The sequence below is a fragment of the Haliotis rufescens genome, unplaced genomic scaffold (assembly GCF_023055435.1).
Source record: "Haliotis rufescens isolate VD_foot unplaced genomic scaffold, xgHalRufe1.0.p SCAF_7, whole genome shotgun sequence".
In the NCBI taxonomy this organism is placed as follows: domain Eukaryota; kingdom Metazoa; phylum Mollusca; class Gastropoda; order Lepetellida; family Haliotidae; genus Haliotis; species Haliotis rufescens.
Window position 1 is genome coordinate 24,479,516 of NW_025964361.1, and position 144,179 is coordinate 24,623,694.

A 144,179-nucleotide genomic window follows, 5' to 3' on the forward strand; every position below is an offset into this window, starting at 1 on the left:
ACAGTAGTCTCTCTGTCTGACAGTAGTCTCTTTATCTGACAGTAGTCTCTTTGTCTGACAGTAGTCTCTCTGTCTGACAGTTGTCTCTCTGTCTGACTGTAGTCTCTCTGTCTGATAGTAGTCTCTTTATCTGACAGTAGTCTCTCTGTCTGACAGTAGTCTCTTTATCTGACAGTAGTCTCTTTGTCTGACAGTAGTCTCCCTGTCTGACTGTAGTCTCTTTATCTGACAGTAGTCTCTTTGTCTGACAGTAGTCTCTCTGTCTGACAGTAGTCTTTTGTCTGACAGTAGTCTCTTTGTCTGACAGTAGTCTCTCTGTCTCACAGTAGTCTCGCTGTCTCACTGTAGTCTCACTGTAATCTCGCTGTCTAACACTGTTCTCTATGTCTCACAGTTGTCCCTCTTTCTCACTGCAGTATCTCAGTCTAACAGTAGTCCCTCTGTCTCACACTTCACACTAATCTCACCGTCTTATACAAGGATGTGTCACGAGACGGTTGAGCTCTCATTAGTCTCTCTGTGTTACATTAGTCCAGTTGCTACATGACTGAAATAATGCCGATGCGACGTTAGATTTTAACTCTCTCTGTCCGACAATAATCCTGCTGTCTCATACTTGGTTCTCATTAACAACCTCCATGACTTGGTGGATAGAGCGCCCAACCGAGCATACGACATCAAAAGGGTACAATGAGGACTGGCTGATTCGGACTCAGTATAATGTTTCTAAGGGGAGTTTCCATGTTAAACTACAACATGGTGTGTTAGTTGCTTAACGTTACCAAACTACCATCAATCCGTACTAGTGCAATCAGTCACACACATGCATGTACATGAGTGAAATAATCTTAAACCCGACGTTAAACCCCAATTCACTTCACCGACCCACCTCCTTCTCAAAAAAGCCTCTCTGTGTTACACTTCTAGTTTATGGTGGACCATCTGTCTCAAAGTAACCTCTCTGACTCTTTCATGACAAGACACCAAACGAAAAAAATGATGCAAGATCTTGTTCCTGTCTCACTGTCTTGATCTGGAATGTGCTGTACGTAACTAACATCACATATTCGACATACGTATCACTGTCTAATACGTGACATTTAATCTATTTGCCAATTCATGTATGTATTAGCGTCAGTCTTTATGAAAACCATGATCTTCTGTCTGACCCCGTGAATGCTCACGCTGAGTTTATTACATCCTGAATACCATCATGTGCAACCAAACATTGTTCAACCTGAGTATAATCCAGGAACATGATACTGGCATCCACCTCAACTTAGGGGATTCCGACAAATATCATCACTTAAAAGTTTGTGTTGTTTCCAGGTTACTTAGTAATGTAAATAGTCTAACAGAGTATCCAATGTCAATGCATGATACATACGTTTAACACTCGTACAATGGACCCTGCTATTGGCAGAGATTCGTTATGATTATGGAAAGGATTTTGTATATAGAATGTAAAGATTCCTAACACCTCAACTTTAACCACAATATTATTCCAAAAAGAACTAATTTCAGAAGACGGTGTCCTGAGAATGATATGATTTTATGGATTCCAAAAGGTTAAAGAGTTTGCACCCAATCAGAAGGCTCTGGTCATCACTGTTGACGCACTTGAAACGTTCCTCTATAATACCGTGGAATGTGATTCCTCTGGTGATTCAGAGACTTCAAGAATATCCGATAACCAGTTATTGCCAAAAAATGATTGTTAAATTGAGTTGGCAAACCGATTTACAATCGGCATATTTACAACACGGTTAGAAAATGATTTTTCTTAGTTTCATTTAGAGACTTTGTCCCCGTTTGAGTCTTGTCTGGAAAGCTAGCCCTGTGGACAGGGATGTATTTATAAAACACATGCACCACGGTAAGAAATAATCTATTTTCTACGCCGAAGTATTGATTATTACACAACAGTCTTTATATCTTGTTTCCGTGAATGCCTTGTAGGTTAGAGATAGAGTCTTGATAACTGAGATATAAATTGTTTTTCTGAAACTGTGTATCATCAGAAATAACTACAGAGAGGGTCATCTTCATAGTCCTTACTAAGCACAATGGTCGCAGGCATTAAGTTGACAACGATTGGTTAACAAGATTGACATTTCATCAGTAAAATTTTATCATCTTTGTGGCGAGACTTAAAAAAGTGCATTTGCTCTTTTTGTAAGCTTTTAGGCCAACGCAGCTAATCTCAAAACCCTGGTACATATTTAGATTTGTACTAACTTGCTGCACCATAATTATATAGCCTTGGACCTCTCCTTTGACTGAAACCAAGTTCATTCTATCTATATCAGTGACCTTATGCCCAGTATAAGCCAAAGTATTTTGTCAATTTACTTTGTTTTATTATCGGAACCAAATGCTTAATACCACAATTGCTGCAGACTGCATTATGTAAACTTGGATATGGTCAAAGCACCCATGTTTTATCTTAGCCAATCTCACCCAAGAAATATGACACATGTATGCAATCATAATTATCTGAATACTGTAACTAATTGGACTTGTTTATTCAATTCCTCCCAAGCCGAGTCATACCAAAAGACGTTAAAAGATGGTACTTGTTTTTACCGTCTGGCGCTCGGCATTAAGGGGCTAAAACAAGGACTGGTCGGCTCGGAGTCAGTATACTTTGTCTGAGTGGGGTATTCATGTTCAACTGCGTCATGGTATCTCAGTGGGCTAGCACTATAAATCGGCATCAGTCCGAACTAGTACAAGCAGCCACACAAACACACACACGTACATGCACGTCGCAATATAAGTGCGATAATCTTGGACGCGACGTTAAACCCCATTTCACCTCACCTTATTCAATTCCAAGGCAACTGTCGGTGGTTATTATTTACATTTCCCAATTACACGACTGTAGCTTGGCATGTGGTTCATATATTTTGTAAAACCCGAACCCCTAGCTGCTTAGTTTTCGGTCAGCTTTATAAGTTCTGAAAACGAGAATTACGGTCGTGAGGCTTTGGATCTACCTCTAAGCAATTGTACAAATAACGCAGATGTGTAGGGTGTGAAAGTTCCCATCTGAGTTTGCAAAATTAATTGCAAATAAAAGATTGGTTTAAAAAAAAACACTCACTGCAAAAGTGTTGTCCTAATTTTGGTTATGTAAAAAAAGTACTGTGCGACGTAAATTTGTATTTTACTGTTTAATGTAAAGTATATGCGTACATAATACTGCCTCATATCTGAACCACATAAGGATATATCAAATTAGAATTGTAAGCTTATTTTACTTTTTATCATATAATGTGGGTTTTTCGGCAAGATAAAGCCAACGGATAAAAACCATATCCGTTGGGGTCATATAGAGATGCAAATATCAAAGGTCAAGTAGGGACTACTTTCAGTGTTAACATACAAACACGGCGTCGCCCTTGTCATTCGGCGATCGAGTCAGAATTAACCATCGGGAATGTGGAGAAACTACTGGGATAATTGCTATCATTATCAAAAGAACAGTCTAATATACTGAAAACCAGTGTCTAACTGTGACGTAGCTCAGTTTCCATATCTGTGGTTGTAGACCTCTGCGGCTTGGAAACTTTGGTTATATGTAAAGAAAACTTGAAAACCTTTCCACAAATTAAAACAGTTGTATTAGGTCTAAATATGTCCGAATTATTACCTTGTTTCGTTTTGTCGCTGTGTGTACATATAACTGCATTTCGTAATTTAGGGTGAAACGATACACCGATATTCTGATGCATCGCGATACTTGACCCACGATACGATATACGATAAACGTGGGCCCATTTATCGATACACCACAATACGGAATGCAAATCTCAAGTACAGCATTTCCTCGCTATTGCGCATTTTAATTAACCGCTAACTTTGTTATAGCGCGCGGTAACGCATTTTTAATAAGCTCAGGTTTTACACCGACAGATGTTTTTCCCCATCTCAAAAAACATTATCAGCTGATCACCGCAAGCACATAACACCGAAAATACCAGTCAGCAAATCTGAACTGAAGAACGCAATTCAATACCATTATTATACTATCTTGTTATCAAAACGTGTTCATTGTATATCTGGACTTGTGTTTGTAATATATTTCATTAATTTTATATTAATATTTCATGATATAATGTTTTCATTAAGTCATGTGAAATCGTGTGTGAAGGGTTACAGCAACCACGGTCAGATTACCGCTTTTGACGCATTGAAACGAACTTTAGTTGCTAGAGAATGGATACATATATTAAACATGCCATACTTTGACTCGTTAAAAGTCATATTTGTGGCAATTTGGCTAATTTATGTCAACATAACGTTTTCGCAATCGAAATACATGTAGCACGGGAAATCCCTAGGGTGACTGGTCAAATTGTTCCGTACGTAAAAATATCCTGCAACAGCAATCACTAGTACCAAAATGCTACACTTGTGGTTCTTATAATTTTAAATATATATATATAGTAAAAGCTGCAACTAAGGTAACACGATATTGGAATACGTTATTCCTGATAAAACAATAATTTCAGATACAATTTCTTCGACCATTGCATCAAAATTCTTTGAAGTTGTATCACTGGTGGATGACATTAATCATTTTCTGGTGTTTGAACTTAGAATTGTTTTGAAGGAAAGTTAGAGAAAGTTCCACTTTGAAGTTGAACAACTTCAGTAGTCTTGTTATTATAAAATAATTTTGACTGTTCCAAAATCATGAAAGGTTCAATCTTGACATGCATTAAGTCTTGTTTTTTTGTCATTGCGTATCGAGATACGTATCGTATCGTGACCAGAATATCGAGATGCGTAGCGTAGCGTGACCTTCCTGTATCGTTGCAGCCCCATTCGTAATCACATGACAGGACAGGCAGACGCTGACAACAAACGTGACGTCTCATAGACTAGGGTTAGAGTAGCTTCCCTTTGATAGGGGTAGTTACTCTAGTGGACAGACCGATGGATTGCCGCGAAATACAAGTAAAAACAATTTAAGTTTGTGTTGGCATTTGTTGTTTTGCTTATACATCTATGTTAGTTACGCCACTGGATAAGAAACATGTTTCAATTGGACATGTACTGACTGTTGCCACTGTCCGACTTACACACCACTTACTTTCTAATATATATTATTAATACGCACATTCAAGGAAACTTTGCAATGTTTATGTAATGTTCGTGAGAGATGGGAAGAGATTTTGCGAGCACAAAACTGAAAAAATACATTATATGATAAAAAGGTCATCAAGCTTCTGTGTTTGTGGATGGTAAATATGCTGTATTGGGATAAACACCATGTATTTAGTTCGCCAAGGCTCGCTAAATTCAAATGTTTATTCCTAATGTAGGATATTTACCATCAGCGGAATAAAGGAATAAACGCTATGTATTTAGCTCGCCAAGGCTCGATAAAGCAAACGTTTATTCCTGATACAGGATATTTACCGTCCCCAAACACACTCGCGTGATAACCTCTATTTATGAGGCTGCATATTCGATACGAAGAATAGTCTATTATAAATGACGGAAATGGAGTTTTCATTATGACGTCAAAGGCGGGAAATGTAAGGCGATAGATGTATTCACGCCAACAAAGAAATAAAACCTCGGCTTTCCAAAATGGGCCATTGTAACTTCTGGTGAGAACTTACTGTGGATACTCGAGAATAAATTTAAGTATTGTCTTGTTCACGACTAAGCAAACTATTCCAACACAAATATCGACACGGTATCGTGAGATTTGATGAATTCATACTGCACAATAAGAGTTATAGCGAAATGTGTGGCTCCATCCAACATGTAAATTAGCCCTTATAGAGCTCCGCATTCACCTGATTGCCTACTTGCCAGGTTGCCCAATTATTAATGCAGCACTAGTTGTATCATGAAATATTAAGAATTACAGAAAAAAATTGAAACCTTTTGTTTGACGCGTGGCTTGCTTGATGTCTTTGACGTCGGAGAAAGACGACATTGCCTAACTTTCGTCCTTAGTATGACCAATCTCGATTTGTAAAACAGCACAACGCTTTTTCATTACGTCTCAGAATTATACAATAAAAGATGCGAAAAAGTGCAGGAATTATCAGGGTTATCGCGTAATTTTCTACCAACGGGTATATATATATATATTACAATAATAAAATAAAGTAAACAGTTTAATATCCTGTGATTTCAATATTAAGTAAAGCGTGAAACAATTGATTATATTACACAAAACCTGAGGAGTGATTCGTAAACTGACCAGACGCGCACCTATGTAACCGTTGGATTTCCATATTCTGTGAGGTAAGGTGAAATGGGGTTTAATGTCGCGTTCAAGGTTATTGCACTTACATAGCGACGTGCATGCACGTGTGTGTGTGTCTGGGTGCTTGTACTAGACTGGACGTCGGCTGATGCCGATTTTATAGTGCTAGCCCACTTTGGGTATGATGCGGCTCGGGTTCGTCTCCGGGCGGACGCTCTACCACTAGTCTACGAAGGCGGTCCAATGTTCTGTAAATAAAACAACCAAAAAAAACAATTTTTGTAGTCCTTCTATAATACCTTTTTGTTAAAGTGATATTTTCAGTCTTGGTTATAAGATGAAATGAAATAGCTCTTCGTTGACGTTGTTATATAAAGTTATGATATTAAATATTACACTTTAAAGGAGTATGTTCAGCAGTAAATAGTACAGTACGTTTCATCTTCATCTTACGTTTCTAAAGGTAAAATATATGGTATGCGACAGTAAATGAATGCATTTGGTATGGTGATGGTAATTTCTTATGTAAATATTGTTCAAACAAACGGGAGATTATCAAAGTTTCATAGATATTATAGCTATTTACTGGTATTTGTTTTTTGTATTTCCTTTGCAACGAAGAGAACTGCTCAGAAATGCAGATGAATACCGTCGTGGTTGAGCGCGTGATTTTGCGTGCAGCAAAGTTTCACAGCTTCTGTTGAATTTACCAAACCAGTGTAATGTTTCTATTTTTAATTCCCATGACAGATATGCGATGTAATAGGCGTAAAAAACCGGCATACGCGAAATGGGATTTTGTAAACGCTTTCCAATACAGCGGAAACTTCACTTCGGCATTGAGTTTGTGTATTTTCTAAATTATGCTGAACGATTCTAAGTTAGCTACGTTTTAGAATGATCATTGGTGATTCAGTGAATAACAGATCCCCTAGACAATCATATGCTATTTTCGTCAAGTAAATATCTGATATTAAGATTTCAAAACTTGCACGAAATAATGCCTCGAAAGGTGGTTCAGTAAAATGTCAAAAGAAGCGATGCTTATGATATACCCTGTTTTCAGAGGTCGCTTTCAGTAACTTTTTCCTAAGCTTATTACCGATGATAACACAGAGCAGACAATTTCCCGCAGCATTCAAACCTTTTAAGAGTATCTGGGGCGGTTGGGTAGCCTAGTGGTTTAAGCGTTCGCTCGTCACGCCGAAGACCCGGGTTCGATTCCCGACATGGGTACAATGTGTGAAGCCCATTTCTGGTGTCCCCCGCCGTGATATTGCTGGAATATTGCTAATAGCGGCGTAAAACCATACTCACTCACTCATTTAAGAGTATCTGCGTGCGTGATGTATTGTGAGTTCTATTCAGCTTCAAAGTGAGTGTTAAAGAGGAGGGACACATGTATAGATGTGGCAGCAAGGTGGTTTGTGCACTTTACCGTTCCACACATTCTGACTGATTTTTCTAAATGATGTAAACTAATTTAGGGTCTTTTTAATACTGCAGAGATTATTCATATTAACCTAACACATCATAATAATAGTTTATTGGTGTAATTATGTTCTTACTCTGAGATGATAGATGGTGGGTGGTTGTTTTACACTGTGTCCCTCAAGCATGATATAGTAAATACAAGCAGCATGTTGCAGTCGGGTCAGGATCGGTTGTGGGGATAATCATCAAAATGATACTTGGAAGTCGGTGATATATGGCAATAGAAGGGGGAGTGTATTTTACAATTTTAAGGTACATGTGTATATAAGAATGTACATGTTCTGCTTCATGGTTACGTTGTTAGTGAGTGGATTCCAGCATATTCGCTGACAATAATGTGTTTTGTTGTGACCAATTTCAATGACAGGACATCATTCAGTCTTAAAGCTTATCATACTAGATTGGTTTACATTCGATATTGTTTGAAACGCGACTGCATTAAGAAGAATCCACATTCGGTAAAAAGAAAACGTTATCTTGATACAAGGGGAATACGAAGCATAATGACACAATCTGCATCCTTAATTTCTGGATATCTGCATATTTGAGTAACTATATTGATGTTTATGTTAGTATATAAACAAAAACGACAAAGACATAACCACACTTCATTATTTTTATTCAACTGAATTAATAAACGAAAGATTAAACATGTATGGATGAACCGAGAAAAACGAAAGTCGGTTAGAACCGACGGCATCGACATGGTGAGCATCAGTTATACACAAGCGTTAAAAGAATGTAAATACTTACCAAGACACCGCTGAGAGTTGTGGTTCATGTACATATGTTACAGTTTCATAAAGGAGTGACTGTTCTGTTGTATACGTTCGAATAGGCGTACATTTGCCTGCACTAAAAGTTCATAGTAGACTAGCTATGCTCACAATGGGACGCTGACATGCACGATGTGCTTTTGGGAGAGAGCCGCAAAAGAAATTACTGGAGTATGTTATACTATAGGCATCCTACTCAACCCAGATGCATCAGTCCATACTTATCATTACCTAAGAATGTTGTCTTGTTTGAAGTTTACTTCATAATTTACCTATTCCAACCATGGTGTTCAATATCCGTAAGTGACTAAAACCTGAATGTGAACTTTATGTGAACATAGAAATTCCAACAACACTACATGCATTCCAAAGTATTTCAATATGCTACATGTGTATGACAATTATTATATGATACCACTAATTTCAAGTTGATGACTTTGCTTCTAATAAGAAGGTTCCGGTCTTTTCCTGGATGTGTCGAAAGTAAGTAAGGCAAACATATATATTGCAACATACCTATATCGATCCTCTTTCCAGGAATGTAGGTACTATAGAACACCGACACACAAGTTGTTGTTCTTCTCAAACTGTGTCCTGTCTTCAGATATTATTTAAAGGGAGGGCATGTGCACAGTAAACTATGCTGTTTGAATTGTTATTTGAATATTTTCTGCACGAATACTGAGAACTGCACTAAATTCAATAAGTTAGAACAACATAAATTGTAATCATCAGTTGACACATGCATGCCAAAGGTCACTTTCCTCATTTTTGCAATTTCAGAGAATATTTTACTGAGCCAAAAAATGTATACCAAATTTTATTACAATTTCAACGTAAATGGCTGATTGATGGCAATACATACATGTATGTTACCTCCTTGCGAGAGGTGATCATAATATGCGAGAAAATGCCATACTTCCCTTTGAGCAAAGAGAGCATCCTAATACCCGTTGCTACTATGTGCAATTGGCATTAATAAATTAACATTTACATGGAGGTATACAAGTCATCAACTGCTGTACTTTGTGTTGTTATCGAGTCAAAGATATTTATTGCATTTAAGGTCCATATACAGAGGGGTTACATGTACGTAGTTTTATAGATTCTGATACATCTTAATTGTTTTAACGATTCGTTACAAAGAGAAATTGCATTTTTAACATATAAAGCCAGTTTTAAAATGACGGCATTGTGTTTTGAAGGGGGGGGGGGGGGGGGGGGGGGGGGGGGAATATTAGCAGGTACAGGTTAATTTGACATATAGCGTTCTGGTATAAACTTGTTTCTTAGATCAGAATAATAAGGACATTCTAAAGTATTCCTATTTTTCTATTTTTCAGGGGACATTTTTATTCCTTCATTCATCATAAGATCTATCAATCCTTGTCTACACTGAATAAATGGGGGTCAAAGGGTTTTCGATTTTATTGTAGATAAGTATTATTCTGGTTGAATAAGACTCTTAAAAGTTTTATACAAGTCATACCTTGAATTGTTTTCTAGATTGGAATGCAAATCTTGGTGAAACATTTTTAAAGTTTGTTCACGAAATTGTGTTAAAACGAGTTTAACCATACAAAGCTGTAGCCATGAGAAAACAAAAGGTTTCTAGTATGTGATGCCCATGTTACTTTGCCCATGTCGTCTCAATGTACAAGCGTATTAGAAGCAAGTTTGAGGATTCGACGTTTATGCATTCCAAGAATATTAATATCGAACCAATATTTCGAACATCTAATTTTGGGAGTTGATGTATAACTGGTATCTGCCTCACTCGCCAATATTTGTTGTATTGTAAATAGCTGATAATTTCCGTTCTTTGGTGTAACATTCTAGAATGTGAAGTTGTTTTTGTAGTCCAACAACAAAATCTTATACTAATACGACATCGTCGGCAAAAATTAGCATAAACATTTCTCTTACTTCTTAGGACATTTGAATACCATGTTTACCATTAGCCATAATTTCATAATTGTTACACAATTCACTTATAAAAAAATGAACAATATCGGGCTCGAGGTACATCCTTGTCGTGAGCCAACAGGACAGTCAAAGAAATCGGTTGCATCGTCACAACATCGTATACATGATAAATATATTATTACATAGCTCTTAATATAGTGACCAATTTCCCTGTAGACCAGTAGTCCTTAAACAGTGCCATTGGTTTGGATTATTGCATATAATGTGAATATATGATCTGACATATAAAATACTTTTTTCTAAAATTCTTCCCAACAATAACACTGTCAAATATGTTATTGAAACATTTATGAAGAAAAGGCATCATCTCAAATTTGAAACATTTTATCATGTCAACCACTATATGGTCAGGATCAGCATCTTTTCCACTTTTTTCTAGAATTTCATCCTATGATATGTGTGTTTCTAGAATACGTTTGTCCACATCAGTATGACAAGCAGAGGTAACATTCAGCATATAATCGAACACATCACTGTCGGTTTTGAAAACAGTATCTTTGAGAAAAAATACACCACTCAGCTTTTGAGACAGTATCTTTTGTATTTGACTGCTTTTTAAATGAACGTATCTGATTCCAAAACTTAAAAGGAGAATGCAAAGCATAGCTGAGTTTCTTCAGCCTCAATTTACACAAGTCAGATTTATATTTCCTACAGCAGGATTTGTATTGATTTCTTTTTTCGGTGAAGATTGTTGGTAATGTTTATGCTACCTGTTGTAGAAATATTCTCTGTGTCTTGCTCACTTGGGAAAAAGTTATCGAATTTCTTCAACCTCTCTGGTGAATACCAGTTTGTCCAAATCAGTCTACGCTAGACAATGCTTATTGTTTGCTGTCGTATGTATATATTACGTTCGACATTAGAAAGCTATCATTTTGTTTTTAATAGACCCCTATCTCTTACATACGACTACGTTTGGTTCCAGCAGCGCATGTAGATATCTTTTGAAAGAGTATGTCTCAAATCTAGGGTAAATCCCTTTAACCCCTTAAAACATCTAATCTAGGTCAATTATGTTGCATACGAATTTTTAGTCAATGTGTCAAATATTAATGTAATTAATATTTTCAGACTTTTTATAAAATGACTCAGATACTAGTAATCACACTGAGATATATATCCTAATTCGATTTTCAAATGAGTAGAATGTGTGAAATCGATTGTGCTCTGACATCGCAAAATCATAAAAAAGCAACATTTCTATCATATCTGCTCACAAACCTATTTTAAATAAGTATCGTGAACTCATGCAATTATATTTTGGGACAATGTCATTTGTCAGTTATACAGTTACTCATGTTAGGTTATGCCGTGAAAAACGGTGTCAGGCAGAACTCAATCCCACAAAGAAAAATCAATTTGAAACAGTTGGAATTCCAGATAGTATTTGTAAAAGAGATATGTACAAGAGATACAAAGCTTACTCTTACAGCAAGATTCAAATTTCGCAGAAAAGGGTATTTTAATCATATATTATTTCTGCTTGACAACATTTTATTTTTTTATTCATATATCCGAAACTAATATGATTTCTAAATATATACTGTATGTGCATAAGTACTAGCAGGTCGAGTGTACTGTCCATTATATTTAAATTTTAGAAAAAAGACAACGCTCAATACACAAGGCGTTTTATATAACCATTTGAACATCGACAGATAATGTGACCTGTAATCTTACATATGATAACTTGTGACATTTACGCTTTGTTTCGAAATACTGACTGATAACAGCATTTGATTAAGCATGCATGAACGGAGCATGAAATGGCAGTCATCAAAAAGCCACAAAACCAAACGAAGACAAGAATATACAACAACATGGGAAGATGCATTGTACGGTGCAAAGGATCAATAAGATAAAACCCAAGACTCCTCTATTCTTTGTCGAGTCGTTGTTTTGTGAATCCAAATTATATTATTCTGAGACTTATTTCCAAGTAAAAAGTTAATAAGTCTGATGTTTCATCATTCATGTCTTATTTGAAATAACAGAATATTAGCTGTTACATCTTTCGACTTTCACTGTCTAGAGACCAATATTGTTGCAGAAAAGACTGCAATAGAAGGATTTACATAACGATATCAGTTGTCTTTACGTGCCTACTGCACTCTCGAGTGCCATCCCACGTGGTGACTTAGTGATTGTATTACGAGTTATATATTGTAATGATTTTCGATCAAAATACTATTGGGGCTAATTAATGCAGGAAAATGATATATAACTGATATGAGATTACACTTACTACTTACATTGTTTTTTTCATGGCGACATTCTGTACTTTAATTTTGATCGAATTTTGAATTATATTAAAGAAGTAGGCTATGGCATGAATGTTGGCAACTATGTATTGATCATATTTTATATGGCAGTGTAATGTGTTGTTAAACATTGCTGAAACTGCATTACATTGTTTCCGATAAGATTCATATCATTCTTGTTTGACAATAAATAGTTGTCAAGAATCTGGAACTTTCGAATGTAAGCAGTGGTGTGGCAGTTACTATAATTAGATGGCTTTTTGGATTCAGGTGTAATGTAGAATCGTCTGGAACAGTTAGACTAGTTCAGCACTGTGAACATTCTGAAACATATTTCGACTGCATACATGTAAGTGGACAAAGGCGTGCGTCTCCGATCTCACATAACATCAAACATTGCATGACGATCAGCGTTTGTGTGAAGATCATATTTTCATCCTGGCCAACTTTGGAAGCTTGATTTGTTGGTGCCAGGTGAATATAATTGTCACTGACAATTTTGCTATCACTGCTATTGTATTTTATACTTCCATTGTAATTGTACTGCCACTGAATTTTATACTCATGATCAGTCTGCCAATCTATTGTGTACTGCCGTTGTACTCACTTTGCAGTGTATTTGTAAAGTTAATATTATAATACAATTGTTAATTGTATTATATCATTTCTTTGTTGTCTGTAGGTTTCACACTGAATTATTTTACGTATAGATTTCTGGGTCACTTATTGTTTGAATTTGGCAGTCGACATGTATCATGATATTGTGTTTATGCTTGTCATGAAGGTACAACTACTCTAGCTTGTTACCACAACGCGATGAACAATCATGAATAATTGTAATTGTTAATAATATACCAGTAAACATTTGTTTCATAGACTAAGCATGGATGGTGACTACATACATTAAATGGTATCAACACAACATGCTATACAGGTATCTAACACACTCCAGCCTTTGGTGTCATATTTTACAAACTAATAGGTACGATCAAGGAATGGCCTTCTAAAGAAGATTCAAAAGATCATCTTGCTCATAAAATGTTTGAACAATGTTACAACATTCAAGTCCTTATAAACGCATGCTTATGATATAATCGGAAACGTACAATGGTTATCTTTTTATCATTGTGTAAATGGTTTTGTCACTGTTATATATTAATTATTTGAAGTACCATCGGGTATAGTGAGTCTGGACACGTCGGTGGCTTACATACCTTTCATGCATTGTCTGTCATATTTTATTTGTAAAATGTGCCCAAAGTGAATCACACAATCGGAGAAAAGTTCACAAAGAAGCAAGAACATAAAGGATTCAAATACTTCAGATAGTATCCAGTTTCCTTGTATCTTAGATATTAGTATTATAGGTATAAGTACCATCCATTATATTATTTCTAACAATATCAGGAATACACATACAATGAAATATATTTGCCTGGAAACAATTAAATAATTGTAGACATGCTCAATAGAACAGGACAGAAGAATAACCAACAGCAAAGAAGACTGACATCGTTCATTTTTGTATTGTTTCAATTTGTATCAATAATTACGGCCGTATGTACGCTAATGTAAGGTTGGTGTAACGCCACTGACATAAAGTGAGTAAGCTAATTGGCACCAAGTCAATATTTTAGATATATGTACAGGTCACCGTCGTATTTACACCACTTCGCACTAACAGGCGCCAAACAGAATGGAACGATCATGTAACAATAACATATGTTCCGAGGGCAGTTTTTTCGAAGGGTGGCTTAGAAGTCCCCAGCCGAACTATGAAGGACTGCGTTTATCGAGTTTGTTGTTGATTATTGCTCATTTCAACATAATCCCTTCTGAGGTTCCCTCACTCCTGCATACGATACTGGCGTGCCTGGATCCCTCTGTGTTAGAAGCCTTCCTCCTGGTCACGGTCGTGGAAAAGATCTTCCACGACGGAAAGACGTCATGATCATTTTAATATACTTGCCAGACCGTTCTTTCTTGTTTTGAGAAGGGGTTGAAATTTGATGGTGCCATGTCGGTGAATACTAAACCGCTGTCAGTGCATTGCAGCAACGCCGACAACATATTTTGCACATTGTCCTGCTCCGAACAACACACTTTTAATGAGCTTTCCAGGTTAGCATAATATTGGTCATTTATGGTCTGACATTTCGGAAGGTTTCAGTTGCTTTGACAGTGGTTTTTCGCTCAATACAATACCTGGGTCTTCTTCAAAACGACACACAGTATCACGAGAGATGATGAACCTGAAGCTTTTCTGATCAGGACTCAGAGGAACCCATCGTGCTGAAACCTTTGACAGTTCATTCCTCAGAATGTTCTCAACTCTCTCAAGAGCGATGCCCACTGTAGTGACTATCTGACGCCGATCATCAATGATCACATGATCTATGTTATCAACGTTTCCCTTTGTGATTGGCACTTGAAGGTGTTCCTGATCATGGATCACATCCGAGGCTCTCACTTCCGCTCTTGAACTCCGCTCCCAAAATCTTAACGGTGGCAAAGGAAGGAGCATCCTCCGTCAAATTTGGCAGCATGTCAACATGCGTTTTTGTAATCAATATCAAATAGGGAACGCATCCAACCCCCACGTCCACCCTCACCTATCCAGTACGGGAGTCGTCTTTAAGGCTCTAACTGCCCCGCTTAAACTCTACTGGCCACCTCTTTACTGTGGCACAGGAAGGGGCATCCATCCCCAGTGATGTACTCAGTTCTTCGTGGTATGTTTGTTTGGTGTATAACTCCGCCCTCAGCTGTACGACTGTTGTATGTGAATCATCGAACCTGGACCAGAAAATCCAATGATTGATATTATGAGCATGGATCTACGCAACTGGGACACGATGACATGCATCAACCAAGTTAGTGTGCCTGACCACCCGATCCCGTTAGTCACCTCTTACGACAAGCTCTAACTCGGATCTTCACGGGTCAATAATTTCATAATTTACTTGACCACTGTACGTTCCTCACATTTGTCCATTTATTTTAATATTTTGACTAACGTGTCACAACTTGTCAGGTTCTTGTGGTTAAAACATCTATGATATCATCTAATGTCCAAATATTTCCACATAACGCAATCTCTTTTGTGTGTGTTTGTGTGTGTGTTAGACACAACATGAAAACATGCTGGAAATAATTGACAAATGTTATTCATTTTGTATTTGTAATACGGGTGGCACGTTAATTAACTTTTTGTATCGGCGGTTGTTTATTGCCAATTCTTTTTCATTTATGATCAATCAAATAGTACATTACAGTGGCAACAGTATTCTATATTAATGTTGCAAATATATGACACTGCACCTGTGACAGCTGTAAAGGTCGCAGCACACAGACACATCCAGTTAGCCGATCAGCAACTGATTGATATCGCGTGTTTTAAAATTAAAACACCAGGAAACTCATGCATTAATTATTTGTTTTCTTTTGAACTTGACATCAGGAAATAGAACGGTATGCATTCAAAATTAGAAATTGACTGTGTGGTGGCTGGTTTCCTTCGTAGCTTTCTTGGGTGACCCGTGTTCGTATGAAGGCTTTGATCCACATCCTGACAAGATTATCCTGATATATTTGTGCTTTATTACACTATCAATGTCGCAATAGTGTGGGCATGTACTGTTGTGGGAAAGTGTTTAAATGATGGAAAAACAACCGGACTGTGTAAGGTTTTCTCCGTTTTCGTAGCGCACATTAGGTCGGGAAGAAGCAAATAAATCGACAGCTTGACCCAGAGCATATCTCTTTGGGGACGAAAACATGGCCTATATTGACCACTTCCATTAGAAACCTGTTGTAAGATCTGAAGTACCAATAATGATGTATTTTACCAACCGGTGTCCGATGTAGGGTTACGGTTAGAATGAGTGAGAGTATGATTTCACGCCGCTTTTAGTAATACTCAAGCAATATGAAGCGAGGGACATCAGAAATGCACTTTACACATTGTACCCATGTGGGGAATCGAACAAGGGACTGCGGCATGACGAGTGAACGCGTTCACTCGTAGAATACCCAACCGCCTCAGGTCACGGTTAGGAGTGATCCCCCATAAATCCGAGTGAGGATAAAATGCTGTCATATGAAATTGTAGGGTTCCTACTCTATCATAAACATGAGTTTATGAACCACTATCAAATAGTTCTGAAACCAGATGTTCGCACAAAGGTCAGCGTATCCTGCCCCACCGGTGGCACCCGTCATAAACACATGCAAAATACCTGAAAATACAATAAGGATGTCATTATGGTACAAGTCAAACCATCAAGTCTTTGAAAAGCATTTGGAAGTGATACACATAAAGAAGATAATTTATGGATGTCAGCTTCATTATTAACACGTTTCGGAATATATACTTACTCCTTCATCAGATGAATGGATGCTTACTTACTTACTTACTTACTTTGGAGATTTAACGTGCGCTTTCCGACTGATGCGTATTTCGCACACGGGCCCGGCCAGGCCATTTAATGTGTTTCCGAAAGGGGCGAAGGTGGTCTGTGCAACCCAAGAGGGGGGTTTTAGGGGTTGCTTATATAGAATTTGGGAATTTTGAGATTTGGAATAGATGCCGATGGGATTGGGGAGGAGAACTAAGGGAGCTGGGTATGGTGGATGTTTGTTTGTTTATGTGATTTTGATTTGGTGAGTTATTGTGTTTTTAGATGCGTTTTATTAGTTCCGTTTTGATTAAGAATACGCCTAAGGCCTTGAAGTTTTGGATGCTATGAGGCAGAAAGCATATATATGTACATGTAACAACAATAAAAATAATAAGATAACAAAAGGTGGAAACTTAACAATGGACGCAAACAGATAATTGGCGCTGATGGTGATTAGCAATAACAGTGGAAGCCAAGACTTTACTGTAATTAGCGCTGATAGTTATGGACAACTGGAAGCCAGGACAAAATTATCACTGATTGGTAATTGGCAATGGACAACGGGCAAACGGGAGGCCGGGGGTAATTAGCACTGATAGGTAAAAGAATAGGAATAGCAATGGGCAAAAGGAAGCCAGCTAGGGAATAGGCACCGACAAATATCAAACCATGTTTGAAAAGATGACTTAGTTGATAGCGTCATCATACACGTTAATGCTCATATACTCATAAAGTCAATCACTTGTTTGTCTGGTCTAATCTCAAATATGTACGGGCCGACGCATACAGGTGGTACATTGTTGAATGTTGTATTAAACAACAAACAAACAATCAAACGAACGTGTCTAGCTCAATACTAGTATAGTTCACAAACATGTTGAGCCACATTGATTAATACCTGACAATATGACACTGAACCTCATAAACGCCTAGCTGAGTTCACAATGAACCTCTCTATTTGCTGTCAATATGTCTTAGCCTCATTTAAAACCAACCACTGTGCTATATTTTGTCACTGATCAATTTACTCGGGGGTTTTACAAAGCCTTAAGCTTCTTATCAGTCGTATCACTACATTCGCGTGAGGATTATCTGGAAACTATGAACAGATTTCCACAGCTTCAGAAACATTCCATCAATGAAACAGCGGGACACACAAGGAGTTCCGCCACCCATCACCATCACCCATCGTATTTATGTGAGGACTCGACCGTGTATCAGTAATGAATGTTTTACTCTTTATCCTACCTTGGTCCTGGATCGAGGAGGATTATCCTAAAATACACCCACATCACGACATCATGCATAGTACGAGTTACACCTGCATCACGACAGCTTTCTTGCCCGAGCGACGACAGCATCCCGAGTCCGAGTTACAACTACATCACGACAGTCTCCTTAGTTCCAAATACACCTACAATCACGACAGTCTCCATAGTTCAAATACACCTACATCACGAGAGCCTCCTTAGTTCGAAATACACCTACATCGCGAGAGCCTCCTTAATTCGAAATACACCTACATCGCGACAGTCTCCTTAGTTCGAAATACACCTACATGACGACCGTCTCCTTAGTTCGAAATACACCTACATCACGAGAGCCTCCTTAGTTTGAAATGCACCTACTTCACGAGAGCCTCGGCTTGGTCGTGTTGGTTCGAAATACACCTTTATCACGAGAGTCTCTTTAGTTCGAATACACCTATATGACGGCAATCTGCTTAGTTCGAAATGTTCACCTACTTCACGAGAGCCTCGTCTTGGTCGTCTTGGTTCGAAATATACCGATATCACGACAGTCTGCTTAGTTCGAAATACACCTACATCGCGACAGTCTCCTTAGTTCGTAATACACCTATATCACGAGAGCCTCCTTAGTTCGAAATACACCTACATCACGAGAGCCTCCTTAGTTCGAAATACACCTACACCATGACAGTCTCCTTAGTTCGAAGTACACCTACATCGCGACAGTCTGCTTAGTTCGAAATACACCTACATCATGAGAGCCTCCTCAGTTCGAAATACACCTACATCACTAGAGGCTCCTTAGTTCGAAATACAACTTCATCACGAGAGACCCCCTTTTTAGAAATACACCGACAATCACGACAGTCTCCTTAGTTCGAAATACACCTCCAATCGCGACAACATCCTTTGTTCGAAATACACCTATATCACGACAGTCTGCTTAGTTCGAAATACACCTACAATCACGACCGTCTCCTTAGTTCGAAGTACACCTACAATTACAACATACTTTGTCTGAAATATTGCATGTGCCCTCAGTGTTCCAACTCCTCCGATACTCGAGACATTGGAGTCGCTAGGATCCTGAAAATCGTTTAAGTCCCCAGCCATTGAGCATTTAGAGTCTCTTTGACTCCCGAGAATACTTACTAATAGAGTATCTCGATCACATAATTATAACGTGGACTCCCCACAGCCTCTAGAAAACCCAGAGAACTCACAACGTAGAATCCATACATTCGTTAATCTAATAGCGCACGAGTGAGTGAGTGAGTGAGTGTGGTTTTACGCCGCTTTTAGCAATATTCCAGCAATATCACGGCGGGGGACACCAGAAATGGGCTTCACACATTGTACCCATGTCGGGAATCGAACCCGGGTCTTCGGCGTGACGAGCGAACGCTTTAACCACTAGGCTACCCGACCGCCCCTAATAGCGCACGAACCTCTTGTTGCCCCAATCGTCTACAGTCTCCATATTACATAGAATATCTGAGTCCTTCGTTACCCCTGAGTACTTAACCTCCCGATACCCTTTAGTTTCAGCTTTATAAATGTACATGTAACGGATTTCATGACAAATAATATATATTTTGATATAAAATTCAAAAGTAAATTCAAATAAATATGGTAGTGATAAATTTAATTTGTGCTGTTTTCAGAATAATCGAACCCAACTAACCTCACAGCATCAATACCTAGGAACAAAATGTAAAACAAGCATCTATCTCAATGTAAAAGGAATGATGACCTTTGTGTTTTGTTTGGTTTGTTTGTTGTTTAACGTGCATCGCGGCATACCTTTATTGAACCCCAAAATGGTATCATCAAAATTAAAACAACGCCGTTTACTGGTGTAGAAACGACTCGTCACGTATAGAAAACACGATTAAATCGCCATAACCGGTGCCCTTATTACAGCCCCCTCTCCAAGCGAGTCTCCACTGGCGACTAAATGTGCCTATTCTTTCAAAAATAAGTTCTATTGATGTAATATGTTTGAATATTAGTACTTCAGCAGCATCGTCTTCTTTTGTCAGGCAAAATATTCGTGGCATAACCAAAATCTGCATAATTGATGTTTAAAGTAGATCTCCGACAAATAGCTAGTCACAGTCATGAACACAGCCACAGGACAATGAAATCACAAGGAAATTCAAGGGGCAAGTATTGTCTGTACCTAATGATAAGCGAGAGGAAGCAAATTAAATTTCCTTTCCTTGACTAATATGATAGTGATGAAAGTGATATGATAAAATGCTATTTCGGTAATTCCACTTATTTGGGACTATGGGATCAGACAAAGTATTAAATGTGCTTTATTTTCGTGGTACGCAACTCCAGATACCACGATGTCTATAGGGAAGAAAGTTTATACATAATCATGAATTATACGTGATTATTCCACTCACTCACCCCACAGCGACTGCTTACTTGATGATTGTATTACATGCTTTATGTGGTAATGATTTATATCAAAATATCCTTTGGAGCGATGACTGTTTTATTACTTAAAAACAGAAACGGTTGATGCTACTTGATACAAGATATTTATAAACGCAATTACATCTCATATTTCATGGCCATGTATGACCAGTACGATGGTTTATATTTTATCACAATGACACGGTGTATTCTTGTCATCAGGGCAAATGCTAGAAGACAACGACGCCTGTTGGTTTATCTTAACAACATTTATTACAGATAATCAGCAAACTGCCTATTGTGCAGTGTGATTTGCCACTGTGATGGCCGACACATCACTGTATTGTGTATGGACACTATAAGTATGCCAGACACATTTTATTTTGACTCATAGTCAATGTCGATAAGCATACGTTTTAAACAAAAAACCACGTATATGTATCTGAGTCCGAGTGATCTGGATGGGTTATAGTTACAACACCCTTTCACCAGAAGTTCAGTTGTCCCAACATGTCAGCCTGACAGGAAAGGAAACACTAGAGTGATGCAGGTCTCGGAAGTTAGTTAAACCAATAACAAATATCGTGCTGAATACCCCAGAAACATAATCAGGCCGAAGCTCGAATTCAAACCCGTGACCACAGGATTCTGTCGGGCCAAAGGAAAACAAATCTACACATTGAATTACGGTGTCTGAACGACTGGGTCACCCATGCCTAAAAGACAAGTAAATGGGAATCATAATTATTTTGTAAAGAAAAGCTTCAAAACACTTTCCACAATCAAACGAATATCCATTCTACGATTCCGACTACATCATCAGCATGTGTTTATCAATCACTATTAAATAGTGAGGATATCAGGTCTTCGTGAAAAGTAAGCGTATCCTACCCCACCGGTGGCACCCGTTACAAACACACACACAGGAACAGTAAACCTTCAGGATGCAGCTATATTTAAGCATGAATGTCAGGCCGAATACCATGTCAATGTCATAGTGACACCATAGTCACACCACTATGAACATATATGTATTTACATAATTAATGTATCTGTCATATAAGAAGGCAGCACATAGAGTGAGCCGGTTTTAGCATGCTAGCAATATTAGGGCGGGGGACATCAGAAATGGGTTCACACTTTGCACAGTGTGGAGATTCAAACCCGGAGAACACTTCAACCATTACGTTACCCCACCACTCTCACTTAATAGGTTATCACCGCAATGAGCATCATATTATGTCCGATGGTAAATATAGTCATAGTCAGCTGTGAAGCTCTTATTTCCCTGGAGGAGCAACATCTATCATGCCTCTAAATAACATCCTCATAAGAAATTAAAACTAAGCAGTTAAACAGTGCCTACCCTGAATATTCGAGAGAAACAGTGTACCGTGTCTGAGGCACCCGACTCCACTCCGTCGTCAACCGCAACGTGTTACGGTGCATCAACAATAGGCTGGAAGGTTATTGTAAAAAATGTAAAACAACTTCCCGATGTTCATATAGATTTGTAAGATTTAATTGCAATTATTTAAAAAAGTACGACGTTTTTAGTTTGCTAGGACAATCATGATAGCATGGATTTTCAAAGGTTAAAGAATTTGCACCCAGTGGGAACCTTCTGTTCAAAGATGACGCGAGTTGAAACCTTACATCATAATACCCCGGAATGTGTTTCCTCTGGTGATACAGAAACTTCAAGAATGTCCAATTATCGCAATCGCCAAAGGAAACGTTTGTTAAATTGAGTTGGCAAAATGAATTTGAATGGGAATAATTACAAGGCGGGCTGAAAATGATTTTCGTAGTTTCATTTAAGGACTTCGTCCCCGTCTGAATCTTGTCTGGCAAGCTTGCCCCGTGGGCTAAACGTATTTGTAAAGTACATGTACCACGGTTAGAAAATCTATTTCCACGACTTATCGAAGTAGGAAACGCCAAAATATTGATTGTTACCAAAGAATCGATATATCCTCTTTTCAGAATGCCATGTCGGTAAGCTATAGAGTCATTTTTATTGGAATATCATGTGTTTTTCGCAATCTATGTATAATCAAAAATAGTTGGAGAGCAAGAAAGCTACGCAGTCCTTATTTAAGTGAGTTCTAATATCTGTATATGTCCAGGGTATTTGGAAAAAGGAACATCAATGACATAGACTGGTTAGCATCAATAATCGTTTCCTGTCACAAGTACCCGTTCATTGCAGCAAAGCTCCAAAATCGACATTCTTTCTCATTTAATGTGTGCTATGCAAAACCACATGCATTTGCTGGTGTTTTCTAATCATGTGGCCTTTGACTCTTCGATGGATATATTAATTTTGTCCATGGACATTTCATTGGTTATTTCTATTCGTATGTATGTGTGGCTGTCGAACATGACATGTTTTGTGGTACAACCTTTTTTGATGACGCCACTACTGGAGCAGGATACCTTCACATTTCCGAGAACAACTGGTGACAGTGATTCATAAACATAATCGAAATAATATGTTTAAAATATATCTGATAATTAGGACTTGGCCTCGTACATGATACGTGTGTACATATTGCATGTATTTCATATACATGCGCCTACTTGAAACAAATCTAATCGATCCAAATAATTATTAAAATATCTGTTCCCATCGGTTTTTGCAGGTCGCGTGAACTTGGAGTGAATGTTCATGAACTTCACAGTCTGCAATTGTCCAGCTGTATTATTTCGGAGAAACTGATTTATTTAAGTAGTCACTCATGAAAGGTACATAGGCTCCTTGGGACCTGTTGTACCCCGAAAGTTCACACGGGTCACAGGGTATCACACGGTATATATATATTACTTTCACTTCTAAACAGGAAACAAATGCAAATATATTTTATTATAACATTTGAAGCCTTTATACTTTGTGAATTGTTGTCTGAACAACTTTGTATAGTTTGTAAAGTACCTTCGATTCTAAAACATTTCTTTTTTTAATACACATGTATACAAGTAAATAGATATGAAAACAACAAATATAGATTGATACATACAATAGATGGTCGAGTGTTTGTATCAAAAGCCTGTTAGCTAAGTACTTATTAACGTATTATCTGTTGCTCATTGCCCATCTACAAACGTGTGATGACAGACAAAGGGCAATCATATTTTGTGGATTCTTAAACACGTTTGAGTTAAAGTAGTTTCTATTATCATCCTCAGAATTTGATTATTATAATTAAATCTGCAGCTTCAGACGTGAAATAAACGAAGCTCAGAATAAACGACGCATGTGCCTCCTGCTTAAACACCTGCTAATTTCTCTCAACTGCTTGCTGATCAAGGTTTTGCTTGGTATGTGTCTGAAAGATGTCTACAACATTACACCGACTATGACAGGTTGTAACTTGTGTCAATCAACAAGGGGTAAAATGGATCATATATGATCATATGAACCAGGTGACCAAGAATGTAAAACAACTGTGTTATGAAACGTCCAACTGTGTTACTCTAGGTCTGCTGTGCATGTTATGAGTGTGTGAAAGAGTATGGTTTTACGCTGCTTTTAGCAATATTCAAGCAATATCACGGCGGGGTTCATGTTATGAAACGCTGAACTGTATTTCACTTGACCTGTTGTTCATGTTATGATACGCCTAACTGTGTTACTCTAGGTCTGTTGCTCATGTCATGAAACGTCCAGTTGTATTTTACTCAATCTCCTGTTCATGTTATGAAACGTCCAACTGTATTACTTTGGATTAATAAACGTTTTCATAAGATTGCATTTTGCAAAATCTTTAAGCATTTTTGAACAGGGTTCAAATAAGTTCATAAACAATATACATATTCTTTACAATTAAAACCCCAGATTCCTACTTTTTCTAACAATTAAAGAGTTAAACAATATTCATATAAAACCACTGTACAATTGAATGAGTGTACATTTTTAACAATGCTTGCAAATATTATTGTATGTATATGTTAAGAAAGTCTTACGATGTACAGGCATATCGGCGGACAGGGATTTTACGACAAGCACTGGAGTAATCGGAAGATTGTGTTCTACCCGTTATGAAAAAGGGTTGTTTAGTACGTTTGGGGTATCACGAATACCTGGTGTATTGTCAAGGTATGACCCGAAGCGTATACACCAACATCTGTCAACCCAAGAAAAGAAAGGAAACTTGCCACCACACAGTCAATTCTGATATTGAATGCGTACAGCGTGCCTAGATCCTGATGTCAAGTTCAAAGAAAAACATATATTTAATGTATGGGCTTCCTGGTGTTTCAATTTAAAAACACGCGATATCAATCAGTTTCTGATCGGCTACCTGGATACATGTGTGAGCTGCAACCTATATAGCTGTCACATGTGCAGTGTCGTGCTATGTCGAATATTAACAGCAGAACATTTTCGTAATTGACCAAGATCGTGTCTAAATCATTATAAGTCTACACTCTAGGAGTTCATTTGTGTTCATTATGCATACCAATTAAACAGACATCGATTACGACAAATCGAAAAATTACAATTATCCTATTTTCAGACTGTTTATGTTATATGTATGATTGTCGTGATAGCTCAACTACCGTGACAAGTTAAAGACCTGTGGAAGTCCTGAAACCATTTGGTAGTAAGTAAGGAATAGGAATTATTTCATCCACTGCCCGTTGGATGATTGAGTCGACTCTAGAATCCTAAACGTCACTTGAGTCCACCGAGTCCCTACAGTCACCATGGTCTTTAGGGTCTCCATAATCGTCAAAGTCACCATAGTCTTTAGGGGCCTCAGAGTCCTCAGAGTCACCATGGTCTTTAGGCTCTCCAGAGTCCTCAATGTCACCATAGTCTTTAGGGTCTCCAAAGTCCTCAAAGTCACCATAGTCTTTAGGGGCCCCAGAGTCCTCAGAGTCACCATGGTCTTTAGGGTCTCTAGAGTCCTTAAAGTCACCATAGTCTTTAGGGTCCCCTGAGTCCCCAATGTCACCATAGTCTTTAGGGTCCTCTGAGTCCCCAATGTCACCATAGTCTTTAGGGTCCCCTGAGTCCCCAATGTCACCATAGCCTTTAGGGTCCCCTGAGTCCCCAATGTCACCATGGTCTTTAGGGTCCCCAGAGTCCTCAAAGTCACCATGGTCTTTAGGGGCTCCAAAGTCCTCAATGTCACCATAGTCTTTAGGGGCCCCAGAGTCCCCAAAGTCACCATAGTCTTTAGGGTCTCCAGAGTCCTCAGAGTAACCCTGGTCTTTAGGGTCTCTAGAGTCCTCAATGTCACCATAGTCTTTAGGGTCTCAAGAGTCCTCAAAGTCACCATAGTCTTTAGGGTCCCCTGAGTCCCCAATGTCACCATAGTCTTTAGGGTCCCCAGAGTCCCCAATGTCACCATAGTCTTTAGGGTCCCCAGAGTCCTCAAAGTCACCATAGTCTTTAGGGTCCCCAGAGTCCTCAAAGTCACCATAGTCTTTAGTGTCCCCAGAGTCCCCAATGTCACCATAGTCTTTAGGGGCCCCAGAGTCGTCACAGTCACCATAGTCTTTAGGGTCTCCAGAGTCCTCAAAGTCACCATAGTCTTTAGGGTCCCCTGAGTCCCCAATGTCACCATGGTCTTTAGGGTCCCCAGAGTCCTCAATTTCACCATAGTCTTTAGGGTCCCTATAGTCTTCAAAGTCACCATAGTCTTTAGGGTCCCAAGAGTCCTCAATTTCACCATAGTCTTTAGGGTCCCTAGAGTCTTCAAAGTCACTATAGTCTTTAGGGTCCCCAGAGTCCTCAAAGTCACCATAGTCTTTAGGGTCCCTAGAGTCTTCAAAGTCACCATAGTCTTTAGGGTCCCCAGAGTCCTCAATTTCACCATAGTCTTTAGGGGCCCTAGAGTCTTCAAAGTCACCATAGTCTTTAGGGTCCCTAGAGTCTTCAAAGTCACCATAGTCTTTAGGGTCTCCAGAGTCCTCAATTTCACCATAGTCTTTAGGGTCCCTAGAGTCTTCAAAGTCACCATAGTCTTTAGGGTCCCCAGAGTCCTCAAAGTCACCATAGTCTTTAGGGTCCCCAGAGTCCTCAAAGTCACCATAGTCTTTAGGGTCCCCAGAGTCCCCAATGTCACCATAGTATTTAGGGGCCCAAGAGTCGTCACAGTCACCATAGACTTTAGGGGCCCAAGAGTCCTCAAAGTCACCATAGTCTTTAGGGTCCCCAGAGTCCTCAAAGTCACCATAGTCTTTAGGGTCCCCAGAGCCCTCAATGTCACCATAGTCTTTAGGGGCCCCAGAGTCGTCACAGTCACCTTAGACTTTAGGGGCCCCAGAGTCCTCAAAGTCACCAGGGTCCTTAAAATGCGGGTCCGTAGATTCTCTAGAGTCCTTGGAGTTACCAGACTCCTTTGAGTCTCTAATGTCTTTAGAGCTCATAGAATCATAGTCCCAAGAGTTCCTAGCACAAACCACCTTAACTCCCAGCGTCGTCCCTAGAATCCCTGAATTCCAAAACCTCCAAGAATTACGATATTATTAATATTTTCAAATTGAAAAGACAAGAGGATGCGGCACTGTCACACTGCATGAACACTAATTATTACGTAACAAAATATATATTTGAAGAAAATATGGATGTTTGGAATAAAATTGACAGCGAATCAGCGCGCTAGAAAATATGATAATTCACTTCTTCTATTCCATTGAACATGCAGGGCCTAAAATATTTAATCAATATGTACGAGATCAATGTGAAATCACATTCTTTTGTGAAAACTCTTTCTTTTGGGTATCGTCGTTTCTATGTGACGTCAGAGTTCGAATGTTTCGCTATGTTTGACGTCACTTTCAACAAATGTCATTATTCCAGCAATATTACGACAGGGGATATCAGAACTGGGCTTCGCTCAGGTCACGAACGTGAGAAGCCGAACCCGGGGCTTCGGCTTGACAAGCGAACACTCCACCGCCCCTATTGCCATGACGTCACAGACATGGAACGTTCAGGTCTTGCACTCTGTCAAATAAATAAAACGTCACTGCCAGAGCAAATTCAGTCTCTGACATCCGCAAAAACTGATTTCGTTTAGCGTAAAAGGCAAAATAGCGGTGCCCAAACACTTCAGTCTCATTGTTTGTTGGTGTTAAAAAAATGATCATGTATGTTGAAGGAAAACTAAAATTGTATGATCACTTAAGGTGATGTCGTATGTTGATTTGGCCAGTCGGAGATGAGGAAAGCAACCAGGTAAGCAATCAGGCAAGCAATCAGACACGTAGACACAGCGGGCGTAAAACAACCAATTAAACTTTTGGGCCCGCTATCAACCACCCGGTCCCAATCTTTCTCACCCAATGGGGATTCGGAGTTAGAATTGGCCCCAAGCACGTTATGAATGTTTGTTGTAATTGATAGATAGGTGGTCAGGCTTGGTGACTGTATGTCATCGCTCTGGATGATTGGTCAAAGAAATGAATCCTCTTTATTCGGCTGTTACGACAAACATGATGCACTGGGGACTACATTAACATGCAATCCTCTCTGGGGACATATATTATTAAGTTTAGTATACATTTTTGATGTCTTTCTTGGTTTATCTGAAATTGAACGTGACATTACGCAGTACATACGTAGGTGAATCAAATTATGCTTTTCTTCTCTTTGTAAATAACAAAATATATCATTCATTCGCTCATGGCTCTCACAATGTATTACAACTGAAATCCTCTGGGATTCGAAACCGAATGCTAAAAAGGCAATTAGCTACTTGTCTATAATTGTTTGATAGGCATTTCTTAGAAGTTGACGGATGACAAAGTAGACACAATTTATGGATAACAAGTTCTATATTTTACTGTAATGGCGACGCTTCGGTATGAGGATCTTTACCGAAACGTCACCTTTACAGTCAAATAAAGAACTTGTTATCCATAAATGATGCCTACCTTGGTATATACTCGTATATACCTGCACGAAACTTTGAATGATGCGCGGTTATCATAATTAAACAATCTAACCATTTTGATACTTTACTGTCAAACACCCACTCTACTCAGTAATAAACAGTTGTCAATGAACTGTCAATCAAATACTGAACCACACATGTACACAATCCCCACATGCTCCACATGTCGATTGAACGACATATTTGTCAATCAGAATAGCCACTCTGATGATGAAATTGACAATATATCATCACAACTTGAAACCTTCCTGGTACAACAAAACAGAACGATATTGTACGCGAAAATATATACACGTAGAAATACGAGTGAGAATGAGACTGGAGTGAGATTCAGGTACCGTCACGTTGCGTGTCGTCGATCATTGCTTATGCATCTAGTCACTAGTTCGCCAGGTCGACATTCGATTAATTATAAGCTTGTGTTAAGCCGCTATGATATACATGAAATATTGCTGACATTGGCATTAAAGAACAATGTCATACACTCTCATTCTCACGCGTATTAGTACGTGTGTGTAGCGGATGCGCGTGTAGCTCTGCCAACACTCTTCTTTTCCAGCTTTTTGTTCTTTTTTATAAGCGACTTCATCGTCAAACTTTGAAATACACCAGACCGGTTCTAGACCTACGGTGAAAGAGGGCAATTGACAACCAATTTCCAGACAACAAACCGCTTAGTTGTTGTTGTCAGAAGGTCAGATAAAAAACGAGTTATTCGCTTTGAACGCTATTCATGTTTGTAGCAAATGCTGTTTTAACTTACAGATACATCGTAAGTATATTAACCTCTAAAGTACATTCCGCCTTTTTGACGGTAGTATTAATCCAATTCTGATATATTGAGGAAGAACATTTATTTCACGGCGTGATGCATGTCGAAGACGACTTGTGAAACGAACGAGCACGGTTTTGAGCTGACATACCCAGGATCATTCTCAGGGAAAATAAGGGACGTGAACCACGTCAGCGGATCCTACTTACGGTGGCCTCAAACTTTTGAGGTTTGCCGATTCACTATTACAACGTTAACAAAAGTGTGTGTGTGTGTGTGTGTGTGTGTGTGTGTGTGTGTGTGTGTGTGTGTGTGTGTGTGTGTGTGTGTGTGTGTGTGTGTGTGTGTGTGTGTGTGTGTGTGAACATCTCGAAAACAGCTAGAAAACTAATTCATGGAGAAATACACTCCTAAAAAAGAAAAGCGAAAGTGATTTTAGATGTATAATTTATATATCATATAAATAATCAACATATGGTTAATCGATTGTTCAGCACAAATCGTTATCATTGACTCAGGTTCAGTATGGCACACATAGAACAGTACATTTTAAAAATGAAGGTAATCTATTCTTAGCCACCATAAGAGTCCTGCACTGACTGGCATCGTCATCCCATGGAAGCAATCAGATCCCGAATTGTGCCCTGGGGATAGTTCACCCATTCAGTCTGCATTGCTTGCGCCACCTGTCGGAGGTTCTGTGGTTGTTGCTGACGTACTCGCAGTCGTTGATCCAGAGCATCCCATAAATGTTCGATTCGGGGACCTGAATAGCCACGGCAAGACCTGAATGTTGTGATTCCTGACAAAGGTTGTTGTCTGTTGCCATATAAGGTGAGGCGTTGTCTTGATGGAAAATTGCGTTTACTTAGCTTGATGCACAATGGAGCATGTAGCCGATGAATATCATCCGTGTATCGTTGTGACGTTAAATTCCCCAGAGCTTGTACCAAGTCTGTTCTATCAGTGTAGGAGATGGCTGCCAACATCATCACACTACCATCACAAAATCTGTCCTCTTCCTTTATGCCGTTTCGTACGTAACGTTCCCCGTGATACCTTCAGCATAAAATGAAACTTGTCACTAAACCAAAGTTGTCTCCATCGCAGTTGTGGCACAATTGACACAACTGACGCCGCAACCGACGATGCAGGTCCGTCAAAATGACACCTCGAACTGGTCGTCCAGCGCGTAAATGGTTCCTCACTGTCTGAGCTGATATAGTCTTGTATAAACTTAGTTGTAGAGGTGGCCGTGGTGGTTCTTTCACGTGAGTGACGTGGCCGTGTGAATATGTCCTGTGCTGCAGCAGTGATCCGTGGTCGACCGCATCTGGAAAGATCCCGTGTTGTCCCGCGTGTCTGACAACGATTCTACAGCCTTGTAATGACACTTGGTGCAACGTGGAAAAAACCTGGCTACAGCTTGCCAATGGGCACCCGTCAGTCGTGTTTTCGCTGTTCACTTGCTGTAAGATTGTAAAGGTATGCAAATGAAACCCGAAAGGGTTTATAGCCCAACAAGTGATGTTGCACGTGCATGTCATGTTGATGTTTTTCGGCGCCATGCTTCCACATGCTTGTGTTTTTGCCACATTTCCACATAATGTCTGCAGTGCTTCACTCTTTCCACACAAATCAATCCCAATCAATGCAGAAATGACCAATTCATTTTTGGTATTACGTTTTGCGTTTCTTTATTTGCAGAGTATAGCATCGGTTTCGATACTCGTCTACATGTAACTAAAGTGTTTTCGAACTCGAAGTTGACTTGCAAATGGTTGAAAAACACATATAGTTACTTACAACCAACCAGATACTGCGTAGACATCAAATGCTTATATTTTCCCTTTTCACGAACACCTGGTGTCATCACTGATTTCCGTCGAAACAGTCATATAATTACTATGTTGCCTGTTGCGCCCAATAGAATCTCGTTGGACAGAAATCGGGACTGATTATTCTCGGGCGTTCATTTTTCAATTAACTACAAAACGGCGTCGAAATTTGAGCGACGTTATCTAAATAAGAGCGTGTCTTGTGAAAACAGAAGCTGGAAAACCTTCAGAGGCAACGCACGGTGCCGTCCTAAAACGAAACTTTGCACAGCGACATGAAGCGCTTTAAACCATTGAGCTTCATTAACATGTATCAGTACCACGGAACTTATAGTTGCTAGATTGCATGTAACTCAAATGCAATATGATAAATTGCGTTACAGATAAATCAGGGGTTTATGAATGTATATATTATATCATTAACACATTACCTTAAATTAAAAAGGTTTCGGCTGCCGTGGGATTTCCGGGAGAAACTCGTCCCTCAGTCGCCTATTCTTGTGTTAAGCATCAGGTGGTGAGTCTCGACAGCAGGAAACGTTGCTCATAAAATCAGTCACTGGTTTGTCTGGTGCAGACTCGATTATTAAAAGACCGTCAGTATAGAACTACATGTTTTTGGCTTAAGGTAACTCTTTTTTATTGTGTACGGGTAACCGATTTGACTGAATCTCAATTGCATTTGAGTACATAGTAGGTATCAGTGAGTGATTATGGCTTAACGCTTCTTTTTTGCAAATTAGCAATATGGCTGCAATATTAAATTTTAACACACTCACGCACTCGTTTTTGCAATATTCCATCAATATCACGTCGTGAACACCATAAGAAGGATTCACTTATTGTACCCATTCGGGAATCGAACCCGGGTCTTCGTCAGGACGAGGGAAAGCTTTAACCAATAGGCTACTCCACCGCCCATTACAAACTGCGGGGCAAAAAATGTGTAGCCTTGCAAACTGGATTTGACCAAAAAATTACAAACGCTATCAAAACGTTACTTGGCTGAAAACAGTCACCGAAACACTGCAAACCTGTGGTCCAAAACACAACTCTGTCACCCGTATCACATACATCACCATCCACCAGCCATCTTTGTATGTTTCGTTTCAGCAAACCATCAAATAAGGGGTTACACTTTCTTCTGCCCGGCAGCCTTTCTCTTACATTGGCGTTACGAATGATGAGGAGCACAGTCTGAGGCCGGCTGGTCTGCATCCCTTGGTATTCCTAGCCTCATAAACACGTTGATTGGAATAATCTGAAAGAGAAGCTTGACCAAACGACTTTACTACAACCGAAGGCCGGCTGATAGTGTCAGGTGAATGACACAAAGACCCCGACATGATTGTGCACCAACAGTGACAGTGTAACTGTCTATAGGTTCATTGATGATAGGTCTGATAACTTGGAAACGTATCCGCGGATACAGAAGGTGCCTCTGAATACGACGCGATTACTCGCCAGTGTCAGTGGACTGATCTAACATCGACAACGGAATTACGACTACCGTCTAATTGAACTGGTCTTTGACGCTTCTGTATTGATAGGAATGACATCTGCTCGTTACCTCAAAGTACTGGCGAACATCGCGAATACTTTGAATAAACCGCGGTTTGAGGCCAGCTGGTGTCCAGGTCGAGACAAACGGGTGTCAAGTTCAAGACATCCAGGTGTCCAGTGCAAGTCAACCGTGTTTACAGTTCGAGACAAACGGGTGTCCAGTTCGAGACGAGCAGGTGTCCAGCTCGAGACAAACGAGTTTCGGTAGGCTCTTTCGTCGAGGAAGAGACACAGGTGGCCCAGCAGTCAAAGGCACGGTTCGTGTTTCATCCCTTAGCCGTACAAGTGATGCTGATAATCGGTTCACGAATCGAATCACGTCTTCGCCTTGATTATGATCCATGCTATCTCTATATCATACCCGCGAATGTGGGCATCACCAACCTGATAACGTCAACGACCTAAATGCTGTTGGGTTTCCTCCAACATTTACACGCAGTATACTGAAAGCTGTTGGTTTTCCTCCAACATTTACACGCAGTATACTGAATGTTGTTGGTTTTCTCCACCATTTACACGCAGTATACTGAATGCTGTTGGTTTTTCTCCAACATTGACACGCAGTATACTGAATGCTGTTGGTTTTCCTCCAACATTTACACGCAGTATACTGAATGCTGTTGGTTTTCCTCCAACATTGACACGCAGTATACTGAATGCTGTTGGTTTTCCTCCAACATTTACACGCAGTATACTGAATGTTGTTGGTTTTCATCCAACATTTACACGCAGTATACTGAATGTTGTTGGGTTTCCTCCAACATTTACACACAGTAACCTGAAAGCTGTTGGTTTTCTCCCAACATTTACACGCAGTATATTGAACGCTGTTCAAAGTGGCATTCATCTCACTCGCCCACACACTCCCTCAAATCGGTGCCCCCACACACGTGCACACCGGCGACGTTATTCAGAAACATTTCCTTTTCGTGTTGACAGACCAATGATCATAGTCCATGGCTAATCAGGGATTCGAACCATCTGATCCAGGAACGCATAAGCACGGCGCATTAGATTTCGACCACTTGGCGCTCTGTCTTTTTTTCTGGAATTGCACTCCGATCTGGATTGATCGACTGTACCCAAACGGAAATGTCTAATTGGACCTCACACATAAGCAATCACAATAATTTGCCTCTCCCAACATAAATCGACAGTAGTCATCTCATACACGCATATGTTTTATAACGTAGCTTACATGTGGTAGCCATGACTTCCGAAATGCGTAATTAGCGCGCTACAAGTCACACATCAAATTAGAGAGAGCATTAACTAATTCCTACTGACCAAGTCACTGGTCACCTCACACACAAATACTGACATGTGGTGATGAAATGATTGAACACTCCCGATAAGGTTTTCCGCGTTAATCACTATTACCGTCATAGCTCGTCGCGCACTTGCTGCAAGTAGATACGACCTGTTTAAGGATTTAGACATGTATCTCATTACAATCAGTCTGTATGTCAAGTGTACGAGTGCTTTTAGTAACACCACCGCATAGACACCTTGAACAGGCTTCGTGTCAAGAGCCAAACCCTCAGTGAGCGACAAGTTCCCTCTTGTAATTTACATCATCGTCAACCATAGCTGAGTACGATAGTATCAATATTCTAACATTAACCATCCGCTAAATCTTTTCGATTACGTGTAATGGTTGCACATCGATTGCGTTAGGCCACACCAGCAGATAGACCGCTTTTGTAGTCACTTAGAAAATCGGCCCTCAGAAAATAAATCTCCTATCGAAATGTTTTATCGATTGGTTTAGCCTGTCTCGTCACGGTGGCTTCTCTGGCCAATCTGCGCCTGTGTGAGGAGTTGCCACTGGATGTAACGATCTCGCCAAGTCTCTATAAATGCAAGCTGTTTTATCGGAGTCTAGCGACTAGATATGCTGGATTAATACAGATCTCCGCTTCATATACGTATAGTCGAGGATGTCAGGGCAGTTCAGATATGGATTTAGGCTTGAGATACTGTGACAGAGTTTTCGAGAGGAGGTATTTCAGTCTGTACCTGTGATAGACAGAGGATTTGCTATGGAAAACTTACACTTGTGACTGAGCAAGTGGTGGGGGAATTAGTTCTGGTTGAGTTTTTTACTTGCAATTCCTATTGGGACAATAATATGAAATGGAATTTCACGTATGGATTCTCGTTTTCATCACGTGCTTGGAATTAACTAGCGGTGAGTACTTGTTACATACCTATAAACTCCACAAGGCGAACATATGATTAGATCTAGGGAGTGGAAAACCCTCCAACATATTTCTACTTCGTTTAACCTTTCAGCTTCTTCTTACTACAGGCTATACACACTGCAGACCAATTCTGGAAGATAACGTGAGGGTGAATTGTAGTTATCAATTATTCATTCGAAGGAAATAGCGCTTATAAAGAAGGACATAAAAAATAGAAAAAAATGAAAATTGCAGGTATTGTTATTTTGATGTGATGCAACACATTGCGTATTTCACAATATTGACGGGTTTGTTTTCTTTTATATTACACTTCACAAAACACGTTTCACAGTTCAGATTGTATTTTGAAACCTTTTGAGCTGCATGTCGGGTCGAACTTAATCACTTTTATACTGTAACTTAATTAGATATATATAATTCACTTCCTAGACTACGCCCGTTACCAGTACGGATGCAGTTTGTATACATGTTTAATGTTCCATTACTTTATAACCAAACTGCTTTGTCAAATGCTTTCTGTTTTCGTTAAATATATTCCAGGCATTAAAAGTAATTAATACTAACCACTAACCCATTTGAACTACGGTTATATATGTTATTATTTGTTGCTTCAATTTTGACCATACGTTTTATATTTTCAAAACACCCTTATGATTTAAACTGACAGCTCAATGCATTCTGAACTCTTCTAATAAACTACAAACGAAATGCTGAAATTGTTGAATAGTTAAAAATGTACCTTTAAGTATATGTATTCTAGCGGAGCGAAATCAACCCACAGAGACGTTAGAAATCGAGTACTATTGATTCGTGCTATTTCATACATACTATTTTTAAAGTTTTTAATATTAACATTTTAACAACAATTTACAACCATTTATCAGTTGCACACGTAGGCATTTCGCCCTTTTAGTGAAGAGGTTGGATAAACTATATGTGGCATCATATGCATTCATCAGTGACCACATGATTGCAAGTATAACATGTATTGTTACTTAACAGCCTGTACAAGAACGTCAGCCTTTGAGCTTTGTCAATGATTCCTAATTCGGTGCATTGGCTATGCCATTGTTGGGCAATATATCATTATCCTGTTGTAGATAGCGAATCGATACTTGCATTATAGCAGGCATTTTTTATGCGTTGAATGCACTTACATGCACAAAGAAGATATAATGATTGGATACATCGGCTAACAGCAGGCCCCCACGCCACGATCAGACTTCAGCATGTGAGTCGTGGTATATTGGACTTGAAGTATTAGCTCGCTGTAATACATTTCTTTCAAGGTCTTTGATTTTAACTCTTTCCAGTTCAGACAATTGTTAAACAACAGTGGTGCAGACCTTTTGTATATGATATTATGAATGACTTTTAGTGTTTTTTTGTGAAGAGTGGAGTATTTATAATTTATGCATACACTCGATATATCCGTAGGGTCATGACTTCGTGTAGCCCCATTGTTGAAAGAGAAGCTGTTAAACGCGGACATCTTTCAAAAATAAATTTCATCTGACTCATTATTAACTGTCGCTAGCATGGTTACTCCACAGACACTACCGTCACAGCAAAAATCCAAGTTCTGTTCCCACGTGAATAGAATGCGAAGTCAGTGTCCGGTGTTATGCTAAGCTGGAATATCGCTCATAGCGGCGTAAAATCCAACTCACTCACTTACAACTAAAACTATATCATGTCATTAGTATATGCTTCAGGGTGCTTTGGTATATTGCCAAACAAACGTAGAGCATGACCAAAACGTGGGCCGCGTCACACTCCCCTACCTCCCTCTTTTACAGACACGGATTCGTCCGTTCCACGCAGGATATGTATTGTTGTAGTAGTTGTCACATCGAAAGCCCGGGTTCAATTCTAAAAATGGGGACGATGTACCATGCTGATGTACCCCGTCGTGATAAAGCTGGTACAAGTGGGGTACGATCAATCAGTCACTAACAGACACACAGCAACGGTAGTGTACGCTGTCTGTAACATTGCACGTGTCGTTTCCACCTTGCATGTATACACCTACAAAACTACAGCTGTTGTTAACTATACAACTCACCACCTACTTCACTGTGTACAGCTTGTTGGTCAGGTTGTGAGTTGATGTGTTGGCTCGTCAAGACCCGGGTTCGATTGGAGGTGACTCCTGCATGGTGGGGCTGAATTATTGCTGTTATTGCTACAAGTTAGCGTACCTAAATGATAGACTGCGTAACTTCATAATTATTTATTCATTGCGACGTATTTCGCAGTGTTGAACCAAACTCACTCTCTCACAAGAGATAAGGTTGAGTCAGTAACTGTCAGTGACGTTCCTGTAACTTTATGTCCATCCCATCTTGCTATTCATGTCAATCCCATCTTTGTATTCGTGTCCATCCCATCCTTCTATTCACGTCCATCCGATCTTTCTATTCACGTCCATCCCATCTTGCTATTCACGTCCACCCCATCTTGCTATTCACGTCCATCCCATCTTGCTATTCACGTCCACCCCATCTTGCTATTCATGTCCATCCCATCTTTTTATTCCTGTCCACCCCATCTTTCTATTCATGTCCATCCCATTTGTCTATTCATGTCCACCTCTTCTTTCTAATCATGTCCACCCAATCTTTCTATTCATGTCCACCCCATATTTCTAGTCATGTCCATCCCATTTGTCTTTTCATGTCCACCTCTTCTCTTTCTAATCATGTCTACCCCATCTTGCTATTTAGGTCCATCCCATCTTTCTATTCATGTCCACCCCATCTTTCTATTCATGTCCACCTCTTCTTTCTTATCATGTCCACCTCATCTTGCTATTCACGTTCACCCCATCTTGCTATTCATGTCCATCCCATCTTTCTATTCCTGTCCACCCCATCTTTCTATTCATGTCCATCCCATTTGTCTATTCATGTCCACCTCTTCTTTCTAATCATGTCCACCCAATCTTTCTATTCATGTCCACCCCATCTTTCTAGTCATGTCCATCCCATTTGTCTATTCATGTCCACCTCTTCTCTTTCTAATCATGTCCACCTCATCTTTCTATTCATGTCCACCTCATCTTTCTATTCATGTCCACCTCATCTTTCTATTCATGTCCACCTCATCTTTCTATTCATGTCCACCTCATCTTTCTATTCATGTCCATCCCATCTTTCTATTCATGTCCACCCCATCTTTCTATTCATATCCATCCCATCTTTCTATTCATGTCCACCCCATCTTTCTATTCATGTCCACCCCATCTTTCTATTCATGTCCATCCCATCTTTCTATTCATACCCATCTTGCTATTCATGTCCACCTCATCTTTCTATTCATGTCCACCTCATCTTTCTATTCATGTCCACCTCATCTTTCTATTCATGTCCACCTCATCTTTCTATTCATGTCCATCCCATCTTTCTATTCATGTCCACCCCATCTTTCTATTCATATCCATCCTATCTTTCTATTCATGTCCACCTCATCTTTCTATTCATGTCCACCCCATCTTTCTATTCATGTCCATCCCATCTTTCTATTCATACCCATCTTGCTATTCATATCCATCCCATCTTGCTATTCATATACACCCCATCTTGCTATTCATATCCATCCCCATCTTTCTATTCACGTCCATCCCATCTTTCTATTCATCTCTTACTCTGCGGGTTTCACCCGTATCTGTCTTGTTTCTGTATTAAAATGACAACCAGAACAACAGGCGCCACTGAGCATGGCGCGACTGCTAGGATAACAGGACTACATGCCACCACAGATACCGTAGGGAGGTCGGAGTACAATACTTCTCCAGGCCAGTGAATAGCGACTAAAATGGGAATCGATTAACAAAGTAGCTAACGTGGAAAGTACCTTAACTGGTTCCCCGGGGAGGACCAAATCAAAGCTCAAGCATGGCTGCGTCAGTATGTCCTGCGCTGGTTGGTTTAAGTACGTCGAAGTCAACACCCGGTGTCACAATCTTTATGATGGCCTCTCACACCATTAACATAACGTTTCTGTTCGATTTCGTTACATTACAGATTTTGAACAGTTCCTGTAATACAATGTTTACAGAAGAATTGACGTATTTAACAGACGTGTTCTGTTGGACACTATATAGGATATTTAGCGGGTCGAACGTGAAACCTTATTAACATAAATGAAACATGATTATTTGGCATGACTCGTTGATGCGACGGCTCTTGTCTCATCCCACCCAACAGTGTCTCCGATTGTAACATGTATTTGTTTGGTTGTGTTTGAGCACACGTCAAATTGTTTCAGGGTTTGTAAAAAACGGATACGAAATAGATCTAACAGACCACATAAACACAGACAAATTCCTCTTGTAAATAACTGTTCATCGCCAGGTATTGATCAGTATCAATACCCTGTTCTCAGATAAAGGCGTACCAGAAAGTTACTATTATCATACCAAATACTACTATTTCCGCCTGGGGCGTTCGCTTCTCCGAAGTGATAAAACATGTGACGTTATGTGTTTTGTATCACAATAGCACCAGCAAATAAACTGTTGTGAAAAACAATACTGTCTGCCATCGTTCAATATTGCGAGTGAGTTACTGAGTAAGGGTTTACGTCCCTGTTAGCAATGCTCCTGCGATATCACGGTGGGGACACCACATCATGGAGAACTGAACCCCGGGCCGTGAGGAACGAACGCTTTAACAACAAGACTAAGCGATCGATCCGTTTATAATAAGAGTTATGCAGAGTCATCTCCCTTTTTCGCAGGATCCGATGTTACTTTTTTTGTTTGGGTTCGAATCTCAATTTCACATCGATTGTAATCCTTGGCTTGAATCCGCGCTTATGAGTTCATACCAAATGTATGTACGACCTGCGTCACTGCTCTCACAAACTGAAGTGTCGCCGGCGTGTGATTTAATTAACACTATTGTGGACTTACACCAAATGCCACTCACACTAGCACCCATACTTCTACACTCACACACACACACACACACACACACACACGTATCCCTATGGCGTTGTTCAATGTTCATGATGTCAATCACTGGACTGTCTGGTCCAGACTCGATTATGTTCAGACCACCGTCATATGGCTGGAATATTGCATCCGCATCCGCACCCACATACACCCCGCAGCCACACCCACACCCATGCACCCGCATCCACACCCACACCCACACCCACACCCACTCTCACAGTCAACCCAACACCCACATCCCCCCATCAGCATCTACACCCACACCACTTTTACAATCACACCCACCACCTCATTTACACTTTCAATCCCACACTTTCTCACAGTCACCTCTCGTTCTCACACTCACACTCACTGAAAGACTCATTCATTCTCACATTTACTCGCCTATTTCCGCCAAGTCAGAACAGGAACGCAAAACATGTACACGCAAACGTGACAAAATACATAAGAGAAGACATGCTTAATATTGAATGATATTTGATTAAGACGATATGTTTGACACAAATGGCATGACTTGACAAACGACTTTCTATCAGCAAGTGTAACTTTTTCCTCTGCCCACGACACACTGATCACTTTCATCACGCAAATATTGACGATTTAAGTCAGCATGGCGAAATGATTCCAAGACATGATCTATCATACGCATCATTTGCTGACACCGACATCGCAAGCTTACGTTATAGACCGATATTACCTTAATACTATGTCCACAGAGCACACCTGACTGTATATTGCGCCACGACCTTTCCTGGCTTCGTATGCACAGAGGATCCCCTTTGGGGGCTTGGGTGTAACCATTCATAAATGCGTCTGACATTTACAATGATAGTTGTATTATATGCAAACATTAAGCGAATACTGTACACATTTGAATATGGATGTAATGCCGTATTTGTGCAAAGTTCACCCCATTGGATCATACGGGCTGGTTCAGATGTTTACTGCAACAGTTCCAATTCACAATTACCAAACAATATTGTTTACTGCAACAGTTCCAATTCACAATTACCAAACAATATTGTTTACTGCAACAGTTCCAATTCACAATTACCAAACAATATTGTTTACTGCAACAGTTCAAATTCACAATTACCAAACAATATTGTTTACTGCAACAGTTCAAATTCACAATTACCAAACAATATTTTTCACACTCAACACCTACCATGTCAAGGGTCTGATTTTGTGTTTTTAACCGAAGGACAGATTATTTGTCCAGCTTTTTCGGGAACAGATTTTTTTTAATACCCAGCTCTTATCACCCACCCCAGACTATCAAATGGACGGCCCCTCTCAATTATTATGAAACGAATATCCTGCTGAATGTAACAACAGGAGTTCAAGAATATAATTTTGTCTTTAATTATATTTACAATCGATGTTGTGTGTTCAGAATAGAATCAATAGAAACACAGGTGGCACGTGTGTAACTAATAAGCTCAAACAATGTCACCTGCTGGTCGTATATATCACACTCAAATTGAATTTGTCTGCGGTGTCCTATACGGCAGACAGCGACAGCGTCCTCGTCCCACCAAACAGTGTCAAGGAACACAATCTTCAATACATGTAGCGAGCCAAACTGAAAACAGAAAAACCTCTTATAGATAATTGCAGCATGTCCCGCATTCTAGACAGATCTTTATCCATGAAGAAAGTAGGCCACCTGCCCATGTTCATACAGGTTGTCAATCAGCATATGATATATGTAACAATATATAATATCAGTCAACATGGATCTGTTTGAAGCAATTTGCATAAAACATACATGGCCTGGTGTCGCATTTCATTCATATCCGTTGATGCCAAAATAATAGTGCATTTGGTACGCGTAGAGTATGATAAAAATATGTAGGTATGTACTTCTCACGCAGTGATTCACATCGGACACAAACCATCAAAAATGGTATTCATCTTTTATAATCCTCATTACAAAGAGTGAACAGTCTTTTATCTCGAGGAATATTGAAATACGTACCAGTTTTTATTTTGAGACCATGGGAACTGCAACGACGTTGTGCCATGGAGGAATTTTGCAATTGTTACCAATCCTGTTCAAACGAACATCTTAATCTTGCCATTAGTTCCCCGATAAAGACTTCTTTACTGCTTACTGTTTGTGATTCCCATACATAGCCAAATACAAGTGGAAACCACACATGCTTCAATATGGAAACCCAATTATTTGTTCAATTATTTGCTGCTTCTAAAAGCATATTATGACCCCTTTTTGGGTATCTTTCATTTGGCAAATGCAATAATCTAATCCAAAATTGTATAGAACGTGTAAATGGACAAATATACAAATTCGGTGTCGAGATCTTCTTCCAAGAAAGCGTTTTAAAGCAAACATGGGAATGATTTCTATGTTTGCTACACTATCCAACCCCCAAATCTCAGACCCATACAGTAAAAAAGGTATAATTTTAGTATCAAATATCCTAAAACAGTATTCTAACGGAATTGGTTTAAGTCTACATATATGTATATCCTTAATATGCCACAAAAAACATTTCTAGCCTGAGAAGCCGCACTTTTTGTATGCTGATCCCAAGACAATATTTTACTAAAAGTTACACCCAAATACCTTTAGAATGGCACGCACGCGAGACATTTCCCTCTATAATACCATTTTTTCACTTCTCGAGAGAATAGACCCGTTCTTAAAAACAACCACTTTTGTCTTATCTAAGTTACCTGTAAACTTGTAATTATTCCAATATTATTCTAATATGTATATTCTTTTCCGTAGACCAGAAACTGTATCAGATATCAAAATGACATCGTCGGCAAACAATAACAAAAACAGTTCAATCATCTCTGGATGAAACTGGATACCAGGTTTACATTTGGATGCAATTTACTGTGCTTATTCATTGATAAGCATTGAGAATAGATACGGACTAAGAACACAACCCTGTTGTACACCCAAATCACAATAAAACATGTCCGAATACATATTATTAGACTTAATAAATAGTTCGTACTCTATTTAACATTTTTGGAGAAACCGCTCTCCTTTTAAATTCGTCCATTATGTCGACCTACATTTGTATTAACAAAATGAAAAGCTTTTTAAAAAACTCCAAATAGAGCATAAATTTTCCCCTTTTCTTTGATAAAGTCCCGCATTCAAATGAGTTAGTAGCTTTGGGGAGTATTCTAGTTATATCCCGGCGTGTCTGCTTAATGTGGGAGGAAAGCCCGAAGTGATGCAGGTCTCAGACGTTTACCACTTTCATGGAACCCATGAGTGTTGTGTTGCCAAACCTAGAAACACAATCAGGGCGAATCGAGATTCGAACCAGTGATAATAGGTGACTGGAATGCTTCGAACGCAACTCGAATTTCGGCGGATTTGACGACCCGGTCACAGGTCCAACATTCTAATGCAAACATTCTGTAATATTTCTGCCGTCATATAGCTGGAATATTGCTGAGTGCGGCGTTAAACAACCAACCAACCAACCAACCAACCAACTGTAATATTTCTACAGTGAACCTCATCAGTACGGATCCCGCTTGTACGTAAACCGTACATTTCTCACAGTACCTGTACAGAATGAGACGTTGCTCAGTTAATGATTCGTTAATTTAATTTTTTTTAAATAATTTGAACCATTGTTCTGAAAATGAACCCTCAAGATATATGTTATAAGATATTCAAATGTATCTCCGTTACTCTCTCTCAATGGTACTGTAACAATAAAAAGATGTTCTCCCGCAGCAACGTCACTACAGGTCACTAAGTATCATATAGGCGTTGTTTCCACTTAATGGCATTGTGTCAACGCTGAATAATACATTAGATGCAAAATACGTAAAAATCCTGCTTGCTTAGTAAATCAATATTTACTTCATAATGGGCGATTAGTTAGATCCTTTAAGTTAAATAAGATTACTAGAAATAGATTTAACTGTCACTTTCATAAGTACGGATTTGTTTTTAGAAGGTGTGGTTGAAACACTAATTCAGCTCAACTCAGGCGTTTAGAAACAATTGGTACAAATTCAAGAGTCTTCTCTATTAATCAGTCATGGGGGTTTAGGGTGTGTATTTCAAAACAATAACTTGAACCGTGTTTGGAAAATCACCATTGCCTGGGGATGGTGTTTATTCCTTGTCCATGATGAATGTTTTAGTTTGTTGTTGGACACAATCAACAAGCATTGATTGCAGTGATACTCACTTCCCAAGACTTTCGATTTTGTGAGGTAACTAGGTACAGATCTGTAATACAATTACTTCTGTAGCCTACTGGTAAAGGTGTGTGCATATGTTTACAACAAACCGCCATTGTTTGCTTGGAAAACAGTTACTGGAATTACTAGATTTTATGGAGAAATGCACTGATGCGTCCTCGGGATGGTTAAGATATGCTGGGTGAAGGATACGGTGTATGCTTTATGTCTAAAGATTCAGTTCATGTTCTTGTAGATGAATACACGGCATTGTTGATATTTAGTGTTGTATGAAAGGACTGCCATCAATCAAGGGGGACGTCAGTTGTTTGCATGCGCATTTCAACACAACGTATGCAGTAAAAATATATGAGGGAGTGGAGTGTTATTAAAGAACAATGGTATCGTGATTGATTTCAATCCATTTAAATGTTAATTTTGTAAAGTATTTTCACAGTTTAATTTGAAGGTATTTGAATTTTCAAATGATCAAACAGGCCAGGCGCCATTGGCAAATACAACCGGCGCCTCGTTTCAAGCCATGCATGAATACGGTGCCATGTATTGTCACACAATATTGAAAACAGCTGTCTTGCACATCCAATGGTCACCAATCTTTGACACAACATCGGAGGTATTGAAATAATTCTTAAACGTAATAGGTTAGATTGATCATGCTAAGCCAAACTTCCCCTTGAGGAGAGCTTGGTCATAATGTGTCGGAGTCTCAGAAGAGACTATCGGGTTCCGGCTTACCATTTTATTGAATCCCTCCGATTGAATGCCACAGCGGAGGGGGCAAAGTCTTGAATCGATTCCCAGATCTTATACATGAGTTAGTTTCATACGAGTTGATCAAATAAAACTTACATGTCTCCCTCTGTGGTGGTAGAACCCGCTGTATTATTTACCGACAGTCCCGTTAATCAAAATGTCACCAATACACCTTGCACAATAGCGTTAACAATTCGTTTTTCTTTCTTATCCTACATCTTCGATAAAGTGGTGATCGTGTCATTTATAAAACATGTGTCGCCGACTGTCCGTCTGAAAAAAAATTAACAAACAATACATATTTTTAGCCTACATCACTACCTCCATCGATCGCTGTCAAGTATTATTCTGTTGCGATGAAATATGCATTGGGGTTTGACAACATCTATATATTAGCCCTGGTATTGACGTTCCCGACTGCGTGAAATAGACAATACATCGTGAGTGTTTTACTGCGTAATGTTCTGTTTTATTACTCAAGGCAACAGAAATATATGAGATACTTGGAGTCACTGGATACTAATATTTAATGAACGCGGCTAATATGGAACAACATCTGAAAATCAAAACACCAATTTATAGGCAGTTTGGAAATATGTTTTCGTTATGAACGACAAACATCGAGGCAAGGGATTCATATCAATTTGTAAACTATTGATTTTGCTGCAAGCCCCCGTGTGGGTACAGAGGCAAGGTGTGTTCCATCTGTGACACACACCAGATGAGATCCGACATTAAGCTAGGGACACAGACCTCACGTTAACGTTATTGGTTGTCATATATGGTCTTGGTTAAATCAGTACTGATGTGTCACGACCTTCAGTTTCTGAGGGATAGAGCTACAATGATGATTTACGGATATTTTTCAGCACTTGAATCCTACAACCACCTTTGTGTTGAAGGCAGTGTGATGATCGCGTGCACTGGCAAGTAGAGATGGTATTGTTCATTACGTGACACTGTTTGTACCAGAAATCGTACAACCACCCCCATGTTTTATCATATATTAAAAAACATAATTGAGGTATTGCCCATCGGTTGATAAAAATGCATAGTGGCCCTGATGATGAATGAGCGTGTATATTGTGTTACTGACGTTAAACTGACCCTGTTTTCAAAATAGAATTAATATCATTACAACCAATAATAAAAGTGCCTAATACAGAGAACATTACATTGGTATTGTTATCATACTGATCATACAAACTATTGCCGATTTGTATTATGTCCCTGAATCACGCTCAGAATATGTCTTAAAATCGTTTCGTAACATTCTGTATATACGACGCAGGCACTCTTGTACTATCCCCATACGGTTGATGTACACTTTATGCCTGTGGAACATGGGTATGATGTGTTATTTGCGTGTTTGTGGTTTAGCGCCACGTTTAACGCCAGCAGTATTCCAACTAGGGACTATAAGACCAGACAATCCAGTGATTGCTAATATGAGCAACTATCCACGCCGTCGGGGTACGATGACACGCAATAAACTACCTATTCGACCCACTACGTCACATCGTACGGCAAGTATATGTTCCTGGGGTTTCTACTGTAACCCGAATGTTCACGTGACACATGGATAAGGGAGTGAATGAGAATGGTTAAAAAGAAAGATTGCTGTTTCGAGAGGACTAAAACCGTTTTGGACCGAAAAGGGAAAGCGGGATAAAAATAAGTAGTAACAATAAATTGGGGATAATATATTGTTTGAATACAATTGGAAAGGAGTGTACAAGATGATGAGGCTATTTGAACACTGAGAACAATACACGTAGAAATAAGCTTTTGGCCATGGTCTCTGGTCTCTTTTCGCAGGAACTATTGACAAATCCGTTTTAGGCTTCGCTGAACAAGCAGCCATAACCCAAATATTACGACACCTTTCTCTGAAATCTAGATCACTTCTATCCAGAAATATGAAAATAAAGTCTCGGCGAAGAATGTTTTGACGTTTTGCTACTTTTATGTGACAATCCTCACACTAATTTGACTCATTGCAAACTTGCATTGGCATAGGAGCATGCATGCACACAGAGGCTTGCTTTACTCCATCCAAGTAACGAACTGATAAGATAAAGCCGCTTCATATGACGCTAGGCCCCGGCTCATGGATGAACTGGACGGACTCTCTCTAACTAACCTCAAGGGAATCATTACCGCGACTGATCCGGCTTTTTGACACTGATGCACTCGTAAAATTGACAGAACAAATAACGTTAGCACTGTTGGTATCAGGATCCGCCTCTAAACATCACTTCTGTCTTCTGATCGAGAGATGAGGCCACCGAAAGAGACAATTGTAGCATTTCCTGGGATTAGCACAAGGGCACACAGCTGCTTTGAAGGCAATTTTCAGTCGGCAAACATTCCGAGGTGAGAGTCGATAGGAGAAATTACTTGGCCCCAAAGTCTACGAAATCCTTGTTATAATGCTATGGTCAGGGTGGACGACCGGAGCTGCCAGATCTACGTAACAATAGAGCAATGCTTATTCACAATGTCGCTCTGCCCCGTTCGGCTCAAATAACTCAATAATTGATCAAGTTCTAAACCTTATTGAAATGTGAACGAAGACAATAATACCAATTACAGCGTAGCATTACGTAGTTAAATTATTAATCAGAACCAGATTTTGAACTCCTTTCAGTGAGTGAGTATTGTTTTACGGCCCTTTAGTATTCCAGAAATAAAACGGCAGGGTACACCATGAACTCACACTTTATACTCATGTTGGGAATCTAATCCGGGCGTTTTTCCTGAAGAGTGAGTGAGTGTGTATGGTTTTACGCCGCTTTTAGCAATATTCCAGCAATATCACGGCGGGGGACACTAGACATGGGCTTCACACATTGTACCTATGTAGGGAATCGAACCCGGTCGAACGCTTATGACCACTAGGCTACCCAGCCACCTAACTATCACTAAACAGAGGCATCTAACTAGTACCATTGATGGCTATTGTTTAACGCCGTGTTTGCGTGATCTAATACGTGTCAGCTTAACGTGGAAGGAAAAGCTAAAGCGCGTACAAAGGTTGTCTACTTCTTTAATGCAATCTTCGAGCATAAGTATCGGTCTGATGGACTAAGAATCAAAATAGGGACTAATCTTGGCTTCGAACCAACGATAATCGGATTGTGCCACAATTATAATGTATATAATTAGACTAATGCGTATTATCCCTATATCTTAGTAATAATTTTTAAGATCATTAGGCTAGCATGTCCCCGCGTCTTAGTAACAGTTGGATCACTGGGACACCTTATGTCCGTTTCTCAGTATTAATAAGCCCACTGGGCTTTCTCCCGTGACTTCGTATTACTTCGATCACTTGTAACACTTATCCCCGTGTCTTAGTATTTATTAGATCACAGGACCTTATTCCTGTGTCTTGGTGTTAATGATATCACGAGGCGACCTTGTCCCCGTGTCTTAGTATTAATTAGATTATTGGGCGTTGTCCCCGTGTCTTCGTATTAAACAGCACACGAGGCGATCGCGACCTTGTCCCCGTGTCTTAGTATTAATTAGATCACTAGACGACCTTGTCCCCGTGTCCTGATAGTAATCAGATCAGTGGGTCATCCTTGATCTGAGGATTAGTTTAGTTTCATGTTTGGTACTCAGGTTACAAACTTCGTTTAATCGAATCTAAACATATCTGAAATGATTCAAATGAACAATTTCTACAAAAGTCGAATCCTTTTTACTCAGTTACGATCATGAACCACCAACTAATGTGATGTTATTGAAAAGGTACTCGTAACATACCATACCTCAGGCCAAGTCGATAAAGTCGACACGTTTTAACGATCCAATAATTTAATGTCTATTTTGTCTATACGTTCATGTATCCGTATACGTCTCCCTCTGTTCAATAACCCCCATAGGTAGAAAATCACATACATTACCATGGCAACGTGCAGCTATTATACAACGCATTGATCACAAGCACGTCGGTGAAATATCACAGATCTCCTCCAATATTTTGTCTTTCTTTCGTCATTCTGCAGTTTCGTTGATATATTTTTCCATTGTATCCACATGCCCTTTGAAATTTGATTTATTTCTTCTCATCTACACGATTTTGAGTCGTGAAGTATTTTTATGAGATGGTTTCTGGCAAAATTTAATCTGATAATCCAACATGATGTGTTGCTTGTTTGAAAATGCTCCTTTATTTATTTTGGAACAGCTTTATAGCGAGTGGATCTGGAACACATTATCCAGTGGCTTAAGATGACAGTGTCATTCCCCTAAACGTGATAAAGGTGTTCTCTAGTGGGTTTGTGTGCAGCTTACTTTAGGCATAGGTCGTAACGTTTGATGGCCTGTTATGCACAGCTGACGATTGATTGAGTGTGTGAGGTTTACCTCCGATTTAACGCGGGACACAAAACATGGCCCGTTACATTAGCGGATTATTGAAACAGAGACTCGTTCCAAAAAGTCATCTGTGCGTTACGAAAATCGTAACTCTCATACTTTAATATAGACTTAAGACAGTACAACTTCGACCATCACATCCCTCATTCTCTAACATAGACTTACGTTAGTGGCACTACGGCTATCGTACCTATTATTTTTATAACATAGACTATGGGGCACTTGTGGCCCAGTTGTCTTAAGCGCAGCAATTCGCTCAGCAGGGTTGCGTCCCTTGGTGACGCCAGAAACCTAGGATTGTGGGTTCGAATCCCGGTTCACCCCAATTGTTTCTAGGTTTGTCAGCACCATACCCGTGCTCGGGGTTTCACCAAACTGATAAACGTCTAAGACCTGCATCTCTTCCGGCTTTCCTCCCACATTAGGCTGACACGCCGTGATACTGTTAAAAGCGGTGTTAAACCATACTCACTCACTGAGATAGGCTAACGACAGTAACGCCACGAATAACGTAACTCCCATACTCTATGATAGACAAACGACAGTACCGCTACGACTATTGTAACTCCATTCTCTAACATAGACTTAAGACAGTACCCCTACGACTATGGTAACTCCTATATTCTTACATAGACTTACGACAGTACCGCTACGACTATGGTAACTCCCATACTCTAACATAGACTTACGACAGTAACGCCAGGACTATGGTAACTCCCATACTCTTACATAGACTTACGACAGTACCGCTACGGCTTCCGTAACTCCATACTCACTTACACGGAATAACGACAGTACCGCCAGGACTATGGTAACTCCCATACTCTAACATCGACTTACGACAGTACCGCTACGGCTTTCCTAACTCCCATACTCTAACATAGACTTATGACAGTACCGCCACGGCTATCCTAACTACATTCTCTAACATAGTCTTACGTCAGTACCGCTACTACATGTACCATCGCAATTCATACACACTAACTACCTCCACGTAGACTTATGACAGTGCTGAAACGGCTTTGTCCAACTGGACCCTGCAGTTTTTGCGTGACCAGCGAAAACATCATTAACCACTGGGCCAGCACGTTGTTAAGATCAGTTAACAGTGGTATTAAGGTGACATTTTCCAACCAGTTATGAAAACCAGTTTATCCAAACAGAATAAAATCGGAGACAAAATATATGCGATATTTCGAAAAGTTAGAGTAAATGTCATTTTGATCCTGATTTCAATGTGTTAATCGCCAGGTAAAGAGGTTTATTGCTATCAATTTGGTATACAGAATCAATTATTGGCACGAATGTTGTGCAAGGGTAATCAATATTAAATAATAGTCGATCATAGGGACATCACCAGTGAAACGCGCATTAAAAGATTGCTTGAATACTGTGGACCAAAGGCATATGTGGGAACCTAGTTCTAGTGTATTGATAGACAATCAATATTGGTTACTATTCATAATTTCTCCAAATCCCATGGTTGTTCTTCCCGTCGTCTAACCATATGACGTCGACCATTCACTGTCACACCTCACCAGAGTCTCATCTTTATTTAGGGCGCTCAGCACTAATGAGTCTGTACCGGATTCTGTTCCACGGGAACATAAACGGACAAGGTTACCGGTGCTGGAGTTTGTCCAACAATTGTTCATTATCCGTCAATACCATATACTCAGTGTAGGCTGTGTCATATGTAGGTTCTTTTAGAGAACGTCGAAATGCGTGATTCAGATTAGGCTGATTACATAAACTTCTAACATACCGGTGACACAAATGAGCGAACTCAAGCACAATACACCAATACATTCTAATACCTCTACAGGAATTCCGGGTGTAGGACAGATCACCAGCACATTGTTGCTTGTCGAACGAGGTGACTAAATGATTGTGGTGGCCAGGCTCTGTAACCTGCTCGATTGCGTGTTATCGTTCCCCGATGGCGTGCTCTTTGTATCAATCACTTGTTTGTCGGATCCACTTTAAATCATAAATGGAATATTTGAATATTTATTGAAATATCTTTGATAAAACCGACGAGCTCGGTACTGTGCTCGGCAGACCAAGGATCATATTCAGGGTGAATGCTGGATACGAACCTCCGGTCATCGGATCCTGACACGCCTAAGGGTTGCAACTCTGCACAGCTAATTGCGACATGTGTGCCACCAAGTAAAGAGGAATGGTTGTCAACACTTCTTGTAGTGATCCTGAATTTCATTGCTGTTTAACCAACACTTTCATAACTACTTTAAATGTGCCGATGGCTGTCCGATTTTTACGGTGTTTAGGGACCACTTCACGCGTGTGTGCATTTATTTTGTTGTTTAACGCTGCACTTTGATCTTTGATCTATATGACGGTGGTGAGTAAATGATCGAGTTTGGTAAAGACAGTTCAGTGAATGATATTATCAGCAACGATCCACGCCTGTCCAGACCATCCTATCCATGGGCTGCATAGGTTCATTTGGACTAATTCTAACTCGACATTCCTACGTATTCCAAATTTACGCTCCTCTAACGACAAGCAGTGGGGTGCTTGGGACGAAGGGTCCCCACATATATGTGATCCCAAGGATGGACAATGTCGTCATCTTACATTACATACAGAACGTATTGCAAGGACTTAAACTGGACTGGAAATATATCAACAGTAACCTTGAAATTCACCCCGTCGGTTGCTAACGGAAGTGAATGCACTTAATTGCAAGTGTCATCATCCGTGGGTTATGGTATTTTTGTAAGACCTGTTCCATGTGTAACGGTCACGGTCATATATCAGACCTGAAAAAGAACAGACACCTTCAACCTCGATCTCCTTTCCGACAGATATTAGGAAACGATACGTATTAGCAAACTGCATTATGTGCACGGAACTAGATATATAGGAGTGAAGACGTCATCGCCGCAGACAGCAACATTCCAACTATTTCACGTTCCGAAATAACCTGAAAGCACGGACAAAGTAATTATAATAATTTTAAATAATTCCACAGTCCACGGACTACACCTTCGTGTGGCATGTATATCTCTTATCTAACATGACCGCTAATGTATGAGCCGTGGCTCTCTGAATATGGACTATTAAGTTCACCATCATGTTAAATTCATATAGCTGGACATAAGAATTAATAACATACAGGAAATATCAATACTCACATAACTAATACACGGCCCCACAGGATTCCTTTTGTTCTTCATCGCGTTCTAATTCTATTCAACATACCACATACATTGATTAATCGTCTGAATCCAAGTTCCTTTGAAATATTCATTTCAGTTTTGTTTTCTTGCTGTTAATGTGTTTCGTTTAAGCGGTTTAACGTGTTGACACGAACAGTGCGTTGGTAATCTACCACCCGATATTTTACGAGACAATGCTCCGTGTAAAAGATGATATTAATTTTAGAATTGCGTGTTTGCCACACGATAAGAAGTTTAAGGCAGAAATGAATTAAATTGAGATAATAAAACAAAATAGGCGATATGCAGGATTTGATCGCGTTAAGGCTGGCACATCAACAGAACACTCTGGTAATGACAGTCGTGTATGTCAAACTCCATTTCGAAGCGCATACATAAAAATTAAACATTTTAAGTACTTCGTGGAATGATATCCTTAGATCAACTCTTGTTTTAAAAAAATCACTTTAAAACGTTTAAAAGGGTTCTTTCCGATGTTTCCCCGTGCACATTTTAACGATCTCACATTATTTGATTGGTTTAAAGTAAGAAAAGTACTCTTTACAGAACACCAGAGGAACAGCTCTTTGGGGAATACCAGAATGTCTTTTTCATAATTATTATAACCTCAGCAACTTCCAATCTCTCATTTCAGCAATTTCTATACTGTTTGACAATTATTGGACACCACAGACAGATGAATTGACATGGGAATAACACGAAAATTGTTCTTATTTTATTTACAAAGAGCATTACAATGAAATGTCGAGATCGTAAAGCTAAGATAGAGTACCTCAAAAGAGTTGGCAGACTGACGTCCGATCAGTATGTCTTAGTTGTATACATCCCATACACCCCGAAGTGTGTCTTAGTTGTATACATCCCATACATCCCGAAGTATGTCTTAGTTGTATACATCCCATACATCCCGAAGTACAGTATGTCTTAGTTGTAAACATCCCATACATATTGAAGTGTGTCTTAGTTGTATACATCCCATACATATTGAAGTATGTCTTAGTTGTATACATCCCATACATCCCGAAGTACAGTATGTCTTAGTTGTATACATCCCATACATATTGAAGTGTGTCTTAGTTGTATACATCCCATACATATTGAAGTATGTCTTAGTTGTATACATCCCATACATCCCGATGTATGTCTTAGTTGTATACATCCAATACATCCCGAAGTACAGTATGTCTTAGTTGTATACATCACATACACCCCGAAATATGTCTTAGTTGTATACATCCCATACATCCCGAAGTACAGTATGTCTTAGTTGTATACATCACATACACCCCGAAGTATGTCTTAGTTGTATACATCCCATACATCCCGAAGTACAGTATGTCTTAGTTGTAAACATCCCATACATATTGAAGTGTGTCTTAGTTGTATACATCCCATACATATTGAAGTATGTCTTAGTTGTATACATCCCATACATCCCGAAGTACAGTATGTCTTAGTTGTATACATCCCATACATATTGAAGTGTGTCTTAGTTGTATACATCCCATACATATTGAAGTATGTCTTAGTTGTATACATCCCATACATATTGAAGTATGTCTTAGTTGTATACATCCCATACATCCCGAAGTACAGTATGTCTTAGTTGTATACATCCATACATATTGAAGTGTGTCTTAGTTGTATACATCCCATACACCCCGAAGTATGTCTTAGTTGTATACATCCCATACATCCCGAAGTATGCCTCAGTTGTATACATCCCATACATCCCGAAGTGTGTCTTAGTTGTATACATCCCATACATATTGAAGTGTGTCTTAGTTGTATACATCCCATACACCCCGAAGTATGTCTTAGTTGTATACATCCCATACATCCCGAAGTATGCCTCAGTTGTAAACATCCCATACATCCCGAAGTGTGTCTTAGTTGTATACATCCCATACATATTGAAGTGTGTCTTAGTTGTATACATCCCATACACCCCGAAGTATGTCTTAGTTGTATACATCCCATACATATTGAAGTGTGTCTTAGTTGTATACATCCCATACATCCCGAGTATGTCTCAGTTGTATACATCCCATACACCCCGAAGTATGTCTTAGTTGTATACATCCCATACACCCCGAAGTATGTCTTAGTTGTATACATCCCATACACCCCGAAGTATGTCTTAGTTGTATACATCCCATACATATTGAAGTGTGTCTTAGTTGTATACATCCCATACATCCCGAAGTATGTCTTAGTTGTATACATCCCATACATCCCGAAGTACAGTATGTCTTAGTTGTAAACATCCCATACATATTGAAGTGTGTCTTAGTTGTATACATCCCATACATATTGAAGTGTGTCTTAGTTGTATACATCCCATACATATTGAAGTATGCCTCAGTTGTATACATCCCATACATCCCGAGTATGTCTTAGTTGTATACATCCCATACATATTGAAGTGTGTCTCAGTTGTATACATCCCATACATATTGAAGTGTGTCTTAGTTGTATACATCCCATACATATTGAAGTGTGTCTTAGTTGTATACATCCCATACATATTGAAGTGTGTCTTAGTTGTATACATCCCATACACCCCGAAGTATGTCTTAGTTGTATACATCCCATACATATTGAAGTATGTCTTAGTTGTAAACATCCCATACACCCCGAAGTGTGTCTTAGTTGTAAACATCCCATACACCCCGAAGTATGTCTTAGTTGTATACATCCAATACACCCCGAAGTATGTCTCAGTTGTATACATCCCATACACCCCGAAGTATGTCTGAGTTGTATACATCCAATACACCCCGAAGTATGTCTCAGTTGTATACATCCCATACATATTGAAGTATGCCTCAGTTGTATACATCCAATACACCCGAAGTAAGAACTAGTTTACATCCAGACGTCTGTATGTATGATGTAATTGCTAGGGCAGGAAGAGTCAATTTGACTGAATCCGGCTGATCTATAGAGTGAGAATCAGATGTTGTCTCAAGTACATTTCTGAGGGTTGTTATAGCTAAAGCGTGTTTCTGTTGATTGGATGCAAACCGATGCAACGAAAGTAGTCAATGAATGACCTTTGTGAGGGGAGAGTGGTGATGCTTCTATACATCCAAGAAACCCGGAATCTGTAGTCCAGCTCAATGTAGTTGGACAGGGGGCTAAAGCTCTGCACTGATGTAGAAGTTTGTAGTTCCGATTGAATCAATCACATGAATATTTTATTGTTTGATTCTTGGACTGGGCGAACAAGTCCCTCATGTATCGCCAATGTCATACTCTGTTTGGGGAGTGGGAAATGGTATTATTTTCAAGTATATTATTTCTTTCCAAAAAATGCTGGAAACTTTGCAGGAATGCTGGATGTTCTGAGTGAGTAAGTATTGTTTTACGCTTTTAGCAAAAAACAGCAATATCACGGCGGGGTACACCAGAAATGGGCTTGACACATTGTACCCATGTCGGGAATCGAACCCGGATCTTCGGCGTGACGAGCTAACGCTTTAACCAATAGGCTATCTGACCGCCCCTTGGATGTACTGGAAAACATATTGTTGTGATAAAACATTTTTTCTGCATGCAGAGTTAAAAATAGATGTCCTGAAGCAGCTTGTGACTGTAACACTCATCTGTCTTTGGTATATGAGAAACCTTATTTGTCCAAACACTGTAAACATACTTTGAGACATTAAAAAGATGACACTTGGCAAAATTGATCATCAAGGTTAAACAAAAGTGCCAAATGTTCTTAAAGTAAAACACAACACTAGTCTCTGAGAAAATGGCATCACAAGTCAGTATCTCGTGTGTCCGCCATGTACATTGATGACTGCCGTGCAACGTCGATACATGAAATGGAAGAGGCGGTTGATGAAGGCCATAGGCACTTGAGCCCACACTCTGAGGAACGCCTGACGCAGTACAGCTTCAGTTGTCGGCCTTGGTCGGACGTCATTCAGCCGTCTTTGAATCTCGTCCAATAGGTGCTCAATGGGATATAAATCGGGACTGAGGGCAGGCCACTGCATGGTTCTGATGCCATTCTGCTGGAGAAAGTCTCTTGTTACTCTCGTAGCGTGAAGACGGGGGTTTTCATGCTGAAACTCGTGGTTGCGGCGACGTGCCAAATGAGGTATGGCGTGTGGTCTCAAGGCATGATCAATATACCGAGCTGCTGTGACACCATTGCCTCTCCCTGGACTGATGTTCTGGAAGACCACAGGGCCGACGCTTTGTGCAAGACCAATTCAACCACAAACTCCATGATGCTCGGACCACCCCACGAGTCTCTCTCAACAACACAAGCATCCGAATAACGTTCCCCACGGCGTCGCAAGACTCTCTCTCTCTCTGCCATCTGCTGTTGAGATACAGTAACGGCTCTCGTCTGACAAGAGGACTCTTCTCCTCTCCACTGCTGGTGGCGCCAATGCTGCTGCTGTGTTGCCCACTGAAGACGGTCCAGGCGATGACGTGGTGTCAGAATGGGTCCTCGGTGTGGCCTGTGACAATGGAAATGTCTGCTCGTCAATCGTCGACACACGGTGACCGCACTAATGTGTAGCTGGTGTGTCCCTATGGTCTGTCGAGCAATTTCTGCAGCAGTAACAAAGCGATCTTGAAGATGCTGTCGCACAATGTGACGATCCTGACGTCGGGTGATAGTCTTCCACTACGTGGTCGGTCATCTGTAGTGTTGGTGGTCTGGTACTGTTGCTGGAGCCTGTATATGGTCCTTACGTGGACTTGAAATGCATTGCCTACGTACCGGACGGTTTGTCCAGCTTGCAATCGTCCAAGGGCTTGGTGTCGCTGATTTCTTGTCGATCTTGGCATGTGGAAGCAATTCAATAACGAATGAATGTTATCCGATCTGGGTGGATTTTTATTGGGCAAGAAATAGGGCAACGCATGTGCATTTCAATTTGCACGGAACGGACATTGGGTTACCATGGCCGTTGCCGTGATGATGTGTTCAGGCGATCGGTTTTATTGTCATCTGCTTTGGTTTTTTATCATCAAATTTCATTTTTCCTGACAAGGTAATGTTAAATTTAGAAACTTTGACAAAATTGACCCAGATATTTAAATGACAACTTTTCATTCAATGTTACATGGAGTGACGTTTCTTTGCGGTTCAGTATTTATAAGTGCCCCAATCATACACTTTCATTTTGTCATATCCGACGCTTCAGGGTGTTATTGTTCGGGCAGGCTGTCTGATCGTGATATTATATCACATATGGCAGTATAATGGGACCCTTGCCCATGGTCACACGTTATTTTGTATATACAGTGTATGTATGTAGTTTAGCATTGTGTATCAAGGGTTTTATGTCTTCATATTATCATTCTAGAATGATACTACATTAGATGCCGGGTTGTTTTTTACACATTGCCAATCATACATAGAAACCTCGTTACCTCGAACTGTTATCTCAATATTTACTTCAAGACAATGTAATTCTATGGTTCCGACGGAAACATGTTCCATTATACTGTTTAATATCGATACTCTTCTGATATACACTGATAACCCCGCTATTCCACGTTTTTTCTATGTATAACGTTGTAGGCTAATTTGCCCCTCACTACAAAGATCTTTATTCAAGAAGAAACAAACATCACTTTTCAGAGACATAATTGCGGTTTTTTTTAAAGTGAGCTGTGTTAGTGATATGCCAGAGTTTATAGTTTCGGCAGTTAATCGAGACTGGTTGTTCTCTGGCGTTGAAGTTATATATTTGCTGATCAGAAAAAAATATTTTCCCAATAAACCATATTTTCCAACACAATACACATACTAAGTATATTAAATCATAACATTCGACATCACCGCGTGGTACTGTCCTCGTTCAATTTCCATAACCATTACCGACAATGATTTCGATGTACTCTGCCATGCGCCTTCACAACGTTATCAGGAAACACACTTGAACACTTATGATTACAGCAACAATAAATTAACCAGAGAACCCCCGCCGCGTTATTGATGCATTTCCCACGTCAGTGTGGCTCTGTCACACGTTAAAATCTTCTCTGACAGGTCGGTTCTTCATATTGACAAGAATTGTTTCTGAGAGGCAACTCTCTTCATCTTCTCAACGTTATGGACCTGCCCGCAAATGTCATAACCTAAACTGAGATAGTGCCCTTGGTGTTCCCTAATTCACTGCATATTGACTCCCCTTTCAGACTGGAATTTTCTCCTTGCTCCGATCCGTTTCTCACGTTCCATCCTCTTCTCATTTCTCCTCCACACATCAGCCAACAAGTAAATGTTCACACAAACACGTTCCAATTGGCCACATTCGCCATAAGAAGGGTATGGAATGCCAATGGTCTGGGCCGCACGTCTTTTTTGTACCACTATCGACCTCCAGGGAGGGATGGCATGGCATATTTTCCACTTGAGTGCTTTATTTGTTCTCCAAGCGTGCTGTTCTCGATGTTTGATTTCTGGAAGCTACTGCAGCCTCGTTGGTCTTACAACTCGATTACTTAGTTAAGCCATAGAAAATACCCTCTCCTCTGTTAGATAATTTCATTTAGCTGTTACAGAAAATTAGTATTAGCAAATGATGTACGATACTAAAAGGACGGCGGGAAGGGGAGAATTGATTCAGGTTGTTTTGGTCGATATCCTGCCACGACACAGACCAAGCTTTTGAAAGACTTCGTAATGACGACAGCGGCCCCATGTGTAGCGTAATGCCACCTCACGGGTGCTGTCAGGCTCGCAACTCTTCCAGTAGAAGTCCCGTCGATTTGTTTGTACTTATGATTCATACTTTTTGAAGCCAGACGGGTTTTTTGGTGACGGAAATTGAGTGGTATGGTTGATTACTTTTCACAGAAGGTAAACTAGGTGGCTATTACTCCGGTGTTTGCTGTTGGATTAGGATTAGGGGAAAAGGCCAAAGATAAAGGGGAGTGTTTGTCGATGACAGAGTAAGAAAGTGTGTGATGTATGATGCAAACAAGGGACAATAATTATAATCTGAAGTTCATTTCGAAATGCCATTATTTGTTTTTGCAGGGATCACTTTGTAGAACTTTAAGCTATGCCATCAGCGTATACTAGATTGTGTTATGCGCGAATCAGTTGTTTTAACTGAAGGTTCTGTAAAGTTCACCTGTACGTATACATGTACAACGTACCTGCAATCCTCGGCAGTTATACAAGTGGCGATCGATATCACACATGCTACACAGTTTTTTGTTACTGATTAATTGCAGTCAACAGATGGTGTGTTTGTACAATGTCAAACATTGCTGATTTTGACATCGTTCCTCGAATGTATGAATTGTTTCTCGAAATAATATGTAATTGAACCATGTCAGACCATGTCGCTTGTTTACAAGCCACAGTGATATTGATGCAATGTGGTGATTCAGCTCAAACAAACAGCCACTTTCCCACTGCTGCTGTTGGCACTGCTGAATCTGCAATCCCTACTTTTGCTTCTACTGTTAGAAATACTTGTGCCAAGTACGGCGTCTACGTCTGCAGCTACCACTTCTACTGATGTTGCTGTTCCTGGTATGATCTCCACCCCACACCTGCAACTGATGCTACTGATATTGCTGTTATTGACAAGATCTCCACCCCACACCTGCAACTGATGCTACTGATATTGCTGTTATTGACAAGATCTCCACCCCACACCTGCAACTGATGCTACTGATATTGCTGTTATTGACAAGATCTCCACCCCACACCTGCAACTGATGCTACTGATATTGCTGTTATTGACAAGATCTCCACCCCACACCTGCAACTGATGCTACTGATATTGCTGTTATTGACAAGATCTCCACCCCCAAACCTGCAATTGCAACTATTACTACTGCTAATGCTGTTATTGATATAATCTCCATCCCCACACCTGCATGTACAAATAATGCCACTGATATTGCTGTTACTGATATTATCTCCACCACTACACCTGCATGCACAAATAATGGTACAGATGTTGCTATTGCTGTAATTGATAATCTCCATCCCCACACCTGCATGTGCAAATAATGCTACAGATGTTGCTGTTGTTGATATGATCACCACCCATACACCTGCAACTAATGATACTGGTATTCCTCTTATTAGTATAAGAATCACCCTCCTGAAAGTACAACTAAGTCTACTTATGTTTCTGTTATTGGTTTATCATACAAACCTAGGTTCTACAGGTTCGAGGGTTATTCCACGCTGGTGTGCTCTACTCTTTACACTCAAGATACTGGCTAGCACTGTTTACAAATTGAAAACGTTTGAAGAAATGATTTTGGATGATAAATACAATCTCACCCCCGTTTCTCTTTTTGAAATATATCAACACTCGTTAACAGGAGTTTCAATTTCCTGGGCAAGTCTCAGATATATACTTTTATCGACTCATGTATATATTTGACATTAAATGGCATGGGGTGAGATTCTCTATATAATGCCTCTTCCTGCAAGTGCAACTAATGCTACAATTACCAATTCTTCTCCTGCTTGTAAGGCTACAAACACTGTCACTATTTCTACAGTTCTTGCTGATGCTTCTGGTACCACTCCCTTCCTGTTAGCTCAAGTTCAACAACAAATACACTGACGAAGATAGTTCCAACAAGTACAAAACATAAAAGTTCTTCCTCTGCAGTACACCACACAACAACTACCACAACATCAATACGAAGCATTGAAGACGGCTACAGTGCATCACACGTTCCAGAATATTTCCTTCAATATTGTATATGTGTTTGAGGTCCCAGAAGATTAATAACGGGGCTTGGATGAGGCTTGAGCGAAATCAAACCAACCCTTGGCGCCACATTACCACTTGAGTCTTGTATCGAGCTGGTCGACGTATGCAGGAGATGTGACCTGCTCTCCCCGGCTGGTTCCACTGCTGAATGTATTGAACTCCCTGTTGTTCTCTTGGTGCAGTAGAGTAATGTGTAACCTTCCCGTGTTCCACTGGCCCAGCTCAACATGTAAAATCGAAATTAGGAGAAGTGCTTATGTCCGTGGCATGTCAATGCTTGTATGGATGGTAGGTTTTGCTGGAGAATCATAGCTGTATTACAAACATTATATTACTAATTGTTGTATTGCATTCTAGTGTAGTGGCCATGTCGTTAAGGGCGCCGCAATTTGCTGTAAACAATTGCGTCCTTTCGGCCTACACAGTTCCAAGTTTCGTATCCCACAATCACCCTGATAATGATCTTTCGTTTTTACAGCACCACACCCGTGCTCGCTGGATGCAAAAATGGTAAATGCCTTACACTTGCATCACTTCACTCAGTCGTTCTAGTGGATGTGTTCATGTCAACAGAAACAACATGACTAGACGTTGTAGGATATGCACGTATAGCAAACGTTTAATGATATAAGATTTATATGAATCAGGAAATCACGTTTGGTGACTTGTCGATGTCATTGGCGTTGCTTATAAACTTGTTTTTATCTGTCAATTATTTACAGGTCGTCGTGATAGACATGTGCAATATAACTGGAATTTTGCTGACACTGCCTTTTAAGCATCATTCATTAACTCACTCACCAGTATAACCGTTTTACCGGGATATATATCATAGCAACAAGTATTGTGCAAGGTTGGCAATTGTACTCTTGTATGTTCGGCGATATAATTAATTCAGGATTATATCGTTGCTACTGTGATTGCAACCATCACTGATCAATATACTCTCATCACCGAGATAATGATTAAAGATGAAGTTTATATTTATAGAATTACGTTTCGATTATCATCCGTCCTTCCTTCCATGGAAGCAAGACTCTTGTGGCACCACGTGTCTCGTACGTTTCATGAACTACTGGTTCAGAATTTATATACAATTGGCTGGGCAATATTCTGAATAGGCAAACACGAGATGAGCCGCATCAAATGTAATTGTGCAATTCAAACTGAACACCTCATTTTTTAAAAATCTGTGGCTGTTTCGAAATTTCCACATGTTTAATTATTTACCGAATGCACTGTTCACGCAACACAACCTTCAAGTATTTCCCCGTGATCAATTCCATGTCAACGGCGTGGCGCATCTTATTCGATTAGAAACATCTTGGCCTTTTAACTGTTGCCCAGTTTAGACAACAGTAAACAATACCCAGAAATAAGGGTCTGTGCCCTATTTACTCTTGCCATTGTTCGTGAGAACTAAACACTTCTTCGCCTTGTAACAGAACATTCAGACATATCGGGGTTACTATTTCCTTCCATTGATTTAAGGATTAATTAAAAGCGAAAGTAGATGTGCCATACATTGATCTAGCCTCTCAGAAGATTACCGACATGAGCACTGGTAGCCTGGGGTTGGGTGTCTTGGAGATTCGATTTGGCCTTCGGACTTTAGACACATGTGAAGACAAATATATTAGGCTATCGATGACAGGTTTGCGAAGGAAAAGGGTCTTTTTGAAGTATATCATTGCATCTTGCGATGGTTGGGACAGCTGTGTGAAGGGCAGTTGGTAGGGTGAGAGGCGTGTCAATTGTTTTACCGGCGCCATTCGAGAAATAAAAAGCGATTTAACCTTTTAAATCTTTATCTCCAAATGTGGCTTTTTTATTGAGGCGTGTCCTTAAAAGCTCCATCAACTCCTTTTAGGATAGAACTTGTTACTGAGATAATTAACTTTGCGAAAGAGAATTGGATTCCACAAATGTTTTCGTTTCGTGCTATATCTACATTAGGAGATAATTCACGCAAGTTAATTTTATTACAGGAAACTTGGCTGATGGATTGTAACTTATAGCTCGTTTGTAGCCACACCCAGACTTCAGCGGTTGTGTTAAATGTTCAAACGGATTAAAGTTTGACTCAATCTTGACTCAATCTTACAGCGAAGAAGGACTGCTAATGCATAATAATCAAACCCGTATCTTCATTGATGTTGCCGGATGTTGGACCACATTAACCTTTAAAGGCCAGGTTCTCTAAAACTTGCTTTTGTGGATTGTTTGAAGACGTTTTTTCATGAATATATTTTTAGTTCCACAATGTTACGCGAATTGTTGACATACTAAGGGGTGAACTAGAGATTATATAACGAGATGGTTCTCTGTGTCGCGCTCGTATCTCCGTAATTCCGCATATGACCTTAAGTTTACCATCACCATCACAGTGCTCACCAGACCCGTGACGATTCGGGGTAGAATAGGTCTTCAGCAACCCATGCTTGCCGTAAAAGGCGACTATGCTTGTCGAAAGAGGCGTCTAACGGATCGAGTGGTCAGGCTCGCTGACTTAGTTGATGCAAGTGATCGTATGCCAATTGCTAAGATCGATGATCATGGTGTCAAGCACTGGATTGTCTGGTCCAGACTCGATTATTTACAGACCGCCGTCATACAGGTGGAATATTGCTGAGTGCGGCGTAAAACAAACAAACAAACAAACAAACCGTGCTCACCAAAGTCATTGACCTGCTTTGATTTGGTCTTACCTGCTTTAGTATGCTGACGTTCATATTGATATTACTACATATTACTATATGACATGGTATGACATAATATGACAGATTATCTATAGCAATATGGCAAGATCGGGTGCATTTTAACTTCGTTTGTCTGCATATATCCAGACAAACATTGAGCTATTTCCCTAATGTGCCCCTTGGCGCGGAGCCTGTCGGAGTAACGTTTCCTGTTGTACATATGGTCTCATTGGGGAAGGTATCACATGGACGAGATTTCCAATCCTCCAGATCCATCTGAAATTGGAAACGGTTAACTACATTGGAAATGTTTTCTGTCGAACATTGAGTGGTTCGATACAGATGTGGGTGTTGTTTTATGAGTGTAATCTGTTCCTGTAACTAGTGAATTCGTGCCAGATTACTCCAGAGGTGTTCCACCTCTCATTGTTTTAACGAGGCATCACACGCGGATTACAGCACACGTTGATCTCAGCTCATTACCGACCAAGTAGGACCTTGTTTCACAGACATGTCTCAGGCGAGGTCAATTAAAAGCTGAACATACGCGTTTGCCTGAAGACATGACACTTCCTTATGGATAACTTCTTTACTATTTGTAACTACTGGCTTCGTGCTGCTAAACCTGGTGAGTTGGCCGAGTAGGCAACAAATATTTTGTTTGTTTGTTGTTTAACTCCGCACTCAGCAATATTCAAGCTATCTGGCGGCAGTCTGTAAATAATCGCGTCTAGACCAGACAATCCAGTGCTTGGCATCATGAGCGTCGATCCAAACAATTGGGATACGATAAACCAAGTCAGCGAGCCTGATCACCCGATCCCGTTAGTCGCCTCTTACGACTAGCGTAGTCGCCTTTTACTGCAAGCATGGGTTGCAGGATACCTAATCTGACCCGGATATTCGCGGGTTAGAAGTTGAGATCCATATTATTTACTGTCTACACGTTCTACCAAGTTTTAAAAACCCATAAAAGACTTATTGCAGTGTTTTCAGTGAACAGTTATGTTACGGCACTAAGTTGACTTTGTAATGTGTGGCACAGCCACTTCGTCAACGAAATTCAAATGGCCATCCAACATGAAACTGAAACTAGACTCGCAAGGTTTTGTTCTAAACAGCACATCGCTATTATGACATCGCACCGCTCATTGTGACGTAACATAGGACATCACAGATGGAGAAATACACACGCGTTATCGATTCCTATCTTGTTTCGGCGGTGATGACGTTATCAAATAAGAGGGGGTTATTGTGATTGGAAACCTCCATGTAACCAATCAAATACTGGTAATAGGCATGCAATGTACGACAATTACATGGCTACGACAGTTTCGTAAAGCCAGGCCATGCTTTCTGAACATGTCCGTGAATAGGCCTGATAAATAGCGACAATAATAACTACAACAACATCCGTAAGAATTCATCCATTAGAATGTCAGTACCAGTATTATCCACGTTAACGTATTGCTTAACCAAGCAGTGTTTACTCTCAGAAACATCCACGTTAACGTATCACATAAACAAGAGGTGTTAGCTCTCAGAAACATCCACATTAACGTATTGCTTAACCAATGAGTGTTCACACGCAGCAACATCCACGTTAACGTATCACATAACCAAGCAGTGTTTACTCTCAGAAACATCCACGTTAACGTATCACATAAACAAGAGGTGTTCACTCTCAGAAACATCCACGTTAACGTATCACATAAACAAGAGGTGTTCACTCTCAGAAACATCCACGTTAACGTATTGCTTAACCAAGGAGTGTTCACTCGCAGCAACATCCACGTTAACGTATCACATAACCAAGGAGTGTTTACTCTCAGAAACATCCACGTTAACGTATCACATAACCAAGGAGTGTTCACTCTCAGAAACATCCACGTTAACGTATCACATAACCAAGGAGTGTTTACTCTCAGAAACACCCACGTTAACGTATCACATAACCAAGGAGTGTTCACTCTCAGAAACATCCACGTTAACGTATCACATAAACAAGAGGTGTTCACTCTCAGAAACATCCACGTTAACGTATTGCTTAACCAAGGAGTGTTCACTCGCAGCAACATCCACGTTAACGTATCACATAACCAAGGAGTGTTTACTCTCAGAAACATCCACGTTAACGTATCACATAACCAAGGAGTGTTCACTCTCAGAAACATCCACGTTAACGTATCACATAACCAAGGAGTGTTTACTCTCAGAAACACCCACGTTAACGTATCACATAACCAAGGAGTGTTCACTCTCAGAAACATCCACGTTAACATATCACATAACCAAGGAGTGTTTACACTCAGAAACATCCACGTTAACGTTTGCTTATAATAACCAAGGAGTGTTTACTCTCAGAAACATCCACGTTAACGTATCACATAACCAAGGAGTGTTCACTCTCAGAAACATCCACGTTAACGTATCACATAACCAAGGAGTGTTTACTCTCAGAAACATCCACGTTAACGTATCACATAACCAAGGAGTGTTTACTCTCAGAAACATCCACGTTAACGTATCACATAACCAAGGATTGTTCACTCTCAGAAACATCCACGTTAACGTATCACATAACCAAGGAGTGTTTACTCTCAGAAACATCCACGTTAACGTATCACATAACCAAGGAGTGTTTACTCTCAGAAACATCCACGTTAACGTATCACATAACCAAGGAGTGTTTCCTCTCAGAAACATCCACGTTAACGTATCACATAACCAAGGAGTGTTTCCTCTCAGAAACATCCACGTTAACGTATCACATAACCAAGGAGTGTTTCCTCTCAGAAACATCCACGTTAACGTATCACATAACCAAGGAGTGTTTCCTCTCAGAAACACCCACGTTAACGTATCACATAACCAAGGAGTGTTCACTCTCAGAAACATCCACATTAACGTATCACATAAACAAGAGGTGTTCACTCTCAGAAACATCCACGTTAACGTATTGCTTAACCAAGGAGTGTTCACTCGCAGCAACATCCACGTTAACGTATCACATAACCAAGGAGTGTTTACTCTCAGAAACATCCACGTTAACGTATCACATAACCAAGGAGTGTTCACTCTCAGAAACATCCACGTTAACGTATCACATAACCAAGGAATGTTTACTCTCAGAAACACCCACGTTAACGTATCACATAACCAAGGAGTGTTCACTCTCAGAAACATCCACGTTAACGTATCACATAACCAAGGAGTGTTTACACTCAGAAACATCCACGTTAACGTTTGCTTATAATAACCAAGGAGTGTTTACTCTCAGAAACATCCACGTTAACGTATCACATAACCAAGGAGTGTTCACTCTCAGAAACATCCACGTTAACGTATCACATAACCAAGGAGTGTTTCCTCTCAGAAACATCCACGTTAACGTATCACATAACCAAGGAGTGTTTACTCTCAGAAACATCCACGTTAACGTATCACATAACCAAGGATTGTTCACTCTCAGAAACATCCACGTTAACGTATCACATAACCAAGGAGTGTTTACTCTCAGAAACATCCACGTTAACGTATCACATAACCAAGGAGTGTTTACTCTCAGAAACATCCACGTTAACGTATCACATAACCAAGGAGTGTTTACTCTCAGAAACATCCACGTTAACGTATCACATAACCAAGGAGTGTTCACTCTCAGAAACATCCACGTTAACGTATCACATAACCAAGGAGTGTTTACTCTCAGAAACACCCACGTTAACGTATCACATAACCAAGGAGTGTTCACTCTCAGAAACATCCACGTTAACGTATCACATAACCAAGGAGTGTTTACACTCAGAAACATCCACGTTAACGTTTGCTTATAATAACCAAGGAGTGTTTACTCTCAGAAACATCCACGTTAACGTATCACATAACCAAGGAGTGTTCACTCTCAGAAACATCCACGTTAACGTATCACATAACCAAGGAGTGTTTACTCTCAGAAACATCCACGTTAACGTATCACATAACCAAGGAGTGTTTACTCTCAGAAACATCCACGTTAACGTATCACATAACCAAGGATTGTTCACTCTCAGAAACATCCACGTTAACGTATCACATAACCAAGGAGTGTTTACTCTCAGAAACATCCACGTTAACGTATCACATAACCAAGGAGTGTTTACTCTCAGAAACATCCACGTTAACGTATCACATAACCAAGGAGTGTTTCCTCTCAGAAACATCCACGTTAACGTATCACATAACCAAGGAGTGTTTCCTCTCAGAAACATCCACGTTAACGTATCACATAACCAAGGAGTGTTTCCTCTCAGAAACATCCACGTTAACGTATCACATAACCAAGGAGTGTTTCCTCTCAGAAACACCCACGTTAACGTATCACATAACCAAGGAGTGTTCACTCTCAGAAACATCCACATTAACGTATCACATAAACAAGAGGTGTTCACTCTCAGAAACATCCACGTTAACGTATTGCTTAACCAAGGAGTGTTCACTCGCAGCAACATCCACGTTAACGTATCACATAACCAAGGAGTGTTTACTCTCAGAAACATCCACGTTAACGTATCACATAACCAAGGAGTGTTCACTCTCAGAAACATCCACGTTAACGTATCACATAACCAAGGAATGTTTACTCTCAGAAACACCCACGTTAACGTATCACATAACCAAGGAGTGTTCACTCTCAGAAACATCCACGTTAACGTATCACATAACCAAGGAGTGTTTACACTCAGAAACATCCACGTTAACGTTTGCTTATAATAACCAAGGAGTGTTTACTCTCAGAAACATCCACGTTAACGTATCACATAACCAAGGAGTGTTCACTCTCAGAAACATCCACGTTAACGTATCACATAACCAAGGAGTGTTTCCTCTCAGAAACATCCACGTTAACGTATCACATAACCAAGGAGTGTTTACTCTCAGAAACATCCACGTTAACGTATCACATAACCAAGGATTGTTCACTCTCAGAAACATCCACGTTAACGTATCACATAACCAAGGAGTGTTTACTCTCAGAAACATCCACGTTAACGTATCACATAACCAAGGAGTGTTTACTCTCAGAAACATCCACGTTAACGTATCACATAACTAAGGAGTGTTCACTCTCAGAAACATCCACGTTAACGTATCACATAACCAAGGAGTGTTCACTCTCAGAAACATCCACGTTAACGTATCACATAACCAAGGAGTGTTCACTCTCAGAAACATCCACGTTAACGTATCACATAACCAAGGAATGTTTACTCTCAGAAACACCCACGTTAACGTATCACATAACCAAGGAGTGTTCACTCTCAGAAACATCCACGTTAACGTATCACATAACCAAGGAGTGTTTACACTCAGAAACATCCACGTTAACGTTTGCTTATAATAACCAAGGAGTGTTTACTCTCAGAAACATCCACGTTAACGTATCACATAACCAAGGAGTGTTCACTCTCAGAAACATCCACGTTAACGTATCACATAACCAAGGAGTGTTTCCTCTCAGAAACATCCACGTTAACGTATCACATAACCAAGGAGTGTTTACTCTCAGAAACATCCACGTTAACGTATCACATAACCAAGGATTGTTCACTCTCAGAAACATCCACGTTAACGTATCACATAACCAAGGAGTGTTTACTCTCAGAAACATCCACGTTAACGTATCACATAACCAAGGAGTGTTTACTCTCAGAAACATCCACGTTAACGTATCACATAACTAAGGAGTGTTCACTCTCAGAAACATCCACGTTAACGTATCACATAACCAAGGAGTGTTCACTCTCAGAAACATCCACGTTAACGTATCACATAACCAAGGAGTGTTCACTCTCAGAAACATCCACGTTAACGTATCACATAACCAAGGAGTGTTTCCTCTCAGAAACATCCACGTTAACGTATCACATAACCAAGGAGTGTTTACTCTCAGAAACATCCACGTTAACGTATCACATAACTAAGGAGTGTTCACTCTCAGAAACATCCACATTAACGTATCACATAACCAAGGAGTGTTTACTCTCAGAAACATCCACGTTAACGTATCACATAACCAAGGAGTGTTTCCTCTCAGAAACATCCACGTTAACGTATCACATAACCAAGGAGTGTTCACTCTCAGAAACATCCACGTTAACGTATCACATAACCAAGGAGTGTTTCCTCTCAGAAACATCCACGTTAACGTATCACATAACCAAGGAGTGTTTACACTCAGAAACATCCACGTTAACGTATCACATAACCAAGGAGTGTTTCCTCTCAGAAACATCCACGTTAACGTATCACATAACCAAGGAGTGTTTACTCTCAGAATCATCAACGTTAACATATTGCTTAACCAAGGAGTGTTCAAGCTGGATTCATCTTCAATGTGGCCCTTGTTAACTTATTACATAACAATTTGTGTTCATCTGAATTCCGTCCCGTGTCAGTTTATTTCAGTTGTGTTCATCGGAAATATGTCCCATATTAGCTTATTACATACCTAAGTTGTTTTAATTGAAATGTGTCCCTTCATAACGTATTTTATTTCCAAGTTGTGTTCGCTTACAATCTGTAAGCTTTTTTTATAACCAAGTTGTGTTCATCTGAAACGTGTCCCTCGTTAGCCTATTACAGTTGTGTTCATCTGAAACGTGTCCCTCGTTAGCTTATTGCAGTTGTATTCATCTGAAACGTGTCCCTCGTTAGCTTATTACAGTTGTGTTCATCTGAAATGAGTCCCTCGTAAGCTTATTGCAGTTGTGTTCATCTGAAATGAGTCCCTTGTTAGCTTATTGCAGTTGTGTTCATCTGAAACGTGTCCCTCGTTAGCATATTACAGTTGTGTTCATCTGAAATGAGTCCCTCGTAAGCTTATCACAGTTGTGTTCATCTGAAATGAGTCCCTCGTTAGCTTATTGCAGTTGTGTTCATCTGAAATGTGTCCCTCGTTGGCTGATTGCATTACTAAATGTTTTCATTTGAAATGTGGCCCTTGGTAGCGTATAATATAACCAAGCTGGATTCGTCTACTATGTGTCCCAGGTTAACTTATTATGATAATAATTTGTGTCCATCTGAAATGTATCCCATGTTACCCTATTGCATAACCAAGTTGTGTCCCATCTTAACGTATTGCATAACAAACTTGTGTTCATTGAAATATGTCCTATGTCAACTTATTGCATAACAAAATCGTATCCGTCTACAATGTGTCCCACGTTATCCTAGTCCATACCCAAGATGTGTTTAGCGTCCATGTATTCCAAATGCTGTCCAACTGGCTTGCGCTCTGTATAGTAATTCCACATAATTCAGTTTCCCCTCTTAAAAGTCAAAACCAATGATGTCATGTTCGGCAAACTAAGAGGGCAGCTGAAGTGCCTCATCATAACGTCCATTGTGCTCACTAAAAAACATGAATTACAAATCGTCTAACAAACTGCATCAAAGATATTTGAGCCACACTGCCCCCGTAAATTGTGGCTATAGTTGGCGAGAGATTATGAAGCTGTATTGATTACTGGACAGCTGTTAAACCCGATCTAGTTAAGCGAGGACAATACACACTGTAAATATTGCAGATTGAATCCATTTATTCCGCCGATACAAATTTGCTTCCTCTAATTCTTTTGTGATTGCCCCGTCCTACTTATAAGACAGTCTTTCCGGCTAACTAATGATGAAATTATTACCCTTCAGCCCCGGCTGGCCCACCGGAGTGTCATCGTTGTCATGACGTCGTCGATGTCTCATCGGGGGTCAGGTTGTCGGGGACAGCGCTGAAGGTTATGCCGGGGTGAACCTCCACTCGTTTACGTAAATGTCTGGCACAACTTGATCAAGAAACTGTTGCAAATTTGCTAATATAACCTAATCAAAGGAATATCATTTATATTCAAATGAGTGAAAGTTATTAAATTTGAACAAATTGAATAAAATCCCCTGCCGCAATGCGTTAGATCGTACAATGTGAACAAGCTATTTTTCTCGATTCTGAATTTAAATTTCGACTAATCATATAACGATAAAAGATGTCCTTTACGGTTCATTACTATTCATGCCATTTTCACATGTTGTCACTGACACCAACTTTGCTGCAAATAAAAACTGGAGACGTGATGGCTACCTAGGAACAACTCCTTCATCTTTTGAACGTATATAGGTGTAGGTTGTATACAATGCCTTGCAACAGTAGTCCTAGATAGCAACCTCTCTAGCAGATGCAATAAAGACGACGTCATCACCAGCGATAACTGCCGTCAGACCAGCCCAATTACCATAGATACCCTAGCGGGGAAAGATTGCCATTAAATTGGGTTATCAAATGACTAGCAGCGGCTGTTTCTTTTGGGTTTACTGGTTCTACAACAGTTAATCAACCGCTAACTGTGTCCCGTCTCCTATAACTTAAGTACCCGCAAAACCGTTTCTCGTCAAAAAGTTAATTTATATATGACCTGGTCATTAAACATTTCTTTATCAAACGGCAGAATACCAATCCAAACTCAATATCAAATATTGTGGAATAGTTACTGTAAGGATGTATACTTATATTCTGATATTCAACTTATATTTGAACAAAACCAAAGACATGTTCACACGTTATGCTTCCTGTGACCTGACCAGTGGCATGTTTTAGACTTTCGGTACCATAACAGACATTCGAACCAGGTGAAATTGTTTCACTATAGACATATGTATAATTTTTTTACCAGCTTCATCAAGGATGGACCAGTTATTTCTACTGTTGCGTAAGCATGTGATTTATTGCTTGACACACATTGTTTGTTATAGAGGCCGGAGTAGAGTTGGTTGGTTGTTTGGTTTTTTGTTTTACGCCGCACTCAGCAATATTCCACCTATATGACGGCGGTCTGTAAAAAGTCGAGTCTGGACCAGACAATCCAGTGATTGATATCATGAGCATCGATCTACGCGATTGGGAACGGTGACATGCATCAAACCAAGTCAGCGAGCCTGATCACCCGATTCCGTTAGTCGCCTTTTATGACAAGCATAGTCGCCTTTTACGGCAAGCATGGGGTGCTGTAAACCTATTCTACCCCGGATCTTCACGGAGTAGACCCCAACACACTTCCTTATTTTTGTCTCCTTGATTGCTAACCCGATGCCACTCTGATAACAGGTTTATGGTACGGTAACCTAAATGAAAACATTCTTAATTACGGTAAAACCACATAAGACGAATGTGTAGCATGGGCCAATAATTATTACAGATGGATTTTATTATAATTATTCGTGAAGTCATAATAATACATAATGCCAAAGAACAGTTTGAATAATGTTTTAGGAATTAAAAAAAACGCTATATTATATTGAAAAGGTATTTACTCAAGTTATCTCGGATTTTTATCGAAAATGTTTTGCACATTGGGACGCTACATGTATATGTTCAGTCCACGGTTTAATCAACATGTGTGAATGATTGAATATGATTTTACGCCGCTTTCATTATTCAAGCAATATAACGATGGGGACTGAAAATGACCTTCCAACATAGAACACAAGTGGGAATCGAACCGCACATTCGCTTGACGAGCAAACGCTTTAACCACCAGGCAACCACACCACTCATTATTCTGCAGAGGCAACGACTTGAATCAAAAGTTTTTTCCGACTTTATCAAGATATTTGTATTGACATTGCCATGTTTCAATGTCCGTGTTCATCCGCCAGCTCTACATTGCAACGTGTAATGTATAACTTCGTAGCAGATATACGTCAGGATATCTTAAATGTCAATTCCCGTAGACCAACGGCTATATATATTGTTATCGTAACAAGAATCTCTTTTCTGTTGGCGATATATCTTTAAGGCATTTCGATTACTTTCTTGTAGATACGAGAATTGAGTGAACCTTGTCAATATGTAATGTTGAATTTGATGGATATTGTAACGGGCACGTTGTGAAACACAACTCAGTACGGCCCTGAAAACTTTTGAAGTGATTCTCATCATCGTGCGGGTCAATTGAAACATGTCGATTATTTTAGGGCGATTATTGAAGGCTTATCCGACACAAAAACCCATGAATGTCAGGATTGTACGACTTTTAACTGACGAAATGTCTTTCCTCGTGTATTCTGTGCTGTAAATTTTCTAACGAGCTTGAAGTAGTTTCCTGTCTACAGAGATTAAAATAGAAGTAAAATAAGCTTTTTCAGTGCTACCCACTAATAACTATCGACTTAAGCTTCGTGTTTTATCACGTTGCCAATATTTGCGATTGTATTGTAGTGTTGTACTGCGCGAAGGGGCCGAACCGACCATTTGATATTCTTGAAGGGTTGGGGTTGTTGTCGTTGGTGCTGGTAGTGAAGGTGCGTATAGGGTGGGAGTGTGCGTCTGTGTGTAGGGGGAGTGGTGTTTATCTGGCCTTACGCAAACGGATGGATATCCCTGGTCTAGCTGGATGTCTCTATACCACTGTCTGGCTCCTTCTTTCAGAGCAACTATTGTTTGTCTTCTAACTCTGACATAATAAATATGTTGTATCTAACAACAATCAACGCCCCATCACCCTCTTCACCCGCCAAAAATAGATGCTTGGCCGCTAAACAGATCAGAGGGACTATTTTCCATGGCCATCTGCCCATTTTCGGCCTACGTCTAGACGTGGCAATTAATGATTTGTGTCAAATTGACCGATTGTCTGTTCGTAATAAGGGTTATCACCAAAATCGAGATTGATATACATTCCACATCATAAAAATAGAGATTCAATTAAACGGGGCTGGATCGGGAGGACATCGTATCCCAATTGCGTAGATAAATGCTCATGATGTCAATCACTGGACTGCCTGGTCTCAACTATTTACAGACCGCCCTCACATAGCTGGTATATTACTGGGTGTGGCGTCAAACAACAATAAGAAAACGAAATCAGACAAACAAGGTAGGTCTTGAATGACTAGAATCAAGTGTATCAAGCCTGCAAACAACACAAGCCAAGTCGTCTTGAATGTACCATTAGTATAATTGTACAGGGTACAACTTATGTGATTGTAAAACATGCAATTGCACAAAATCTACATATGTTGAATCAACTTGATGTTTTCTTACGACCAGCTGCACATGTCTGAACGTAATCTGAATATGTGTCTTGTTATGTTTAGTCTTGATAAATATTCAATTTCATTTTACAAGCACCTCGTCGATTTTCACCATCTGCAATCGCTGCGTTAAACACTACCGCCGAAAATGTATTTGTAACCTGCTAGGCAGTCGATGTCCCTATTGTCCCCAACCATTTACAGTTGCTATAAACTTCGACCAACCAGGAAGCAGTGTCCTTGGGCTGGAACGAGTAGTCTGTGTGCAAAGGTCAAGGGAAGCATTCCACCCGCCTGATTGCCACGAACCACTTGAATGCATTACTAGTTTTTACACCAAACCATTCATGCTAATTTATAATATGGGTCTGGCTCTTGAAACAAGCAGCCGTTGTTCCTTTGAGAGCGCAAGTTGTGGCGCTGTCCCGTCACACTTTCCACGGTAGTCCTTCAAGCCTCTTAGTCTTCCATCCCTTATTACCCAGAGGCTATGCCATTTGTCAGCACCTCCTAGCGGTGATGCGGGATATTGACGTTTTAACAGTTGGTTTATTTTGGCTCGTTTCAATTTCGCAAGATTGATAACTTGATTTCAACGAGCTGGCCCGTTGCCTATGGCATGCAGGTACGGGCTAATTAATTTTCACTCCTTGGTGCCATTGTTAGTCGATGACTACAGAGGTCGTGAAGAGTATCCACACATCGCGATCAGTGACACTCCATGTTAGAGTAGTACTAATCACTACTGATATACCTCCATTAGAGATGCTAAGCTCCCTGGTACCATACTGTTTGCTTTGAAAGCTTCCACGCACTTCTCCGAATAAAATCCATTAGGTACTTCCTGACTGTTGGTGATTTGTACCACTTTTTTTCTGCCTTCGAAGGGCGTTCACAAATTGTTACATCAAAAACAGCTCGGGGATTAGATAGATCAGTTTTCTTATTCTAAACGAGAATCAATACGTTAAACAAGAAAAAGCGTCAGTTACATTTCACCTGTCGATCTCTCGATAGAATATCAGTTGCCTCATATTTTATTCAGTGATACGTTCTTATTTAGACAATTATACATGTTGCCTTTATTGCTGATACTCAAAGCCATTAGGTTTTGACCTTACCGCTACCTATATATTATATCTGGATATCGATGAACGAATTTCGATTTACTTTGGTTTGACCACATTGACTGACCACATCGATACTGAACTGCTTCCTATTTATTTACTCTTTTCATCTTATTATTTTCAAATGCGTCCTCACCAGAAATTGTTGTGGTATTATTCCGTTATATATTAAAACAAATCGTGTTTGAATTTGCGGTAATTTCTGTCCAGGACAATCTGAATTTTCGGTCATTCCATATTGTTTCTAAGCTTGGAAAGAAGACTTTTCTTCTGGTGTATTAAAGGAACATTACATTGTATGCATCTATTCACAGAGCATGACCGTTCCGCATTAGAAAACTATAATACTTCGATTGCACGTAAGAGTAATTGTGTGAAGACATTGCTGGTGTCCCCGACGCTGAACCAAAGCCATGTATTACGCAATGTTCTCGTCACATCACAACAATCGTCGAAAAGTCGAATTTCCTTATTTGGAGTTACACTCTGTTTGCTGCAAAGTCGTCCCGCTCAAATGCAAAATAAATATATATCCGAAATCAACAAAATTCGTCTTAAATGGCATGTAAGTTATTTTTTTGTCGATCCCAAATCGTCACCATAAATTCCATACATTATCATAAGGAGTAGAAAAAGTTGTTTAACAAACTCTTATGTAATTGCTTTCGGATTATGTCCATTTTGCATTTCATCGGCACGATGCAAACGGACTGCAGGGATAATTGACTTAATCACCAAGATGTGATTCATAAATGCATACTTGTGATATCGTCGGATCCCACAATTGACTTCTTATGATCATGTGACTGGTTGTCTTGTTATTATTCACTTATTCATAATTATTATACTCCTATTTATATCCCACGTACCAGTATTGGGTACAGCAGTTGGGGAGTGAGAAAGATGCTGCATTACAACTGCATCATCGCGGAAGGGAATACTCACAAGAAGGCATGTCTTCCATACAAAGGTTTCAGCACTGATGTAAGCAGGTGAAGGTCGCGCTTGGTTCTCTTTATCGCGACTGTATTGCTTTTCAGTGTCAGGATGCCTGTAAAAAATTCTGACGTTATACAACTGACGTGGGTCTACAAATGCAGACTAACCGTGTTTACTTCATTTGCGCGCAAAGATTCCCATACATTTGAATGTATTTGTTCGTGAGAGTAAAGAATTTTTAATGGCAAAACACGGTTTGGGTAAATTCAGATTCAACGAATTGCCTTGACTGAAGTTAGATATCACTCAATAATAAGACCATAGGTTGCCATGATAGAACGGTGATAACGTAATGGTTATACATTGACACCTCAATCAACTTTTGAGGTATAAATTCAAATATCTCATTGACAAATATCTGAAATAATAAGTTTATGTCCGTGATGATAGACAGCTATCAAGAAATGAACATGTTTTAATCAGAGATGTCCTGGAATTATGTTCTAACATATATGCAGACAGGGAGAGACATGATGACCACATACATGTAGGACTTCTTCAAACAATCATGTAATGGAGACATGTTGAGAATGTGTTGATTCCGGAAGTAGAATCTAATTGAATCGACTTCCGGGATCAGTTGTATTTGTTAAAATGCACGTTAAGAATGGCCAACGAATTCCTGGCTCAGAATGAACTACAACAACAGCTTGACGTCATCAAAACGCTTTAATCCCTAAGATAACTAGCTGTTCCACCGCTTCTGAGGATGACAGCCTGGGGCTTTCACCAAACTCCTATCACAATTAAGTAAGGATAAGATATATGGATGAACAACTTCTATATTACAACTATGAGCGACGTTTTGGTGTATGTTCTGATGCCGTGATCAAGCATTTCTCATCACTTGTTCTAACGCCTTAATCATGCCGTTATCACTTGCTTGATAACGGCGTTAAAACCTCCACCGAAACGGCGCTCATGGTTGTAATAGAGAAGTTGTTCGTCCATATAACATATCCTTACATAGTACTCCAACTAAATGCCTCTCAAAGAAGTCCTACCTTAATACTTGAAATTATCATGCCATATTCAAATCAGAAGGTATTGCATCGCCATCGATGGAATGAGCACATCAAAGTATATGACAAATCACGATCACAGTTGGATCATAAATTGGTTAATCATATTTAATGTCCCTGTCAAAGATATACTGAACAACAAAAGTTCCTGTGAGTTTGAATAAGATTTAATGCAAAGTTATTTATTTACCAAATCTGAAACAATTTCGGTTTGCAACAAATAAAAGCCTCCAGTAAATGTTCAAATGGTTTAATTTGCCATAATAAGTTCAGAAAATGCTTGATTTCATAACAAATATGAACATGCCAAAATGTACAAACTAATAGCGTGTGTGTCCACCTCTGGTTGCGATGCAAGCAACACATTTTCGTCTCATGGAATGGACCAGGCGTCGCACAAAGTCCTTAGGGATATCTGTCCATATCTGCTGGAGCATGTTTCGAAGTTCCTGGAGTGTCTGTGGAACATGTGGTTGACGTCGAAGGCGCCGAGCCATCTCATCCCACATGTGCTCGATTGGTGAGAGACCAGGGGAGCGATCCGGCCAGGGGATGACATTCACGTTGTTTTGTTGAAGAGAATCCCGAACAAGTCGAGTAATATGAGGCTGGGCGTTGTCATGTTGAAAGGTTATGCCTGGGCCATGACGACGCAAAAACGGTAGAACAACAGGGCCGATGATCTCGTCGCGGTAGCGCTGTCCATTGAGATTTCCCTCTACCACTATCAAACGGGTCCTCTGTCTTGCTGTAATCCGTTGCTGTGGACGTTAAATTGTCTTGCAACATCACGTTGACTCGATCCTGCTTCAAGCATACCAATGGCTCGCAGACGCTCATTTTCGGACAGGCGTGGCATATCGTAATGTTGAATAATTGCGTAATTTGGTTGTTTTTCTGAGTAATTGTTGTCAGCACGATGCTCAACAATGCATATGGAATCCCGTTAACGCACATGTTTTTATACCCATTCTTGGGTAGTGAAATGCAAGGGGCTTGCAAAAAAGTCATTTTTTGCATGGAATGCATGCTATTCTGTAGCAGTTGCGTTTTTGTGACTTGATTCCATACATGTACTACAATATTGAAAAACTTTACTTGTTTGGAAAATACACTAAAATATTGGTGTCACGGGAAATTTTGTTGTTGAGTATATTACATGACAATACTTATGGCTGGGCCATTTGGTCGAGTCTGGGCCAGACAAACAAGCGACGATATACACGGTCGGGCATAATGGCACTCACTCATCCAGATCATACATGCATACTGAAACCACTCGATCCTCGGCTCTTGCGACAAGAAATGGGTGTTGACCACACGGAGCCTGAATGTTAGAACACAATATAACACCCACTAGACATGGTAATCAAGTGTTACCACTAGTCAAAGGGTAGAGCCATCATTTCATAAAGGCATACACCTTCCCAGACAGATGTTTGTGTAAGATCGCCATGGCACCGTTGAGAAATCTACTAATTGCTTTTGCAACGGAGGCACTTCGATAATTGAATGTGTTGCCAGTTTAGTCACAGTGGTGGGCAACAGCTTGTTTTTAGTTGCTTTTTTTAAAAGCGGACATTTTATAGGATGTATGAATTAGGAGGAGGATGGACCTTGTTGAACATCACTTTGTGTCAGATCGAGATCGGAAGCACGGCAACCGTATCAGCACAATCTGTCCATGGCAACATAGCTGTTTACCGTGTAATTTCATAAACGTATATTTCCATGCGTGTGCATGTATGATAGCGGTAAGAAACTGTAAGGTTTTATTCACAGTTGCATGTCGAGGAGATGAAAATTCCCTGCTGTATCACACAGGACAACACAAACTCTTCACATACGAATATCTCTGCCTCCTACTTTTGAAAGGAGCTGTTTACATCCTTGTCTACATTAATAGATATTGTTAGTTAGGATTCCGTTTTACATGAGTACTTGGGTGTTTCACCATAAAGCGAATGGTATGAACTATGGCTCATGGATGGTCCCTCTCGTTAACACGTTGCTGTCATAAGCTATTGCTTTCTCATGAACAAGGAGCCGTCACGAACTGTGGCTTTCAGATTATCTCTCTCATGACCAGGTTGTGTCATATGGATTATCAATTTCATGACCAGGTAACCATCAAAAACTTCATTTTTTGGGAGGGGTTGGGTTTGGGTATGTGAGTCCATTGTGGTTGAAGTATTTACTCGTCACGTCGAAAGCTCGGGTTTAATTCTTCACGGGGTACAGTGTGTGAAGCCCATTTCTGGTGTCCCCCATCTGGTGATGCTGGAATATTACCATATACCTTCACGCATTCAACTGCTTTTCGCGAACATCTGATATCATCACTGATTTTCAGTGATCCATACATTTAACTTGCACAGCTATTTTGCCTTTTGTGGGGTCTTTTTTTACTGGATCATCTCTAGCGGTGACGTTTTATTTTTTACGATATTCACAATGGTGAATTTGATGAAGACGCATTGCAAGCCCTTTGAAAACGGTCATATGCTGATATGCTGTCATATCAGAGGTTCACAAAAGACCATTACGTTGACGCCATTGCAGCCACAACAAAAATCACTGGTAAATCACTTTGTGGCAAAACGCGATTGCCATTTCCTCTGTGATTGATACAACTGTCAATTTTTTTCACGATGAACTCCATCCTTTCACTGAACAATCAGTTGACTCTAGTTCCATCACACATTAGGATCATCTCACACAGTGGCCTTCATGATAATATAATTGACGACACAGCCACATCTGTCAATAATCTGGGTAATGTTTTAGACCACCTTATCCCTATTACTGCTTCCTAAAGAGACGCAAGTTCGCTGCGGGGTTGCCCTGGGGTGAAGTGATTATTCTTCTGCTATTACGCCGTTCCATCACGGTGTCAATTATTTGCAATATCTCGGGATGCTACAAGCTAAATATCAATAGCGCAGACAGCGATGCCAACTTACATATGCTGTCGACTGACACTAATTGCGGCAAATCAGGCAGTCCGCATATAGGTTTCCAACACGGAGCAACCGTCCTCCAAAGTATTGCCCAAGGTGGAAAGATGTTTTGTTGTTATTAATTGCCACTTTTAAAAAAATATTGTTCAAAATCTTCTGTTTAGCTGAATAATGCATTTCTTTATTTGATATGTATCGTTTGTCCACAGAAGTCCACAAAACTTTCACATTTGAACTTCAAAAGTTTGTAGGGTTCCTGTCAGGCAGACTTCACCACGAAGAATAAATACAATCTGGATTAGCATAGCATGCAATGGTGAAGCGATGGCAGGACAGGGCAGCACAGGGCAGGGCAGGGAATGGTAAGGCAGGGCAGGGTAAGGAATGGTAAGGCGGGGCAGGGCTGGGCAGGGCAGGGCAGGGCAGGGTGAGGTATGGTAAGGTAGGACAGGTCGGGGAAGGGAATGGCAAGGCAAGGCAGGGCAGGGCGTAGCATGATATATTGTAGAACAATTTTGCAGACCTTATTATATCTAATATCTCAATATATGTGCTTTGTTAAAATGCATATATCAGGGAGTGGGTGTATGCTATAGCTGAGAAACTATACAGAATATCAATCCAAACGCTGACATTTTGTCAATAGATCAAACGACAACTATCTCAATAGACGTATATGTGGGTGTCCTAAATCTGCGGCGACAATGGGTTATTGGCAGCCAGGAAATAGGAACCAATGATCTCAAAGGATCAAAAGAGTTGTGTTCTATGTTCTTTTCATCCCAACAAAATATCACGTCAACGTGACGTACACATATGCCCAGTCTGTCTTCTCCATGACATGTGAGTAAAGACAGAAACTAGTTTGATGAGTTAACTAGGTGCACGAATATAGTTAATTGGACAGGTTCACCTCATCATACGAGACAAAACACGCAGCATATTCTTTATGTTTGTGGCCCCCAATACATGTAACCACAGATAGATAACTCGTGTCTATTACAATGCCTAGTGATGGAATAAGGCCCGTCGGGGTCCAGGCACCGCACTCAGAATCTTGAAAGAGTAACTGCTTGGCGTTGATCGTATTAATGTGTCTCGACATCAGTTAAGGTTGCATTAGCTCATGCGTCCAGTTAGCGTTTTGGGTCGATACAGTAGACTAGGTGCGCGGTGTAACCTGTCTGTAAGTATTCCCTATAGTCGCCATGAAAACATCAACGTATAACAGCATAAAATGCATTTATGTGATTATAACTGTGACACGTATTTTTTTTATTTGCCAGGTGACCTTTGGACGAAATGGTGGACCTATCAAGGAATTTCAGGTAACTTGATGACTTCATCATTTATCTCATGTCTTACCGTCTGAATGAGGGATGGCTCATTCGTCTGCAAAGCGTTGTGCAGAGTTGCGTGCCTTAGAGGTTCCAGAATCCCGCGATCGTTGGTTAGAATCTCCGATACGTGGGTGTCCGTAAAGTGGTAACCATGTCGTGCGGTACTATGGGCTTTTGTTACTTTATTCCTTTGTTACTATGGGTGGAGCGGCTTTATGTCCCCCTTACTCAATAGGCATCAAACATGAAGAATGAAATATGAGGTGCCCGTGGGGATACCGGCCATGTCCGTGTACCCAGTAGTTAGTCGTGAAAGATGCCTGCAAATTACGTTGGTGGCTGCGACCTTTTATTGTATGTCATCCTGACTGAGTGGCCTCTTGATCGTATTTATCAACCACCGCCGTGTCATGTAGATACCACCGTGGTGACTGCGATGTGTGATGTTCACAAACATTTGTTTTTGCACGGCTTAGGAACGTTACTCCACATAGCAACGATTGTCGAGCCCTGCTAAGGGACGCTACTCTGCACAGCAACCATTCCCTTGTACGGCTAAGGGACGCTACTCTGTACAACGACCATGCTCTTGTCCGGCTGAAGGCCGCTACTCTGCACAGCGGCTTGTTTAGTTTATGCCTCTTTGTCACGCATCTCGAATTAGGTCATAATCATTGTTGCATGTGAAAATAACATGTCAAACCTTTGGACGAGGTCGTTTTTGGTCCCCAGTAGCTGCAAAATTTACGAAATGGATAGAACTGTTCGTAATCTGTATGAAGGGTGTCACGTGTCTTCAGACGAAAATTGACATTAGTTTAGAATTGCAAGTGTAAGACTAAAGGCAAGTTTCAGGTGTTTGAACTGATATTTTGGATCACGTCAGGGCAACATTGTGCTCCGTTGAACGACTATTAAACCTTTGGTTGTGAGTAATACAAGTCAGTTGGACATAATGCTATAGCCTGTGTGTGTCAAGGCGGGGTAAGCTTCTGCCTCCTCGATCACGTGTTTAAATGAAGCCATGTTATCGCCACCGGTTTCCGGCAGTTGTCAATGGTAGTTCAGATCATGAGGCTAGGCCTGTGTGTAGATGAAACCGATAACTGGTTCCATCCGTGACCAAGCTGTCAAGCCAGGATATTAGTTCTTGTGTTTTCCGATTAATCGGAACAAAGTTAAAAGCATCAAATCGAAATAGTTTGAATCAGTGTCATCTGAATTATTTCCTTTTGACAGTGACGAACAGTACTAATTGTCAGACTCATTTTACGGTTGACACCAGCTGCGCATGACGTCATCTCGTGCTCTACACATGTGTTGATCCTTATTTATAAGCAGGTATTATTTATGTGTATGGTGTGATTGTGCAGGAATTAATGTAGTATTTTGTGATGCTGTATCGATGTTCGACAGCTTTGAATTCAAGCAAAGGTGTCACAACGTTCGACGATAATATTTCCCATTCATATACATACTGTGCATGTATTATGGTGAATCTCTGTTATAGACATGGAAACCTCAGGAAACGACGGGAGTGAGGGAGTTGGGTTTAACGCCGCTTTGAACAGTATTTCAGTTATATAACAGCGGGGAGAAACCAAAGCAATACTTGACATTATACCCGTTAATAATGTAGTGTGAACCTAGTAAACAGCGAATTTACAGATTAGTAAATATCTCTTATTACATTGGTATGATCGCATGAATCACTATTTAAACCACGCAGTAAAATGTGTTAAGAATTTAAACACATACAAGACATGTTTAAGTATGTGTTCCATAAAAAAAATGTTTAGGGCCTCAACACATAAAATGATCTATCGCCTCATAGCCTAAACATCACCTAAACACAACATACCCATAATCCAAAATGTCTAGAACTTAAACACCTTTAAAGATGTGTCAAAGTTAAACAGTTAAACATTTGTAATATGTATTGAAATTTAATGTGTAAATTCACAGGCACTTGCACAACACACACCACCAGGACGCACAACGAGCTTGAGACCTGTGAAGATCCGGGGTAGAATAGGTCTTTAGCGACCCATGCTTGCCGTGAAAGGCGACTATGTTTGTCGTCAGAGGCGACTAACGGGATCGGGTGGTCAGGCTCGCTGACTTGGTTGATGCATGTCATCGATTCCAGTTCCGTGGATCGATGCTCATAATATCAATCACTGGATTGTCTGGTCCAGACTCGATTATTTACAGGCCGCCGTCATATGGGTGGAATACTGCTGAGTGCGGCGTAAAACAACAAACCAACAAACCAACCAACTCTACTCCGGCGAAATTATATGAAAGCAGTTTGGGAAATATTCTAAAAAATGTTAAGTTTTATGTACACAACATCCTAGACATATCGTGAGATTTAAAAGTCCCTGATGCTGCTTTGCTGATGATACAAAATGCACAACGTATTGATGATTTAGCTTTTTGATGCATCTGCATATATTTGAAGTGTCGAAAACATCTGGCATGAAAGTTAGATTTATGATACATTTTATTGCCCTGTTAACTTTACAATGCACGTAGTTTTTGTTTTTTCTGTCCCGCACAATATTGTACGAATATATACTAGCAATTAAGCGAGTGAGTGAGATGGGAATAACGTTGGAATTGTGTGTGTGGAAAACTATTTGGTAAAATATCGAGCAGTGCCAATGTTAATCAGTCAGAATCAGAATCTTGTTGTATTAACTTAGGTTACGGTTATTGTTATGGCTACTGCTACGACCGTGATCGCCTATGTGGTCTAGTTGATAGAGCGTCTGCCCGCAAGGCGGAAAATCCGATCCTATCAAAGCATAAAGCAGCAAAAGACGTTAAAACTTGTTGTTGCCCTGCCTTGCGCTCGATGGTTAGGGGATGAAAAAGGACTGGACGGCTCGGAGACACTTTCCAGTGCCTGAGTGGAGTACTCGTGTTAAACTGCGGCAAGGTATCTCAGAGGACAAGCACAATAAAACCGGCTTTAGCTCGGGCAAGCAGACACACAGCAGTACACGCACGCACGCACGCCCACGCACACGCACACACACACATAAACAGTCAAACACACACACATGCACGTCACTATATAAGTGCAACTATCTTGAACGCAACGTTAAACCTATTTCACCGAATCTCGCCTCACTTAACCTACGACTATGGCTTTGGCTACGGCTATGGTTGTGACTATAGCTTTGTCAATATATACTCAAAGAAAAAGAAACGCACGGGTAAAAATGTTTACGTTCGTCGTCTATATTTCAAATGAAATATATATGAACCGAAACTAATATCTATGAATGTCAAACGTCACATGATGAAAGTCATATTGTCTGTTGTCACATCTGACTTACATAAATGTCACACAAACGTCCACGTTATGTGGCAGCGTTAACGTCAGTGCCTTTTTTACCACCAGTGACCTGTATCACAGTTCCGCAACGCCTAACCATTGACTGAATAAGTCGCTGGAATTGATCCTGTAGTGTTTGTGGCCATTCATCCTGCAATGCGTGGCGAAGTTGCGGACGCGTTTGAGACGGCGGTTGACGTCGGACACGGCGGTCGAGTTCATCGCACAGATGTTCAAATGGGTTTACATCGGGCGATCTTTGTGGCCATCGAAGCACAGCAATGGTCTGATTCTGTAGGAAATCAATAGTGTCGAGTGTTGTCGTGCTGAAAACACTAGTTGAGGGTCGATAGAGGGAAGAGGGTGACGTTTGAGAACTTCATCTCGGTAACGTCATGCTGTCAAATTGACTTTCACGGGCACCAGGTTGGCTCTACCGTTGTAGGATATGGCATCATGATACTGCCACATCCGAATCTATCTACTTCGACAACACAATTCTGAGCAAAACGTTCATTTCTACGTCTGTAGATACAGGTTGGCCTATCTGACGTTGAGGTAAATAACAGCAACAAAACTTCGACTTGACTATGGCTGTGTAAGTTTATATTCATTACGTATGAACGCGGTTTCCTTGACTAACCGATTAAACTTGAACGTGCTCCCTCCTCAATACCTATTCTGCGCACATACATTGAGCTATTGCCTCGTTGCGCGGAATTCCCGACTGTAAATAACAGCAACAAAACCCTGACCATTTTCATAAAGAATCTCTGACAAAAGCAGAGTCAATGGTATAATTCCGAGCGTGGTCATTGGTATAATTCATGAGCATGCGTTTTAAAAAACGTCATTCATCACTAAACCATACTCTACGCCAATGTTCACACACCATTGCGAACGTAAATGTCGATGCTGACGTCGTAGAATAGCACCGCATTATACGGCATTCGGGCTCCAGGTCCAAAGTCACTAAGAGGATTACGTATTGTTTGCACCGACACCCTACGCAGACCACGCACATTGGAGGCGGTGTCTGTCGCTGTAACAGTAGGATGACGTGGTTGGAAGACCCGGTTGACCCTAAGCAGCATTAGTGATCCTCGGTCTGCCAGGCCTTTTGAGCAATCTGTTGTAGATCCATAACGTTGGTATCTGTCCCAAAGAGGAGATTGTGTTGTGGTGGACGTTGACATGCCGAACAACTGACGACTGACATTCGCCAGCCTCTAAACGTCCGATGGCGTCATTTCGAGTTGCAGGGCCTAGTCCAAAATCAGTCACAGTTCAAGCAACAGTTGACAGTTAAACTGAAAGCATACCACCCTTTTATACCCAACATCCTACCCTTTATTTCCCCGAAAACGAAGGGCTTGCAGATTTTATTCCACGCTCTTCAAATTGTTTTTAAATGTCAATAAATAACCAAACTTCCTTACGTGTAGACGATGTAGTCCAATCAGTAAACACTAAAGCTACTTTCAGAAATAAGTAACTTTATAAAACATTTCAGGCAAAATATGCAAATCTTTATAAAGAAATCATTTTATGAGAGAGTATATATGGCGGTGGTTATGGCAATGATCTAGCAATGGTTACTGTATGACCATACCTATGACAATGTTGATGACATGGCTACTAATTTGGCTATCGCTACTGCTATTGACTGTTGTTGTTGTTATTTTTATTGCTATTGCTAGGTTTATGACTACGGTCTTGAATATGGCTGTGTAAGTTTATATTCATTACGTATGAACGCGGTTTCCTTGACTAACCGATTAAACTTGGACGTGCTCCCTCCTCAATACCTATTCTGCCCACATACATCGAGCTATTGCCTCGTTGCGCGGAATTCCCGACGGTCTAATATCATTACTTCATCATTGATGTTTATCTGTGGCAATTCTATTCATCCCAACCTCATTCTGACACGTTGTAAGTAAACATCGTCAGACCAATAGAACGTTGCATGTATCATTGAAGAAATTACAAGGGTCCCAAAAGACTAATTATGTAATAATGTTCCATGAAGGATACTATTTTAACGCCAAGCTTTTGCCGCATAAAAGTAACAAATATGTAATTTACGGTGATTGAAGTCACTTTTGGCAGACGCCAATTTCTGTTCAATCATCTCATATTTAATCGTCAGTTTAGTGGTTCATTGGAAAGTTTAGGTGCTCGAGAACGTGCAAGTCTTGATTTCATGGTCCAATTAAGTCAGTTGGAAATGCCACAGATGATTCAGACACACCATAAGACCCCAAGGGTATTCTATGACAGCGTAGATGTTAGTATCTGCGAACCCAATCTATAAATACCTGGTGGTGGATCGTTACGATGCAATATGTGACCACTTGTGTCACTTCGGAACAAGCCGCATGGAGATTACGGAAATGGGCGAGTGGTGACGAATGTTACGATGGGCGATCGTGATGAATGTAGATTGTTATTTCTTCCAATGGTAACTACAGTCCAGGCTGAATTCTTTAAAAGTGATGAACATCTATGTTGTGGACTGAAAGGGTGCAGAAAATTTAACAACCAAACAAAACCATCAAATATCATATCTGAGTAGCAAGGCGTGGCCTCATTCGTATAACGTTAACTTGCTGACGAGGTTATAATCCTTGGTCCTATGGGCAAGGTGTCCGATCTCGGATAAGGAGATATCTGGTTCGAATCCCCGCTATATGTTGGACTGTTATGGCCGGTGTGTTTGCAAATTCCAATAACATCCTAGCTACAATTGTAAACGTTACAATAGTCTCTTTATCACGAGGAAGGCTGTACTTGGAGTCTACTGTCATAGTAGCTTCTGTCGTGTGTGTATTGATCCTGGAACTCCTGTCGTGTGTGTGTTGATCCTGGTACTCCTGTCGTGTGTGTGTTGATCCTGGTACTCCTGTCGTGTGTGTGTTGATCCTGGTACTCCTGTCGTGTGTGTGTTGATCCTGGTACTCCTGCCGTGTGTGTGTTGATCCTGGTACACCTGTCGTGTGTGTGTTGATCCTGGTACTCCTGCCGTTTGTGTGTTGATCCTGGTACTCCTGTCGTGTGTGTGTTGATCCTGGTACTCCTGTCGTGTGTGTGTTGATCCTGGTACTCCTGTCGTGTGTGTGTTGATCCTGGTACTCCTGTCTTGTGTGTGTTGATCCTGGTACTCCTGTCGTGTGTGTGTTGATCCTGGTACTCCTGTCGTGTGTGGGTTGATCCTGGTACTCCTGTCGTGTGTGGGTTGATCCTGGTACTCCTGTCGTGTGTGTGTTGATCAAGCGAGGGTGTGTTACCGTTGAACATTATTTCAGTTTCATCACCGTGTGTCAAGTTCATGTGAAAAGAACATCTAATGTCATACTTGCCATAGACATTTTACACTTTGGTTTTTCAAGAATGAAATCATGGGTGTGTTATCGTTGACCCTTATTTCACTAACATCACTGTGTGTTAACTTAAATGTTTTCTGAAAAGAACATCTAATGTTTTACATGTCGTAGACGATTTTTTTACTTTGGTTTTCCAAGAATGAAATAATGTTCAACCCGCTCAACCCAAAAACAATAGGATGACGTTCATTAACGTTAATGAATCTATTTAAATAAATGTCTAAGACATGTACACTTTAGGTTCGCCAACCCACATTAAGGTGACACGCTGTGATATGACTAACTTACTGTTTTAGGCGGCGTCAAACCGAATTCACTCACTCACTCGAAGTACTTGGCTTTAAGTTCACATCAATCTCTTTGTCTCGCATCCCCAGCGGGTAAAGGCACCTACTAACTGATTCTGCGTTATCATGTCACGCAGAAAACCGGATTTCATTTCCCTCTCCGAATATAAATCATTACGTCAATGGTTCGTCCCCATGTCCCTCCACAACATTTCAAACACGAGGTATTGCACTCAATCAAACTACAAGTTCAATAGCAGACATGCTGATGAGAAAAACTGTCCTGAACTTTTAAACAAGTAAATTGTGCCCTGGGTATCAATGTGCTTATTCGTATAATACACTGGCGGATCTGTGTGAGTGAGTGTATAGGGTTTTATGCTGCTTGTAGCAATATTCCAGCAATATTACGGCGGGCGGACACCAGAGATGTGCTTCACAAGTTGCACGTACCAATAAGGGGAACTGAACCCGGCCCTTGCGTCACGAGTGAAGGGTGATCCACAGGAGGGTAGGTGGCTCATATGAACATGTTTAATGCGGCATAGTTTAGAAAGGAAAGATAACTCTTCCATTAAACTTGGGACAGTATGAATATCCACACGACTAACATTAAAACCGGAATTTGTACAAAGCCAAACATTATTGATCGCCGTGAAACAGTCGTTCACACGCCATTGTGTAAATGACCTGCAGGATGATAAGAACGTTTCATGGCCTGATGCTTTGCTTGGAGGGAGATCATGATTGATCAGAGATTTACTTAAGAGATATATAATGATCTACGTGAATTATACGCATGACCCAGACTGAGCGTCTTACTGGGCATGTATGACTCAATGCCATAATTCAATGGTAAGAAGTAGCCCAATGTTAATGATTCAAAACTGCATGACCGATTCCTGCTAGTTCTTTAAGCAGTGAACAAACAGAATTTGTCTGTATGCAGACTGGATTTGTCCCAGAGTTAGAGTAATTACAGCCTTGCTCTTGCAGACAGATAAATATTGCATCTAATCTCATGGATGTCGCGAATTGATTCAATCACATTTATCAAGAAACAAAGCTGGGACGGTAAAACCAATGCTGGTATAGAGAGGAAATGAAGAGTCGCTTTCTCCTAAATCAACAAGCGCATCTGATTGGTGTGCTCTCGAGATTTCTGAAGGTTAATTTCAAGCTTTAGACTGAGCAGTTAATCAGAACCCTGACTTGAAACTACCCTGGTGTTTGTAACTGTGGCTAGGATCTCTTGTTCACGGTTGGTGTGATGTCCACAGCTGTTTAGGCTACGTTCACACGTTGTTGCTGTGGCTGTGCATCTGATACGCGGAGATCGATATGGAGGCTGTTATTGAAGGCCAAGGCTGCTTGTATTTAATGATTGACTTTCTTTGAATTATTATATTTGTGTTGAGTTTATTTCACCCCCGAGAATTCAAACCTTTATTGCGCAAAGAGAATGTGAAGATCAACTATATATATCATGTATAAAACAAACAGAGATGTATTTGTAGTGGGCTAGGTGGGCAGAAGCGCTTTGAAGAATATTTAAGTCATATTCATACGTGGGAGGTTGGCTCGGCGTGGCTCAGGTAGTTCATTTGTACGTCAGATATCATGGTAAGGATATTACACATAAAAATTATGTAGTCGGCCCAAATCTGGGGCTCTAACTCATGAAACGCTGTATAGCAATTTGCACAGTCTCTGGCCACCAGGCAAGGTGTTCACATGATGGTGACAAACCATTATCTTGACACCTCGTGGAGATTCCGGTTTAGAATTGTTCTCAGCTGCAGAAACCTATGCTTATCGTTTCAAGCTACTTATTGGATCGGATGGTTAGGTTCGGTAACGTGTTTGGTTGCGTGTCATATTCCGTGGTCGTTGCTCACTCCTAATATCAATTACCGGAATGTCAGGTCCAGACACGACTAGTTACATGCCCCCGTTATATAGTAGGAATACTGAAGTGCAACGCTGAACAACAAACGAACACTGGGCTACCCAACCTCCCATAAGTTGGTTAAGGACTCACAAACATATCAACACATTCCAAACAAGTCGATATCGAGATTCTTTCAAATACAGCTTCATGTGTCAATCGGGAAAACGTTTTTATGGATCGGTAAAGCGTTTAATTCAAACAGACACCGTTAGCATCACTGGCTTAGGAACAAGCACTTAGAGTGATTAACGAGATGTAGCGTATGCATATATTGTGTTCTCATCCGGTATTGCCACAGGAGCCTAGAAGCCATTGTACCACACCCCTGGGGGTGTCCAATATTGATGCCGGGTCTGGTTTTAGACATACGAGACAAGACTGTTTGTAAGGCATAATACAGCATGTTAATGGTTCCAACGTACATCTACTTTGAAGACTTACATGGCTAACAATGATATTATTCTGGATATGTTCAGTCAGACGGATAACGTACATAGTTTATACTGTCTTTGCTGTTTTAACACTGTCGCGATATAAAATCCTGTTTTATCTATGCTTACCAGAGTTTTATAACCCTAGCTGTTAAAAGCCCTGTTCTAATATTTGTCCATGTTAGAACCCTACTCTAACTCTGTCTACCACGTGTTGCCAACTCATCGTTAACCCCGTTCTGCCATAGTCTTTAGTCCCCGATCTGACACGTACACCACTGTCTTAACCTGTGTTCTCACTCCACCACTGTATAAATCCATTTTATAACACCGTCACTGAAACGCTGTTCTAACGCCGTCACTGTTTTATTGTAAACCCTGTACTAACGCCTTCACTGTATAAATCCATGTTCTAACGCCGTCGCTGCTTTGAACACTGTTCTAACGCCCTCATTGTGTTATTGTAAAGCCTGTTCTAACGCCTTCGTTGTATTAATTCATGTTCTAACACCGCCGCTGATTTATTTTAAACCTGTTCTAACGCCGTCACTATATAACTCCATGTTCTGACCCCACCTTCCTTTGAACACTGTTCTAACGCCGTCGCTATTTTAATCCGTGTTTTAACGCCGTCACTGCTTTGAACTCCCTCGCTGTGTCGGCTCACCCCCTCACCCGTCACCCCCTCACCCGTCACCCCCTCATTCCTCACCCGTCACCCCCTCACTCCTCACCCGTCACCCCCTCACTCCTCACACGTCACCCCCTCACTCCTCACCCGTCACCCCCTCACCCGTCACCCCCTCACTCCTCACCCGTCACCCCCCTCACCCGTCACCCCCCTCACCCGTCACCCCCTCACTCCTCACCCGTCACCCCCTCACCCGTCACCCCCTCACTCCTCACCCGTCACCCCCCTTACCCGTCACCCCTCACTCCTCACCCGTCACCCCCTCACTCCTAACCCCAAGCTATTAAATGGTCGGTCCCTTTCACGTTTGGAAACAATGTTTTATCACATCACACCTTTTTAAACCCTGTTCTAACACTGTTACGAGTGATGGTACTGACACCGTAACTGTTTTTATCCCTGTTCGAACGCTGTCACTGTTTTGAACACTGTTCTAACGCCGACTCTTCTTTGAATACAGTTCTAACGCCTGTTCTAACGCCGCCATGATAGTAATCCCTGTTCTAACACTGTCACTGTTTCATTTTAAACCCTGTTCGAACGCTGTCACTGTTTTGAACACTATTCTAACGCCGACTCTTCTTTGAATACAGTTCTAACGCCTGTTCTAACGCCGCCACGATAGTAATCCCTGTTCTAACACCGTCACTGTTTCATTTTAAACCCTGTTCCAACGCCGTCGCTTCTTTGAACACTGTTCTAACGCTGTCACTTTTTTTATTTTAAACCCAGTTCTAAAGCCATCACTGTGTTAATCCATGTTCTAACACCGTCACTGCTTTGAACACTTTTCTTACGCCGTCACTCTTTTATTGTAAACCCTTTTCCAACTCCGTCACTGCTTTGGACACTGTTCTAACACCGTCACTGTTTTAGTTTAAAACCCGCTCTTACACCATCACTGTTTTAATCCCTCTTCTAACGCCCACACTGCTTTGAACACTGTTCTTGAGCACTTTGAACACCAACGACTAACACTGCGAAAAGAGGTTCAGGCTAGTTGAATGACGTAGTATTACTACAATACTCCCAAACCCTACCTAACTGCAGCCCTCACTCACTGGTTGCTCAGGAATACTTTTGGGGCCAAATGGTTCCTATCTATAATCATATTTAACATGCAACTGAGGTACTGAATTTGAATAATGTCATTGCCTTTGAAGTATTGGTAATATGGAAATCGAAAGTTCGTATGATCTGACGGACAACGAGTAGATTCAACGGTTCACGCCTCTTTTCCCTTTCCTATCAGCTTCATTGCTAATGACGCTCTGTAAAAACATCAACATTATTCATGAAAGTTTCACTGAATTGCTTAAACGAAAACGAAAACTCTTTCAGCAAATATTTTCCCGAACTAATCAACTGCGTCTCATTCGGAGTGTTTTCCAATAGATTGAGAAAATTGGAACATTCGAGCAAATGGCACGGTTCCGAATTAAACCATCAGAAGACCTTCCTTAGGGGAGGGACGCTATGTTTGGTCTAAAAACACTCCAGCTTAAGCAGTCCGGAAATTCGTTCGCTGGACTTTTGTAACAGCGCCACGTTTCCGTAAATGAAGGAAAGAGAGTGTAAACATTTAGCATTTAAAGGGAATCTTCCACGTTGTTGATCCAATATTGGGGTTATCTTCTGGTGGGATTCTTGTGCAAAGTTCAAGATTAGTGAGGCACGGACGGTGACTGTCAAAATCGAAGCATTATTGCGACGACGGAATAAAAAGGGACGAACGTTGGAAGTGGTTTTAATGAAAACAGTGCTTGGTATGGGTTTCTAGGCTTGTTTTGAAACATGACTAGATGTTGGAATTAAAAGTCATCAATAATAATTCGTTGTTGTTGATTTTTTTTTATCTATGCGAATATTGTTTTTAAATACGCCGCACATGGTAAACAGATGCCGCCAACTCTGGTATCTGCTGATCATAGGTTCGAAACCAAGAGTTGCCTCGCTTACCATCCGTGTATGTCATTAGCATGTTTGTGTTCGTGAGGTTGATGAAGATGAGCGTTTGCAATCCGCATTATTGTAGCTTCAATCCGTCACGTCATAATATGACACAACTATTGTTATACAACTATACTTATCCACATTTGATCACAGTTGGGGTTTGGCTTGTTCTTCGATTATGGACCATACACAGAACAGACTTTGGTAAGGAATCGTAGTTTGAGTTTTAATGTACTTATATTAGAACACAAATGCTCGTGTTTTGTTCTGCGAACAAATAACAACCTCTTGAACAGATCAATGAAAGTGAACGAAATATGACTGAGAGCAAGCATAATTTTTATTTCATTACGACATCCAGTAAAGTGGTATTGGTGAGATGTTTGTAAAAACGTTGTTGTTGGTAATACGAAAATGAATGTTCCAATCACATTTTGTGCTTATTTAGATCACCTCCTTGCTCATAGTCAGATTATAGCAAAAGTTTGAAAATTCGACTTTTCATCTATTTCAGCTATACTTGTTTATTTTATGCCCTACGTCTTTAACAGATATCAGTTGCCAGCCACTTGATCAATGACGATACGTTTCACAGCCTCCCCAACATTTTAATCCAAACGTTTTGGCAAACAGTGGAAAACAACAGTCCTTGTCATCCCTCCTGTCTGAATGCACATAGTAACATAAAGAAAAGCACTTTTTCATTCCATACAGTTATAGGAAACACCTGTCAATACATGACGTTGTTATACGTTTTGTTTTGATCATGTTAATAGCTCCGTTGTCACAGCATACATATTATGTTTTAAGGTGGGGATGTTAATTAAGTTTGCTGATAATTGAACACATGACATACACAGTAGCGTTTTGTTTCTCGGCGTGAAACTGACGTTGTTAATTATATCCAAGCTTCTAGTTAAATCAATTATGTCAATGGTTATATGTAATGAACTTATTCCATTGGCTGTGTTTCTTTTGGTGTGAGTCCACTGAAACTGATTAAGATTTTGAACACTTCAGACCATGACGCCAACTGTAACATTTTAACTGTGTCATTTGGTGCATAATCCATTTTCTATATGAAACGTTGTTTCTATTGTTATTGTCATGGAGGGTACACCTATATTGACTGATGACGATATCATGGCGAGGCATTAATTACTTAACACTCATTGGGGTTCATCGAGTGCAGTCTTTGACTCATCTACAAGTCTTAATAAGGTGGCGTATGACGTATGATGACTTGATACTAAAGGAGAAGGTCATCAAGTGCAATTTGTAAGCAGATTACTTGTAAACAAATAGGTATCTAAGTCAGTGGTTAACGGGTTTTGAAAATAATATGTCCAAGGGTATTTCGTACGTCGGTGCCAATACTCTGCTATTACATGAGGTTATATTACAGATGCCAAAATTCTTAACTTTTTCACACACAATTCTTACACCTATTCTCACACAACTCTTACACCTATTCTCACACAATTCCTACACCTATTTTCACACAATTCTTACACCTATTTTCACTCAATTCTTACACCTATTTTCACCCAATTCTTACACCTATTCGCACCCAATTCTTACACCTATTCTCACACAATTCCTACACCTATTCTCATACAATTCCTACACCTATTTAATTGAGACAGATTCGATTATTTTAAAGGCCGCCGTGGTATATGGCAAATTGTTGGAAAGAACATACTTAATCCATTTTAACTAGTGTTTGAAATATATACTTTTTGTTGAAGTTATAACATGAAAATAAGAACATACAGATATGTTCTCACTTTTAAAAATGCCAGAACTGTACAGAGAATATCGACCACTTCATAATCTTTAGTATGGGTTGATCACATATATAGTTTCTTACAATGTACGAAAATGGCATGTTCATTATTTGTGTAATTCAGTGAAAGCATGACGTGGTTAATGTTACTCGTCAATCCATGACATGTTTCAATGGGTTCGGTGTTTTCCTTGACGTTTTCTGAAAGTAAGACCCACAACGCCACTACTTTACAGCACAATCACCATAGCCAGTGAACGCGATATTTGTTTTCATAAACCCTGATGGCAAATTATTACTTTTCAGCATTTTCGGAAACAGAATTCGCCCCTTGTGTATAGCCTATTACCGTGAGATGGCCATCATATCTCAAAACATCAGCACATCAACATCGTTCGGCGCGATTAAAACCTACAAGTACGAAAGTGTTTTGGGCGAAAGGATTATTCATACCCCTAAAGAACCATACTCACTGTCTTTGACGATTCACTCAGTATAATATACGGGTTGCCTTTCAGACGGAAGTTCTTTCGCCGAGACAAAATAGGCCCTTGTAGTCCTACATCCGTGAAGCCAAATTTGCTGTCATCACACCACCTTAAGGTGGCTGTTAGTGTAAGAAACATGCAATTAATGTTGCTGGTAATAAGCTTGGCGTTGGCGAGATTTCAATGCCTGAGTGTCACGCTATCGGCAGAGGTGGTCTGCTGGATGCGGAAGGTAGCCACGGGTCAGGAATACACCACATCTTTATTAATATCCGGCTGACATAACGTATGCGTGAACAGGAGGAGGATATGATGGTTTGAGTTTGCAACGAAAGATAAAGTCAAGAGCCAATGTAATGACAATTTACAAGGATTGATTTTGTTTTCGACCTTGAATAGTAGTTGTTGTATTAGCTCATAAATATAAATATTTTGTACCTATAGAGTGTATAACATGTTCAGGTCCACCATGTCCCCAGGAGTACGACAAGGAATATAAAAATATATATATGTATTTATGTGTGTGTGTGTGTGTGTGTGTGTGTGTGTGTGTGTGTGTGTGTGTGTGTGTGTGTGTCTCTGTGTGTGTGTGTGTGTGTGTGTCTGTGTCTGTGTGTGTGTGTGTGAACGGTAAAAGAATGTCTATTTTACACATTGCTGGGATATCAATCAAAGCGGCGTGAACCCCAAGTTGGCCAAGTACGATTCCCAAGATGAGCGTGATATGGTATTGTTAAAAGCAGCGTAAAGTATACGAGCTCACAAAGTAATCTGTTTTTGCATGCCCTCAAATACCGTTTAACATTATCCCCAGTTAGTGGCCTTTAACGCTAAAACGGTTAATTCATATTTTATCAAGTGTCCACCATTATTCATGACAATTTAAGGTAAAAAACTTCAACTGAAGCACATCTTCTAACATAAAAAATGTTTTCTGTCCAAAGTTTAATTCATCAACTGCAACGTCCAAATCACACTCATTACCCACGAAGTCTGTGTCAGTGTGTAGCAAGGCGTTCGCAGCTTCTCTCACAACCAAGAATAGAAGATTTAATCAATCAGCATCTGAGTTCAACAACAGAATCCGCTGATGGTTTGCTGTAATGGTTTAAATACGGCACTTCCCGCCTAAAGAGCAATGAAAGTGAAAGTGACAAAGCAAAGCCTACGCAGTGTCAGTGTTCAATCTCTTAGTGTCACATCCCTCATTGTTCAACCTCTCAGTGGCACATGTCTCAGTGCCACATCTCTCAGTGTTCGATCTCTCAGTGTTCAATGTTTCAGTGTTCAATATCTCAGTGTTCAATATCACAGTGTCATATCTCTTAGTGTTCAATCTCTCAGTGTTCAATATCTCAGTGTCACATATATCAGTGTTCAATCTCTCAGTGTTCAATGTTTCAGTGTTCAATATCTCAGTGTTCAATATCATAGTGTCACATCTCTTAGTGTTCAATCTCTCAGTGTTCAATATCTCAGTGTCTCATCTCTCAGTGGTCAATCTCTCAGTGTCACATCTCTAATTCTTCAATCTCTCAGTCTAACATGTCTCAGTGCCACATCGCTCAGTGTCACATCTCTCGGTGTCTCATCTCTCCGTGTCTCACCTCTCAGTGCTCAATCTCTCAGTGTCACATCTCGCAGTGTCACATCTCTCAGTCCCACATCTCTCAGTGTCTCATCTCCGAGCGTTCAATCTCTTTGTGTCACATCTTTCAGTTGTCACATCTCTCAATGTTCAATCTCTCAGTGTCTCATCTCTCAGAGTATCATCTCTTAGTGTCACATCACTCAGTGTTCAATCTCTCAGTTGTCACATCTCTCGGTGTCTCATCTCTCAGTGCCACATCTCTCGGTGTCTCATCCCTCAGTGTCTCATCTCTCAGTGTATCAACTCTCAGTGTCTCATATCTCAGAGTATCATCTCTTAGTGTCACATCTCTCAGTGCCACATCTCTCAGTGTCTCATCTCCGAGCGTTCAATCTCTTTGTGTCACATCTTTCAGTTGTCACATCTCTCAATGTTCAATCTCTCAGTGTTCAAAATCTCAGTGTTCAATATTTCAGTTACACATCTCTCAATGTTCAATCTCTCAGTGCCACATGTCTTAGTGCCACATCTCTCAGCGTCACATCTCTCGGTGTCTCATCTCTCCGTGTCTCACCTCTCAGTGCCACATCGCTCGGTGTCTCGGTATCTGAAACGTCTGTGATAACAAGCTTATGTTTGATGTATTTTGAACCCTTTTCATATTACGAGTGTTGACACTTGCTGTCACTGATATTGAACGATACTCGAGCTGCACGTCAGATTTTGAAAATGTTTGACGTGTTTAAGCGTTTTTATGTCTGGACACCTGTTTCCAACTATTTTCTAATGACAGTACCATGTCGACAGGCCACGAGGCTGTTAGACTGTTCGATTACTTTGTATAGGTGTCATGTCCGTCGTGTTTGTAGAAGAAGAAGAAGAAGAAGAAGAAGAAGAGGAAGAAGGAGAAGAGGTTTATATATCTGCATGAAGGTCTCGGGTCCACATACCAGGACAAAATGAAAATATAACACAGACATCGTACAAATCTTGTAACATGTCAAACACAATTTGTATGTTCGGGGATAACAGAGGTACAACACTTCACGCAGAGGCAAGGGAGATGGTGGCGCGTCAACTTGTTGTAGCGAGTATTTAACATGGAATCGCAAATGCTGTGGTCAGAGGATAAGGGGCTCCGATTAGATTGTTTCACTTTGAAAACATGATTTCTGGAAAATATTATTTGTTTTAAAGGGATGTAGCCCAAGAGAGTTTGATTAATGTCGCTAAACCCAACACTTTGTTGAAGTCCAAATGGTTATGTATTCAATATCGATAGACTTGACAATTATTTTGTCTTATCAAGTTACTCATTACTTTCCAATACATTTGCATTTAAGGTATACCCTAGCTACTTGAAGAGACACATATGTGTCATTGAATCTTACAGACCCCAGATGGGTACAATGTGTGAAGCCCATTTCTCGTGTCCCCTGCCATGATATTGCTGGAATAGTGCTAAAAGCGGCGTAAAACCATGATCACTCACTCATTTACAGGCCCCAGATCACATATTCAATACAACAATCACCTACCTGGATTCCATTGTCACCCCCTTCTCAGCTCTAGATGCCAATTCTCATCCCCTTTCAACTTTTTGTAGTTGGAGGGTTGATAAATATTATTGTTTTTTATATAATCTTATATATACATGTAACAGTACTTCGGGGAGCATATGTTAGTCTGGTCTAGTTGTATCTTAGTGAAATAGTATCACAACATCGCAGTTATGTAGAGCAATACTATTGCAGCATACAGGTCCGTTAAGTCGCACTCATTTAATAGATAAATGTAAAACCCCATGTACAATATGTTGTTTTAGTCATTTTCAAAGTAACGAATCTTCCCGGTTACATGGTTATGCGTTCCCTGTCATATTGTTATACGTTCCCGGTTACATGGTTATGCGTTCCCTGTCATATTGTTATACGTTCCCTGTTCGATGGTTATGCGTTCACGGTTATATGGTTATACGTTCCCTGTTAAATGGTAATACCTTCAATGCCATATTGTTTTACGTTCCCTGTTCGATGGTTATGCGTTCCCGGTTATATGGTCATATGTTCACGGTCATATTGTTATACGTTCCCTGTTATATGGTTATACGTTCCCTGTTAAATGGTTATGCGTTCCCGGTTATATGGTTATACGTTCCCTGTTAAATGGTTATACGTTCAGTGCCATATTGTTTTACGTTCCCTGTTCGATGGTTATGCGTTCCCGGTTATATGGTGATACGTTCCCTGTTAAATCGTTATACGTTCACGGTCATATTGTTATACGTTCCCGGTTATATGGTTATACGTTCACGGTCATATTGTTATACGTTCCCGGTTATATGGTCATACGTTCCCTGTCATATCGTAATACGTTCCCTGTTATATAGTTATAAGCGGAATGACGCCAAGCTCAATGGAGATTATTGCCCGAGGTATTAGTCTGTCATTAGGAGCAGACATACATTTTATTCCTGGTATATAATATTTACGACACTGCAACACGAAGCTAACTACCTCTTTATCATAATGTCAGTCACTGAATCAATGTCTTAGGCGTTCAATCACTGACATATCTTTAGAAGCCGTGAATGAATGCAATGCGAAATTGAACTGCCCTATATAGGATGTAGTGCAACCATGCGTCTTGACAGAAACACGAACACGTTGGGAATCCCCTTCCTGAATTAACTACGGACATTTCGCAATAGTTCATTGGGCAAGAAGGCACTACATCCATCTTTCAAACTTATTATAAATGTAGTTCCCTGTAAGGTGCCTCATTTACATATTGATTCCAAGTTGTCGGATTGGTTAATCACTTGTAACATTAAAATGTTTCATTCTATATAGTATATTAAGTATTTTTCATATGATCACATATTTTATTGTATTTTTCGCCATTTTATGATAAAATGTTTAATTGTATGTTTCTGAATTTTAAAATAAAATGTTTAACTGTATCGTATATGTCCTGCATTATATGATGAACTGTTTAGCTGTGTTGTATTGTTCCTTCATTTTATGATAAAATGGTTTATTGTATTTTTCTGCATAATATAATAACGTATTTTATTGCACTTTTCTGCATTATATGATTAACTGTTTAACTGTATTGTATTTTCCTGAATTATATCTTGAACTGTTTAGCTGTGTTGTATTGTTCCTTCATTTTAGGGTAAAATGGTTTATTGTAGTGTATTTTTCTGCATAATATAATAACGTATTTTATTGCACTTTTCTGCATTATATGATAAACTGTTTAACTGTATTGTATTTTACTGCATTATATGATATTTTTTTTTATTATTTTGTATTTTTCTATATTTCATAAATGTTTAATTGTATGATATATTTCTGCTTGCAGGCCCTGACTACTGGGGGCTTCTGAACAAGGAGTGGAATCTATGCAGTAAGGGCAAGCACCAGTCACCTGTTGACATCAATCCCAAGACACTTGTCTACGATCCCAATCTCAAACCACTACGCCTTGATAAACACAGGGTAAGAATATTACACTGCATACAATGAACATCTGTATTCCGGAAACCTCGCTATACCGGACGCTTACTGTGGGGAAAAGGGAAGTTGAAATTACCAGAAATCCAGAAATTTGTTTAACTGAATGTTTTACTGAAAAGGGTACTGTCCGTATTCACGAGACTTCACTGTGCCAGCTTAATTTTTTAATATATAATTTTAATATATCTGTATATATTCATGGGTGAGTACGTCGTCCACAATCTCACGTTATGCTATTTCCGTCTAGCCCGTATATTCCAGCGCCCTCTGTTGGCAGATTGCGTCGTTTATGACAGCAATTTGCAGAGTTACGTCCCTTAGACGTTCCAGATCTTTGGATCATGGGTTCGAAGCCCAGATTCGCTCTGATTATGTTTCTAGGATGTCAGCACGATACCTGTTCTCGTGGTTTTCACAAAGTGTTAAAAGTCTTAAATATCCATCACTTTTGGTTTTCCTCTTACATCAAGCCATAACACATATTACGCGTGCGAGTTTGAAGGTCGACTTTCGTTAAGGTTAAAAAAAAACCGTTTTTAACTGCTGCATGAATATCATACCACCAGATCGTTATGCAAATATCCAGACAATGGTGTTTGTATCTTCACATGAAATATACATGTATGCTTAAAATTTGGATTTCATGTAATGTGCCCCTTTTTTGCACAAGGGAAATATTAAATATATATGATGCTTCAATGGCTTCTTTATCAACACCGCCTCTGTCACATCCTCAACCTGTCACACACGTTGAATTAATATCCGTTCAAGTGACCTGTATGGTATGGTTGATGAAATAGTACGTGGGGTTTATTCATTTATTCGCGCTTTTCTTTGTCCTATCCGTTCAAAAGATAATTAATACTGTCTTTTTTATTGGAGGTTTTAACGTGTGTAATGTCAACACCGTAACATGGCGTATGCTTTGCATACATGTCTGATCAAGTTTCTCTGTTTGTCAAGTCACCTTGAAAACTGTAACGTGGTAACACTGATACTCTGTCATACAGTTCCTGCAGACGGTGGAAGGGCTTATTGTAGCGTAAGAAATCATTGATATCAATAATACCATGTACGGATCACTACAATTCTGCATACGTAAATCGTACAAAATTAGATAATTATTATCGTTACTTGATTAAGCTCAATGTAACTAGAACTGACGCTATAATTCCATGTGTAACGTATATAAATGACTAATGCATATACATTGTAGATTCAAGAATACCTGAAATCTGTTTACAAACTGAGACGATTAATCCAACACACCACAGTCAGGCAGAATCTTAAGTTGAAATTTGGAATTCGCTTGAATTTGTATTTTAAAGAACACACAAATATTTAGTGTCTTCTTCAGGCCAACTGAACACTAATGGGATTGTGATAAGTATCATAATAGAGTTTTTATACGATTAATTATCTTATGTGATTGAAGTTACACTCGTCGTTGAGTATATATGGTTTATATATGCATGAGATGAATGCGTGACGTCAAAACAACAAAGAACCTAACGGAAACTGAAAATGGAACTGAGGAACAGGAAAAAGGTTTTCCTTGAAAAAGTCGTCATCTGAGGCTTAAATGCTTTCCAATTCACCTTTTAAGCTTGATTAGCCGTCACGAAGGATGCCCCCTCCATCATTTTAGATTCGAGAAAAATTGGTTCCGCTATTAATCTCCGTTTGTGATCACCAACCCGCTCTCTAAGGGGTTATATCATCATAGTTATTGCTTTAGAATTTTAAAGGCCTTTGTTAATTATATCGCACAGTTAACGTTAATATTAGTTTTCTATTTACTCTCTCTTGGTTCTATAAATCAACACGAGAACGTGATAGGTTTATGACTGTAAGAAATATCATCTTGGAGTCTATTATCAAGTCGTTTAACTAGCTCCAACATTCTATATCCGGGGAGAGATTACAGTTAGAAATTATCGATTTCAACGTCAGTGAGTAAGTTGATGAGAACGATGTTGGATTGATTTTAAAACAAATTGATATTACATGACGGGAATGGGACTTCGGAATACTTTTTTTCACCCAATCGAAATTTGTCACTCCAAACAAAGCGGTTTGGGTCATTTTGTCCTTATCAATTGCTCCTGGAAAACATTAACGTTTGCGTTAGAAGATTGTTTTAGATATTTTGACTGTAGTTATTTCTTGATGAAATGGTAATGTTATTAAAGTGACGATATGCCCCATTCGTCAAAGATAGCAATTATCAGTACCTGTTGAGATGTGTATTGGTTAACGCGAGACAAATATTTTGTGGCTACACTCTTTTGGTGGTGGAAAAGAAAATGTTCAAGACTTTATGAGTTGGGATATGGTCTTGGATCAAAGACATATAAACATTATTCTAATTATTGCAATATTTATTACTTGAAATTGACAGATCTTGAGGCGTTAATGACAATATGCATCGTATTTATCTTAAGCACCGATTATAATCACAACGTGCAATGTTATATATGCGTCGCTAAATTACCCAAAAAACGCCGAAGATTAAAGACACAATTGAGAAGGTAATGATAACAGTTAAACAGTCTTTGTTATGAACATCGGTGAAAAACACAACTAAATGTCATTTCAATTGATAAAACGTGTTCAAATATCTTCATGCTGTACAGGGGGGACAGGGGGAACATGCGTCCAACGCGTCGCAATTCTTGGGTATAAGGCGTGGCAGAAACCTGGCGTTCGAAACCCAGATTTTCCCTCTTTGTCAGCGCCATAAGCGTGCTGGTGGGTTTCACCAAAGTGGAAAACGGACTGCATCGCTTCGGGCTTTCTTTCAGATCACGCTGACATGGAACATTTTGTAAAACTCAAATACTATTCAAAGCGGTATCGTTTGATTTTATCTTGTCTTGATATAGGTTTTAAGTAGATGTTCCTACCAGAATACCTAGCATATATAGTGTCCGCTGTATCGGGATTCTTTTAAGATCACGTAAACAACTCTGTACTCTGTGCTTTCCCGAACGAACCCGTATGATATTTATACTCTTTTTAGAAATCAAACAGTACGGCGTCGTTTGTTTACAATTATCAACAAACTTCTTTGAAAACGAAATGGTCTTTGAAGATTAAAGCTTTCTCTACAAACAAATGTGTCTTTAAGATGCTATGATCTTTAGCAAAGCCCCTAAGGCACACTAAATAGTGGAGGGGGAGTCGTTTTCAAGAGGAGTCCACTCACATGACTAAACGGATTGATTCTTGCTTCATCGATATCATATCATTGACTGCATTAGCAAAAACGTTTAGTTTTAGATTGCACGTGATCGATAGCTTTACAATGTTATTACGTTTGTGGCAGAACCAATTCGTCCTTCCAACAATGTAGCAACTTGAAACAAATACCTCCGTATTAATCGTGATTTTCATGAACACATTCATTACAATGACATCTGATTTGTGTGTTATTTTGACACGTAATCATATTGTCCGTGTCTATCAGATGATGTAAAGCTGAACCAACTTTATCTGTGTATACATTTACAAACATATTATCACCCACAGATCATGTAACAACGCCAATAACAAACAGGGAAATAATTTATAATTTATGAGTTGGTTGGGCCCTTTAGCCGTGCCAGGATCAGCTAACTCGATGGTACGACGCCCTTGATTGCGACCCCTGTATAGTCAGCACCCAACGTGTGTTTTATATTTTACTGCCCGCAGTCATATATCGCTCTCTCTAGCATGTCACAACGATTAAACAAAACAGCTTTATCCCAGCTGTATCACGGCTGCCTGTAAACAATCAGACAACGACGGACGCAATTGAGGCAAGACTAAACACAGTCTGTCCAATCCTCTCTCTCTCTCGCTTTCTTGGGAGCGGTGTTAACATAAGCTGAAAAACTTGTTCACCAATCCCAACTCATTTCAATGAAAAAAAATATGTTTAAACCACACACACACACACACACACACACACACACACACACACACACACACACACACACACACACACACACACACAGCTTGTAGCCTTCCCTGGAATCCCGACGAGATGAAGGACACGAGGACACCACTTGGTAATAAAACTGGAGACGATGCAACACTGTCACTTTGTATAATTAACGTACACGTGCGCTACCTACTGCAGTGGGCCAAATTTAAAAGTTCACTGAAAATTATCTGTGAACATTTCACGTTTTTGTACCAATTACTTAACTTTAAAAGAAGAGTTTGCTTCGAGGTACGTATCCGTGATGTTTAAGGTGTTCTTATGTTTAACTGAAAGAAGACGAAACAATCATTGGGTTCCAAAAGTACCAATTCTCTGACAGGAGCATTTATCAATGGAAAAACACAATGTGTACGACTCTCAAATAGGTGTTTTTGTATCAATTTACCTTTACAAAAAAAGAAATAGCTGCTAGTTCAGACAACTGATACTCGCAAGGATTTCAAACAAAATACTGGGATAAAACACTGTTTTGTTGATTTTATTTTAAAATACTTGAAAACAGACACACCACCGAAAGTTCAAGAAATTCCAGTTATCACTTAAAGAACCAGAACCCATAACACAAGTCTTATTCATATTTCTAAATCTCTGTCTGTCTGTCTGCTCTAAGGATGTGTGTTGTATTACTCCAGGTGGACGCGGCGTTGATGAACACGGGCCATGATCTCCTGCTGCGGGTCAACTCCACCTACGAGCCTTACTTCACATTTACTGGTGGCCCCCTGTCATATAAGTAAGTTTATTGTTCAATATAAAAGGAACCTGCGTTGCGTGTATTTGGTGTTCATGGTCATACTATTTCCGTCTCCGATTCACAACCCACAGTGCTGGTCTTAATATACCCCATCAATAATCAGTGAGGTTGCATGCAAACCTGCTCACAATTCAATCATAACTATTTATTATTTTTTTGAGAATTCTTACTTCCAAGAATCGCCTAGTAACACAAAATCTTCTTCGAGTAACACAAAAAACATGTTCTCTGGAGAGACCATAGGTTGTTGTTCATAGAAAACTAAAGGATGGGCACACTTCCATTCAATGTTCATCGGCCACATGCGGTAGTAATAAGAGCGATCACGATAACTTTTGGAAGAACACAATAATTGCTCAGTAGAGTGTAGATCTTAAATATTGAATGCGCCTTAATTATGATTTGAAAACAGTAATATTTTTCTAAACCCTATGAGTGGGCCAACTTCCGCCCAATTAACACCAATACGCCTTCAATCATCAAAGACGTGAGGTGAGCTGAAATGCTGTTTAATGTCGCGTTCAAGATTGTTACACTTATAAACGGACGTGCATGCATGTGTGTGTGTGGCTGCTTGCACCAGTCTGGACTGATGTCGGTTTTACAGTGCTAGACTAATGAGATACCATGCTGCATTGTAACATGGATACCCCATTCTGACACATTGTATTAACTCCGAGCTGACCAGACCCATCAACATGTTTCAATGTTTTTCATAACTATAGAGTGAATCATTTAGTCGTGTTTTCTGCAACTTGTGTTCCTGGTCCAGAAACGAGGCTTCCTTTCCAGAAGCGATGTTTTCAATGACTGGTTGTCCTGGTTGGTCCAGAAGCGATGTTTCCAATGATTGGTTTTCCTGTTGGTTCCCAACCGATGCTTTCAATGACTGGTTGTCCTGGTTGGTCCAGAAGCGATGTTTCCAATGATTGGTTTTCCTGTTGGTTCCCAAGCGATTTTTTCAATGACTGGTTGTCCTGGTTGGGCCAGAAGCAATGCTTTCAGTCGTTATTTGTTTCTGTTCCAGAAGTAATGCTTCGAACATCGTACTTATACAGTTGTAATAGTGTTGACTGTGGCGTTACACCCATCCACTCACGATTATGCGGTTGCTTATAGACCAGATCATCACCAAATGAATAATACTTTCAGGTATAGAGTTCACCAAATAAAACTTCATTTCGGGCGAGTGGACCAAATAGGATCGGAACACTCGGTCGCCGGACGTCCATTTCCTATAGAAGTAAGATCTACATAACACATTTTTTGGTTCATCGGTTTGTTTTTCTCCTTACACCGTAGGGCTGGTAGTCGAAATAAAAATACCTCAATTTAGAAAATCTTTCTTTTAATGTATCTATTAAACCATGTTTGTCGAGTGAAATAAAAACATTAACGACACGTGCCTTCTTTTATGAAACACCACTGTGATAGGTCCATTCTTGCTTGCTCTGTCCTACTTTAGAGGGTTATTAATGTTCATTACTCAATTAGTCAGCAGCATTGGCGGGACAACTGTGTAATTTCTTGTGGGATTATCCGAAAACGAAGTAATTACAGACATGTTTAACGGTTTTATGTATGTGCCAACTACAAAGTGCTCACTCGTCTTCAGTTACAGATATATGGATATAATCATGATTTGTACAACAACTTCACAGAATCTCAATCGATGCCTCACGGTATTGCAGCTATTTCTATATTTGGTATGGTGAGTACAATCATTTTGTAATTGAACTATAAAGAAATACTATCCTTTGTTCATGAATAGATGAAAGTATCTCGTTTCAGTATCTTTTAAACAAGATCGTATGTCTTGAAACAAACAAAACTGGTGATGGAATAGATGTTTGTCATAATAGAAAATGTATACGAGAATCAGTGATCACAATATGTGACCTGGTCGAATGTGTACTATCGGGCTCCGACGGATTAGAACGTTGCTCTTGTGAAACACAACTAGAATACTGCTGTATTCACTATATATATACACAACTTTTAAATGACAGCTAAACCAAGGGCAAGTCTCGGCGTACACCACATTTTACTGACATTGAACACATAATTTGAACAAAACAATTGAAAACATCTATCATTCACATGAAAAACGCCTTTATTTTCTTTCTGATCGACAGATAGGCGAGGAAAAGAATACAGAATTTGAAATTTTGGTGCAAGCATCACAGCAAACAATATTCAAAGGTAAGAGTAACTTCTGCTACTTCCATGCAATGCTCCTTCAGCAAAGATTGACATGTAATCTGTATGCCTTCCTTTAAATGTCACTGCCACTGATAGGTTCAGTACGACCCGTGAGGATGCCGGGAAAGAATATGGTCCCCAACAACATATGTTTGCCGTGACAGGTGACTTATGGATCGGGTGGTCAGGCTCGGTGATTGTGTTGATTGTATGTCTTCGAATCCCAATTGCGTGGAGTGATGCTCATGATGATATCTCACAGGATTGCCCAGATTCGTATATTTACATACCGCCGCCATACCGCCGTCATACAGCTGAGTGCGATCACTCACTGACCGTGTTAAACAACTGTTTAACTGAAATTAAATTAATCAGATGTATGGCGTTTTGGGGAAAACAATTACAGTGATAGTGTTGTGTGTGTGTGTATATATATATATATATCCTGCCCCTCCCGTGGCACCTTGGCACAAACACATGCAAAGGCATATCAAGCGTTACCTGAACAAACACGAAGCATGGAAATGTCCTCCACGTGTCTACCATAAAACGTTTGAGCAAGAGTCGAAATCGTACAATGGTCTCTGCTTTCAACAGAGATTTATTAAAGATTATGGAAAAGGTTTTGTCGCTTTTGATTGTATTAAAGTATGATGATGCTTGCATCTTTCAACTAAGTTAATCTTTTTGTTGCAGGAGATATTTTACAGATTGGTGGTTTTTCTATATTCCATTTATTACCTGACACTGATTCCTACCTCACTTACGAGGGTTCACAGACTCAACCGAGCTGCATGGAAACAGTCACGTGGGTGATACTCAACAAACCCTTGTATGTCACGAAAAATCAAGTAAGACCCTCATTTCTTACATATTTGGAGTGAACGTAAGTGAGTTGGAAAGAACTTCAGTTAAATCACGGCGTTTTAACTTGTGAGAAGAAAGCCAACCGTGTAGGGTTTAGACATCAACCACATTGATGAAAACCACAAGCACAAGTGTTGTGCCGACATACCTCGAAACAAAAATTGGGGTTTCGAACCTACGATTATTAATTTCACCCAAGGGCCACCCGTGCCCCATCTGCATATTATAACAATGAATAGTAAAGAGGTCCGCTGAATGTAATAATAAAATTAAATATGTCCTGCCTTATTTTCGAAGTGACAAGTATGTTCTTAATGAACACCTTAATGTGCACTTTCCTCTTCCGAATGAGTGAGTGAGGTAACGCCGATTTGAAAAGTATGTCTGTATATCCCGGCGCGTCAGGTTAATGTGATCGGAAAGATATCAGCACTGCTGGCCAGAGAATCAACACGTTGATAAAACCCCATGAGCATCGGTACACTGCCGACACAACAAGGATCTCAATCGTGACGAATGAGGGATTCAAACCCACAACAAGTTGTTCACTGCCAACAACGGCACAACTCGGGATGGCCAACTGCGTCTCCTTACATTATCTCGCAGGCCACCTGTTCTAGTTAGAGATGTCCCATGTTTAATTTGTATTGATATCCACGAGCTTAAACCGGCAGCCGCTGTTCACTGTTCAGTGCAAACCGAGCCCATTATGGCATTTATTTTAATCTATTTACGCTTCATAAGGCTGAAATCCGACTTGTCTAGACGAGGGATTTTAGGGTAATGATTTCCATCAACTTGTATACCCAGCCTTACCAAGCATTAGGGAAATTCAATTCTAAAATAACCAAGAAATTACACGAAGATTCCTTCTGCCAGCTGTTTAGTGGATATATCCCGTTAGGCTACCAAACTCTGGTATGTGGAATGTACATCAGTCAGTTTCTTAACTTGGCAACATATAAACGTCTCAGTGTATTACTGACGTGCAAGGGTCGAGATCACGAACAGAAATAAAATATCATGATTTGAATCCAGTGAGATAGCGCGTGGGTTGAATTGTCAGCCGCTTGGAGCAGTATTTCAGTGTGAGCTTTTTTTCGAAAGTACGCAAAGCTATCGTAGGTCGAAAATACCACTTTGTACGGCTATGAAACTGACAAGTCAAGGGATTATGGAAACCGCGATCAGATACTGACACGACTAAGGGATGCAACTCTACACATCGATTTGTGACTCTTCTGACAACTGCCCTGCTCATCCCTGCTGATTCTGTAGGGCACATTGTAATGTAACAGATAAATAAGACAAAAATCTGTTTTTCGTCAAAAGGTCACCTGCAATGTCTAACCATTATGAGTGAGTGAGTGTGGTTTTACGTAGCTTTTCGCAATATTCCAGCATTATGACGGTGGAAGATACCAGAAATGGATTAAACCCTTTGTACCCGGGAATCGAACCCGGGTATTCGGCGCGACGAGCGAATGTTTTAACCACAAGACTACCCCACCACCTTTGGACCATTATGAATGACACATTAATGGTACATATGGTTGCAAAATATTGTGGAAACGTTACACCATTATCTACAAGTAAAGACTAGCTAACACTATTTTCAAGGTAGAGGTAATGTCGTTTAGCTCGTATGTTGCATCTATAGCCATGTTCCAGCCAAATATCACTTAAATCATTTCGGAATAAAAACCTGTCAATAAAGAATGTCAAACAGTAAATATATATCAGATTATGTAAGCAGACGTTACCAGATCAATCCGGCATGATGTGACTAAGCATCAGTTGCTGTAAGTACTGAGGTTTGACCAAACTATGGATGCGTTTCCAGTATCACTGATGACCTCATGGTAATGCTATCGACGGCACGTTAAGACAAAACGTTAACCTGGGTGCAGTCCATCAATAGATCAATAAACGTAGCGAAATGCTCAAATACCTATAATCGTTAACATTATACTTCGTATCTATCCCCTGGACGGGTACGAAGCCCATGTCTGTGTCCCCCGCAGTGAAAGTGCTGGAATTGTGCCGCAAGCGGTGTAAAACCATGTTCATTCAACCAATGGTGTCTATCAAAACGACGCATTAGAGACGGGTAGGTTTCTTTTCACAACACGTTCAAAGGCCAAAACACTTAGACCTATTGTTTGATTGACCTGTTAGGCTTCATGCCAGAAGATGACTGTAGATACAGTTTTATAGTGGCACTGTAAATGTCACGTGTATTCCCAAGCCGTAAAGATGTAATTAAACCAGCAGTCAATGACTTTTCTGTTACAAAGTTGTTCCACTTTTAGAAAGATAAGATATGATAATCGATGCTGAATATAGAATTATATTGGTGAGGTCAATTTTCTCCTGATGCCAAATGGTTCTTGGTACTTATGGGACGTGGACATTGAGGACTGAGGGTTTGAGATCCGGCTATTTCGCATTTTCCCAACAAGACAACTTTCTAGTTTTACTCAGCAGTTTATCGACTGGAAGAAAATACAGTATAAAAATTATGTTTTATTTAATATCTGGGGTACTTTTTTTGTCGGATCTGTAAAACAAACTTTTGAAAGAGAAGCCTTTCTATTGCAATAGTTAACATGGGACAAGGAATCTTGGCAAAAATAGACTAATTAGTACCATGTGCCCTTGGTACATGTAGACATGTATCACAGAGAGCATTGGTTACAAGGGATCCCTAGACAAACGTTAATAGGAATTTATATTTGATACCCTCATGTGCAATTACTTTTTCCTTTTCACAGTTAAGTATATTACGCCAGCTGCATAAGGCGCAAGAAGGATTGCCCCAGGTGCTTATGGAGAACAATTTCCGTCCACCAATGCCTTTAAATAGACGCACCATCAGAACAAATATAGCACCGAAAAAACAGGTAGGTAATATTCCAGCAGTATGTGGGAGGCCTTTCTCCACCCTTGTGCCCCGGGGGCGCTGGACATAATTGGTCCCCAGCACCCCTGCCTGTCCTTCAGAGCAAACTAGGATGAGGATGCTTGTGACAACGATTTAGACTAACACTAAGTCTATGAAAACATTTTTTTTAAATAATTGTATTCTAAAATAATAAGTTTTTCTTCAAAAGATCGAATTGCAAGGAATCTTACTTTAGTTTGATCTAGACTTTGATCCTCACGCTGTAATGTCTTGCCCAGTGGGATATAACGAAGTTGGAATGAGTGTTACGTAAAACAACATTCACACGTCGTTCCATATTTGTGGCTTGTTTCACGATCAGCGCGACTCGCTATGTATAGTCCAGGACCAGAGTGTAGGAAATATACCCCGGCCTGACGTTTTTGCTTATGATGATAACACACTAACGTGTACGTATTTCTCACTTAAGTTAAGGTAAAGTTAAAATGCACTACTGACCTGTTTAAAGTGAACTATTACTGTAACATTTGGATCTTGGCCTGTTTGTTAACAGTATATGCAAATAGCAAGTACCAAAGGTATTTATCTGTGCAGCACACATTATGTTAAAGAAACTCAGATAGCTTCTTTGATAGGCATTTAGAAGTTGGAGTACTTAGTAAGGTTAAGAATTTATGGATGAACAACTTCTTTATTACAATCAAGAGCGACGTTTCGGTGTAGGTTCTAACACTTGCTTGATAACGGTGTTAGAACCTACACCGAAACGTCACTCTTAATTGTAATAAAGAAGTTGTTCATCCATAAATTCTTATCCTTACTTAAACTCAGATGGCTTGGTATTTACGCTGGTGAACATGAGGCATGAACATGAAGCACCGTTCTATTAATAAATGTTTGTCTTTATATAATTGTTAATAATCAACAAACCTTATATATTGCAGGAACAGAACTGTGGTGTGAAGAAAATAACATTTTACGAAGGTTAGGCATTTTGAAATATTTTTTGGAATTGTAATACATTACATGTTAGATGAGACACATTTATACCTATATACAATATTTTGAAGCATGTATGTATTACGACTGACCTTTACGTTTTGTTTGTTTGTTTGTTGTTTAATACCGCACTCAGCAATATTCAAGCTATATGACAGCAGTCTGTGTAAATAAACGAGTCTGGACCAGACAATTCAGTGATTAATATCATGAGCATCGATCCGCGCACTTGGGATCGATGACATGCATCAACCAAGTCAGCGAGCCTGACCACCCGATCCCGTTAGTCGCCTCTTACGACGAGCATACTTAAGTCACCTTTTATTGGTTGCTGAAGACCTATTCTACCCCGGATCTTCACGGGTCTACGTTTTTAAGCAAATGTATGTGAATTACTAATTTATTGTTTCAACTCCACCTTCGCTTTCAGTAAATGACAAGTACAAGGTGACATGATTGTCCAACTGTCTCTCAAGGCATCGCGGGGATATCACACTTCTCACTGCTTGAACAGGTGAAAACATTTATCGTACTTCTGTTGAACCCCACGGGCATTCTAGGGCTGTATAGCCTCTCCACCCAATAAGTACCCATGCTTGTACGAGCGGGTTGCTACAGTTGTGTTACAATGTATGGCCTGATTCCATGGCATCGTAAAACTACACAATTATAAGGATACACAGGTTATATGTATTTCTGCTGGAGCTTCCGTTCCACTTTCCTATAGGAACTGCCACGCGGTGCATGTCCTTGTAATCTCTACCATCACAGAAAGTTTGAAAACCGAAACAGATCAAATACGATAGCCAAACGTACATGTCATTATCTTTACCAAGTATATCAAACATTTCACCTTCATTGTGGGTCAGTGAGTTCCTAGCCATGTGTATACCGTTTAACGTTTCCCCAGATTATTAAGTTTGTTTAACGACGTCGTGAACAATTTAGATCCTATATCAGGGCGGACTGTAAGTCTTCGCCCCACAAATCAATTGAGTGCTTGAAACACGAATCGGACATATATGCCAGAAAGACACAAATAGCTAGGACTTACATTGCAACGACTCAAGTCACGACTCGACTTGAGTCGTTGTCTGAAGACCTTTCTCCTCCTGTATTCACCATTTGAGAATAATTTATAACCACGTTCTTGATAATACAGTCGGAATCGTACAATGAATTTAATAGTAATAATGGAAAGGTTTTGGTCGAAAAAACAAAGACATTTCAATGCTAAATATCAGGTAGTCCAAGTACGTTGATATATTTTGAAATTGCAATATTGTAAAAAAAATATTCTCAAGATTAGGAAAACGTTTGTAGACTTTCACAATCTGAGTATTACGTTAACGTTTATGTACAAAAATGTTAAAACAATAAAACAAAGCCATACATTGGTATTGTCATATTACTATGGTAACGTGTTTTATCCATAAATATGTGATAGCTACGTCATTAATCGCGATTATTTCACGATAAAATATTATTCTATCGTGAAGTCTTTTCTGGAAATTCGAACATGCGCTCACAACTTGATGACGTTGGAAATAAGACGACGTTATGTTTGAGAGGGATGTGTCAAGTTAGTTGTTCCCCATAGATGTATCTGGGCAACGCAGATAAACGTGACGTACATGATTAGATGTTAAATCAAGTTACAGATTCCTCATTATAAAGACATTTTTCAAGAATACAGAAACAGCATGGATCATATCAGGATTTTTAGAGTTTAGCAGATTTATCATTAACTGACGGTCTTTAAAAATAACTTGCAACATGGGGAGAAATTTATACCTTAAATTGAGTACGCTTCACATTTAAGTAAGACATGATATTCATCCTCTACTTCTCCAGATGAACAGTTTGTACAAATAGAGTTCACAATATCACCGTCTTTGGACCTACGACATACATTTACATTAAAATTGTGCAATGAAATTCAAAGTTTACAATAAGCTCTGATTAAACAAGTTAAATATCTTTCACTTTGTAACAATGATTTTACTTTGCTGTAATTGCTAAGATAAAGTGATTCAGAAATACTTTGGTGCCACCATTGACAAAATATATCCTTTAGTCTTTGCTTAAATGAATATAAAAATAACTGTAGATCTCCCACATCTTGGAAAATCCATACATATGAAAAGCCACCAACAAATTTATATTCGTTTAGTTATATGACGGTTTTCATTTGATTTGACCCTTGCGTGTTTTTAAGTGACGTGGTCAATCTTCTGGTGTATACTGATATCGCAGTAATAATTCCACACGTACCATCAGTAATATTATCATAATATTGAATCTAATCATCTTATCTGAAGAACATTTTCCTCCCTGCAGGTCTGCCTGTCACATTCACCTTTACTGTTTCTCTTGGTTGGTATTCGAGGAATTCTAAAGGGACAGCTGAAATAGGATTATATAGTGGGAACGGTGCAACGCCGCCGAGGATCGCGGCCATGGGTTTCACGTCATGGGATAGTGGCGAATGGACTAGCTGTGGACAACACGCATCTATAAAGTGTGCTGCAGGGGAAATCAACAAAATGTGCTTCTAACGCTGGTTATCGGAACTATGATTAAACAGCGTCTCATTTTATTTGAAACTAATTTGACAATTTGTGTCTAGTTCATACGACAAATGCCTCTGTTTGACATTACCATCGACTGTAACTTTCAATGGACATCGGTGACAGTACCTTCAAGAGGCATCCAATGCAAGACTTCATAAAGAAGATTGATGTGTTTGCATGTGTACTGAATTATGAATATCTGATGACGAAGCTTCTGTGGATGTTTCAGTTATTGAAAGATGGTTGAGAGATAGCCTTTGGTGTCTTCCATGAGGTACGACGAGACTGAACAAGGAATCGCAGTGTTACATCATTGGGATGAATTCAATGCTAACTATGCAAACTGGCAAATGAGCCACATGTGCTAATTCCAAGAAATGTTATTACGTTACTTCCATTAAGCCATACCTGTTGTATGTGTATTGTGTTAGACAGGTAGCACCGATAGGTTGTTTTATTGTGAATTTATGAGAAGCAAACAAATCAAACTGTATATTCATTATAGAAGACCAGATTAGTTAGCAAATGATAAACTTTCACCTGATTCCTTTGCATGACCTTGATTTCACGTACGGTTATGCCAGCCAATAATTACATATATGTATCACACATGTCTGCTTTGTTGGTCAACAACAATCACAAAAGGCGGCGTAAAATGAGGTCCAATTTCTGCCCTGTGGATGTGTCAAATTATGAAATATTGGCATGACAATTATCAAATGGCTGCCCACTTCGTTTTGTCTTTCTTTCTTGCACTTGCTTGTTTCTATTTCTGATATGATTAAATAGATAAGTATGACTATAATGGGTGAGATAATTTTAAAATATTAACTCAGGAGACATTCTAGTAAGTATGGGGAAGTATGTGACCCAAGATGATTGTGTTTACCATGTTTGAATGTACATCTCCATAGAACTTTTGGGGGCATGGGTGGCCCAGTCGTCTAAGGCGCCGCAATTCGCTGTGGGCGTCCCTTGGGCACGCCAGAAACCTATGAATTCGAATCCCGGTTCGCCCCGATTATGTTGCCAGGTTTGTCAGCACCATACCCGTGCTTGTCGGTTTCACCAAAGTGGTAAACGTCTAAGACATGCATCACTTCGGGCTTTCAAGCTCACACGCAGCGATATATAACTGGAATACTGTTCAAAGTGGCGTTAAAACCAACTCACTCACTCACCATAAGAAAATCAGCTTTGGCCAAAGAAATGCTCATGTTTAATTATTGGAAAAACGCCCCCTGAAAACTTCGAAAACCGCCCCCTTGACACATTGTAGCCGTACCTATGAGTTTGGCGTAAAAGATTAATTATCAAAACAAATCTTGCAATTGTTGAATCCTAATTCATAACAGACCTGATAACTTTCTTAATGAGTTTTCCGCATTTTTGCAACTTATGCATGGGACCTTGTCCTGTCGGAGACTAATATACCTAGAAACTGTCTTCATGCTTAACAGCGCCACAGCGTGTCTTAAAACGGATCCGTGCTGCAGTCATTCTGGTGATTATTGGAAATACGAGAAGACTTTGCAAAGGGCCAAAATCAGCTTTGCTTGTTTGAAATATAAGCTCAGCACGTTCAGCTAATTATCTTGATTCGCGGATATATTTTCAAGTATTCCAGACAAATTGTTTACGTGCTGATTTAAAACTGATAGCATGACATCTGATTAAGTTGATTAAAAAGTAAGCTAATAATAGTAACGTTCGTTTCCGGAATCACCACATGGGTCGATGTACGAAGTTCTACAATGCATGATTACGTTTGTGGCTTGTATTCACCTGGGTTTCGAGGGCCATACTTCATATTTACCTCATATAACACGCTGGTTTGACAAAAAAAACAAGATGGAAACACAGTATTGCAGGTCGGATGCCACCTTGCATCATTGATATATGCATATATTATATACATTCGATAATATATGAGATCTTATACAATGGATGAGCAAGGATTTCATGGAACAAAATGCGAAAACGGTATTTTAGGAATGGTTATTATTTTATATATTTTATCTTGTTACTGTCAACACTTTTTTTCAAATCTAGGTAAGTAATACCCTTCAATATAATTCAATGTAATACCACATGACACTTACAACATACACTGAATTCCTGTTTACTAGAACTAAACCCCTGGGCAAAAGAAACTATACATCACTTTGTTGGTGGTGGCTAAAACGTGGTTATTACATGGTGACGTATTTGATACGTCACCATGTAGTTTTGGACAATGTTCTGTGTTTCGGCGACTCTTTTCAGCCTGGTAACGTTTTGATAACAATTGTAATGACTATTTTTCAAGTGTTTACATTCCTTTGCCCGGGTGTTTATATAAAAGTTATATCGGTTAAGCGATGTGACGTTTTGGTCCCGACAGGAGTAACCCTTCAAAGCAAAAGTAGGAAAAAATAACAAGCACAAGACCCTGTATGAATACAAGACCAGGTTGATATATTTCTACCTACAGATGCTGCCGCTCTTGCTGTTAAGGTACACAAATGCCCATGGCCGTCCTGGGGGATGTTTGCATGTGACGATTGCTGAATGTTTCCAAAACATTCAGAAATCCAGGCATGATTCCGGCGACGTGCTTCACTTTAATGTGTGACATGTAACAGTCCGTGTACCTTCCCTACACAATCATTTGTACATATTTCATATGACGTTGGGTCAACCATTCTATTTCTCCTTTAGAACCTATTTGCTGGTTAAAGGTGTGTTAGGGTTGAATATGTATTGAAAACTACATTTGTGGATGCAATAATATTTCTTTGTTCAATAAACTATTTTCATTTTTTCATCGTTTGGTATTTCATTTAAAACAGAAGATACCAATGCAATGTTATGTTGATGCAGACCTTTCAGTAAGATTTGTAGGTTGAAGAATAAAGTGCCTCCGGTCTCCCAGTAAGGTTCAAAAGATATCTTTAAGAGGAATTGTCCTATCTGGGTTTAGTATAGGGTATGCACATCGTTTTGGTCCTAACGTGACTATGTTCGTGAAAATCCAGTGACAGCTATAGAACGACCCGGTGCCGTGAAATCAATTCATCCCTCGGGGTGGTGGTTCTGGTACCCCTGTCACATTTAGAGAAAGCATACATCGGAGACCCGGGTTTCATTCCCTATATGGATCGAGTGCGACGTCTCTACTCAGTGTTCCCAGTTGTGGCTGGAATAGTGATACATAACGCTGTAACGCTGTAACGCTTTACGTTAAAAAGCTGTAACGCTTTAACGGCAGGATTCGAGTATCATGAGTTCGAAGTCCACTTTTGTCTCATTATTATTGATATGTGAGCACCATACCCATGTCATGCTGATGGATTTCTAAATCATCAAAAAAATGGCACATGTCTGTGCTCTGCGTCCCTTCTTCCTTCGGTAAGCTGACACATTGTTACATAACTGAAATAATGTGGAATGGCGTTATGAAATGTGACCTTCAACACACACAAATTGACTGCTGGTGACGACAAGACCTTACGACCCTTTGTCACTCATAATATGTTCATTACTTTGTATATGGTACCGATGATATCAGCTTCAAAGACTCTCCACAGAAACCTGGGCCATGGTTATGCTGACTTCAAGGTTTCTGGGGCATGACCTGAATTGTTAGTTTTGCAGGTATGTCAGAACAACACGCACCTCAGGGTCGACTATTCAGAATGTTGACATTGACCACAGACAGAGCTGCTGACACTAACAGCATACATGACTGCTGGAACGACATTTTATCTTTGTATAAAAACAACAGATCTAGACCTCGAAACTAGTAAACGATTAAATTGAATGCTCGTGTAGACATGAAGTGACTTCAGTGAACCTTTGAGCATCGGCGGATAGTAAACCGCGGTACTCCGTACACCGATGTGCACAGAGTGCTAGCGCAGTAGCGGTAAGAATGGTTGGTGCCCCGAGGGCTGAAGATGATCAGTAACTGTCGCGATATTTAGAAACTTAACCAACTGATTACTGACACTATGCAACAAAATGCAACAATAAACCTTTGATGGGAGGCCACATACAGCTCACGAGGGATACGATGTGGCGCTTTGGCGTTGCTGAAATCTATGATCGTTGGTTCGAATGCCAGTTATCCCTGGTTATGTTTAGGGATTGTAAGCACCATACCCATGCCTATGGGTTTCACCAAAGTGGTAAACGTCTTAGACCTGCATCACTTCGGGCTTCCTCCCGACCTCAAACTGACACGCCGTGACAAAACTAAAATACCTGAAGTTCTAAGGACAACTTCTGATTATTTGGTTATCAACGTGGGACGACAAATATGTCATAAATAAACAATTGAAGCCTCACAAATCACATTCCACATTTCCAAAACTCTATGATCCCAGTCAAATGCATGTAACCAGATATTCAGAAATAGTTTGAAATGGATAGTTTACACGAATTAACCTTTATATGAATGTTTGGATTTTAAACGAGCATAAATGTTTATAAAAAACATCGAAGAACTGTGAACCAAAGAGCCCTAGTATTGCACGTTTCTTGCAATTGCTTCGCATTTTTTCTATCAAATGTCAGATATCCAATACCATATCATTATCAAAGCAATCTTCGAAAGTGCAGTCTTTAGAAAACACCACTTTTGATCGTGTTGATGAGAATATGACATGGGAAAACAGAGGAATGCTTGTATCCTGTAACCTGACAACATAACGTCGCACATCAACTCAACGTCGTCTACAGGAAGATCATGTGTCACACATGGAGATGTTATCAACGGAACACCACTTCAGAAACCGCCCTCGTAGTAGGCACCCACCCCATGAAACCACTCGACAAGACATATGAATTCGAACCATGCATCTTCGACACAGGTTCTTGTCTTCAGACAACTTTCGATTATAAGGTCCACACCATCCCTGGCAACTGAATCGTATCTGCGAGGCCAGTCCGAGGACGACAACGCATCTGCAGTATCTATGCGAGGATAGTCCGAGGATGACAACGCATCTGCAGTATCTATGCGAGGCCAGTCCGAGGACGACAACGCATCTGCAGTATCTATGCGAGGATAGTCCGAGGATGACAACGCATCTGCAGTATCTATGCGAGGCCAGTCCGATGACGTCAACGCATCTGCAGTATCTATGCGAGGCCAGTCCGAGGACGTCAGCACATCTGCAGTATCAATGCGAGGCGGCCAATCCTGGTCGCAGAGCATCAACGTCTTCAGTAATGCAGAGAACACTGTCGCTGGACCACATGTTGCTGAGGTTGTGCAGCAGTATCTGACCCAGAACAATGTTAATGCGTTGCCCTGGCCTGCAAGATCCCCAGATCTGTCATCAATCGAACATGTCTGGAAAAGAACGGTTGCGACATCTTATCCTTCTACAGATATGGAGTACCAATTCCAAGTCCTTCAACGGTTTCTGGCCTATATGAGGCTCAAGGTGGAAACATACTAATTTGCACATGGTCGGAGCGCTATTTATATAGGCTGTTGCTTGTTAAAGTACCTTCAGACATTATTCTTTCTATGTTTGTAATTCTATACACTATAGTAAAATCTTTTGACCGATTCTCTTTGTTTTTTTGTATATCACAATAACTTTTGCCTTTGAGAATATGTTAACGGTTACATTTCCAAGGTGACCGTGTGTTATTTCCCAAATGTGACAGAGTTGGGAGTGATTTAATTTCGGTGATTTAACAGTAAGAAAATATCACTTTCCAGCAATGTGATTGGCTCAATTATGAGTCACGTTACAACGGCACTACACAAACAATACTGCAGCATCGAAACCGTTGAATCGGGACGATTTATCTGACTGTGCATGTTTTCTTTTTTACAGAAAGGTTCATGTTTGGAATATTCACATTCACTTTAATTAGAGACGATCATGTCAGACAATAACTGAACAAGCATGATCCGTCGATTCTGCCACCATGGCAGAGATTCACACTGCTACAACCGATTTACTGTTTTCGTGACCCTGTTTGTGAGTGTGTGAGTAAGTGAGTAGGGTCTAACGCCGCTTTTAACAGTATTCCAGTTATATCACGGCGTGTCAGTTTTAAAGTGGGAGGAAAGCCCGAAGTGATGCAGGTCTCGGACGTTTACCACTTCGATGAAACTCACGAGCACGGGTATGGTACTGACAAACGTAGAAACATAATCGGGATTCGAACCCACAATCATAGGTTTATGGCGTGCCAAAGGGGCGCAACTCTGCACAGCGAATCGCGGCGCCTTAGACGACTGGGCCACCCGTGCCCCGTGAAACTTCTTTAAAATAATAGATTAAGCGACCAACTGGATGGTATTTCCACAAAACCTACTTGCCATTTTGCCAACGACACACGTTTGGTCTTACTGATCAGCTCGTCAATGTGTATCACATGCCGTGATATTGATGAATCTTGCTAAAGGCGGCGTAAAACCATTCTCACTCACGGTATGGCTGTCACAAATAAGGCCACTTCACGCGAAAGAAAAAGTTGCATTTATTTAAGTCCAAAACTTCCTAATAACCAAATAACCTAATAACAGAACCCTTGGATAATATTCACAACAAATCTCTGCTAAAATCAGACTCTTAGTCGATTATACGATGATGTTTGATTCGTTGGTGTTAACAGGGGCTTCAGATGTCCGATTCTGATATATCATGCGCGCTGTTAAACAACCTGTCAAAGATCCACGCCGAAAGGCATTTGTTTTGGCAGCATTGGCCGACGATTCTTGTCGGTTTTAGTTTCACTGATTTATTTGTTGTAGATCATCCTCAAGTGTTTGGTTATTATATGGTCAAACAGAAATATACAGAGTTTTCTGTGTTATGCTCAACGGCCTCGTGATAATTTCAAGGTATGTCGTGTAAAATGTCCCGGAGGGAAATTTGTTGTGGCTAATAGGTCGTCTCTCTGGAAGTTGACGAAACCTGACTCAATTTGTAAGAGTTGGCAACATGGGATAAAATGTGGTTATGTGGTTACTGGACTCACGGAACTGATGTGACTGTTGATATCAATCATGACATATAATTCGTAATTCCTCATTTTTTTTATACCAATCTGTAAATATTCCACATGGGAACTGCTTAAGTGATGCCCTTGACACTGACAAATGATTTTGAACACATCACAACTACGCATGGCCAATAGCATTTATCATTGATACAGACAGTAATTAGAAAAACGATGCGCTCCACCTGTAATGGCTTACATACCCAGCCTGTTAGGCCAGGGACTGAACTAAAATGCGGATTTAAGATATGTGTTGGGTTTTTTCACGCCAGCTTCACATTTTGCTGAAAAGTGGCGTTAAGTGGACATCTTGGCAAAAACGTGGCCCCGGGACAGAGTCGCCTATCCCTATTCACGTAATGAGTAGAAATTAGAAAAAAACAGGCACGCAGTATCAATACGAATATACTATACTAGTTTGTGTAATGCTGTAGAATATACGCTGAGAGATTTGGCATTTTAACACCGTGAGTTTGACATCTTTGAAAAAACTTTAAACACACTGAAATCACAACAGGATAATACGTGATAAACTTGAAGAAAATAATACGCTAACATTCTCGAGTAACTAGAATCTCAATCACGTAAAGAAAACGAGTCTTCTTTGGAACAGTGTCAAGAGTTATTCCAAAGAAGACTGCAACTGATCATCTTCCCGAGGCAAGGGAGTTAACTGACTATGAGAGTCCAGTTTCCACCCACGCCTAACTTGGATGGATTTATGGAGTTATATTTTGGCTGGAGTAACGAGTCTATACATAGTCCAATCAAAATCGCGTAACTTAATCGACACCTGGTTCTATTCGTGCCCAACTCGTGTTATTCCGGGACAAAATGTTTGAACATATTTACTTGTATGTTGGGTATATTTTTAGATGCAAGACATATGTAATTTCAAAACTTGTTCCCGAGGGATTCTTTGCCTGAAGTACTTTAAGTCATGATAGGTGGAAACTGATTGGTCAATAGGGGCGATATAGCAGGGACATAACTCGTAATAGCCGCTGGTGGTGCTACGATCGAGCCACGAAATTCCTGCCTATTTGGGCAAGGGTGCAAACTGGACCTTTAGAGTCATTTTGCCCCCTTGCCTCGGGGAGATGGACGACGGCAGAACAGAAAGCTAGAATGAACGTGGGTAGAAACTTAGGACATTTATGGAAAATGGGATGAAAATGCCTGAAGAAACGGCGGCGGAGATACGTGTAGAAAGAGCTCATAAAGTATCCACTCACTTTCCACTCAGCAGATTCTCTAAGAATGCCAAGCATGGTTTAGAGAAGATTACTCAACCATTATCACATATTTACTTTATATTCATTGACACATAAATCTACCAGAAAGAAGCGTGGTCAATTTTACTGTATTTTTGTTGTCTTCATAAAAGCATTTGACGGCTGGATCGAAATAGTCTTCTTTATACGTTGCTCGGCAACGATATACATGGTAAGATTATTACACTACTAAGAAGTATGTATGGAAAAGTAAAAGCAGCTGTAAGACGCAGTGATAATAACATGAATACCTTGTTCAATACAGGTGCAGGTGTAAGACAGGGGTGTAGACTATCAACACTTCTTTTTATCTTGTACGTTGATGAACTTGTGTATGATATCGTGAACACTGATTGTAGTGGTATTTTGGTAGACGAAGCTGTACAGGCATTATCGATTTTACTATTTTCGGATGATGTTCCAATATTTGCAGATACATAGGTATTCTATATAAATATTGTGCGGTGGGGAGTATCTGTAAAAACTTACAAAGCTAAAGTTGTATTCAATAAATAAACGCGACAAAACCCTTTCCATATTCAAAAGAAATCTCTATCAAAAACAGATTCGATTGTGCGATCCTGACTATATCGTGAGCATGTGCTTATGAATCACTATCAAATAGTGATGTTACCAGGTGTTCGTGAAAAGGTGTGCATATCCTGCCCCACCGGTGACATCCGTCCAAAACACATGCAAAGTCAAGTCAATTGTTCACCTGAAAAAACCACGGGAGCATATAATGGTACAAGTCAATATAGGGATTTTCATCAAGAAAGGTGGAAAGATTTATGAACATGAGAAATGGTTCTTCGGCCCAGAAAGACTTGAAGTAGTACGGGTAATCTAGACGATGCTATTACATGCTTAAACGCCTCTATGACTCTGACGATATAAACTGGGCCTCAGCTGTTATGGGAATTCTTTTTTCCCATGGATTTGCATGTTGGATAGAGATACAATTATTTTCTTTAAAATGTTTAAGCAACAAAGTTAAGATATGTATTGCTAAGACTGGTAAGTTGATATCAAATGTTTAAAATCGCCACATGGCTTTCACTAGAGGAGTATTTAACAACTATTCAATCTCGTTGGTTATGCAGATATTTAGCAGTTCAGATGTGGCATACATACCTTTAATATACACTTATCCAGACATTCAAAAGATATTTTAACATCGATGTATCCTTACTGCAAATATTACCAAGAAGATGAATACCATGTTTTATTGATATGTCCAGTATATGAACATATAAAAATTACATAACTACATAACTATTATAACATGTACCTAACACGAAGAGCATTTGTAAAGTAAATGACAAAAGAGGACGATACATTGAATATTAATAAAATTCAAATTTGTTCAACTATTCAGATCCAGTACACAATTGGTGCTCCAAGATGAATTTTCATATTAAAAAAGCGCAAGTGTACTTTTATGATTACCCTCATGGCCACATATACGAATACACCCCTCTAGATCTGTCAGTGATTAGTAAAATATATCTGCAAACAATTGAAAGACAATTTTCAGTGTTCGTAGCGTGTTGGTTGTTGTGCTTCAAGTGACTAAGCATTTCTTGCAATCAAAACATGAAACATAAAACTTAAAACTTTCCTGAAAATGTGCATGAAGGCCATAGTTTCATCGGGTACGAATTGTTGCTTGCGCTTCCCATGATATGGGTGCAAAACGCAACAAAGATGGGTATAATAATAATTATATCACCATCGAATGCAGTGAGGTAGAGGGAATGCACTGCTATTTCAGTGGGGCGATGTTTTGCTGTATGGAAAATAATGGTCAAGCTTTTGAATGTAATGTCATATACGGAAGGCACACCAAGCAGAGATACTCATGTTGCTGGTACTACTCTTTCCCTTACCATCAACACAATACTATATTAATCAGATATTTACTATTTGAATAACTAATGTATATTAAGTCAATTCAAATAGATGCTTATTAATGAAGTGATTGCACTGCACGGTATCGAATTTGAAGTTGTAGAACATGTTATTTGCAAATGATACATCTGCTGTAGATGAGGAGAAAGAGCTATTTTAAGTTACGGTACTATCTGACGGACAGATGGGAGGGCGGAAGACGGGAAAAACACCATAACCTAAGCTCATGTTGACTATGCACGTTGAGCTAAAAACGAAATGTACACAATAGCACGATGAACACGCCGGAACTGTCACATCCAGGTGTTTATGTTCTCGTTAATGTTGAAAGGAAATTTATGTTACGTCTAAAGCTACAAGATTGAAATGTAAATATTGTGTAGATCGATCTCACCAATCGTTTTCAGGGTTGCGTTTTCCATCCGCCCATAACCAAAAACAAATGAGAATTATGTTGGGTGTTCATTTTGTTTTCTTCATGCAGGGCAAAAAATTCTCTGCTATGAAGTGTCACACTTTTTTTCACTAAAATAGATTTTCTGCCTCGTGTTCCCCACAATAATATAGACCGCCTCCGTGGTCTAGAGGTAGAGCGTCCGCCCAGAGGGCGGAAGGTCCGGGGTTCGAGCCCCGGCCACGTCATACCAAAAGACGTTAAAAGATGGTACTTGTTGTTACCCTGTCTGGCGCTCGGCATTAAGGGGCTAAAACAAGGACTGGTCGGCTCGGAGTCAGTATACTGTGTCTGAGTGAGGTATTCATGTTAAACTGCTGCATGGTATCTCAGTGTGCTAGCACTATAAATCGGCATCAGTCCGGACTAGTACAAGTAGTCACACACGTGCATGCACGTTGCTATATAAGTGCAATAATCTTGGACGCGACGTTAAACCCAATTTCACCTCACCTCACCTCACCACAATAATATACTTTGACACATTGTTTCGTTATGCGAATCGTGTGAGTGGCGGGTGCTACCGGTACATGCTTACCTTTTTCGCTTACACCCGGTGTCCACACGGTTTTTCAGTAATCAGTTCATGTATTTTTCACCGCTATTTCGCTTGGAATCTGTTTCGGCGGATAACATAGACGGTTTTCTCTGGCGTTGACGTTATACATTTACCCCATAACATTAATAAAGTTCTAAATAGGAAGTCCTTCTAGTTCACTTAGAGGACGCATGTTGCCTGTCGTTTATGGGTCAGCAATTTACTGTGCAGAATTATGTTCCCTTAAGTTTGCTAGGATCGTGAGTTGGAATCTCAGATGCACCCTGGTTTTGATTTGTCAGCCCCATGCTTGTGCTCAGCGTTTCAACCCATGTGGAACACGTCTATGACCTACATCGTGTTTTTCTCCCGCATATGTTTCATACACCACAAGGGGCGGTCGGGTAGCCTAGTGATTAAAGCGTTCGCTCGTCACGCCGAAGACCCGGGTTCGATTCCCGACATGGGTACAATGTGTGAAGCCAATATCTGATGTCCCCCGCCGTGATATTGCTGGAATAGTGCTAAAAGCGGCATAAAACCATACTCACTCACTCACTCACTCACTCACTCATACACTACATCTCAGAATTAGGAGAGGATCCACGACGCAACATATACAACGCGGGAGGCAGAAACTTAAACCATTTCAGCTCTGAGAGATAAACTGCAAACTGCGTTGGCACTCAGCGGCCAATGAAACATTCATGAAACATTCATGAAAAATGCATGACATATTCTACAATTACATTCAATTTGCCCCCCATAATGTGATTGATGGGTGATAACAATGAAGACAAATAGAGACTCTATGCACAAACCCAAACAATTTATGAAACTGAGGTTTAACAGTATTTTAGTTTTATCACGGCGTGCCAGCTAAATGATGAAGAAAAGTCCGAAGTGATGCAGGTCGTAGATCTCAATCACTTTTACTGGAATCTGTAAGGATGGGTGTGGTGCAGACAGACCGTGTATTGTAAATAGGGCGAATGAGCGAAAGGATTGCTGTTATTTTCAATCTATATAATTATATTGTTGTTTGTTCGCTTGTTGTTTAATGACACAGTTAGCAATATGCCAACTACATGACAGCAGTATGTAAATAATCGAATCCAGACCAGGCAATCCAGTGATTGGCATATTTAGCATCGATCCAAACATTTGGAAAAGAATACCAAGGCACAGTTCCCCACCACGCGAGCCATTTAGTCGCCTACGACAATCATCGGTTGCTTGGGACCTGTATTCTTACCGGAATCTCCACGGGTGTCAGTCTATATATTCTATTAGGAGTTGTGTCGGAAATGTTTATCAGGAAAACATGACGCGAGCCTTTGACGAGTTGGTGACAAATTTGTATCAGAAACCGCGCAGGACTACTATAAATATGCGAACCGCCGCCCCATTTGTTATTTCGTGCCAATTGATTTGAAGACATATTTGTTTTCACAAATCGAGAAATTTGACTAAACTTATTGGCGAGTTACAATAGTTTATTGAGCAAATAGGGATCTTATCGATGTATAGAGATCATTTAAAGTGGTTCCTGCTAAGTCGGATAGTAGTGCCATATATATGGGATTGCTTTATTGCAGACCAATATCCACAGTTTGTGAGTAAGTGAGACGCATTTAAACGCTGATTTGAACAGTAATTCAGATACATCACGGAGCGTCAGTTTAATGTTTGAGATAAGTCCGCAGCAGGTAATAGACCTTTACCACATAAGCAACAGTATGGTGTACCGACAACCCACAAATCATTAAAAGCGCGCATCTGAAATTCAAACCCAAGGCGACAGCACTACCCAAGGGATGCAACTCTGCACGGCGATTTGCAGCTTCTTAGACGGCTGGGAACTACGTGGTGTGTGGGAGTGAGGTGTGGGTGATAAACTAGGTAATTAGCCATCGCTTCACGTTCCATATCAGACATAACGGGAACATAGAAAAGTTAGCAGAACTAAGAAACGGACTCAGCATGCTGTCACGGGTGTAATGCTAACGACGCTGTCCATGTCAGGTTTGCATACAAATATACGGCAGACAACAATACTCAACATTGATTTGCTATGGCGAGCCGAAAATCCCATGCGTATACCGGGTTAGTCGAAAAACGATACGGCTATATAAACCGGACATCAAAATCGATCAGAAAAGCCGGTTACAAATAAAACGAAATGGGTCGGTGTCATACGCATTTGCAAAGCGAAGGAGGGGACTATTGGCTCCCTTCAGGGATATTGGGCTCGAGGCGTAGATTGTCCCGAATTAAAGTGAAAATCGAAATTTTGCAAACTGTAAATATTGGAAAGCAATGAGCTGATTCCAAGCACGTTTTGCTGGCCAATAGAAATTCAAGCAATTAAACCCGAACCCTGGGGAAATTTGGCTCGTGAAATAAAACTTGGTTCCAGATTCAGACAGGATTTAGGAATGCAAATTACTTCGATCCTTTTAAGCACCGATTTCGGAAGAAAAATAACCTTTATTCTTTATCGGTCTTTTATTCATTCCCAATGTGCCCTGATTGACTAATAAAATTGTCTTGCAATATGAAAGAGATACACGAATCCCCATTGAGTGAGCGCGAACAACCATGATCAAAGCTTATAGCGAGGGGCCCTAGTCAACAGCATTTGGTTAGTGACCTTCGGAATTGACCCGCGTTCACCGTAGTGTTTCTTGATAGCAGCTGATTGACAGGGTCAGTTATATCTTACAAGAGCTCGTGAGCAATCTTTCCTCCATCCAAAGCACTTTGACATTTGGTAGTTACCGAGACAGGAGACAATTAACATTTGCTACGTGGGCCTGACATCAGTAAAAACATCGATCAAAGACTTTGTCAATGGATAATATCGGAGCTCTTAGCAATGAGCTTTGCACAAAACAGAAAAAGAGATTGAATATGATAAAAAATATGGATTGCAGAAGTACGGAAGCATGTGAATGCCATAAAAAACAAGAAGGAAAGGGGGAAATCAACTGCGAAAGCCATTAGTTCATAGTAGGACAGCATCAAAAGAACGTACGTTGTTTAAAGCCAAGGAGCTTAACCTTGAATAAACTAGTACCTAAGATCACATAAATCTTTCTTTATTATTTATAGATAGCTATCATCAATTGTTCTCACTATTACAATCCACAACACTACTTTAGCCATGTCTATAGATATCTGTTAAATCACATATCAAGACGGCTCTCTGAAGACTGAAAGAGGGATTTCCTTCACAGTGTTGAGTGTATTTCAGTCTGTCGTGGTGTTGGTGGTGCTTTGTATCGAACTAAGAAATGGCATCTGTGCATTTTGGGTAATCATTTAATGCTAGATTGATAAATTATGAAGAATGATTTTTGAATCGTCAGCGTGGCTCAAAATTGAATCTTAATCTTAAAATAAATATAATCTTATTTTCAAAGTGTATTTATAACATTGTATTTTCAATATGATCTGTACATGTGAATCTCGGTTGTAGTAATTCCTTTGCAACAAATCTTTCTTCTACCATTAAACAGTAGTACTAAATGCCTGCCTTATATAGTCAGGCGTCCGCGTAAACACGTGGTATCATTAACCTCGACTGACACTTGGTCCAAGGCTGTTCCCGACAGCCAGCCTTCTGGTCAGTGGTCAGTCTTAAGTGGTCAGTCTGGCACTTCATGACCTGGACATACTCTTGACAACCAGTTGGTGTCAATCTTGAACTGATCTTCAAACGGAAATTGATAGCTGGCATTTCTCCGGACCCGAAACCTTCAATTTGCCATTAACTAGCTCCAAAGTATATTTCGGAGCCTTGTCAACGTGAGTAAATATGGTAACAGCGTTGCTATCGCCATTAGCTTCTCAATTGTGCTTCCCAAGTTATATAATGTAAGTTATGACAGAGGGATATACAGCGAAACCGGAAACCTTGACATCCGGACGATGTAATTTACGATGTCGACATACTTACAAATGGACCCTAATTCCTACCTATGACTCATTTCTCCAGAACTGTGTAAATATATGGACGATGTTTCCTGGGAATGACTACGTCGGGATTAACGAGGTTTCACTGTAACGAAAACTACTTCACTAGTTTACTTTACTACTTTAGCCAAACCCTAGCAAAACCCACGAGTACGGGTACGGTGCTAACAGACCTAGAAACATAATTGGGGAGAAACGGGATTCGAAACCATTATCATAGGTTTCTGGCGCATCCAAGGGACGCAACTCTGCACAGCGAATTGCGGCGGCAAAGACAACTTGGACACCCTATTTCACTTAACAGTTTAATTTAACTTAATTTCCACTTTGGAATCGGTTATTCTCTGGCGTATGGCGTTTTATGTGCAACTCTGGAAACGTCAGCAGAAACATAGATCAGCAAAACTTCAAAAGGTTTACGTGTGACAAATTGTCATTTCAAAGCAGTTTTGAACCGAATTTCGTACCGAATATGAGACTTGAAAGTCACTGCAAAGTCGTAAAATACCGGTATGATATTGAGTATGTCCACCTCGTGCATAAATGCAGGCCACAACACGTCGCCGTACCGATGACGTCAAACGCCTGATGACATTAGCAGGAATCCGTTGTCATGTCTCGATGAGAAACCGCCCCAGGTCCTGATCGTTGACTGGTGGTACTGATCGCCTTCTACTTGCCAGTCATTACGATACCACAAATGTGCAAGGAGGTTCATGACAGGAGAACATGCAGGTCATGGCAAAAAATTCACGTTCATGTTGTTGAGGTGGTACCGCGTCAGCCTTGCATTATGGGGTCTGGCGTTACCATACTGGAAGACTATACCGCGTGGCTGTTTTTGGATAAGTGGCAACGCAAGGAGTCGCAAAACTTCATCTCGACACTTCTGTGCAGTAATGTTGCCTTGAATGATGACCAGCCTCGTTGTCAAGTTTCATCAGATTCCCGGGTGGCACGGGTGGCCTAGTCGTCTAAGGCGCCGCGATTCGCTGTGCAGAGTTGCGTCCCTTGGGCACGCGAGAAACCTAGATTGTTGGTTTGAATCCCGGTTCGCCCCGGTTATGTTTCTAGTTTGTCAGCACCATACCCGTGTTCGTGGGTTTCACCGAAGTGGTAAACGTCTAAGACCTGCATCCCTTCGGGCTTTCCTCCCACATTAAGCTGACACGCCGCGATATAACTGGAATACTGTTAAAAGCGGCGTTAAAACCAACTCAATCACTCACTCATCAGATTCCTCCTCTGATCATGACATCATCATCTCCAAATGGTTGAATTCCCTGGACACAGTCCGGCGTTAAGCGTTTACCCTGACGTCTGAACATGCACTGCCGAAAAATAACATAAATGGCATTGCAACCAGAAAATTGTAACGTTTGCCCTTAAAAACATCAGCAAAACCTGGATGACCTTACAGTCAGGGAGTATCTAAGTATAATATATATTTATATTCGTCATATACTGTATCAAGATGTCTGGTAAACGACTTTGTACATGTTATTGTACATGTTATTGGCCGCCTCACCCCGCTGCTTCATCGTAGCTGAAATAATGCTACTATCACCAAAGCGAACAACTCAAACGAGTGAGAATCGTTATCCAATTTCGCAAGCGCGTCTAAAAACAATAAATACATCATCGACGGCAAACTATCCCTAATGTTAGCAATTTATAACTCCAAGATGATGATTAAAGTTGGGAGAGAATGTTATGTTTTGTTTCGCTTTTCTGCATGTTTGTGAATAAACATGGGCACATCAAAGCTGTTAATATCTGCAAGCAGTACTTAGAGTAAATAAGTTTCCTCGCCCGAAAAGACTTTATGCAATCATAACAATAAGTGAACATTTTAATTAAAACATTTAAAAAAAATTGTTGTACAATGAATTCAATGCGAGAACCTCTACATTATCTACTCACCAAAGACAACAAATGGATAATGCATTTTCATTGTTATTTACCGTTAATAATATGTTCTTGTTGATTCCCACAGGATTCGATGATGCATTCATTCACGATCAAGTCGACTGTGACTATTGCTGAATATTGAATGAGTTGATCAATATATCGATTACACAGGTTAATACATCCTAACACTTCTGGGAAGATTTCACCACATGTGGTAACGGTATTGTCGAGTGGAATGACGAGTCGTAACACTCGTTTTCCAGCAGAGAGTGACATGGCGATATTAAACAACAGTGTAAATATGATAACCTGGCAAATGTCTGCTATAATCACGACAGCGATGTAGTTGACAGTTAATGCCAAACACAACACCACTGGCATTTCCAAAGAGCCGCGGGAGCGGATTCTATATTTAGATGCACCTGAAGGCGTTCTTTCAAATTCGCGATCAATGTAGAGTCAATATGTATAAATTATGACTAGTTTTAGTGGGCAAACTGAATCCATATGAAGTGTTTTAATGTGTTCGTTTCGTTTCGGTCGACCTTTCACTAATTTACAATGAAGTAAGTTTAGTGTCAGACCGATTTGAACAGCATTTCAGTTATGGACCGACCACTTCATATTCTCTCTCCGTCTGCGTGCGTGCTTGCGTCGGGTTGGGGGTAAATTGTCGCATAATATGATATAATGTCCTAAAAAATAACTACGCTGGAGAAATTCATTGTTGCAAAATGTTTCCAAAAAAATCACAGTTTTAACTAAAGAACTACTTGGCTCAGCTGAAAGAGTATCCAGTCTCCTCGTATCACGGCGTGTCAGCATGATGTGGACTAACGCCAGACAATGGATTCTCGACAATGGACAGAACAGCAGATAGTAAAATATTAAACAATGAAAACAAACCCGACAATGCATATACTCCTAATCATTATTCGATACACGAACAAAACACAGTGGATATGCCTTAGTGATCTCACTGTATGACATGTCAGGGGATATGCAAATATATTACACAAATCGGAGGTTGAAATCATTAAAAATAAATAATTAAACGCTTCGATAAAGAGGCATGTTATATTTATAGATTTTGAAAACAGATTTTCAGTGTGTTATATGGCGGTAGTTTTTGTTATGGGTCCTGATGTTGAATGTTAGTGGCAGCAAATGAAACACTCATTAAATGTAAGCTGGTGTTGCAAGAGTTATAATTAGTGGCATGGCCTCGGCAGCACGTAAAATAGAGTGACGCCCCCTAGCTGTACATAGTCCAAACTCCTTCACAGCGCTTGACACCTTTGTAACATCCCGGCATAGAGAGCTTCACTGTGAGGAGCTTCAAGACATGAGCACGTGCCTCAGACAGGACGCTCAACTTGACAATTTCTGGACATTCCTGAGTGCACAAACCTATGTAAAACATGTTAATTATTGCGGCCTCCACATATCGGATCCGTTGTATTTACCGTTGTAAACCTAATCCTGTGTGTTTCAATTTGTTAACTATCCATTGATCTTGTGTGGTTATTTCACAATTTAGTTCTGTACGTACCGATTTCTGTGTTAAACAGTGTGTGTCAACTTGGGATTCAACTCGTAACAACTTACAAAAGTATTAAGTCTTTAAGTTAGTTAATTATTGAAGATATGCATTGTTTGTTCATAGCTGTTAATTATATTGGGAGGATTTTTTCTTGATTCGATGTCATTCAGCTCTCGGTCTTTTTAAAAAGCGCAAGGCTGAAGAGTATCCTCATGATTAAGCATTGGCTCGACAAGCCGGTGGTCAGGGTTCAATGTATTGCTGTCCCCTGGCTTCATGGTCCTAGACTATAAAAGCGGCATAAAATCAACTCACTCACTCATTCAGCAGTACTCTCTGAGGCAACAGTCGAGAAGAATTATCGAGTCCGATGATATTATGTCCATCTTTCTTGTCACCTTAACGTGGTAGTTGTGTCAAACGTAGTTTTATGTTGTCGGCGACAAGACACATACTACAGGGAGTCGGTGAAGCATTGTATCACAAGTTTCAATAGAAAGCAAATTGCATTTGTTGACATTCAACCAATCTTTGTAATTGTTGTACTTAGATTTCGAGGTCGTCATGGAAATGGAATGGTTCTCACAATAAACGATATTGATGAATATACGAGGAGAAATGGGCGAGACACGGATTAGAGTCCTCACTTGCGCTATCAAGGAAATGAGTTTCGTCTCTCCCAAACAGATTTGCCTAAGTTTCTGAGGATGAAGGTTTATTTTATCCAATTGATATAGATGACGCTGGAAGGGGAATGCACGTCACTCACGGTGATATATTATATCAATGGATGTGAATCCATAAAGGGTGTTAGCGAACAATTCAACAGTGATTGTATTTGTGTTGATTTGCACCTTCATCGTGGTGTAAATTAGTGTCTGCGTATTCACATACATGGGGTTGTACATTCATGTGCTCGAACATCGCTGTTTGAGTGAGAGAATGGTGAGAAGGGATTTACACAACTTCTATCTTTAATCCAGCCATCACATCAGAAACACGTATTCACACACTGACCCATGTGGGTAACAAATCTGCCCAGACGCCACAACTAGATAACGCTTGAACGACTGGCCATTTGTTGCTATTCTTAAGAGGCAGGGGAGGGCGGGGGGGGGGGGGGGGGGGGGGGGATTGTTGTGGCTGTGGGGCAAAGAATACTGGACACACGTTAAGCCTCGTGTTTCTCCAACACATAAGGATCATCGTCACTGGATAGCCGGCAAACAGTGTGCTTTGTCCAGGACTCCATTTGCTCCTTCTTTCAAAGACATACAAATGTTTTGAAGCAGTTCAGCTGAATACCTGTAAGGTGGCATTCATCGTCCGCGTACTTACATGTAGTATATGAAAGCATATGGTGATGCAATTTGACAAGGCTGTGACAAATTACTGCATACTCGACAACACTTTAAGCAATACTCCAGCAATATCCAACTAGGGACTTCACGAACGCTAACCACAATTTGTATTTTTTTTCTAAAACTCCATTTCTGTGTTAAATACTCAGAGTGTATTTCCATGTTAAATATATTATGTTAAATGTATAAGTAATAATTATAATTAAATGTGAGTGAGTGAATATGGTGTCACGCCGCTTTTAGCAATACTCCAGGAACATTACGGGACACCAGACATGGGCTTCATACATGATTGTTCCCATGTGGAAAAGCTTACCCCGGCTATTGGCGTGACGAGTGAAAACTTTAACACTAGACTACCTCACCGGCCCCGCTATTTTAATACAACACATATGCATAATGATGGCGTACTTAATAATGCTTATCAGTACCAGTTTGTAATTATATAAACCTTATGATGTGCCAGATGATAAAAATTAATCTGTGAAAGGATGTAACAGACTGAGGTGAGTTCTCGAAGGGGATACCAGGTGTTGTCATAATGTATATATACTCATAGCAGAGCCCTCTTCCTGTCCTGAGCATCGTTACTATGGCTACATATTATTCTGTGCTAAATAGACCTAGGTGCATGGTTTGCGGTATAAATCTGCACCTGTGGCATTGTCCTACTTCATCTGTGAGAAAGGCGAATGTTTGGTGTGCTTGCTCACAATTCGTCAGGTTCAGATACAGGTACAGATCTCGTTCAACCAGACCCCGTTAATCTGGAAACCGCACCGACTTATATCACCACATTATATATGTTAATTAAATGGACTTAGCTTGCGTGTTTTCTCACATTTGCAACTTCCATACAATTTCAACGAAAACTTGCTATTCGGATCCTGTAAGTCGGAAACGTTGTACCGGATCCAAATAAATCCAGAACGTTATTCCGGATCCATTGAGTCTGGAACGTTAATTCGGATCCAGCAAATCCAGAAAGTTATTTCGGATCAAATAAATCCAAGACGTTGTTCCGGAACGTTTTTTCCGGATCTCGTAAGTCGTGAACGCTTTTCCGGATCCTGTAAGTCGGGAACAGCCGCCATATGGGAAATTACTAATAGGAACGTTTGTTGATATTTATAATGAGATCACAATTTGGCAGTTATTTTTTAATCCGGTTTTACTTGAATATATGTCCGGACTTACACTGCATTCCTCAGATGCAACGTATATTAAGAGATATTAGTCTAACATTGTCACTCACTTGGTACGGACAGGGGCACGGGTGGCCAAGTCGTCTAAGGCGCCGCGATTCGCTGTGCAGAATTGCGTCCCTTGGGCACACCAGAAACCTCTGATTGTGGGTTCGAATCCAGGTTCGCCTCGATTATGTTTCTAGGTTTGTCAGCACCATACCCATGCTCGTGGGTTTCACCGAAGTGGTAAACGTCTGAGACCTGCATCACTTCGGGCTTTCCTCCCACATTAAGCTGACACACCGCGATATAACTGGAATACTGTTAAAAGCGGCGTTAAACCCAACTCACTCACTCACTCACTCACTCACTCACTCACTCACTCACTGGTACGGACATTTGGAAGAGCCAAAATCCCGAGGACTTTGAAACCGTGTACTATGGCAGAATTGCTATTTATATACTGAACCGCAAAAGAAACGTCACCCAAGTAACATTGCATGAAAAGTTGTCATTTAAATACCTGGGTAATTTTTGTCAAAGTTTCTAAAATTTAATATTATTGTGTCCGGGAAAAATGAAATTTGATGATAAAAAAACAAAGCAGATGACAATAAAACCGATAGCCCAAACGCATCACGGCAATGGCCATGGTAACCCGATGCACGGGAGTTCCGTGCAAATTGAAATGCACATGCGTTCCCCCATTTTTTGCCCTTCGTTATTGAATTGCTACCACATGTCAAGATTGACAAAAAATCAGCGACACCAAGCCCTTGGACGATTGCATGCTGGACAAACCGCCCGACAAGTAGCCAATGCATTTCAAGTCCACGTAAGGACCACAGAGAGGCTCCAGCAACAGTACCAGCCCACCAACACTACAGATGACCGACCACGTAGTGGAAGACCAAGAGTCACCACCCGACGTCAGGATCGTCAGATTGTGCGGCAGCAGCTTCAAGATCGCTTTGTTACAGCACCAGCATTGGCGCCACCAGCAGTGGAGAGTAGAGGAGTCCTCTTCTCAGACGAGAGCCGTTACTGTATCTCAACATACATGGCACAGATAGAGTCTGGCAGCGCCGTGAGGAACATTATTTGGGTGCTTGTGTTGTTGAGAGAGACTCGTGGGGTGTTCCGAGCATCATGGAGTTTGGGGTTGAATTGGTCTTGCACAGAGCCTCAGCCCTGTGATCTTCCAGAACATCGGTCCAGGGAGAGGCAATGGTGTCACAGCAGCTCGGTACATTGATCAAGTCTTGAGACCACACGCTATACCTCATTTGGCACGTCGCCGCAACCACGAGTTTCAGCATGATAACGCCCGTGCCCACACTGCGAGAGCAACAAGAGACTTCATCCAGCAGAATGACATTAGAACCATTCAGTGTCCTGCCCTCAGTCCCGATTTAAACCCCATTGAGATTGACGGACGAGATTCAAAGACGGCTGAATGACGTCCAAAAAGGCTGACAGCTGCAGCTGAACTGCGTCAGGCGTTCCTTAGAGTGTGGGCTCAAGTCCCTATGGCCTTCATCAACCGCCTCTTCCATTCCATGTATCGACATTGCACGGCAGTCTTCAATGCACATGGCGGACACGCGAGATACTGACTTGTGATGCCATTTTCTCAGAGACTAGTGTTGTGTTTAACTTAAGAACATTTGACATTTCAATTTCAACCTTGATGATCAGTTTCATCTTTTTAATATGTCTCAAAGTATGTTTACAGTGTTTTGACAAATGATGTTTCTCATATATCTATCCATGGTGACGTTTCTTTTGCGGTTCAGTATATTAACATTTATTTTTCTTAGCACTGTTGGGGGCCTAGAATTAATATCTGTGGTGAGATCGATACAGCTTGTCATCTGGCTGTTACTTCTGTCGAGCAAGATAAGTCAGACATTCAAACTCTGTCATGCATTAAAGCCTAGCGTGAGGTATATGCCGTGTCCACCACCATCATGGAGCCTCTCAGCGATGACTGCAGCAGTCCAGTTGCTGTAGATTTCAGAGCATGTTGACAACGTACAGCGCTTTCTCGTTATCTCCAAGTACGCGGACCACCTCATATGTGCGAGTCCCGTAAAAAGGACTGTCGATATTGGACGGTGTTCGTGATATGGATTCGAGTATTGTAGATCAGGGTAATGTGGTTTCATTACATGTGGGTGAAATCGTTGAATTGTATGGTCCTCATCTGATTGTCCGCGGTGAGTAAGTTAGTGTGTATGGTTTTATACCGTTTTAAGCAATATTCCAGCCAAATCACGACAGATTACTGAAATGGGCTTTACATTGTGTGCAAATATTGAGAAGCGAACCCGGGACGCTTTAAACACAAGGCTTTGACTTTACTCCAATATCTTGTCAAATATCTGCCATGATTGGACGCTTTAACCAATTATCTGCAACCGTAGCGATTATATACAGGGTGTCGTGATATATCCTTAATATTCACTCACTCACTTATCTAGTCTTTCCATTCAAGGGAAGTCAAATCTATTCAAATATATACCATTAAGACACGTTAGTTTCCGGACATTCAACATGTCCTGTGAACACTGCTTCTTCCTGTAAATCCTGAGACAAAATCTGTTCCTGCTTTCTAGTTTAGTTGTTAGTACAGATTTATAACATGGGCTTCCTCTTACATAATACACCTGAAACACACGGCAGCCTTCCAGGTTTATGCACCAAACATCTGCTGATATTGAGATGCCAAGGAAATGATGAAGGCTTCGTTTGATCTTTACGGATCAACCATCGGGAGAAGTAGGATCACATTTTCAACGGTAATTAAGCTTAAAGTATCGCCCTAAACCACCCAGACATGTGCCTGCTCTGTGTTTCCCCGGATAGGATCAATCACTGAAGACACAACCACATGATGCTCTGCAGGTTAGAGGTGGAGCTGTATCTAGGCGGGGAGACCTCCAGTCATTACTGTACGTGGTATTGCCCAGGAACATATGTTTGTCATTACTGCCAATCATTATAAGAGCGGCTCCATCTGTTGAGGTACTTTACGAACGTCTAGATGGCATTGTGCGTCCTCGTCCTAATGTCTGTGATACGTCATCCAAAACAGGCTTCTACGTGAGTAATCTTTTGGGTTAGATCAAGAGATATTCTCTACAATGTAATTGCAATACTATTGTGCGAACCATTGTGACGTCATCGGCTACAATGGTGTCACAACCAAATGACATCAGTATTATCACCGCCATGAAGATGGCCATCTCACGTTCGGCTATTTCCGTCAACCCTGAACAACTACAGTGGTTATGACAGCGCTCTCTGTTTGTAGATAATGAAGTCAGTTATCTGTGCAATTTACACCCAAGACACTAATTATTACGGTTAGAAGCTGAACTATCTTGGTTGTGTTTGTTGTTTGCCGCACTCAGCAATATTCAAGCCATATGACGGCGGTCTGTTAATATTCCTAGACAATCCAGTGATTGACATCATGAGCATCGATCAACACAATTGGGATACGATGACATGCTTCAACTAAGTCAGTGAGCCTGACCACCCGATCCCGCTACTCGCCTCTTACGACAAGCATAGTCGCCTTTTACGGCAAGCATGGATTGCTGAAGACCTATTATACCCCGGATTTTCGCAGGTTAAATATCTTGGTAAATGATTTTGGATGATAAATAGAATCTCACCCTCGCGTCTTCCACACTCGTGTGTGATATTCATTCATCACTTCATACTTTGCTGAGGGTCACTCTGATACAAATCAGGATATTAAGTATTTCAAACCCGATGCTCGAGTATTCCAGTAAATTGTCAGCATCTCGGGCTTTCCTCCCACATTAAGCTGACACAAGTAAAATAGGACCCAAAGCATCAATACATTTTACCAACTTATTCACTCTCTGTACGTGTTTTTATACTGTAGCTTCACCATATGGAATCTAACACGCCCTGAACTGCCTGACCACTACCCTACACATGATTTAACCACAACCATGACGTCCATGGTAAAGCCACAAGCAATCATTTCACAGTTGCTCCACAATGGACCCTGGGGTGTGTTTCGTGTTGCATTGATCCAAGCGGTGTCTGAAGACGGCTTTTGTTTCTCCAGAGAATGATTCATTCGCCACACCTCCACGTTAGTCAGCTCAACGACCTGACATTCGATCCTGCAACGACAAGAAATGGGATGGCAATACTGATATTTAGTATTGAGAACACTATAATCGGCTGTTTTCATCTTGTTTAGGTGAGCATGTTATTAACTGAATTCCCTTTGATGTGTGATCTTGGGTTTATGTATCGTTCATTAAGAGTGTTGACATGACGAGTGAGTGAGTGAAACCCCGTTAATCCGGACTGAGCCGTTCGCAATGAAACCGTCCGGATTATTGAAGGTTTCTCACAGTGTTTTAATACTTAAGCAAATATAAAAACATATGATATGAATATAAGTTATGGAAAACGCTGAACATAAAAGCATTTTTCATTGCATTAATTTATTCCTACACAGATCAAGCTGCCATTTCACAAGACTAACTAATGTAGTTTGATGGCAGTTCTATATTAAGTGTGCATAAGCTGACGACCAAAAGAGATTTTACCATAGGTTTACATTACTTTAGTTTAAAAACCACAAAAGAGAGATGCATAAGGTAAAATGTATTGAAAAGATCAAAATCTAAACGAAATCTACATTGAAAACGACATTCATACAGCATCCGATATTGGCATGACAGTTGCCCGAATTGAGGTGGGGACGCAAAAACAATATTTCAACGTAAAGGACAAAGGGCGCACACATCTGAAATCTCTCATGTTCAACGACACGCCAGACTAATAGCCTGTATGACACCTCCTGTTACAAGACACGCAAAAACTCTCCGGTGCACAGAAAAAGTCAGTCGTCTGATAACGTCACATAGGATACGTGGCCATTCTTCTTGGTCAGTTAATATCGGTTGGCTGGAGGAAGTGGTCACACGATCCGTGACATTCCAGAGGTGTACTATAGGGGACTTGTCCGGGGAGCGTGCAAGCCACGGCAGCACGTTGACGTTGTTGGCTGCAAGGAAGTTCCGTTAGAGTGCGAATCGGGCTGAATGAGGTATGGCGTTGTCATGCTGATAAATGACACCACGTGGCAGCTGTTGTGGAAATGACAGGGCAATCGGACGAGGAATGTCATTCATGTAAGGCTGTGATTTCAAATTTCCCTTAACGATAACCAGTGGTGTTCTCCCCTCCCCACACAATAACACCCCCTGCACCATACGGCACGACCTCCTGAACACAACATTCTGCCGTTCGTTCTCCCCTTCAGGGGAAAACACGCTATCATCCATCATCGCTGAAAAGACAGAACCGGCCTTCATAAGACGACCCTTTGCAAGTCACATCGGTGTCAACGCCGTACAGTCAAGGCCCATCTCAAACTCTAACGACGGCGTTGCGCCGTCAATAACCGTCCAAGTTTTGTAAGCCCTAATTGCTTGAGCCCTGATTCGCCTGGCCACTGTCTGTCGACTAGCCATTGATTCCGGAGATGCAAAGTACGAAAGTACCGGTCTTCACTAGGCGCAGTTACCTTGGGTCTGCCTGTTCTTGGCCTGTCTGTCTGAAACATTGAATCAGGTTAGTTACAGGAACATAGGAACAAACGTTTCTTTGCAATGTTGGCATGGATGCCTTTCATCTGTATCATACCCAAGGCCTGCTCGCGTTGTTCGGAAGTCAGCCGTGGCATTTCTGAGATGTTCTAAAGGGTTGCTGAGCGACTTACTTATATGTAAAGGTTACTGAGGGACATACTTATATGTAAAGGGTTACTGAGGGACATGCTTATACAATCATAAAGGTTACTGTGGGACATACTTTTATGTAAAGGTTACTGTGTGACATACTTAAATGTAAAGGGTTACTGCGGGACATACTTATATGTAAAGGGTTACTAAGGGACATACTTATATGTAAAGGTTACTGAGGGACATACTTATACATAAAGGTTACTGTGGGACACACTTATATGTAAAGGGCTACTGAGGGACATACTTATATGTAAAGGGTTACTGAGGGACATACTTATATATAAAGGTTACTGAGGGACATACTTATACGTAAAGGGTTACTGAAGGACATGCTTATACGTAAAGGGTTACTGAGGGACATACTTATATGTAAAGGTTACTGAGGGACATACTTATATGTAAAGGGTACTGAGGGAGATGCTCATATGTGCTTTCAGTGTGAATGTCTGACATGCCCTCCGTATCATTTATATACCCTTATTGCACGTGTAGTTGTGGCTGCCAAAGCGGCACGCGTTTTTTCAATTTTACGTCTTTGTACAAGAAAAATTGTAGTGTTGGTGTGTTTGGACGATGTGCTTTGGATTTTGTTAGTTTGAACTTTTTTATATTTGTGCAATCGTAAAGTGGTAAAGTTTCTTTTGGTCGTCATTTTATTACGTACGACAGCTGTGAAGGTCCGAGTAATAATGAAATGATCTGTGATCCTGTTTAACACAATAAAAAAACATTTGATCCAGGCAATATTTAAGGGTACGTGATGACGTAAAGGTGAGCGTTTTTGATGACGTAAGGGTACGAGGAGGTGATGACGTAAAGATGAGGGGAGGTAATGACGTAATGGTGAGGGTAGATGATGACATAAGGTGTACTGTACGTGACAACGTGAGGGTGACGTAAGGGTGAATATAGGTAAAT

General features: G+C 40.2%; 2 protein-coding genes across 2 annotated transcripts; one reads left to right on the plus strand and one right to left on the minus strand.

Moving 5' to 3' along the window:
* Nucleotides 1–25,503: 25,503 nt before the first annotated feature.
* Nucleotides 25,504–32,570, minus strand: LOC125376189 (collagen alpha-1(VII) chain-like). The gene is made up of 3 exons (XM_048388135.1): nt 32,387–32,570; nt 26,118–27,059; nt 25,504–26,087 (listed from the first exon to the last, which is right to left on the minus strand). Exons 1-3 carry the CDS (start codon nt 32,568–32,570, stop codon nt 25,504–25,506), a joined length of 1,710 nt encoding a protein of 569 aa, XP_048244092.1.
* A 2,152-nt stretch (nt 32,571–34,722) lies between these two features.
* Nucleotides 34,723–117,336, plus strand: LOC124137473 (putative carbonic anhydrase-like protein 1). The gene is made up of 12 exons (XM_046503784.2): nt 34,723–35,106; nt 82,517–82,558; nt 101,847–101,983; nt 106,625–106,725; nt 107,899–107,989; nt 108,362–108,457; nt 108,882–108,948; nt 109,645–109,799; nt 112,590–112,718; nt 113,665–113,704; nt 114,150–114,233; nt 116,060–117,336. Exons 1-11 carry the CDS (start codon nt 35,052–35,054, stop codon nt 114,173–114,175), a joined length of 939 nt encoding a protein of 312 aa, XP_046359740.2. The 5' UTR covers nt 34,723–35,051; the 3' UTR covers nt 114,176–114,233; nt 116,060–117,336.
* The last annotated feature ends 26,843 nt before the right edge of the window (nt 117,337–144,179 follow it).

Excerpts from the sequence above, each read along its gene's own strand:
- LOC125376189 (XM_048388135.1), bottom strand. The coding sequence starts at position 32,570 with ATGCAGACCAGCCGGCCTCAGACTGTGCTCCTCATCATTCGTAACGCC. Across the intron at positions 27,060-32,386 it reads AGTTGTGTTTTGGACCACAG|ACTATGGTGACATTGAGGGC; the intron begins GTTTGCAGTGTT and ends GGGCCCCTAAAG. Across the intron at positions 26,088-26,117 it reads AGGGGACCCTAAAGACTATG|ACTATGGTGACATTGAGGAC; the intron begins GTGACTTTGAGG and ends GAGACCCTAAAG.
- LOC124137473 (XM_046503784.2), top strand. The coding sequence starts at position 35,052 with ATGGAATTTCACGTATGGATTCTCGTTTTCATCACGTGCTTGGAATTA. Across the intron at positions 35,107-82,516 it reads GTGCTTGGAATTAACTAGCG|GTGACCTTTGGACGAAATGG; the intron begins GTGAGTACTTGT and ends TTTATTTGCCAG. Across the intron at positions 107,990-108,361 it reads GACGTCCATTTCCTATAGAA|TTACAGATATATGGATATAA; the intron begins GTAAGATCTACA and ends ACTCGTCTTCAG.